The sequence below is a fragment of the Puma concolor genome, chromosome B2 (genome assembly GCF_028749965.1).
Source record: "Puma concolor isolate L17-30 chromosome B2, mPumCon1.1.hap2, whole genome shotgun sequence".
In the NCBI taxonomy this organism is placed as follows: Eukaryota; Metazoa; Chordata; class Mammalia; order Carnivora; family Felidae; genus Puma; species Puma concolor.
In genome coordinates, this window is record NC_141671.1 from 126221183 (window position 1) to 126365361 (window position 144179).

Consider the following 144179-nt stretch of genomic DNA (forward strand, 5'->3'; position numbering starts at 1 on the left):
TTTCCACTGTAGAGGTGACAGAATGAATGCTCAGGGAAGCACACAGTGACTTCTAATTTCCCACAGCGAGCCAGGGGTGTGTGGATAGACTTTTCTCTCTGGACTCCTACTATTATGCTCTTTCTACAGAAGGAAGAGGGTCTGACGGTGGTGGGGAAGCCAGAGAGCAGGAGAAGGCCGGCACCTGCCCTGCCTGAGGAGTTGCTGCAGCCAGAGTCGCTCTGGGACACAAAACAGCCATGAGACCCCTTCTGTTTGCGCGGCTGCACCAGCGTCAGGCCCCTACAAGGAGGTTTCCTGACTGCTTTTCTAGAGAACGCCTCTCTGAGGCGGGAGACGATCAGAGATGCCCCAGGGTCCAAGGTTTTCCCTCGACACATCACCCTCAGTCCCTCCTCTAGTTTATCACCTTTATGACCACAGCCGGTGTCTGGGAGGGCAACACGTGATCCACTGTCATTCCTTCCTCGGTCACCAGCTGCGTCCTCAGAGCACGTTCCGTGCCAGGCCGTGCTAGGTGCCCGGAACACAAGACTCAGTAGGGCTTAAGTCAGGAGCTCACTGGAAGGATGTCAAGATGGAAACAAGCAAGTACAGATCGTGTATAGAGGACAACGGGGGGAGGGGTGGCAAAGGAGAACAACCCGTAGCAAACACATCATCAGTTTCCTAAGCTGAGAGGAGGAAGGGGGTAGTATCTTGCTTAAGATGGCTGCCACTTCCAAGTCTGGAAGGACATCAGCACAAGAAGGGCTGAGGCTTCTCACGGAGGGGCAGTGCAGAGCTGACAAGAAGGAAGCGGGTTCTGGAGTCTGGCATACCTGAGTTCCACCCTGCGGTTCCCTGCACGGGACTGGTCACAGTCCTGCAAGTTTGCCCTGTTGACCGGTGCCCACAAAGGGGCTGTAAATAGTGCCTGTGACACCATGCTCTGGGAGCCTTACCTGCCTGGGCTTTCATGCAGGGATCATCAGGGTTCTAAGCCTAGCACCATCCCCAACGCTGGACCCTGGACAAATGAATTCATTTGCAGCTCCAGGGGCTCATCCACAAAAAGAATTGAGAACAGTAGTGCCTTCAAGGGTTATTTTGAGGATTAAGTGATCTAATGCCTATCAAGTCCTGAGTACAGGCCCTGGCAAGTGGCAAACGTTCGGTGAATGCTAGTCAGCGTCATGCTGTCTACATGGCCTGCCAACACAAGAGCAGAAATCTTCAAGGCAACACCTTCATTTCCTTTTCCCACTGGAGTTTGTGCTTCTCGAGTAAAACTCAGAACAAAACAGAACTGTCCTTACGCTGCTTGCCTCCTCCTCGGTGGTGCAGGAGATCAGAATATGCCGTCCCCAAATCTGCCACTTTGACCTAAGGACTCTTTTAAGCTGAAGGCAGCTGGGAAGAAGCAGACACAAGAAAAAACTTACCTCACCACAGTTTGCCACCCCTAATCGCCTAAACCCTTTTTCCTTCATCCTATCTCTTCTCTACAAAGTTATTGTTCTTTATGAAGATGCTAGAGAAGCCCCAGTTCCAACCACCCCTCTGAGTGACTCATCACAGATGCTCCCACATGTAGGTGCCATGCACACCTCAATAAACTCTGTTTTTGTCTTAGTGTCACTCTAATTTGCAGGTTTGGGGCCAGAAAACCTAGGAGGACTGAGAAAAGGTGTTTTGTTTTGTTTCTTCCCCCTCCACCACAGTTGACCGGTCATCCAAGACAACTCTAGGTCTGAAGTATCGTCAGGAGACAGATACTCCCTACACCTGAAGTGATGTGGGTCCCAAAGGTCGGTAGCATACGTGTCCAAATCTGGGGCTTCCTTCACCTGTTTGCTTCTACATCTCCTGTGGATTCAACATGAGGCTGTCTAAGGAGGAGTGTTCAGCCGCAGTGGACCCTGGTCTCATGACAGCCGAACAACAGCCATAAGAGGGGCCACCATCACCAACACTAATATCACTGTGATCAGCGGGGAGTCCACGGAGTTTCCCTGAAGATGACACTGAAGCAACTCAGTGTTTGAGAAAATAAGGACCGTGACATTTAGAGTTCTCATGGGAGGTCAAATTGAGCGCTTCTTAAGTTTGGCAAGTGGTAAAGACATCTTTGGGTGAGGAACAGACAATTAGAGTCGGCATTCTCTGGCATACAAAGCAGTGAGCTGTGAAGAGTGAGTGTACTCGACAGAATTGACAAAGAGTCTCAAAAAGGAAAGCGATTTATGATGGCTGCAAAACATCAGCGATCCCAACATGGCTTCCAGAAGACAGAGCTCACCCAGGGCCTATGGGCTGAGATTATTTTGTATTTGGTGCAGTGGATCAGAGATCTGAGGTCAAAGAACTACAAATATGTGTTGACCCAGCGGCGCCTGGGTGGCTCAATCTGTTAAGCATCCGACTTCGGCTCAGTTCATGATCTCATGGCTCATGAGTTCAAGCCCTGCATCGGGCTCTGTACTAACAGCTCAGAGCCTGGAGCCTGCTTCGGATTCTGTATCTCCCCCCCCCCCTGCCCCTCCCCTGCTCGCACTCTGTCTCTCCCTCTCAAAAATAAGTAAACATTAAAAAGAATTTAAAAATAAAAAAAATATGCATTGACCCAAATTCCATGAGAATAAGCCAATGTCCAACTAGAATACATTCTCCTGGATCACAGGGTTTCCGTCCTTTCCATCTTTGGCTCAGAGAGTGGATTCTCATAAATGTGAGAGGATGACGACAGATATTCCATGTTTTCAAATAAGAAAGATTTCTGAATTACTGTTTTTATATGGAGAGACAGTTGTGTATGTGATATATATGAACATATGTGGATATAATCAATAAAGATAAATTTGTATATATTTTATAGGACCGGGACTGAGCTTGTTGGTTCAGCATGAGCTACTGAGGAACTAGTACTTTTGTGTTTCTGTCTACCATTAATGGTAAGAAGCATAAAAAAAAAAAAAATGGTATGAACCATTAGCCACGGACTTCCTCTGAGAATGAGTCCCACATGTATATTCTACATGAAGAGACAGCCAAGCACTTATTTCCAGGATGACTAAGTGTGTATGTGTGTGTGTATAAAAGTTTATTTTATAAGGTCACATAATTCATAGGAAATTATATCTGGGTTAATCCTGATTATGTTACACTGAAGAATCATATACTGTCTCAATTATGTATTTCCATTGTCACAACCTTTTTTTTTTTTTTTTCTGTCAAATTCTATAAGGAGTCATTTAACCTGCACATACGGACAGAATTGTCTGAGGATGTGCTGTCATAGCTCCTGCCCACAGCCAAAAACTGCTGTCCCATGGTCACAATATATGCCCTGGCTTTAGAGGAAAAGAAAAAGATACATTCCAGAAATCTTAGAGCCTTCTCAACACATTGCATCTAAATTCATACTTCTTCTGAGTAGTCAAAAAGCTCATGGAAATTCATACTTCTTGAGAATATAATTTGCCTTTTGAGAATCCATATAATATTAAAATTATTGTTTCACACTTTTTTTTTTGGTGTTAGGGGCAATAGGAGGAGTTGAAAAAAGTTGAAGTATTAAAATGTGTGTTTTCTCTTTTTGAAAGTAGAGAAGGTAGAAACTGAGTTATACAGATGAGTGAGTTAATGTTTACTCTTGGCAAATTTCCTAAAGCTATTATTAAGCATGTGGTTTGAAAGCAGATTGTTTTAAATGCAGTTATCCCTAGGGGCCACTATGGGTTTATAGAAGCATAAAGTCCCAAAATAAAAGTGATACTTTTTTTGATGGTGGTTCAAAATGATTGCCTTTTATGCCAATGTATTTATAAAGATATTGCATTATTCAAGCTCACAGGTGGTGTCCCAGAGAGTGCTGTCCTTGTTCAAGCAACCTTCTCATCTATTTTCTGGTTTCCACATTTTCTCTCTTCAACGGGCTGTGTTTTTCAGTGATGGTTTCTGGTTTTGAGAACCCCAACATCCTATGCAAGAGTGATGATGTTTTGAAGCTACTAAATCAATGGGTTTTTCATTCCCTTTCTCCATATGTCATGCATAGAACGACCATTCTGTCATGACAGTTCAGGGGAAAAAGGGGGAGAGTGAGTGACACTTCAGAGGGCACAGTGTGGGGGAAGGGTCTATCAAACAGCAAGAGGAAGTAGAATGCCTGTTCATTTGGTCTTCCTGGATGATAGGAAGGGGAAGAAAGACAGAGGAAAGGCAGAAGGTTCAGACTTAGACGTCAATGCTTTAATGGTAGAAATACACACATGAGAATAGGAAAGACTGAGATCATTCTGGGTCTGGGATATAGTCATGTCAGCATGGAGAAGGAGCCACACCACAGAACTGGTAAATAAATAAAGGATGGCACTCCACATTTCTCACGGACTACCCAAACATGCACTGCAACTAGAAGTTTCCATGTGCCATGTAGAGGGACACAAAGACCTGTGTTAAGGATGAAGACAGAGTATACGACTGGGTCCACAGTCTTCTGTGAGAGATGACAGGATGGTGGACAAATGACCACACAGACACCACGTGGCCCTCAGATCTTGTCTCTCCTCCCCCACCACAAGTCATATGTGCCTTGTCCCCCTCACATCAAGATGATGTGCTTTCAAGATGGCAAGGAGCAAGAGGTGGAATGTGATATAAAAAAAGACTGAGCAGCTGCCTAAAACAGCCTAAGCCAGAAGAAGTAGCAATGTCATAAAACGTCAAGCTTAGTCAGTTTTCCTTTATGTTAGAAGATTATTTTTAAAGGATAAAACTATGATTCTCCCATGTGAAAGATTTTATTAACTCAAGTTATGAGGAAACTGGTAAGATTTTACAGCTGATTTAAAAGAGAATTCACACACACAAGTACAGGCCATCAGGAAGACTGATGAATATGAATACCGAATGAAACGAATGCCAAAAATTGGTCAACATCTACAGGGCAATAGGTAAGTGCCTCTCCACCAGACACAACTTGCAAAAAACATAAGCATTGTCATCGGTGTTCTACAGTTTGCCAGAGTTGTAAAGTAGCTCAAGGTCAACGAAAGGCAGATGTAACCCAGAAGAGTTTACTAAATAGGATACTTATCTTTTTTGCCCTTTTCAAAGACTTTCACAATTTTTCCCGGTATCTACTACCAAGGAGCGGGGACTCTTGTGAAAGTTCAAATCAGTTCTAGAAATGGAAGTTATATGTTCTTTGCATATTTTGGAAGTAATGTGTACATTTTGCAACGCTGTGAAGTCACCTTCCAGAGACACTACGACCACCTGCCAGTAATGGCCCTCTGATTTATCCCTCATCAATGCTCTGTAGAAGAAAAGGTGACAAACTGAGCCAAAGACTCTAAGAACCTGCAGTGTTCGTGTGCAGGGAACGCTAAGCCAAAGTTGCCAGGGTCTGAACGTTGATAAAATGAGAAAAACCCTTCTCCCCAACTTGAGCGCCAGCCTCATTCACATGAAAAGATGCAAAGCCATGTTCTCCAGGCCTGCATCATTTTTGAGAACTGTCCTTGAGATTTTATTTGGAGTCCCTCTCCCCAGGATGCTGACTAAAGATCTGTGGCTCGGTCCAAAGGGCTATCTGAGTGATGGGAAATGATCATTAAGTCCATGTTTTAATTCTTTGACAATCTTAAAAGCCTTAAAAGACATCCTTAAAAGGATGGATACTATCCTTCCATCCATCCATCCATCCAGTTGCTCATACCAGGCCAGGCACTGAGCCAGGCTTATTGCAAAGCAGTAGACGTTTCCTAAATCCTGTCAACTGATGCCTTTCCAGGGTGTTCTGACTCCTGTTCCAGGAAAATAGCATGACATCTCAGGGAAGCAATAAAGCGCAAGAGTCAAAGAAGTCCCACCTTAACAGCTTTCTCTCTCTCTTTCTCTCTCTCTCGCTTCAAGCAAATTATTAGCATCTGTGAAATATGAGGACGTAACTCTCATCATCTCATAACCTGCTAATGTCCATCATGCAGCTAGACGTCAAGTTCAGGCCGGCTGCTGCTAACACCTACTCTTTCTCCCACTTAGGCTCTTATTTTACTTCCACATCAGTCATTCATGCAGATTTTACATTTCAGCTCTTTCTCACTCATTTGCTAGCATAACACCATCCTTCATCTTATTACATATCCTTTATCTCATTAACTAATATAATGTCATAACGCTGTTAACTTATTTGTAACCTATTAACATGACTGCAGTTGGACTAAAATTCTCTCATTTTTCTCTCCTATCACTATAGGCTTGTCGTGAATGATTTAATCTGTTCCTTAGCTTTTGTCCCTTTCTTCTCAATCCTCATAGCCTACTGGATTTTTCCAGTTTGTGATTCATAACTGGGATTACCAATGTTATCAAACCCAAACTTTTCAGCCTCCCCCACAATCTGCACCTCTTGTTCTAAGCATCATCTCTGTGACTGGTACAGCATCCCAACTTCCCCACTTATTCATAACCTGGACCCTTTCCAGCTTTCCACTGTTCCACAAACATTGTTTTTTGTCAGGCCAGTACTCAGGGCTAGAGATATAAAGCAGAGGGGCACCTGGGTAGCCCAGATGGTTAAGCATCTGATTCTTGATTTCGGCTCAGGTCATGATCTCATAGTTTGGGGGATCGAGCCTCGTGTCGTGCTTTGCGCTGACAGTGCACAGCCTGCTTGGGATTCTCTGTCTTTCCCCCCCCCCCCCAAATAAACAAACATTTACAAGAGAAAGATATAAAGGATATAGAATGCCCTCCAGAAGTTGAAAGCCAGTGTATAGGAATTAAAAAGAGAGACAGATATTTAATTCAACATATGGAATAACTCTCTTAAAATGTTTATTTCAAAAGTTGAATAGGCTATTCCAGGAAATGGTGAGTTATCTTTTCCTGTACTGTTTAAGCCAAAGCTAAAAGACCATCCTATTGGGGTGGGAGAGGACGGATAAAACAGCTTCTAAGCATTGATGTTTCCAGTTACCTCTTTGGACAACGAAGACCCAACTCCAGGTTGGAGCAACCCTGCAGCGACCTCTTCCTCCCTTGCCATCTAAAGGGAGGGACCCTGAGCAGAGGGAGATAGTGACTGGAGAAGGCTGATGAAAGAAGACATCATTCATTCTGGTGACATTTACTTAATGATTTCTACAGGACTAAAAGAGCCCAGAGGCTCCTGAGTGGCTCAGTCCATTAAGCTTCAGACTTGATTTTGGCCCAGGTTGTGATCCCAGGGTCATGGGATCAAGCCCTGTGTCGGGCTCTGCACTGGGCATGGAGCCTGCTTAGGATTCTTTCTCTCTTTCTCCCTCTGCCCCTCTCCCCCACTCATGTGCTCTTTCTCTCTCTCTCTCCTTCAAATAAAATAAACAAAAAATAAAATAAAATAGCCCAAATGACATTTCTATTTGAGAGCACAGGATTTAAATTTGTATTCTTCATCATTAAACAGATATCAATTCAGTGCCAGTGATGCGACTTGTTTAGTACAGACTAAATCGGAGACTGTTCGCAAGGACATAGCGCAAAGCAGTACATAAGTGATGAATAGGAGTTCCCCTCAGCCATCAGTGCTGTGTTCTCACTTAGGTCACTCGGACGTCTCGTTGCTTAATTTGAACATTAGCAAAATCGCAGTCCCTGTCTTGCTCCTTCAGATTCAAACTAAGAGCCCATTTGATCTTCAGTGCATTATGTTTGTAGCGTAATAGATTTCTATAACACCACTCCCGGGTATTCTGTATCTGCAGTTGACAGCTTCCCCTCAGCAGTGAGGAGGCATTTGTGTGTGTTCTCCTGTGTGTTCTAGATACAATATTTCTGCCCTGAGGACAAGGATTATCTTCAGACTTGCTTTAAGTCTAGCACAGAAGCCAAATACATTAAAGGCTTATAAAGATGTTCATAAAAATGACAAAGAGGGGACTTTCCTTTGGGCAAGGCTTGTCATTTTCTAGTTTAACTCTAGCTATAGATGAAGAATGTGGCATTCAATCAGTTTTCAGTCCAGGCTGTACTGAAGGAAAGAAAAAAAGACACATAAAGACATAAATGTCTGACGAGTTATACGTGAAGAACTCTTACCTGGAAAGGAAGATGATAACGCCAATGATGAATTCACTGAGGAAATGCATTAGATACATCAGATTGTCATCTTTCATCTCAAATTATGCAAAAGGGATAGGGGCCCACTCCTGACCATAGTGTGTCAACCAGGAGGCTGTTTTACAGGTTCTCAGATACGCTAGTAAAGATTGTGACTGTTTTCTCAGCAGACTGTAATCGCTGATTATTCAAAAAACAAAAAAAATGAAGATGCCCGGCTTAATGATTAATTTATCATATGATCTCCAGCATCACTCCTGCCACTGTTTCTTGATATACACTCCAGTCTTTAGAACCTTTGTGTCTGGCTACCTCCTCGAGTGTCACTAAGGTCACTGATAATGACAGCAAACGACATCCGACTCTTGGGTGTCCTTCAAAGGAAGGAAGCCTGAGCCACCAGTGATACAACCTGGAAGGTGTTACAGAAGTGCCACCACAGGAAAAGGGGCTGTAAACCCAGGACTAAATGAAGCAAGTGAGAGAGTCCCATGGGTTCTGATGGCTCAGAAGCCCACCTCTAAGTATGAGACACATGAAACACTGGTGGGTGGCCACTCAAGTTTCTCTGCCACTTCAGCCCTCCTGGCCATCTCACTGGCTGGTAGCTTGACCTCAGGCCATGAAGGTGGAATAACGCCTCTTATGCCTCTTCTCGTCTTCTCTCTCTGTGCTCTTTCCTTCCATTTGGTATCCCTCAACCAGGACCAGATACATAATTTAGGGGATCCAATGCAAAATGAAAACACACTGTCCTTTGTTTAAAAATTATTAAGTATTGGGGCGCCCGGGTGGCTCAGTCGGTTGAGCATCCGACTTCAGCTCAGGTCATGATCTCGCGGTCCGTGAGTTCGAGCCCCGCGTCGGGCTCTGTGCTGACAGCTCAGAGCCTGGAGCCTGTTTCAGATTCTGTATCTCCCTCTCTCTGACCCTCCCCCGTTCATGCTTTGTCTCTCTCTGTCTCAAAAATAACGTTAAAAAAATTTTTTTAAAAAAGAAAACATTAAAGTTCTAGAAACCTTAACAGTGCCATAATCCAATTTGACCTAATAGAACGTTACATTGAATGACAGCAGAATTCATAGTTTTTTCAAGTGCACAAGGAACATTAGCCAATATAGACCATATGCTAGGCCATAAAACAAATCTCAATACCTTTAAAAGGTTTTAAATTATATAGACTATGTCCTTTGCTCAAAATGGAATTAAAATAAAAGGCAATATAAAATGATATCTGGAAAATACTCCAAATATTTGGAAATGAAACACACTTTTGAATAACTCATGGGTCAAAAGAAAAGAACATAGTACAGGCAATCCTTGCATTGCACAGGTTCTCATATGTACAGATTTCAGCTACCATAAATAATACTGGTCCCTCATCAACATGGTTCCCATTTCAGTTACCACATTTCGGTTATCATAGTTTATTAACTGTAAGTAATTCAATAAACTTCATTGTTAGATTATCAGTCCATGAATCACTATGCAAATGATCAGTGGCCAATCACATCACTTCTTCCAAAATTCTTTGGTGATTTATTGCTGTGCCTCTATTACTCAGTGCACACACATAGAGTAATGCTGTTTCCTTCTTGGTCCCCCCTGATAAATCACATGACATTTTACAAAAATGGATGACCCAAAGAAGGAACCGGCCAACAGAGATAAAAGTACATCAAACAAACAAAATGTGGTCATGTTGGAAGCATAATTTGAATCAAATGCAAATGGGATTAGAGAAGAAATCGCTAATGTGGGAATCTTAATATTGCAGCTTTTTGAGAGATTCTAGATTTATAGTCCGAGGAAGGTAGTGAAAGTGACATAAATGAGGAATGTACTTACAATGGAAAGGATAAAGATGCCCCAGAGGAAGGGATCCTGGCAAAAAATGTTACATTAAAGGACTCTTGGATATTTCATACCATTGAAGGTGCAAAATATCAAATGTTGGAAGCTGAATCAAACTTATAAAGTTCTGAGAATGACAATTCACAGAGGCATAGAAAAAGTGATCACTCCTCGTCATAAATTATACAATGACAAGGCAGCAAACACCGTTCAAACTCTTTTGATTTGCTTTTTCTGTCAATCGTAGCAATATATAAATAATACAAAATTCATTATTTCACCTCAGGGGGACAGTTCAGTGGCATTAGGTACATTCTCATTGTTGTACAACCATCGCCAACCATCCGTCTCCAGAACTTTTTCATTTCCCAAACTGAAAGTCTGTATCCACTTCCTAAGTTTTTTATAAAGAAGGAAAACACTTTAATCCTCAAAGCGTTTCACTATAAACAGTTTAATGCTTCCAAGGGTTTAAATTACAGTGTACTCAATAAATATTAGTTTCATTATTTTTTTTTTTCATTTTCCTACACAGTTGTAGCAGAGTTTCTAATGCCATGACAAAAAAATCTTAAAGGTCACAGAATAGTTGGAATTTTTCCATTGATTATTAAGATCACTTTGCAGGATTTCAGTTTGCATGGTCATTTTTATGGTCCTTCACTATTGTGTATACACTGTGTATCAAAATTTGCGAGGTAAAGTCAAAGTGGTCTCTAACAGGAAAGTTGTAGTTTTATTTGCTTACATTAGAAAATAAGAAAATTCTTTCAATATATGCATGTATCTAATCATCACATCGTACACCTTAAATTTGCAATGTTATATATCAATAATATCTTAAGAAAGCTTGGGAGTAGAAAATAAGAAAATTCTCAAGTTCAGTTCTCTAAATTTTTACCTTGTGAGCTAGAAAACAAAGAGTAAATTGAATCCAAAGTAATTATAAGGAAATCATAAAGAGCAGAAATTAACACAATAGAAAATGCAGAAGCAACATAGTAAAATCAATGAAATCAAATAACCCACAATTATTATCATTATTATTATTATTGTTTTGTATTTATCTAAAAGAAATGAAAATGTATGTCCACACAACACTGGAATACTAATATTCATATAAGCTTCATTCACAATAGCCCCAAACTGAAAGCAACACAAATGTTCATCAAGAGGTAAGTGGATAAATTGTGGTATATCCATTCAATGGAGTATTAATCCGCAGTAAAAAGCAATGAACTACTCATTTAAGTGGCAACATGGATCTTAACATTTTGAAAGCATCATGCTATGTAAACGACATGAAGAGGTACACACTGTATAATTCTATTTATATGGAAATCGAGAATAGGCGAATCTGATTTACACAGACTGAAAGTAGATCAATGGCTGCCTGGTTCTTGGGGTGAGGTGGAGAGACTGAGTACAAGAGAGCATAGAAAACTTCTCAGGGTGATAGAAATGGTCTATATCTTGATATGGTCGTTACTTGGAAGTTTTCTTTTTTTTACCAAAATTCATTGAGTTCAACATGTGTGAATTTTATTGCAAATAAAATGAATAATCATGAGGAATATTAAACTGTCAGCTTGAAGGACATATTCATGTAATCTTGGGTTCTTATGAACCAAGTATGTTGATGGTGGTATAGGGGAGGTAGACACTTGGACAATGATGCATGTTTGTGTTTATATTTGCATGTGTGTGTGTGTTAATGGCGGTAGAAGATGGGTGGCTCATTTGCCTGCCTCCCACCATTCTGCTCCAAAGGAAGCACCCCCTTCTTCACTTTCACTTCCTCTGCTAAGGCTTATTTTCCAACATCACGTACATATTTGTACATATTTACATATTTACAACACAGCAATTCAGTCAACAATAAGAAGAATGTAGCCTTCTGTGTTCTCTCCATTAAATACCACTACCCATATAGAGCTGCAGGAAAGCACATTTCTCACCCGTGCATAATTTACAGCCCAATGCTTTGCTACAAAGTGAGAATTTCTCTCTCCAAGTTCCCAAATGACAAGCCATCCTATTCCTTTTTTTTTTTTTTTCCAGGAACCAGGTCTTTCAGGCATATCGATGGGTAATAACTGCTTCCTCCTCACCCCTCCCTTAACACATACATACACACACACTCAATGCTGTACTTCCTGGGGGAATTCAGACCCAGTCTGAACTAGTTATGTCTGGCAGTTCCTCTGCAGCCTGCAGCCTGAGAGAACACAGGGCTGCCACCAGCAGCCAGAAGCCAGAATGGAGAGCGGAAGGACCTCAAAAACTGTCCCAGATGGTGCCCAGTTTCCTACTTTGAAAGACAGCCCTGTTTTCTCTGAGTATTGGCCCCATGGCAAAAGATCGCAGACTTTACTGCATTTCATTGGTCATCTCTCTTGAGCCTAAACCTCTTGCTCAGCAAACCAATGCCAAGGAGCAGGCTAGGCAGAATCTCTCTGGCAGTTTCCCTGCCAAAGACAGCAGCCAGGGCCGGGCTTCTCCAAGTAGAAGTTGGTTCATGCCCTGTGTTGCTGCAGACATATGCAGGCAGTAGAAGCTATCCTGGGCTCTGCCTCACCAGCAGCCTTTCTGGTTTGCTTCTGTTCATTCTTCCGTGTAGAACTATTTGTAAAACCCAGAAGCTACCTACCTCTGCTTCTTAAACATCTTCTTCGCAAGCTACTTCTTTTAAGTGGTCGTATGTGATATTCCAAGTTTTGGAATCACGTGGGCTACTTCTTGCCAGATGTTACAAACCACTGAGCTTGGCAGAAATCACAGAACGTCTTGTTTTTTTTAAACTGTCACTTATATAGAGATTGAGTACTAGACTAATATTGACTATATCTACTCCTTTGATCCGTAACATGTTATCATTCAAATATCATATCATGCCTAATCCTAAATATTCAATAATGGTTCCCCAAACCAAACAAGCTGGCATGAATTGTTTCTTTTTTTTCCCCCATGTTTCAGAATTTGGGCTAGCATTGTGTCCTATGAGAAACACTAGTCTCCCCGTCTGAGGCTGAGTCAAGGGTGGAGAGCGTGCCTATCACACAGCCAGATGAACAATACAGAGATCTGGACTGATCTGATCTGATCTGGCTTCTACGCCAGCCTATGGCTTTCAGCTGGGGATCTGAATTTGACTTCTGAGACCTCTGACTCACTAATCAAAACTGAGTCCATTTAATCATTTCCAACTCCCTCTCCCTCTCAGTCTTCTTGAGACTGGTTATAGAGAGGCAGACAAATGAACTGTTCATTCTTAGACCCATACATTCGGTCTGAAAACTCAAAGATATAAAATTTAATCTGAAACCCAAGTTCATTTTCTCTCATTGCAGCAGAATTTAGTTTGCGCCTAGAAATGCTGGCCCGAAGCTGTTGATCATGTTCTGAACTGAACCAAAAGTCAGAAATAAATTTTAAATCTATCTATCAATAAAAAAGGTATCATGCACTGTTTTGCTTACTTATACTGTTGGGTAAGCCTTTGGCTAGGAAAACATGTAAGGTGTTTCATTTGTCAGACCGTATATTGGATAAAAATCTAATCTTGCCTGTTCTGAAAACATTTACGTCTTCTAAAAATCCCTTGTATTGCCTAAAATAAAGTTTTATTTTTTAAATACATCAAGCATAAAATTACTTAATCTCCAGGAGGCATCTGATATGAAACCTTAGCTTTGAAATGATAAATTCTGTATCATTTTATGAGCTAATTAAATAGGTCCAATCTCTCATAAACATATATTCCCATGAAGACTGGAGAAAGAACTTTTAAAGCTACGTAAAATAAGTAAATACGTTCACTTCATAAAGCAGGAAAAAACGTCTCCTCTTGGCACAGTGCATTAGGTGCCTTACAGAAGAGGAAGGCAAGTGATTTTCCCTGCCTAGGAAAATTATCAGACTAAACATTAATGGTATTGCAGGTGGCAGCAGCTGTGAACATAAAAGGGTTGTTGTCGGCTGCTTTTTCCCCAGTGATGTTCAGCATTTCCTTAAAAATAAGATATGCATCGATATCACCACTACCTTCAACATTGCCCTGACGGTGAGCTGGGATCTAGTCCTGGAGTAACTGATGGGTTATTAGGAGTGGAGGGAGAGGGGAAGGGAACCCCACTCTAATCCCCATCTTTGGGAGCATTGATAACTGGTAGATCTTTCAGACCTCCTCGAAGTTTGAAACAGGGGTACTGGCAGCAAGAATAAAATGAACAAATAACTAGCCCAGAACTAAGAGAAGTTGCTGTGTGCCAGCTCCCCGCTGAAGTGACAAGTGATATTGTTTACAAATATACAAGAGTTTATAGCCAGTTGCTAGGTAGATACGATTTAGCTTTTCCAATGGTTTTCACGATTTTCATGGGATTGGATTGTCATCTACATCACAGAAGGAAATCCATGTAATAGGGTCCTGATTTCTAGCATAAAACAAGAAATGGGCCAGCTAAAATCTCTGGGGAGAATGGTTGAACGTCACAACCAGAGCCATAATATTAAGAATGCGGCTGACTTGAGGGGCACCTGGATGGTTCAGTTGGTTAAGCATCCAACTTCGGCTCAGGTCATAATCTCAGTTTGTGGATTCAACCCCTGTGTCAGGCTCTGTGCTGACAACTCAGAGTCTGGAGTCTGCTCTCGATTCTCTCTCTCTCTCAAAAATAAATAAACATCAAAAAAAAAAAAAAAAAAAAGGAGAAGGCAGACTTGAGTTATATAATAAATGAAGGACCCCTCAGTATTCTCAGTATTGATAGCTTGTTATAGGGTCACTATCACATTCCAAACCAAATCCTGTTTAAAACGTGCATGGTTAACTTTTGCTGCTATGGTGCCATGATGCGCTGTTTTTCCAGAAACGAAAACAGTTAGCCTGCTTTCTGTACGAGTGTTCTCATGGTGCCAGGGTAAAGGAAACGTAGGCAGGGCACTGGTACGTGTCCAGAAATGAAGAGAAGTTGCTAGAAAATGGCCAAGGCAGTCCACCAAGACCTCAGGCATATTTTAAACTCATTAATAGGTACAATTTGATGGTAGAAATGGCAGCCTCCGCCAACTCTCGAAGTGAAACAGCTTCAGCCCACTCCTTTGACTAATGCCACTGCTGTTTGGTACAAGGCAATAACAACAGAACTTAGAAAAGAAATCCCACATTACCAGCCTTCAGCCCCCAGGGTGATCTAGACAGGGAAACAGGGTGGGAGGGGTGGCAATGGGGTAGAAGTTCCTCTTAAACCCAAACTTCCCAGAAACTTTTGGCCTGAGGTTGTAATAGTATTGGTAAATTTTTAATGAATTTACTCAATGTTTTACAAACACTGCTCTTAAGAGCTTTGTCTCACCAGAAGCAGAAGTGTCCAGTATTGTGGGATAACAAGGCCCCCCGGGTATTTCCAACCAGCGGTGAGAAGCACTCTAATCATCTAGCGAAGGAAATATCATTCTCGTGCATTACCCAAGAATTGTTGCTTAGCCCAAACAGGCTGAAGCAGGGTAGAGAATCTTTATAACAGATAACTCTTCTTTTTCTTTTTAACGTTTTCATTTTATTTTTGAGAGAGACAGAGCGTGAGTGGGGGAGGCGCAGAGAGAGAGAGGGAGACACAGAATCCGAAGCCGGCTCCAGGCTCCGAGCTGTCAGCACGGAGCCCGACGTGGGGCTTGAGCTCCCGAACCGTGACATCGTGACCTGAGCCGAAGCCAGCCACTCAATCAACCGAGCCACCCAGGCGCCCCAGGGTAGAGAATCTCTAGAGAGTGATGTGGATGGAGACTGGCCCCCAGACGGACCCCACAAGTCAGCACTTACCTTGGAGAACTCACCACTTCCCCAAATCTGGTTCACAGTCTTGGGGGGCAGAAATGATTTTGTAAGTGTCCCAGGGTTGGCCAGACTTGAGATGCTGACTCATTTCATTTTTTTTTTTAACATTTATTTATTTTTGAGACAGAGAGAGACAGAGCATGAACGGGGCAGGGGCAGAGAGAGAGGGAGACACAGAATCGGAAGCAGGCTCCAGGCTCCGAGCCATCAGCCCAGAGCCCGACGCGGGGCTCGAACTCCCGGACGGCGAGATCGTGACCTGAGCTGAAGTCGCTCAACCGACTGAGCCACCCAGGCGCCCCTATGCTGACTCATTTAAACAAAGCCTGGAAGACATGATGTACAAAGCTAGAATGATAATTTAGAGTGTGGTATTCGTGGTGGCCTGAGTAGTCCAAGCTATACTATCACCAAACTGTCTGGCGGGCACGGGCAACAACCAAGGTAACAGGAGCACAGTAGCATTGGGTTCTGCAGTCTGTTTTACCCACCTGCATACCAGAGATACACCCGCCAAACAGACCAAATACATCGTCACGGAGAGAGTACCTTCTTCTGGGACACACGCCTTTGCGAGTCTACTTTTTCTCGGGGTCCATGCTGGTTAATGCCTTTCCTCCTTGACATTTCTTTTTTCTACTTTCCCTTAAGTTTATCAATAGGCATTCAACAGAGTTACTTTCTGTGACTGTGCTGGTCTGACGTGCTGATTTCTTTCTTTCTTCTTCTTCTTTTTTTGTAATGTTTATTTTTGAGAGAGAGCATGAAAGAGCGCGTGCACGTGCGCTGGGGAAGGGGCAGACACAGAGGGGACAGAGGACCTGAAGCGGGCTCTGTGCTGACAGCAGAAAGCCTGATGCGGGGCTCAAACCCGCGAACCATGAGATCATGACCCGAGCCGAAGCTGGATGCCTAACTGACTGAGCGCCTCAGGCGCCTCTAGCGTGCCCATTCCTTCATTTAAGCCATACAGGGCGCTCTCCTTTCAAGTTGTTAGGGGCACCTACTGAAGTGCCATCCACATTGTGAAAGGAAGTATGTGAAGATATTTGATGAAAACCTTAAAGCAGAAAGCTCTCCTTGAGAGCTGGTAGCTCACGGAAGAGGCAGTGCCCGAGAATTAAAATAGGAAAGGTGTTGCCAAGATGGCTGTGCATTTGGGGGTCTTTATCCTTAAGGGGATATTGGTTATAGGATCACCAAGGTGTGACAATCAAAGGAGGAAGAAGGAAGGGAAACGATATAAATCAACGCCTGCAGTCTGAAGGCGGGGCAACCATACGGTGGCTCTTATTTGACAGCTTCTGACTCAGGCGTCGTCTGTCACCGAACACCTATCACGTTCAAGGTGCGGAGCTCTGTGCTACGAGGCTTTCAAGAGAAACAGGGACAACCTGTTACAAACGATTAATGAACTTTGCTCTTTCTGCCTTCTCAGTAGGTCAGTTTTTTTTCTCCATTGGCCTGGAATATCCAGAGAGGAGGAAGGCAGTGGGGAGGGGCAGGAGATTAGGGAGTTCAGTAGGGAAGGAATTCAAAGAGAGCTGAGACAATAATCACCTTCCAGCCTTGCATGATAGGGGTTTGCCGTGTAACCTCAGCTTTACAAACTTGCCCGACATTTTGAGAAAGGATTGTCCCCGTGTCTTTACCCGATAGCCTAGTAATGAGCCTGCCTGGCCAACTAGATCCCAGAGTTTTACATAAAGTACTTCAAAAACAGGAAGTTGGTTAGCGAAGGCCAGTTTGTGTGGCGGGGAAGGGGTCTGTCTCTGACCCCAGAGAAGTAGGAAGAAGAAAAGGAGGAAGGAAGGTGCGGGAGGTCGATAGGCAGATGAGTGTCCCATTTGCCCCTCCTGGCTTTGGGCCTGGAGTGGGACTGCGTCCAGTCACTTCTCCTCACTCATTGTACTTCTGTTCTATAACATCACCACAAACACTGAATTAGCAAATACTGGACCACTGCTCTTTGGGGACATACATGGTTAGGTTTCTGGTAACGTCTTTTTTCCTTTCAAATAGGTTTCTTTTAGGGCAGTTTTAGGTGCACAGCAAAATTGAGCAGAAAGCAGAAAGTACAGAATGCTTCCATATTCCTCCCCCCCCACCCCACAAACTCATAGTCTCCTGGACTATGACCATCCCCCACCAAAGTGGTACACTTGTTACAATCGATGAAGCTCTATTGATACATCAGAATCATCCGAAGTCCACAGTTTATATTAGAGCTCACCCCTGGTATTGTACATTCCCTGGGTTTTGACAAACAATGACACATATCCACCATTATAGGATCATACAGAAAAGTTTCATTGCCTAAAAATCTCCCTGCCCTGACCCCCTGGCAACCACTAATCTTTCACTGCCTTCATAGTTCTGCCTTTTCCAGAATCTCATATAGTTGGAATCATACAGCCTGTAGTCTTTTCAGATTGGCTTTTTTCACTTAGTAATATATATTTCAGTCTCCCCTCCACCCTATCTTTTCTTGGTTTGATAGCACATTTCTTTTTAATGCTGAATACTATTTTATTGTCTGGATAGACCTCAGGGTAATGGACTGAATTATGTTCCCCCACCCCCGCCGTGAAATTCATATGTTGAAACTCTAACCCCCGTATGACAGCACTTGGAGACAAGGCCGTTACAAAGGTAATTAAGGCTAACCAAGGTCAGGAGGTCATAAAGGTGGGGCCCCAATCGATGGGACTGTCCTTATAAGAAACAGAGACATGCTCACACAGAAGAAGAGCCATGTGAAGACAAAACGAGAAGCTGGCCATCTGCAAGCCAGGAAGAAATCTCTCACCAGCAAGCAAATTTTCCAGCACTTTGATCCTGGATTTCTAGCCTCCAGAACTGTGGAAAAAACATCTGTGTGTAAGCCATCCAGTCTGGGGTATTTTGTCATAGCAGCTGGAGCAGACTAATGAATACACAGTTTATGTATCTATTCTCCTACTGAAGGACAACTTGGTTACCAAGTTTTGGTAATTATGAATACAGCTGCTATAAACAGCCAACATGCAGGGTTTTGTGTGGATGTAAGTTTTCAACTCATCTGAGTAAATACTAAGGAGTGTAACCACTAGATCGTATGGTAAGAGTAGCTTCAGCTTTATGAGAAACTGCCAAGCTGTCTTCCACAGCATCTGCACCATTTCGCATTTCCACCAGCAGTGAATGAGAGTTCCTATAGCTCCACATCTACACCAGCATTTGATGGTGTCACTGTCCTGTATTTGGGCCATTCTAATAGGCATGTGGTAGTCCTTCATGGTTGTTTTGGTTTGCATTTCCTTAATGCCATAACCTGTGGAGTATCTTTCCATAGGCTTATTTGTCCTCCACATACCTTCTTTGCTGAGGCGTCCAGGTCTTTTGTCCATTTTTAAATCAGGTTGTTCATTCCCTTGTCGTTGAGTTTTAAGAGTTGTTGGTATATTTTGGATATTAGCCCTTTGTCAGTTCTGTCTTTTGCAAATCTTTCTCCCACTTTGTGGCTTATCTTCTCATTGTCTTGACAGCATCTATCACAGAGCAGAAGTTTTTACTTCATTAAATAATCAACATATAACCCTGTTTTATGTGTGTATCTATTTGTTTAAGAACACCTTATTTAATAGACACCATTGACTCATTAACACTGAACTCACAGACAACGGTTCTGTAAAACACGCCTGGAGGAAGCTAGTCTGACACATTGCCGTCTTGGTGATCTCAGGCTTCTACTCAGGCTGCCATAACAAAATACCACAGACTGAGTAGCTTAAAGAAATTGAATTTCCCACGGTACTGGAAGCAGGAAAGTCAAAGACCAAGGTTATGGTAGGTTTCTGGTGGAAGCTTTCTTCCTGGTTTTAGATGGACACTTTGCCCTCACTTAGCCTTTCGCCCGAGTACAGTGCACAAGAGAAAGCCCTCATCTCTTTTGATAACAGTCAGGACCCACCCGTAAGACCTCATTTGACCTTGATTACCTTCTTAGATGTGCCATCTTCAAATAGAGACACACGGGAGATTAGGGCTTCAGCATATAACTTTTGGAAGACACTAACATTCAGCCCTTGTCACCTATGATTTCTCCATAAGGCACTTCGCAGCCTTCTCACTCTTAGGAGCCATCCACAGCACGTCAACACTGTCCTCAAGGGGCCACTGTCAACAGCAAAATCACCAACACAAAGCACGAAAATGCGAAAAGTTGAGCACCAAATAGGTCATGTAAGGAATACTTGCTGACAGTGTGAGTCCTGAAGTAAGACCCGGTGTCACCCTATTTGACCCCAGCTGAGAAGGGGCAAAACAGGCAACTCAAATTACTCACCACTCTGCAAACAGCCATGGATGTGTAAAAGGCTGATTTGGGGGTTAAAACAAGTTTTAGTGATTAGGCAAATTCACAAATATAAAAGCAGCAAATAATGAGGATTGACTACATATATTTTAGATAAGTCGACGGTATCATTCAAGTAAGGGGCTGCTCAACCTGCCCACTTGGATCTGAAGAAGTTCCTAGGACAGGAGGCCTATGCCGACACATCATGGTCATCTAGGTATTTACAAGGGGGGAAGGTCATGAGTAGACAGGAAAGGTCTAGCTGGCAATCTGGAATCTCCCTTTTCTCTTTCCTCACAGGATGCTGAGTTTAGAGCCAGAGGACCTGCCACAGGCCGGCTGTGGCAAAGCAAGGTGACCCTCCAGCAAAGGCTGCAAGTAGACAACCGGGCCAAGAAGCTTAAGGAAAAACATCAGAAACTCAGGGTTCTGTAGCTCTTCAGAATTGAAGAGAAGCAGAGTCAGTGAGTAGGAAACGTTCCCGTTCCTCAGTCTGCAAGTCCTGAGCCACCCAAGTGGCTTAGTCGGGTAAGTGTCCAGCTCTTGATTTTGGCTCAGGTCACGATCTCACGTTTCGTGGGTTCAAACCCCGCGTCAGGCTCTGTGCTGACAGCATGGAGCCTGCTTGGGATTCTTTCTCTCCTTCTCTCTCTGCCCCTCCCCTGCTCACACTTGCATGTGTGCTTTCTCTCTCTCTCTCTCTCTCTCTCTCTCTCTCTCTCCCCTTCACTCTCAAAATAAAAAAAAAAAAATTAAAAAAAAACTTAAAAAATTAAAAAAAAAAACAGGAAAAAGAAAAGAAGAAGGAAGGAAGGACATACTCTTGAAAACAAACTTGAGAGAGCCAGAGTTCTCCAGCTGCAGCTTTCAGCTCTGGAGGGCAACAGAACTACCTGGACAGAGGCTGCCCCCTGGATATGTGCAGATTCCGGCCAGTAGGACGCATGAGCCTTCAGGAGGCCAGGGGTCTGTCCGTACCCCACCAACACAACAGGGGACCAGTAAGCCATGCTCTTTTCCAAGAGTACACCCAGACTCTTCCATTTCATCTAGATTGTAACACGGTGGGGAAAGCCAGGCTAACTGAGCCACTGGGCAGCTTTATCCAGTAGTGACTTGAGATGGCCTAAGAGACTCTTTAAATTACTAGGGTTTTAAATCAGATTGAACAGTTAGCTTTTCTCCCAGTTACTTACCAATGGGTGGGGGCTCGGGAAGAGTGCCAGTTTAATTAGAAGATAAGGAAATTCCTTTCTCTCAGTATATCTCAGCTGTACTGTGAGCTGAAATATATGGTCCAATTATACACACACACACACACACACACACACACACACACACAGTTTTTTAATTTGTTTAATTGTGGTCATAACCTAGTGAGAAAAATAGAAAATCCCTCATTCATTAATCATGATGACAAGGCCGTTTATGAGTGCTCTAAATGTGAGTTACATTGACTTGTTTTATCCAGAGGGCAGCAGTGAGCTTTGGCAATGTTAGCAAAGGAAGACACTGGATGGTTGTCTGCAAGCTGATGATGCCACTCAGTCTGAATGTCCCTGGAAGGCTGCTCCAGTGCATTCAAATGTAATTATTGCTGTTTTCGGTCTTGACTGCAACAGATGAACTTTTCAGGTGCCCAAGCAGCAGAGCCCAGCCAGACCATCTTCTTTCCTCTTACTCCACATCCCCTGATGAGTCCCAGGCACTTGGCCTGGGCCATCTCCTGTAACTGATTCTCTTCGTGGTATCGACGGCTTCATTTTGATGAATTACTCACTCCTGTAATTGTCCAGCCATTCTTCATGTCTGTGATCTTGTCCTTGAGATTTAGAACATGCTGATTATCTTTCATCGCTTCTCCTGCCAATACTATCCACTTACTGCCTCTCTCCCCTGTTCTGTGCCCTTGAATTCCTGAGACGACGCGTTCAGGATTCTTGCTGCTGGCTTCCAGTTGGATTTCACTTCCTCCCTCCCTGCACCCTCCTTACTTCCATGCAGAGTCTCTAGCAAGTTGCTACATTCCTCTTTGACCACAGCCTCTCCGGGGCGGGGGAGGAGGGGGCTTCCTCATCAGCTCCCATCACGCAGTGGGATTTAGTGACAGTCCCCTTGATCCATCAGCCCGCCTGTAGGTGGTGATGGCTTCTCACTGTTGCAAGTCTCTGAGTCCTTTATTTCCATTTCCCTTACACTGCCCATTCCTCCATAATTTCTTCACTGAAATTTTTTTGTGTTCAGTGACAGGAGTTGGATTCTGCTCTCTGATACTCTAGTAACCTCTAATTTACTACTTGTGATACTTCCTTGAGGGTTCCACAGACCATCTGCTTTCAGAATCATTGTAGGTGCTCGCTAAGAACACAAATTCCCGGGACCCATGCCAGCACCTTCCCAGTCAGAATGTTTGGGAGAGCTCAGTGGAGATTAGGCTGTCTTCATTTTAACCCATTCAGAGCCCCCACCAAAACCAAAGACCTTCATATGAGTCTCCTGTCTGCTTGGAGTTGGCTAGCACCCGAGTGTGTTCCTGAGCCTGTCAGTAGTTTTCCAGAACCTTCAGGTAAAGCTCCTCTTTATTCTTAAGAATGAATCAAAGATTAATTACATGTATTTCAAGTAATTTAAACTTCTAAGAGAAAGAAGTGTCTATAAATAAGATATTTTTGAGCCAAACCCACTACATGTTTGGAGGCTTGCCACAATGAATCCCCATCTACACTCTCAGGAACTCAGAGCGCACCTGTTAGAAGGGAGCTAGAATGTTCAGTCCAGTTTGCTCAGCCACGAAATGGTCCCTATTACAAAGCCACCCCTGTTTCTTCTGCACTCACTGTTTGGAATTCTGAGAGAATTCAGAAGAGCAGTAAACACAGCAGCCATCTGGTTCCACTTACAACAAACTTTATAGAAGGGAAACCAAGCTGAAGGGACTCGCCTAAAGCCTCACACCTGGTCAGTTTGTTTAGTGCATTTTTTCATAGGTTTTCTTCCTCCAAAACAGACTTCAGGTGTTGCTTACATATAACTTGTGACAGAGGTGGCCCTCTAGGTCAGGTCCTTCCTCTGACACTTAAATCGGTGACATCAGAGTGAAATGTTAATTTTTTTTTTTTTGAGGATTGTATTAGTTTCCTATTGCTCATAACAAATTATGCAAATTGAGTGGTTTCAAACAACAATTAGTTATTACCCCTACAGTCTCTGTAGATCAGAAGTCCAGGCCCACCTGAGCTAGGTCTTCTCTGCTCAGGGTTTCACAAACTGAAGTAAAGGATTGGCCAGGCTGCATTTCTGTGGGTCAGGGTCCTTTTCCCCAAGCTGATATGATTGCTGGCAAATTCAGTTCCTTATGGTTGTAGGACTGAGGCCTCTGTTCTCTTGCTGGTTGTCTGCCAGGGTTATTCTTGGCTCCTAGAGGCCCTCTGTAGTTCTTTGCCATGTGGCCTCCTCCATAGGCCCTCTGTCACCTTGAATTGTTCTGATGTTGTTTTTTGTTTTGTTTTGTTTTGTTTTTGTCTCTGACATCTAGATCCAGTTGTAATGGGCCTGTGTGATTTAGTCAGACCCACCGAATAATCCCCTTTTTAGTTAACTCAAAGCCAGATGATCAGTAACCTCATCATGAGAGGGATGGGCCCTCGTGTTCAGAGGTTCTGACTACACTCAAGGAGAGGGAATTATACAAGAAGTGTGTACCAGGGGTGGGACTCTTGGGGCCAGCTTAAACTTCTGCCTATCACAAGGTCTTAAAGCAGCAAACATTTACTGAGTGCTGCACATGGGTCTAAACTTTGGTAAAAGATGAACTGGGCATAATTTGAGATTTTTAAGAGTTTATTTAAGCAAAAACTAATTCCAACTGGGCAGCCTCAAATCTGAAGTGTCCAGGAGCATGCTCCAGACTAGAACTATGGGAAAGACTTATACAGAGAATATAGGAAAGAAAAAAAAAAAGAAAGAAAGAAAGAAATTATTTGATTGCCTGTAGCTTAAAGTCCAGCTAACTGGCTGCGGTTGGTTGTCCTTGGCATTTCCATTTAGTAACTCTGAAGCATTTACAGGGTTAGATTTGGGGGTGTTTATGCAGGCCACCATGGCGTTAGAGCCACCAGTCTAACTGTCCCCAGTTTAATTAATCTAATAACCGTATACATGTTCTAACCCATATAATCCTTACAACAGCTCTAAGGAGTAAATACCATTATTATTACCATCTTCTTTTTATAGACAGCATGTATAAGAGCAAATAAATTTAAGAAGTGTAATTCCCCCTGTTGAAAACAAGGGAAGAGACTCTTTCTCCTGTCCCCTTTCTCTCACAATTTCTTTCTTTGGCCTTTTCAAAAATACAAATCTCCGGCCAGTCTCTAGCAACTCAGGAATGTTTTCTCCAGAACTGGAGGCCATCTCTTTGAAAGGTAATGATCAGGGAAGATGACACCTAATCTCCTGATGTCCTGGGAAGAGAAGGGCCTACTGGTACCTGATTCCAAATTGCAAAATCCACCTAATGAAATGGGTTGGATCCCTTTATTACATGACAGTGAGATTTCTTTCTGTCTTTGCAATCTCTTTAACTGATGTATCACATTCTGGTTTAATGTTTACCCAATAATAAAATTGTCCTATTTCTTTTCTACCTTTGTAGTGATGTTTTCAGGGTTGGGAAGAGATTCAGAGAAGTTAAGTCACCTGTCAGGGACACCTTACTGCTGAGTGGCAGAGTTTAGATCGTGAGCTCGGGTTGTCCACATATCTACCCACCTCACTGTCTTGCTGTTGTATTACCAACAATAGCTTGTGGCTTCTAACTGTTCTTTAGCTAAAGCTTCTCCAGACACTGTTCTATGGCCAATGAGGCCTCCATATCTGATCCTTTAGATCAGGGTTCCTCAACCTTAGAAATATGGACCATTTAGGCCATGTAACTCTTTGTTGTAGAAGCTGTCCAGTACTTTGTAGGATGTTTAGCATCACACCTGGCCTCTACCCACTAGATGCCAGTAACACACCCAGTTGTGAAATCAAACGTGTCTCCAGACATTGCCAAATATTTGGGAGGATTAGGGGCAAAATCACTCCAGGTTGAGAATCACTCCTTTAGTGGAAGAAGTAGGGGACGCACACACACACACACACACACACACACACACACCCCATGTGCTTGGCCAGGAGCAGGGAAGGAACCGCACATGGAAGAAAGGCTTTGACTTTGACTTTCACAGAATGGCTGAGGACCACTAGTCTGGTAGTTGGGGCTGCAGCCTCGTAAATCTTGTCCTTTCAGAAACAAGAAGAGACCAGTGTTGGCCGCAGTGTCCTCATTTCTTCACCCTATTCTTTTTTCTGGTTTGGTTGCAGAAATGCCTGAGAAGAACAAGTCACAATAAAAACTGTTCTCCTTACCAAAGATGTTTGCAGCTCTGGTTTATTGTGTATTTCTCTATCTTTAGTGAAAACTAAAGTCTCATTAAGTCCCCTAAAAGATCTTTTGGGGGAAAATGTTAATGAGTTTGGTCCAAGACTGAGCTTCAGATTTTATACAGCTGCAGACCATAGCACAAAAGTGACCTCAGCCTGGAAAAGTCTCAACTTAAAGCCTGGGAACAATCAAAAAAAATTTTTTTCAGGATTATTTCCCTGCTACATTCAAAACTTTGCGTCTTTCCTCTACTAACAAGAAACATATATACACACACACACACACACACACACACATATATATGTGTATATATATGTATATATATCTATATATATGTATGTGTATATATACACATATATATGTGTATATGTATATATATATGTATGTGTATATATATGTATATATGTATATGTATATATATATGTGTATATATATGTATATACACACACATATATATATATATATACATATTTCAGAGCAAGAAAACTTATGAACTGAAAATCAGCCTAATGTGCTTTCACCTTTTGCCCGAACATTCTGTACTTTAAATGTACTTGAGAACCAATGCCGTCTTTGTTCTGTGGCCATTTCCGCCCAAACTGTGTAAAGGACTATTCCTTTCCCGCAGTCAGCAAATAATCAGTATGTACCAAAGATCTGCTATCTCGCTGGTACTGTAGGAAGAACAAAGAATCATAAGGTCCAGTTTCTCTACTCTCAAGTTTAGGTCACTGCTATGAGAAAGCAGTTTCGTGTCTGAGATGGAATAACATTTGCAAACATTTCCAATTTGCGAGTTCTACACACAAACATGATAGGTTGCAAAAGTGGGCTCACCGCTTGTTGTTTATAAGTAAAAGGAGACCAAAAGGTGTTTACAGTTGCTGCTTGATGTATTTCCACCAAACAGAAGTGGGAATGATTCCTTTCATGTTTTAGAATTGGACATAGGCTCTTTCTCTATACTCGGATACCTTATGGTTGCATTAGGCCTCTTTTGACTGAAAGAAAACAGCTTCAACTAAAATAAAGATCTATTGAGGAAGATTATATTTCACTTGATGATCTTTCCAAAGTTCTCTGAAATCCCTTTAGCAACCACAGTTATGCAGATGCCAACAAATGTTAAATTTATGAAAACCTCAGTCATTTTTTTACCACATTTTTACCATGCTTGAGTTTGAGGTTATTAAGCCTGCAGACTAGACTTGCTTACATGAACCTTAGGCTACTGTGTATCTAGTCTCCATGCCTTGGCTGGGTAGCCTGATGGATCCTATTTTACCTCTGCTATTACGAACCTAACGCTCGGCCTTGATCCTGATCCCTCTAGTACTTTCCACTACGCGGCCGCCAAGGATGAAGACTGCCTTCCAAATCTCTACGACGGGAATCAGGAAGCTTCTAACCTTGGGAAAATCCCTGCTAAACTGACTATGACGTCACAAACATTAGTACAAGGGTAGGCTGACCTGACCTCTCTACTTCTCGAAACCAACATTACTAGAGGGCATTGTACGGTGCAGGAGAGGAATAACGTTTCCTCTCCTCTCATGTTTGCTTCCTGGAGGCTGTGAAATAACCTGACTGAAGGAAACCAGAGCATGTCAGCCCAAAACATGCCACTTTGGCATATTGGTTATTTTTTTTTTTAATTTTTTTTTTCAACGTTTTTATTTATTTATGGGACAGACAGAGACAGAGCATGAACGGGGGAGGGGCAGAGAGAGAGGGAGACACAGAATCGGAAACAGGCTCCAGGCTCCGAGCCATCAGCCCAGAGCCTGACGCGGGGCTCGAACTCACAGACCGTGAGATCGTGACCTGGCTGAAGTCGGACGCTTAACCGACTGCGCCACCCAGGCGCCCCTCATATTGGTTATTTTGAATTCAAGGCACTTAAGAAACAGCAGGTACAAAAGGGACACTCTGAGCCTCCTTTTCTCCCAGAAAGTAGGAGATAAAGCCCCCATGTGAAAGATGCCCTCCCTGTAGCGGAAGGAAGGCAGGCAGGCTTATCACCAGAGACAGGGAATTGGGGGCCAGGAAAGCTGTACTCACAAACCTTGTTAAACTCACCCTTATCTTCCTGGTTACTTCCTCACAACTCAGTACCCAAAGCCCAATCCCTCTGCCTTGTCAATTTTTCACAAGTGGATGGTTTCTTTATCTAAAAGGTATCACAGCTTCCTGCTCTTCATTCTCTTGTGAAGGCTTACCTGAAGGTGTTAATCGGTCTTATGTCAGTTTAATTCTCGGGCCCAGTTTAAGACACCCAAAGAGATTAGAGGAGATTTTGTCCCCCCTGCATGACAGAAGACAGATTCACAGGAGAAATGCATACAAATTTATTGGATGTTACTATTTTAATGTGATGGGGAAGGCCTGCAGAGGAAAGAAATGAAAACCCCCAAAGAAGACTCCGGCTTATGTGCCATTTTAGCTAAGGGCACTAAATTATAAAGGGACTAGACGAAGGAAAGGGGTTTGGGCTTCCGGGGAGTGACTAGGAAATATATGGGCGAAATTAATGGAAGATAGGGTTATTTTCATAAGATCTGTTTGTGCAGAATCATCTCAGCATTAACTCTTGTCTCTAGTGATGAGAATATTCTCCTTTCTGGGGAGCCTGGGTGGCTCAGTCGGTTGAGTGTCCGATTTCAGCTCAGGTCATGATCTCACAGTTTGTGAGTTTGAGCCCCGCGTCGGGCTCTGTGCTGACAGCTCAAAACCTGGAGACTGCTTCGGATTCTGTGTCTCCCTCTCTCTCTGCCCCTCCCCTGCTCACTCTCGGTCTCTCTGCCTCACTCTCTCTCTCAAAAAACAAAAAAAAAAAAAATTTTTTTTTTAATTTTAAAAAATTATTTATGGGGCGCCTGGGTGGCGCAGTCGGTTAAGCGTCCGACTTCAGCCAGGTCACGATCTCACGGTCCGTGAGTTCGAGCCCCGCGTCAGGCTCTGGGCTGATGGCTCAGAGCCTGGAGCCTGTTTCCGATTCTGTGTCTCCCTCTCTCTCTGCCCCTTCCCCGTTCATGCTCTGTCTCTCTCTGTCCCCAAAAAAATAAATAAAAACGTTGAAAAAAAAATTATTTAGTTGGAAGAGTTTCTGTGGTGTACATTTGGAGGGAGCTATAATTCATTGTTTATCTCCTTCTAATCTCTTAGAAATAGTGTAGTGTAAGGGCAACAGAGGGAGACTAGGGATCAAGGTACTTGCCCTATTTCATTGCTCATTTGCTCTCAGACCCAGGTCTCTGGACCTCAATTTGGTTGCCTTTGAAAGGAAACGGCAGACTAGATTATTTGAATTTTGCATCCCAGTGCTTAGGTCCTATAAAAAGCTATTCAAAGCCATGCATTCCTGTTCATTCCAAAAGCTTTTACTGTGGGCAGTGTTCAGTGCTAGGTGCATTACACCAAAGGGAATCAAAAAGTGGCCATTGTTTGAGAGTTAATGGTCTAGAAGAAGACATAAGATAAGCACATAAATAACAATAAGCGATGTATAAAATGATAATCACTTTTGGGAAGGAACAGATAAAGCAATGTCTGTTTAAAGTTGGTGGTCCGGTGTGTGGGGTTATAGCTCAGGGGTCGAGCATTTGACAGCAGATCAAGAAGTTGGTGGTCCATTTATGGATAGCCAGGTAAGATGTTACCCCTCAGTCAGATTGCTTATGTAAATGTGATTAAGGGCAGGGAAAAAAATGTGATTTAATTCCCTTTCTTTGTTGAAATAATATATTTTTAATGTTTATTTTATTTTTGAGAGAGAGAAAGAGAGAGGGAGAAAGTGGGGGGAAGGGGCAGGGAGAGAGAGAGAAAGAGAGAGAGGGACAGAGGATCTGAAGCAGGCTCTGTGCCAACATCAGAGAGCGCGATGTGGGACTCTAATTCATGAACCGTGAGATCGTGACTGAGCCGAAGTCAGACGCCTAACCGACTGAGCCACGCGGGCACTCCTGAAATAATACTTTTTATGATTATTAAAGTATTATTAAAGAAAATTCTAAATAATACTATAAATAATAAAGATTATTAAAGAAAATGGGGGGGGAAGGGGCACCTGGGTGGCTCAGTCGGTTAAGCATTCAACTTAGGTTCAGATCATGATCTTGTGGTTCGCGGGACTGAGCCCCGTGTCGGGCTCTGTGCCGACAGCTCAGAACCTGGAGCCTGCTTTGGATTCGGTGTCTCATTCTCTCTCTGCCCCTCCCCCTCTCGCACTCCACCTCTCTCTTTCTCAAAAATAAGTAAACATTAAAAACATGAAAGAAAGAAAGAAAGAGAGAGAGAGAGAGAGAGAAAGAAAAGAAAATGGGACTACCTGGTGGCTTACTCAGTTGAGCATCCAACTCTTGATTTCAGCTCAGGTCATAATCCCAGGGTCATGGGATTGAGTCCCACCCTCTGTTCTGGGTGTGGAGACTGCTTGAAATTCTTTCTCTCTCTCTCTCTCTCTCTCTCTCTCTCTCTCTCTCCCTCTGTCCCTCTCTCCCAGTCACTTGCTCTCTCTCTCTTTCTCTCTAAAGAAAGGAAAGGAAAGGAAAGGAAAGGAAAGGAAAGGAAAGGAAAGGAGAGGGGAAAGAAAAGAAGAAAATGGGTAAGAGACTCCAACAGGCAGTCATGAAAGGCCAGTCAACACATGAAAAGGGGCTCGTTAGTTGACAAGGAAATGCAATTAACCATCCTGAGATACCACTCCACACCCACCCAAAGGGCTAAGATTAAAATGACTGATAACTCCAAGTGTTCATTAAAATGTGCAACAATGGCAACGCTCCTAAGCTGCTGGTGAGTGTGGAAATTCATACAATCATTTTGGAAAATTGTTTGGCGTCACTGCTAAGGCAACTAAATGTGTACCTACTGGAGGATCCAGATATTCTACTTCTAGGTTCAAACCCAACAGAAACGTATGTGCCCTTGTAAATGAATGAAAAGACATGCACAAGAATATTGGTAGCAGCGTGATTCATAACAGCCCCAAACTAAAAACAACCCCAATGTCCATCAGCAGTAAAATGGATAAATATTGGTAGATTTATGAAGTATATATAACTTCATCTCTTAGGGATACACTGTAAAAACTATGGTATGTTTCTTTATGGGTTTTTTTGTGCATATATAATATTAAGGAAACACACCCTACATCCTTTCCCTAAAAATGTAATAAACACTTCTTCATACGATAAAACATTATAAACATGTTAATATCATGCAAAAGTTGACTTTATTCTTGTTATGATATTTAACATGCCCTATTTGTCAAACGCTGTGTTAAGTATTTTGTATTCTTATCCAGCCTAACCCCCAAGTCTTGTGTTCCAACCCAACCCTGAAGTCCTGGTCATTTGCTTCTGGCCCCAAAGCCCCAGCCTCAGGCCTCTGGTATATTAGCCTGCAGACCATTCCTTTATTTCCTTACCAAACTGTCAGCAACCAGGGCCACCACCTTAGACCCTCTGGCTTAGACAATTCCATCTACCAGGGCAACACCAACACTTGTGACAAAGCGGTTCTAGAGCCATACTTGCTACTGGTATGGCTGTTCTCCAGGTCCTCTAGTCCTTTCTGAACTTTCTACCGTATCACCTCACTCCTGCCCAAACAATCCTGCTTAAAAAACTAAGTTCAAGAGAATCAGAACACTGACAATACACTTCTATAATTGCCCTATTCCCTTTTCCTTCCCACAATCCCCTAGGCGGGAAAGCATTGACTTGACATCACCTCTCCTTGGCTGGACCTCCTCTTCCTAAGGTAGTAAAACCATATGGTCTAACTATAATAGGCCCAAAGGAAGTCTTTTTATGCAATGATAGGAACTGTATGGTCTGAGTCCAGGCTCAACCCTTGACATGGGACCAGGAGACAACTAGCAATTAGTAAATATCCCACCCAAAAATGCATCCTGTACTATCTAAAACTTTAGATCCTCATCTCACAATTATTATTTTGGGTACAGCATGAGTGCTTGCTTCATATGCCTCTCCTGAAGTGTAATCATTATTTATTTTTTTGAATCACCACATTTACAGACAAAAAGAGAGAGAGAGAGAGAGAGCGAGAGAGAGAAGAAAAATAATCTTCAGTTATTTTAATTTCAATATTTTAAATTCCTAACATTGAAATGTTTTTCATTTGTTAACAATTTTTATTTCTTTTTAGTTTCATGCAATGTTGCATTTTTTCCTTATATTGGAGTTTTTCTCAGAGATTTTTATCATTTATTTTGAAAAAATCAAATATAACAATTGTTTGTCATGTTGGTTGAAAATATATTCCCCAGTTTATTTACCTTTTAATTTGGTGTATGTAGTGCGTTTGTTGCACCAAAGTTTAAAAAATTATGTTATCAAATTTATCAGTGTTCTCTGTTTCTCATTACCTTTAAACTTGAAAGATCCTTCCACATACAAAGATCTGGTAAATATTTACGTACCTTTTCCTTTTTTAAAAACATTTATTTATTTTGAGAGAGAGGGAGAGCAGAAGGGCAGAGAGAGTGAGAGGGAGAATCCCAAGCAGGCTCCACACTGTCAGCTAGACCCAACATGGGGCTGGATTCCATGCTTAACAGACTGAGCCACCCAGGTGTCCCATGCATGCTTTCTAAAATGTTTATGGTCTGATCTTTTTATAACTAAGGGTTTCCATGAGGTTAAAAATCTAATATGTTTACATTTATCCTCTTAGTAAGATAAATTTCCAAACTGGAAACTTCTTTTATTGACTACCTACTATGTGCCAAATATTTTGTATATGTTTTCGTTGACTCTGCTTGAAATGCTTGTAGATGGGCATAATTATTTTCCCTTTACAAGATATAAAATTCAAGATCAGAGATATCAAAAGCACCAATTTGCCCCACAATGAGGACAGCTAGTGAATGGAGCAACTGGACTTGAACCCAGTGGGACTGATTATAGGACAGAGGGGCACTGTAGATCTTCCCGCCTGCTGTGGCTATTTGCTAAGCCAGGCACCGAAGGGCTGAGTCATGGCTGCGAGTGTTTAAACACAGCTGATTTCTCCAAGTTTCCTTTTCAGTTTCCAAATTCACAGTGCTATTTCACGTAGCTTCAGTTGGGGTAAAGAGAGTGACTGGGCCACATTTCTGAGGAAAATGATGATGGGTTTCTCTTCTTTTCATCTCTACTCCCACTCCCAAACCATGTTATTAAAAAGCAACAGCGGGGCCTGGGTGGCTCAGTTGGTTAAGCATCCAACCCTTGACTTCAGCTCAGGTCAAGATCTCATCGTTCATGAGATCAAGCTGCGTGTCGGGCTCTGCCTTGACGGTGGGTGTGTAACCTGCTTGGGATTCTCTCTTTCTCCCCTCCCCTCTCTCTGCCCCTCTCCCACACATGCTCACTCTCTCAAAATAAATAAATAAACTTAAAAAAAAAAAAAAAAGCAACACTATCAACAGATGTCCTAAACCTCTGTTCTCCTCTTGCCACACTATTGCACTACGGTCTGTACTAGTCTTGCTCAGTAGAATTTTCTGTGATGATGTAAATCTGTATTTGCAATGCCCAATATAATAACGTGCTACTGGCCACATGTGGCTATTGAGCACTTACAAATGTGGCTAATATGATTGAACGTTTAGTTCTATTTAATTATAATTCGTTTAGGGAGTCACACGTGGCAGTGACTACACCCGTGAACAGAGCACGCCTATATAGATCAATTCCTTGAGATTAAGGACCAAAGACTTCTAAACCCCAAACTTTAAATTAAAAATGCTTTCCCCCATATTGGTCTAGTGTGGGTGAAATACTGCAGCTTAGCATTGGGTTCACTTTGCCCGCATGACATTATTAGTCACGTCTACCAGCAGAGAGTCAGGTCGTGATGGGCTGATGGAGCTTTGCTGTTTCTAAGGAAGAAAACATACACAGCACATGCATGATTTTTTGTTAAAATTGCTTGCATTGCGTCATCCAAGCAGGAAGGATAACAGCGTCTGCCATCATTCAATCCTAACCCTACCCTGCCTAGCTTTTCCACATCTGTGTTCACATCTCCCTGGAATCCTGAATAGAAATGGTGGCTGCCACCACAAATAACTGAAGGCCTAGAGACTCCCATTTCTCTTTGAACATTCACCTGTGGCTTCAAGCTTTTAGCAAGCAAGAATTGCAAAAACCAAAAGTAAGGTAGGGGAAGAAACCCAGAATGGTAAAAGTCCAATAAGTCAGCAGAAAAGTCTACTCTTCTGAATTGGACCAGTTACTACATCCTTTGGTTCAAAATAGGTAAGGTCCCTCCTCGCCCTGCTGTCCTCCCTTCCCTCCAGGGCTGGATCTCCTGGGACTTGCTCCTTTATTGTATATGGCTAATTGCCCTTGAGCCTTTTAGGTTTGTTCTGGTTCCTGACGGTATAAGGCACTTTTCTCTGGTTACCTTTGGCTTCAAACTGTGGCGCACTATTCTGACAAGGTCCTACTCCACTACTTTTCCAGGGTTTTCCACTGTTTGGGGCCTCCAAAATTCTACCTTTATTCCTATCCCATTAATTGTTTCATGTTGGGTGGTTTACCTATTGGTGTTTAGCAACCAATTGCCAAAACATGGTCCACCTCTCCGACATTGGGAATGAAGTAGCTGTTGAACAAATATTTTGTGAATGACTCATAACCTGGGAACATTTCAGTTGCAGAATGAATGACCAAGTCTGTCCCAACCAGGGGACTGATGTTGCCATAACTCATTTCATAGTAGTGTCACAACTACCAAAATACTTTAAACTTCTGTAACAGAATTACCATTTTTGAAGCATTGAGTCAATATCGTTTTGTTTCTAGTGATTCCTTTTCTGGAAATGTCTCACAAGTTACTACCCATTGGATCCATTGGGCAGAATTCAATGAGAATGAGAGCTGCCACTGCACTTTGTTTGAAAATGGATCTTAAAAGGTTACAGTTAGACAAATGTCTGAAAAGAAACACTTTTGTTTTGCAAAAGCTGAGCCTTGCTGAGAAAAAAAAAAAAAAAGGAGGGGTTAAAAAGGAAATGTGTGTGGTCTGATGGGCTTGATGTTGGAGGACTGGTTCTGGGGCAGAACGGAGAGACAGGTGGTTCTTAACCCCAAGAAGGGACTAATTCACTAAATCCCACAGCACCCTTCCTGGGCTGCAGAAAGGAACTGGATGGCCAGATGGGAGGGACAGGAGAAAGGCCAGGGCTGGACCAGAGCATAGGGTCAATTAGAGAGGTTTCGGGGAACCTGGGAACACAGCGTGAGCTTGGAGAACAGTCAGTTCTGGCAGACTTCCAGCACCCTTGACCTGAAGGAATGGACTGGCTTGGGGCTGCCCAGGGTTCCAGAGGGCTCACACACAGCAGTGTGGCACTAAGATGGCAAGGAGCACATGTGACTGGGGGAGAAGGGAGGATATACATGCCAAGGGGACTATCTGACTGGATGAGGCCTGAGGACAGAGTAGACAATCCACAGACCCATGGAGACCTTGTGAGCAGGTCCCTGAACATCAGTGGGGAACAACAGCACAATATCCAGGAAGGATGGGGCTAATCACCCCTCTATGAACAGCAGAACTCAAGGAGCCCACTCCCCAACAGAAGGATAGGGGCTGCAGTGGGCAACTTGGGAACCCCCTCACCCTTCCACCCCCACACAGTCCTCCAGTCTTGAGCAAGAGAAGAGGGGGAGGGAAGTTCTTCAAAGGGGAGAAACCGTCCTGAATGAGGGTTTAAACTTTGAATGGATTCAGTATTTACCCCACAGAACCTTTGCTGGCCTGGAGAGAACAGAAATTGTCAAGGAAAAGATGCCCGTCTTCTCATCAGGATAAACAGGAGCTCTGAGCAAGATGAGCTTGTAAAGAAAAAGAAAGAAAGATGTACTCTTTCTTTTTATGAATATCTGGTTCATTTTGTGTGAATTTTGATCCCACTACAAATATTCCAAGCACTTTTCCATCAAGGTTAAGAGGGGAAAAAATGCCCCCCATTCCCCAGATTAGAAGCACTGATTACCAGATTGCATCTTAAATCCAGAAAGTTCCCTCACTCAATACAGACTGGGTTCTTGATATGCACCACGCAATGTGCAAGCTCTATAAGTTCAGATTAAAAATGTAATGTTTAGTTTGGACATTGTGAGCAAATTATCCTCACTCTTAGGGAAAAAAGGAAATATTCCTAGAAAATAATATCTGCGTTAGTCATAATATTTTTAATGCCTTCACCCAAGACCTCAAACCAAGGTTATGTGTGTGCTCATTGTCATTTCATATCTACAGTTAACCCTCCACACCTCTAACTCTTCTTTGTAACCTATGTATTGATGTTTAAATTGTCACTTAAGCCCTTAAAGTTAAGCAATACCTCTATATGCAAAATTATATTCCTAAATTCATAATATATCATCACCATTAGCAATAACTTAAGTTTATTATATGAGTTATAGTTTACACCATGATTCACATTATTTCACTTGATCTGAATGGCAGGTAGGGCCTTTATTACACCCGTTCTACAGATGAGGAAATAGAAGCTTCTCTGTTCAATAGTCTTTCTAAACCAGAACGAACCCAGATCTTCAGATTCTCACACCTGCACCAGCATCCTACTCAAATATCTACCTTGGCTTTTGCCATTCCTGGGAGAGCTGATTTGATCTTTGCCACTTACCGATAGCTGTACTTAAAAAAAAAAAAATTCTTTATTTTGAGCAGGGGGAGGGCTAGAGGGAGAAGGAGAGAGAGTCTTAAGCAGGCTCCGTGCTCAGCACGAAGCCTGATGCAGGGCTCAATCTCAAGACCGTGAGATCATGACCTGAGCCTAAATCAAGAGTGGAAATTCAACCGACTGAGCCACCCAGGCGCCCCTACTTATAATTTCAAAGTGGAGTGTAGTTCCAGATCCACTGTTGGCACAAACACTTCCCTGGCCAACCTTGTCCACACCAGCCTCACCTTCCTATTAATGCCCACAGCGTATCTGTCCTCTTGATATTGCCTTGGTAATTCATCATATACTTCCTCGAACACCTCTTACGCTGCTACTCATCTATCAATATATTTACATCTCATTGCCTCAACTAGACAGAGCTCTTAAAAGATCTGGTCTTTCCATACTCCCTGGCAGGGTACTTGGCACACCACAGGTCTGCATATATTTCCAGATTTGTTGATTGACAAAACAGTTCGCTTTCTCTCATTCAAAGAAAAAGGGCCTCCTGAGATTTCTGGACCCCTGGGACAAGAGGAGGACTCCAAAAAGCAGGCAACCACACTGAGAGAGCTGATGTCCCGCTTCACGTTTTGCTTACGACCACCCCCGCCAACCCCAGCAATTAATTTCTTATTTAATCCAGCCCGGTAAAAACTGGGTGATTTCATCCTTCCAGGAAGAGTTCTCTTCTGTATTTAATGACTGAAACATGCATGTGTGGCTTGCAAGTATTATAGTAATGACTTGATACACAGATCAATGTATGCCCAGGCTACTGCCTTGCACAGCACTACCAAATGTAATCGGGCTTTCTGACCTTGTGACACAGCCCATCAGCTACAGAGTGCCCTATTTCCTTTACTTAAAAAGTACGTTCAATCTACTCTGGACTTTCCCATCTGTCAGTGCAGCTTGAGGTGACTTCCTGCTCTGTCAGCTGACCGTGAGTCACATCACGGCTGCACGTTAGTGAGGCTGCTTCTGCATGTTCAGCAAGCAGGGAAAGAGAAAGATAGGCGTGAGCTCTCAGACCTCCTTCTCAGATCTCAAACCTCTGGGATCACCCTTTTTCCATGTCATTGAAAGCTTCCACAGTTGGGAGCTCTGATCTTCAGCTTCTGGCTGTGTGGTGATGCTTCAAAAGACAGGAAACCCAGTTTCCTACTTTCCAGAGTGAAAATGACATTTAAAAAAATCCACCTCGGTAGTGAATGAATCATTTATCGGGCAACCCCGTTCTCCAAGAGGGTCCTTCCTTTGAGCCACATTTCTGGGATGTCTTCAGTGAGGTAAATGGCGATGACCGAAGGGCTAGTTCTGGGATTTGAAATGATGCAAGTCGAGTTTAAAAGGAATTTCAGAATTACAGGAAAGTAGCTGTGAGGGTAGATAGGGTGGATGTGAAATCAAACAATAAAACTTCCTGGATTGAGGAAGCTTTCGGAGCAAAATCATGGGGAAGCTGGGGGCTTAAGAATAAGAATAATCTATGGTTTTATTAGAGGAATTTGGGGACCACTTCTGCCTGCTGCAAATATCTTGCATATTATTTAGCTTTTTAGGTTTAAAGTCGTTCTCATTAAAAAAAAATGACAATAAAATAAAAAATAAGGCCCATCTCATTAAAAGAGGATAAGAGAGCAGTGACACTAACTTATCTCATCTGATGCTTTAGAAGAAAAGCCAACGAAGTGTGATTATAGTGTGATAATGTAAATAAATTAAAATGTAAATAAATTAAACATGTGCTTTTCCTAACTAGACCAGTAAAACAATAATCCAGTTCGTTTGTCATTGCCTCTGATTTATCCAGATATATGGCTCATTAGCAGTACCAAGATATTGCCTTGTTCTTTTTGTTTCATTCTTTTCTTTTTTCTAAGGACTTCTGGCATGAAAACTATTTGGAAAAGAAAAAAAAAAGCAGATAAATTAGAGATGTGGATAAAAGAGTGTACGTTTACATATACTCTCACAGCTCCTAACAAGAGGTGTGTTTGATGGGGGGGTGGAGAGGAACTGGACAGCCAAAGTCTTTTGAGGTTTAAAATAGAGAGGCTCACTGATCCTGACATAGTAAAGCTAAGGGAAGATCTGTAAGCCTCTCCCCCTAAAATGTTCCATCAACATTCTACATATTTCAGTATCACTAGGGATTAAATTACTTGTAACCATTCTAACCAAAATGCCACCACCTAAACTACTGACATATATGTAGTTTAAACACATGGCAATCTTCCATTCTGGATCTTATTCAACATCATCTCAATTCGAAACATTCTTGTCCATTTGCTGGGCCATGCATTGGATCATATAGCCTGATACTGACTTCAGAAAAAAATGTGTCAGGTTTTTTTATCGAGGAAAATCAGGCTAATGTCCGTCAAAGGAATAAGTGATGAATAATGGGAACTGGATACAAATTAACAGTGGCTTAAGAAAAGATAGAAGGCTCTTTTCATATAAGAGTCTGGAGGTAGGAACCTGGGTCTGGTATGGCAGCTCTCATTCCCAAATTTTTTTGGAGGCCCAGGTTCCACCCAGGTTTCTCTTCTGCTGTCCCAAAGCTTTGGTTCTGAAGTTCTGGTCCAGGAGGGAGGTACCACTATCAGACCTACATTACCAGTAGAAAGAGAGGGGAAAGAAGAAGCCTAAAGGGCTTGGAGCACAGATATCATTGGTCTGCTAGGGAAAGTTCCCAGAAGCTACCACCGATATGGCACTTCCCCTTACAAGCCATTAGTCAGAAGTTTATCAATCAGACACACCTAGCTGCAAGGGATCCTGAGAAATGCAGTCGTTTTCTGCATAGCCATGGACCCAGCCAAAAGTCCATCACTGAGAATGGAGCAAAGCTAGATATTGGGGGTAATTTGCCATCTCAGCCACAGAACCAAAGAGCATGATATATCACTTAAACAAGCTCTACAAACTTCCATGTAATATGCTAGTAAAGTCATCAGTGTTGGGGTGAAAGTTTGGCTAGAAACAGAAATAGTAATTTATATTCAATATAATAATTTAGGGATCGTTTGGGGATTCTAAACAGGACATAACCATCTATTAGCTCTATCTTATCATGCGTACATCTGACTACTTCTTTATCCCGGCCTTTCTTGGTTGGTAACAATATAGATTTATGTTGGAGAAATAAATGTAGCTATTAACATCTTGGGGGCAGCACCTTTAAGCCCCAAAGAGAAAAACATGTGTGCAGGTCAGGGTCTTATCTTTAGAGCATTCATTGAAGTTATTCTTGGTGTGCTATTTTAGAGAAATTCTCTCCTGTACTTACATGCATGTTTACATGTCTTGTTTAATAAATTGGTTCAATTTTCTGTATTCCTTCCCATAAAATCTGGTGATTTTTGAGCACTCTTCCATTGTCCATTTCATAAAATTTAAGAAAATTCAGTAATATAGATTGAGGATCTGGTGCTGCTCAATTAAATTGGAAAAAAAACTCAAAATTGTAATAAGGAGAAGCTTTACCTGTTATCTAGAGATAATTGCTGTAAGATGAGCTATTGGTTTTTATTTAAGAACACCCTAAAACCTCTGTCATAGGGTTTGGACACTCTTGTTGTATCTGACTTACCAATGGAAACATGGTGATCATTCTCCAGGGTCAAACGTACTATTCCTAGAAAGGAAATGAATAATATTTTAAACTAGACTTGAAGTAGAATCTTTAGGAAATAGTTCATGAATCTTTCGATTAAAATGAGGCCGCCTTTTCAAGATAACATATTCTGTAAGGAATTTTTATAGGTCCTGAAATATGACTTTAGAGCCTAGCTCTAGTGACTAAACCCCCACGCCAGGGAAAAGATAAAATTCTGTCCTGACTCAAAGGCAGAATTCTACTACCTGAGTCACCTACGACACTTCAGCAGTAAGCTGGATTTTCCTAAAAGGATCCTCAGCCAAGGACTGGGCAGGTTGAACCATGTTCTCTTATGAAACCAGCTGATGACACAGTCACGAGGACTTCAACTCAAAGGTTATGGATTGGGCTGGTGCCAATCCTGGTGCAATGCCCTCCATTCGGTACAAAGAAATTGAATCTCTTTATATATCAAGACTCTTGAGTTCAAACATCTATGTTATCTGCTCATGGGAGAAGCCCTCCTTTCAGCTCTATGTTATCGTGATAGCTAAGGGTATTTAGTCCATGCTGAATCGATTCTGTCCTCTCTTGACATTTATGGAAAACATGGGCTCATTGTCAGCTGCATTTGCTCAAAACCATTACTGAAACCATTGTAAGAGCCATAAGGGCTTTTAAAGATCTAGTCCAAACTCAGTTCAAAGCAGGGTGACCACATCAGCATTCGCCAGTAGATGTCCAGTCAGAATTGGGCCCTGGAGGGGCATCTGGGTAGCTCAGTCGGTTAAGCCTCCAACTTTGGCTCAGGTCACGATCTCATGGTTCGTGAGTTTGAGCCCCCATGTCGGGCTCTGTGCTGACAGCTCAGAGCCTGGAGCCTGCTTCCCATTCTCTGTCTCCCTCTCTCTCTCTCTCTGCCCCTCCCCAGCTCATGCTCTGTCTCTGTCTCTGTCTCTCTCTCTCTCTCTCTCTCTCAAAAATAAACATTTAAAAAATTAAAAAAAAAAAAAATTAGGCCCTGGAAATTTTCAATGCCCATAACTTTGACACAGACATTACACATCTAGAATTTAGTTCACAGATACTCTAAAATACATACAAAGATATTTGTACAAGTGCTCACGTCGCAGCATTGTTTGTAGTCAAGAAATACTGGAAACAGCCTATCAATAAGAGGACGTCTATCGGGGCGCCTGGGTGGCGCAGTCAGTTAAGCGTCCGACTTCAGCCAGGTCACGATCTCGCGGTCCGGGAGTTCGGGCCCCGCGTCAGGCTCTGGGCTGATGGCTCAGAGCCTGGAGCCTGTTTCCGATTCTGTGTCTCCCTCTCTCTCTGCCCCTCCCCCGTTCATGCTCTGTCTCTCTCTGTCCCAAAAATAAATAAACGTTGAAAAAAAAATTAAAAAAAAAAAAAGAGGACGTCTATCAATCAAAAGCTGATCATTCAAAGTGATGGGGGCATGTGTAAGTGATTGCATATGTGGAAGGAGTGACAGAATGTCCACAAGCCTGTCTTAATAGTGGTTATCTCTAAGGGATAGGATTGGCTAAGCAACAGAGGAGGAAGGCTGTTCACATTTTTTGTTATACACTCCTGTTGCAAGTTTTTAAAATGGAGCTGGTAAGGGGCATCTGGGTGTTGCAGTCGGTTAAGCATCTGACTCTTGATCTCAGCTCAGGTCACGATCTCACAGTAGGTGAGTTGGAGCCCCGCATCAGGCTCTGCACTGATGGCATGGAGCCTGCTTGGGATTCTGTCTCTCCTTCCTTCTGCCCCTCCCCAGCTTGTGCTCTCTCTCTCCCTCAAAAGAAAGAAAGAAATAAATAAAAAGAAAGAAAGAAAGAAACTTAATTTTTTTAAAGAAATAAACATAAAATGGAGCTGGTAATGGGTAAAAAGAGCACAGGTGTGACTTCCTCTCAGGTGGTCACCGTCTCCATTAAAAGTGTCAGGGCAAATTTTTCCCAGCTTACTAAAAATGTTTATCAGCTTGCCCCTTTCCCTGCTGTCCAGATAATATAAGATAAACATATTCCACATTCTTTTCTGTTGGGTAATGCTGGAAATGTGATTTTTTAAAAGCTTCAGTACAATGGAAAATGATCCACTTTCCCCATCAATACGTTCTACAGCCTGTTAAGGTCACCTAGGTGATGATATGGGAGTTTTGATAAAACTGTGTACTTTCCTCCCTTACTGTGACACTCTTCAGTGGACAAACTATGGCCCTTTACTGGAATATTTCTCTCTCTAAATCCTGTGCATGGGGATGAGTCCTGGCTGTGATAACATTAATACTATAATTCAAGTTTCCTGTGGTCTTACCCAACTGTGCAGATGAGAACACCAACTCAAATTCCTTGGCTCTTTTGTAGCCTGGGAATAGCAGACCTTCAACCCTCCCTGAAAGGCATCTTTCAAATACTTCTGGAGGTCCCTAGAAGATATCTTCCATGTGTTGGTGAATCAGGTCCCTGCATGAAGCTAGTCTAAGGTCTCTCCCGGCCATTTGCTGGCCATCACACTGTCACTTGCTTGGCACTTCCTTCTACTTCCACAGCTGAGGCCCTGGAAATTGGAGACGTTCAGCCTGCATGGCATTCTCTTTTCGATAGGAGGGATGCTTCCTTTCCCCAACCCCATGCCCAACCCCATGGAGGTTACTCAGCAGCGTGGCTTCTGGCCCGGTATATTACAGAATTACTCGTAATTCAGAATTTCAGTTTCCCCTTGCAGTTCCTCTACCGTTCAGAGGAATCAGGCTTTCATTTCTAAATATGTATTGACTCCCTGCTCTGTGCAGACACATGTAATATACACAGCAACGAATGAAACAGCTAAGGACGCTGCTATCATGGAATTTTCAGTCTATTCATGGAGAAAGGTAACAGACAAGTACATAAAAGCAAATAAATATATAACTGCAAATTGAAACAGATGCAGTGAAGACAGAGGGGTGTGCAAGAAAGGAACAAAAGAGCCACTTCTGATGGGGTGGTCAGAAAAGGCCTCTGCAGTAGTGACAGTTCATATAACAACTAAGTCACTGAAAATCCAGATTTGGGCACAGAGATTAAAGGCACAGCATAGGGCACATGGGCAATGGTATTATAATAGTGTTGTACAGTGACAGATGGTAGCTACACTGGCAGTGAGCATAGCATAACGTGTAGACTTGTTGAATCATTATGTTGTACACCTGAAACTAATGTAACATTTTGTGTCAACTATACTTCAATAAAAAAAAAAAAAAAAACCAGACTTGGAAAAGGGAAGGGAAGGAGTTTCTAAAAGAAAGAGAAGATGGTGAAGGAATAGGAAGAGGAGGGAGAGGAGTTAACATTTTTAGTTACTATGAACTAGGAACATTCTAGGAACTTCATATATACCCTTTAATGCTAACACAGTGTCCTGTGAAGTAGAACTATTGTTAGCTCCACGTCACAGATGAGTAAAACGAAACATAGACAGGATAAATAATACCTTCGTCACACAGCTAGCAAGTGATGAAGGCAGAACTTGACTCCAGGCAGTGTAAGACCCTAAAGAAGGAAAGATGTTGGATTATTTCAGCAACTTAAAGGCTAGTGTGTTTGAAATAGAATGACAAAGGGGAAACCAGCGTGAGATGGAGTTGTCGAGGCCGGCAGGGACTGGACCACGCACAGGTAAGTGGCCATATTTCGTCCTCACGTAATTCATGTTTGATTAACACTACTCCACAGGAACAAAATTGCCCTGAGGAGCCAGCTGGAGTAATGAAGACAATGATCACTTATATTATTTCTATATATATATATATATTTCTATATATTATTTCTGTAATATATATTTCTATATATTATTTCTGTAAGCTGAGGTATTAGAAAGTAATATTTCTGTAATATATATTTCTATATATTACTTCTGTAAGCTGAGGTATTAGAAAGTGAGGGTGCTTCCCTCATGAATAAGATAGGAGATCAAGATCCCGGAGACTGAATTACACCTTCTGGCACATATGCTGACCTGGTACATAACTTAGAAAATTACGCCATATCCAGCACCTCCCTGTAGTAACCTGCACCTGTGTTAAAGAATTATGGGTAGCCAAATCAAACAGCATTGTACTTGTGGTTGGATACTGAGTTAGTAAATACAGGGACACAGAAGGGTAAGGAAGGAGTCATTATCACAGTGAGCTGGTCCTCTCCAGGCAGCGATGAGTTTGGCCTTGCCAAGAGCAGCTCTGGGTGACACCCTTTTCATGGCCATTGGCTACAAACCTGGGACCTCTCTCTACACTACCTGACTTGGACGATAAATCCAAGATGGAGAAGAAGAAGTACCAGCGTCTGGTGAGCCAATGCAGAATAAGAATGAAAAGGGGTGACGTGACTGCTTCTTTTACAACACTGTCAAGTTCTATCAATTGAAAGAATGAAGAAGCAACAATTTTTTGTTTTAATCCTTAAAGTCAGCTTTTTTTTTTGTTCGCTCTCCGGAATCCCTTTAGAAGATTCCTTCAACTCAGGAAATCTCAAACTCACCAAAAAATGAGAAAATAAACTCAGTCTAACCACATAAACTGAGTCTAATCTCAGCTCCGGTCACATAAACTAAGAAGAAGTCACAGAGAGGGGATTTCCCAAATTCTGTTTGCTTGTAATGGTAAACCCTTACTGGTTAACGTGCTTCTTGCTGACTAGCATGGACATCCATTCTGCACTTTCCCCTCTCCAGCAGCCCTTCAATTTCTGCTTGGGGACCCATGTGTTTCCTGAAAGGCTAATTCCATCTTGGTGGTAAAGAGGGAACATGTAGCTGAGGCTAAGCCATCAGCACATCTTTTCTCCTGGCCACCGTGACTGTGACCTAAGCCAGTTACTTCAGAGTGACTCTCAGACCTCCTGCTGAGAATGCAAGATAAACCTTTTCTGTACCCCCTTGCTGTATTTGAATGACAATCCCCGGAGATAGAGCTGTCTGTGGATCACAGGAGGGGCCTGACTTAGGATAGAGTCAACACTAAGGAACACAAAGTAGACCATGAAAACGATGAAGAACTAGGTCCTGGATGACATCATTGAGCTAAAGGACTCCACCTCACCAGACACCTGGACCTTTCAGGGATATCAGTTGGTGAAATTGAGGTCAACAAATATTTATTGAGTATCTACTTATGTGCCAGACACAGTACCAGACCCTTAGAATGCATTAATGCATGAAACCAATACAAATCCACAAATCCCTGTCCTTGTGGAGAAGGAGACAAACAATAGGCAATAAGCATAACAAGTAAAGTGATAGTATGTTGGACAGTGATAAGTGCTGTGGGAAAAAGGCAAAGAAGTACAAGGTAAGGAGGTAGAGGATGGGGGAGTAGGAGATGGGGGACGGGTTCTCTATCATGTAAGCCGGTACGAGTTGGTTTTTCTGTTACTTGCTGTCTACTACTTGCAAATAAAACTACAACCCTTTAGAACATTTTGAATATTTGTAACACCTCCACACCATCCAAATACACATCCAGAAGCAGAAATTATAATAGACTAAAATACACACATACATAAATATATAAACAAATAGCAAAGAAAAGGAATGTCAATTTGATTTGCCTAAGGAGGAAAAAAAATGTTGCATTTGAATTCAGGATAAATATTGAACTAATTTATTTTAAAACACAGACCACATTTTTGGGCAGGGTTTGAGCAGGTCTTTAAATGCTTCCATCTAAATCCCATAGCATTTTGGGGCACGGGGTGGCTCAGTTGGTTGAGCATCCTACTTGAGCTCAGGTCATGATTTCACGGTTGGTGAGTTCGAACCTGTGTTGGGCTCTGTGTGGACAGCTCAGAGCCTGGAGCCTGCATTGGATTCTGTGTCTCCCTCTCTCTCTCTGCCCCTCCCCTGCTTGTCTCTCTCTCTCAAAAATAAATATTAAAAAACTCTTAAAAAATAAATCCTACAGCATTTTGGAATAAATTACAATACTTTCCTGAAGCAGCAAGAGTCCTTTACTCCCATTGCCTCTTAAAATTTAAAAATAATCTATTTCCAATGCTCAATTTATGGAAAATGCAGAAAATTAATATTGACAATGTTTCATAACTTGAGATGTTAAATTCTGTGACTAATTTGTCAGGGACCAGCTGGCAAGAACTATGACACTGTGTAACTGAGTTGAATGCCAACAAGCAAGAAAGGTAGGAAGCAAAAAAGCAAGGAAGAAAGAATGAAAGAGAGAGAAAGAGCACATTAACTTAATATAGAGGTGTCTACTCCCAACCACCTTTCTGAGTGTGTGTGGCTAGTGGCTTCCTGTAAAGGAAACATTTTGTCGACTCTTGTCTTAGTTAGTTAAGACTGGCATTCCCCCCTTTGTACAAATGCACGGTGTTGTGTAAAAGAAGAAACCATCACCATAGAGACTCAGGTCTCTAAATACTAGGATACTAGGCTGCAGATATTCTGTCCTTGTCAGAGTATTTACTTTTTAAGTGAGCATCTGTTCAGAAGCTGTGTGTTTTTAGATCTAATGCCAGACAAACCAAAGAAAGCTATACTCTGATAATGCTAGAAAGACATTTATTAATGTGACTAAATTAGCCTGGTAGGTTTTCATGCCAATGCATTGTGCCTTGACCAGTTTCAGATATTGATTCCAACTTTCCCTAAATGCCTCAGAGTCGAGCCTCAGTGAGTCTGCTCCCAGTAGGCAGACAAGAGAGAATGGCAGAGCCCAGGAGAGAACAAATGCAGGAGAAGGTTACCCTGCCCCTCAAAGTCTCTCTCTGAGTCCTAGCAGGGTGAAGAAGAACCTGACTCACTACAGGAAGATACACTGAAGTGAAATAAAATTGGTGGGTTTTTTTAAGTTTACTTAATTATTTTTGGGAGAGAGAGAGAGGAGGAGAGCACACAAGAAGGACAGAGAGAGAGACAGAGACAGAGAGAGGAGGGAGAGAGTATCCCAAGCAGACTCTACACTGTCAGAGCAGAGCCCGATGTGGTGTTCGAATCCACAAACCTTGAAATCACGGCCTGAGCTGAAACCAAGAGTCAAACACTCAAGCGACTGAGCCACCCAGGCACCCCTAAGTAAAATTGTTTTTAAATTAGTGACAAGAGATACCTTAAATCATTAGGAAAGAAAAGATTATCTAACAAATCATGTTGAGACCATTGGTGAGTCCTTTTGGCAAAAGAAGATCCTTCCCACCTCCCATTAAATTCTCAATGGTGAAACACATGCACATAAATGCACACCCACAAGTACTTACACACGCAGGCAAAGGAATCTAACTACATACAAGCAAAGAAAAAAATAGCAGAATATTTATTTTATCACTAATGGTGAAGGGCACCCTAAGTCGGAGTCATGTAAGAAATCTCAAGGGAAATGGTGAGAGCCCAAGCACATCAAAACACTGAACTTAAGGATATGAGATGGAAACATGAACATTTAAATACAGAGGAAGATCTATGATGAATATAATGATTATAACCTAACATCTTTTTTTTTAAGTTTATTTATTTATTTTGAGAGAGAGAGAAAGAGAGAGAGAGAGAGAGAGAGGCAGAGAGAGAATCCCAAGGAGGCTCTGCAGTTGTCAGTGCAGAGCCCAACAAGGGACTCCAACTCACGGAACCGTGAGATCATGACCTGAGCCGAAACCAAGAGTCGGACGCTTAACCGACTGAGCCACCCAGGCACCCCATAACCTAACATCTTTAAAACATAAAGAGCTTTGGAGCACCTGGACAGCCCAGTCAGTTAAGCATCCCACTTCAGTTCAGGTCTTGATCTCACAGTCTGTGAGTACAAGCCCTGCATTGGGCTCTGTGCTGACAGCTCAGAGCCTGGAGCCTGCTTCAGATTCTATGTCTCCCCCTTTCTCTGCTCCTCCTCCGCTCACACACGCTCTCTCTCTCTCTCTCTCTCTCTATCAAAAATAAATAAACATTAAAATATTTTTAAAAAACCTTAAAGAGCTTATAAAAATTGATTAGAAAAACATGAAAATTTCAGAATAAGAATGGGCAAAAGACACCAGATAATTCACAATAGAGCAGATAAAAATGAATTTTAAAATAGATGAAAAATATCCATGTCACCACTTAACCACAGCAAAATTGAGGCAAACAGAAGGAAAAATTTTTTACTATCAAGTTAGCAAAAATAATTTCTTTTCCTAATAGTGCTGATAAGAGCACAATGCAACAGGAAATCTCATTCACTGCTGGCAGGAGTGTAAAACTTTCTGGAAAGCAATCTGTTGTTTCTCAAGAGGCCTCAAAGATGTTTATATCCTTTGACCTACTAATCCTACTTCCAAGAATTTATCATCAGTAATTTAAAATTTCCAAAAACATGGACAAATAATCATGCATAATATCTGCCCATTTCAGCATTGCTTATAAAAACGGGACGTGTCCTAAATCTCCATTTCAATATTTCATTGAGTATCTACTATGTGTGAAAAACTGAGCTAGAACAGAAGTCAAATACGACACAGACCTGGTCCTTACCCTTGCAGAACTTTCAGTTCGGGAGAAGATAAGCACTTAAGCAAACAATTGTGACATTTGCTACAGAAACCAAGGGCAGAGGGAACCTGATCAAAGGAAGTGATGTTTAAACCGAAATGGGAAACCGTTAATCAGAAGGGAAAAGTGTTCCAGCAAAGAGGAACAGTACGTGCAAAGACCTGGAGATAAATATCGGCTGGAGAACTTGGAAGTTCAGCAGGGCTGGAGCAAGGAGCCAACTGCGGACAGGAGCCAAATGGGGAACAGCTCTGTACATTGTATTAGAACTTTGGATTTTACTCTGAGAGCAATGGTTTCATAAATTATGCCACATCTATTACATGAAAACACAAGCTATTAGGAGAATAGTTTCTATTTCGTTCTATCATCTGAGGAGACTCCCAAGAGTAAAAAAGGTAATTAATTTTACTCTCTTGACTTACTCAAGGACATGGGAGTCCACAGATCCAGGCTTTGCTTTCTAACCCCGCTCAGGCAATTCTCACCCTTCCCAACTCAAGTAAGAGTGTCTTTGTATATCCAAGTGGCAATAAAGAGAGTCAAAGCCTCTACCTGGAAGATAAGGACCTAGCAGGCACCAAATTGGAGGGGGGAGATGTTAGAAAATGTCCAGTGTGCCCCCTCTCCCCCACCTGCTCTCCTCTTCCCTTAACTGAGGGAAGTTAAACATTAAGTACCGTGTCTTGAATTCACCAGAAAAGACATGAAAGCCTTGCTCATCAGGAGGATCACCCCCCTACTTCTGGAGGCACCACAAGGGCACAGCAGGGAGCTTGGGGCATGGCAGTCATGTTGGATGGAAGACCAGAAGAACCCCATATCTCCAGTTTTAGTTAGCGTCAGGTTCCAGGATATGTATGTGTGTGTGTGTGTGTGTGTGTGTGTGTGTGTGCGCGCGCGCGTATGTGTTTATATCTCCAGAAGAATGGTAGTCATCCCCAAACATGAATGAGATTAACTTTTCCAAAGAATCTTAGTGCAGTCAAGACAAACTTTTGACTTAGAAATTAAGAAATCTGTGATCTATGCAACATGTTTATAGGAAAAAAGAATATTTATTACAAAAAAAGATAACTGTTATATAACCAATAAGTTTATTTATGAAGAGTTTGTAAAAAACAAAAACTAAGCAAAAGAAAAAGTAAATGATAATTATATAAATGGTATATTGTCAGCTTTGCTTAAAACACCCACACAAACTCAGTCAGCAAAAAGCAAGAATATGCCCTACTCTGTTAATGGAGGTTACCTCTGAGTAATATTTTTTTCCTCTGCTTTAATGTATTTTTCAAGTTGTTGGATGGGCATATTTTACTTTTGTAAATGCTTATTGTACATTGTAAAGGTTTCAGAAAGTTAGCATCTTTTTTTTTTTTTTTAAATTTTAGAAAGAGAGAGCATGAGCAGGGGAGAGGGGCAGAAGGAGAGAGAATCTTTAAGTGTGCATGGAGCCCAACACAGGGCTCAATCCCATGACCCTGGGATCATGATCTGAGCCGAAATCAAGAGTTGGGATGCTCAACCAACTGAGCCACCCAGGTACCCACAGAATGTTAGCATCTTAAGAGAAAAAGCCTAGGCTTTTTTTTTTTTAAAGACTTTTAAAGATTTTTTTAAAGATTCTCTTAAGATTGAAAAAGTTCAAAGTCTCGCACATAGTAGCACTACATAGGTAACATTCACCAGTGAATGAGGTTAATCAACTTTATTGTAAGGGTATACACAAATTGTTAGGGTAATTAAAATGTGTTTGACCTACAAAGCGTGCACAGGTCCTGTTGATTCTGACGAATGACCTACTTGCTGTATTTAGAGTTTTCTTATTTTGGTGGTCATCTGCCAGTTACAAGTATATCAACCATTTCTTCTTTCCTTCACTCTTGACAAACAGAGAAGAAAAAAACTAAATCGTGTGTTGTTTCAATGCTTTCAAATCTTTAGCCTTGTCACCACTTATTTTTTTAGGCTTTAGGAAAGGAGGCGTGTATTTCCCCTTACTTCCTTCTTGAAATTGCAAGTCCTATGGAAGTTTATTTAAATTAATGAAGAATTTTCTATCGAATAAATCAACAGCTTTCCTTCTATGGTCCTCTTCACCTGGGCTAAAGGTAAAAATGCAACAAGAAGGGGCCGGTGTTTTCTGGTTAAAATTGACAAGTGCGAGACACATGAATGGCTGTCTACAAGTTTAGAAACAGGAAACAGGCTTGCTGCACTTGCCAAAGGGCATATAAACCGAGAACGTTGTCATGTAGGAAATCAAGATCAGAGGGTGAGTGCAAAGACCCAAAACAGTCTGTGGTCACAAGCAGTGACGCGAGGTTGTGTTTATATGAACCCGAGCCCTCTCATCCCAAAGCTGGTGACTAGAGTGTTTTCTTCACCCACAACGACTCTGTTGCCAAAGGGTACGGGGCTGTGAATTGTGGAAGCATGTCTGTCACTGTTAACGTATCAAACAGAGGTCTTGATATTATCTGCAGCTGATCAGTTGATTGGGTTTTACCTACAGGAAGAGCCTGGCCCCCGGGCTGCCACAGGCCAGCCATGCATGACGTGCACAAGAGTCCTTGTTACACCCGGTGGGAGTGATGCAGGCGAAAAACACACCTCATCCCATCGGCCCTCCATGGCAACAGGGCTGCTTGGCAGGCCAGATAAGGATGGGCCATCGTCAGGAAGAGGCTTATCCCATGACAAGAGGGTGTTTTTTAAAGGCAACACATCAGCAACAATGCCTCAGCAACACTGTTTGTTATTGTGGTAGGTAGGGATACAAAGAGTGGGCAAGGCTGCTAGCATAGCTTGCACGTGGAACAGAAGGTGCCTGTCCTGGAAGAAGGGAGAGTACTGAGGATCCATTCCAAGATCCCCTAGTGGATGCCTGAAACCACGGAGAGTACTGAAGCCCACACATAATGATGTTTTTCCTCTACACACATACCTATGACAAAGTTTAATTTATAAATTAGGCACCGGAAGAGATTAACAACAAACACCGACAGAGGCACCTGGGTGGCACGTTCGGTTAAGCATCCGACTTCAGCTCAGGTCATGATCTCGAGGTTCATGAGTTCAGGTCCTGCGTCGGGCTCTGTGCTGCCAGCTCAGAGCCTGGAGCCTGCTTCGGATTCTGTGTCTCCCTCTCTCTCTGTCCCTCCCCTACTGGTGCCCTGTGTCTCTCTCTCAAAAATAAAGCATTAAAAATTTTTTTAAAAACCACCAACAGTAAAATAGCAATTATGACATGCTATCATAAAATTTATGTAAATGTGGTCTCTCTCTCTCTCAAAATATTGTACAGTACTCACCCTTCTTCCTCACTGATGATGTGAGATGATAAAATGCCTATATGACGAGATGAAATGAGGTGAATGACGTGGGCACTGTGACGTCGTATTGACTAGTAGAGACCTTCTGAGCATACGTCAGGAGGATCATCTGTTTCCAGACCACAGTTGACTGCAGGCACCCGAAACCCTGGAAAGCGAACCTCGGATAAGGAGGAACTTAGATATAAATGTTCTCTGTTTCCTGGGGTGGGGGAAGCAGATAAACATATGCTGAGTCGGAGCCTCTATTCATCCAGAAGCTATTTATTAAATGAACAGTACATCTTCCTCCTGAACAGCTCAACACCTTGTAGAGAGAACTTCAAATCTCTGCCATTTGGGCTTGTGAGTTGTAAGTAGAAGAAATCAAGGAAGTAACAGAAACTCAGTGAGAGAGGAAGGAAATCATGGCACTGCGAATCCAGGCAAGGTGGGACCCCGCCCATCTGGACTCCCACAGCTTTCTTTTGGACTTTACCAGAGGCTGTTTGCGATCTTGTTGGCTTGTTTGCTTAGGTGTCTATTGAGGGCAGGATCACAGTCTCCTTTTCATTTTGGTATCCATAGTACCTGGCATAGAAGAGAAGCTCGATCAATATTTACCAGTTGCTGGTGGTGATGGTGACAGTTGTTGTGTAGGAAGCAGAATGGACAGAAGTACAGCTCACTGATGAGACATTCTCTTTCCTAGGCCTTAGGCAGTTGTGGAGGTCCCTGGGATGTGCCAGTCCAGATCCTGGAGGAGGCCCTCTAGCGAGTCTAGTCAAGAGTGGGACCTCTCGTGGTGTCCCCCCCAAGAGAGGCAGGAGAGCCTGTTGAGAACATGGGCTTTGAAGCCAGATAACCCAGATTAGAATCCTGGCTTTACTCCAAGCTGTGTGAATGTTGGCAACGTGGTTCCCTTCCCTGTGACTCTGTGAGGATGAAATTAGTTCATTACAATGGTGCCTAGTACCCCGGAAATGCTCTCTAAAGTTTAATTACCACTATTTCCAGTACTGCTGCCCCATTTAGGGAGAAGGAAAGTCCAGGTGATGAGAGTCCTTTGCCTCAGATTTTGAGTTTCACATTTAACTTTGCCCTCTTATTCCCTAGGAGCCCCTGCCCGGTTGGAAGATGAATCAGGTGGCTGAACTTTCACTTTAAAGCTATTATTTAGACCACTGCCAGTCTCGAACAGTGCTTCTCATTTCCTCACTTAACTTCCCCAAATGTATAGCTAAGCCACTTGATAAGAAAAGATAAATGGTTCAAACCTGGCACCAAAAGATAAATGGTGCCTGCATATGGGGCGGTTAGGTTGCCCTTGAATTATTATGATTTCATTTCCAGGTGTGAAAGCACCTTGCCAGGTGCTACAGTCGGGACTATGAAGAGTTGATAATAAAGGCTGAGAAGACCTAAAGGCAAGTTAGGGAAATGACATCAATATTAGGTAATTAAAGTTAATATACTTACCTAACCAGAGAGTGGTCAGGTTGTTCCCCCAGCACGCACCTGCACACACACACACATACACACACACTGTGAGCCCACAGAAAACTCAAGTGAATATGGGGATTTTGAAAAGGTTCTTTTTTTAATGTTAATCAATTTATTTAAAGAGACCCAGAGAGAGAGAGAGAGAGAGAGAGAGACGCAGTGTGAGCAGGAGGGGACAGAGGCAAAGGGAGAGAGAGGATCCCAAGCAGGCTCTACACTGTCAGCACAGAGCCCAGCATGGGGTTTGAACCCATGACCCATAAGATCACGACCTGTCAGCACAGATCCCAACACGGGGGTCCCATCTCAGGAACCATGAGATCATAACCCGAGGTGAGCCGCCCAGGTGCCCCAGTCAGTTCGCTCTTGAAGCCAATGATATAAGGTAATCCATAACTACAAACCAGCAGCAAAATATTGCCTGGGGCACTCTGCTTTATCCAGACCACCTTGAGGAGATTCTGTTAGAACAGAAAAAACAAAAAACAAAACAAAACAAAACAAAAACAAAACAAACAAACAAAAAAAAAAAAACAGGAAGAGGGAGAGAGAACCATTGAAATAGTTTCCAGGTAACTATATCCAAAATGTCGAAAATTTCCATTAAGAATTGTAAGTCATTACAACAGGTGACTTTCTTATCTAGGATTGTATTCCCATTGCATGGCTCCAGTATAATAAAGTAAGAGGAATCAGTTACCTTGTCTTTTAGCTATAAATATGCTGATGTGTGTGTGTGTGTGTGTGTGTGTTTATTTTTATATATGTATATACATATATATTTAAAGTGCAGCTCTAAAAATCATTTGAAAGTCACAAAACTATAAATAAAAGGAAGCAAAGATCTGTTATGTAATTTATTAAGAACAGGGATTCATTCAACTAAAAATTATTTCTTTTTGCTTGGTGCTTTTCAAAGACAACAACCCTACGTCTGCCATCAGGAATGGTTTGCATTATAACAGCCAGGAAGCACCCCCACCCCCCTCCACCCGCTCCCTGCCCTGCTTTAATAAACTCTGTTTATCTTAGAGCAGTTTTAGATTTACAGAACTATTGTAATTAGCACAGTAAGATTATAGAGAATTCCCATCTACACCACACCCAGGTTTCCCTATTGTTATCCTATTACGTAAGTATGGTACATTTGTCACAGCCAATGAACCAATATGGATACATTCTTTGCTCAGTTGTTCCCCAGTGTCCTTCTTCTGTACCAGGATCCCACCCAAGATAACCACACTGCATTTCGTATCCACGTCCACTTATGCTTCTTTTGGCTATGACAGGTTCTCAGGCTTTCCTTGTTTCTGACGACCTTCACAATTTGGAGGATTACTGGTCAGATGTGTCCTTGAATGTCCCTCAGTGGGGGGTATTTGATGTTTCTTTCTTGATCAGACTAGGTGAACGTACTTTTGCAAGAGTGCACACTGCAAATGGTCTTGCGCTGTCAGGAGGGTTTTTTAAATTTTTTTTAATGTTTATTTAAAGAGAAACAGAGCACGAGCAGGGGAGGGGCAGAGAGAGAGGAGACACAGAATCAGAAGCAGGCTCCAGGCTCTGAGCTGTCAGCCCAGACCCCTACCTACGTGGGGCTCGAACCCATGAACCTTGCAAGATCATGACCTGAGCCAATGTCGAATGCTTCACCGACTGAGCCACCCAGCTGCCCCAAGAGGTTCTTTTTAATGTCTAAAGTAAAACCTTGTGTATAATAATAATAATAATGATGATGATGATAAATTTAAAGAAAATAAATACCTTTTGTTAGAACAACGGCTGCCAAAGTGTGGTCCCTGATCAGCAATTATCAGCGTCACCTGGAACTTGTTAAAAATGCAAATTTTGGGCCTGGTGGTCACAGACCCACTGAATCAGAAACTCTGGGGGTGGGGCTCAGCAATCTGTGTTTCAACAAGTCTTCCAGGAGATTCTGATGCACCTGAAGTTTCAGAACCACTGTGTCTGAGGTTGTCTAACATGTTTGGCCTCAATGTATACAAAACGTTTCTCACTGGTCACCTGTTAACCATTGGCTGTCAGCCTTGCTGTGCTATATAAATACCTAGGACCAAACACCAGCCCCAGAGACTCTGATTTAATTTGTTTGGGGAGGGGTCAGTTATTAAAATGCTCCCAGGTCATTCTAAGCCTGGACAGGGTTGAGGGCTCCTGCCTCTGGCCCCCACCTGAGAGAAGCCCTCCCTCGTCTACTCACACTTTCCACGCCTCTCACACTCCCCTTCCTCCCACCTCAGACTTCGGAAGAATGCATCAATCGGTAGCCTGCTTTCTTAGAAAACATCAAACGGGATTTAATACTATAGAATTTCAGAGTCGTAATAGCCATAAAGGTCAACTAGTTCAGTGGTTTTAAAACCTTTTCTTCTTTTTTTTCAGCAGATCCCCTTCAAAGGAGATCTTTGTGGGAAAGCCCAGTGTAGAAAACGAGAAAAAGCAGAGCGGCTCTGATGGAAGGGTGAGGGGCTTGACGGTGCTTCTGGTCGCCCTGGCACAGCTGGGCCACCACTGACCTTGTTTGACATTCCCAGTCCGTGGCTGTCCACCTTCTCCTTTGTCACCTCCCCTGGTCAAAGCTTCTTTACTGCTAAGCCACTTTGATTTTCAGGACTGCTCAAAGCCTTCATTCTTCTTGCCTTTGAGCCGAAACCTGTCTCCTGACATGAGGTCTTTGCGTGGCAGTAGAGAGGACACCAACAGCCTTTCCCCTCTGAAACCTCTTCTCGTTTCACGCTCAGACCTGCTGCCCTGTGAACAGGGGGTTTCAGCTTGACTGTGCGTTAGCATTTTAAAACTTCTGACGTCCAAACTGCCTTCCAGATCAATAATTCAGTATCGCCTTGGGTGTGACTGGGGAGAGGGACTTTTTACACGGTCACAGGCAGAGTCAGGGGGCAGAGAGCAAGCTGAGAGCGAGCCAGAGCCACCTGCCCAGGTGAACATGGGTCTCTTCCACCTGCTTCCGAGCTGACATCGCGTTGAACCTTCCCACCGCCTTCTCTGCTTTCTCTGCAGAACGCTCCACTGCCCAGATCCCGACACGAGTCCTAACAACGCAATTTAGACGAGCTGGTTTTGTAGACCGGATGCAAAAGCTGCAAGGGCTGAGGTGGTAGAACACCGATTTCTTCCTTTCCTCCAGTAATGAAGATAAAAGGTAGCTATTATTTCCTAAGTCAACCATGTAAGCACCTCCCCACCTGTTTCCCCTTCCCCTGTCTAGGAAAGATCATACAAGCCCTCCTCGCCTTCTCTGGACGGATTTGGCTTTTGTCAAAGGGAGCAGCCTTTACCTTCACAGCTAGTGTCTTTGCCCTGCCCTGGTTGTATGATGGTTTTTGATGAATGACCCGGTTGTATGAGGGGTGGCTGGTATGATGGTTTTTGATGAATGACCCAAGCAACTCCACCCAAATGGCCCAGTTCTTTGGTGAGGATTCCTCTCTCCTCCTCTACCCCCTCCACCTGTTAGTCAGCAAACAATTGAGCTACGCAAAACACAGGCTGCCTGGGTTGTCAAGTTCACCCGTCTCCCAGGGGCTCCTCCCGAATCTTCTTAACCGGTATTTCCTGAATGAAGTTAAGATCATACAGGCCAGGAGCCAAGTAGTTCTGCGGGACAGGGTGGGGTAGAAAGCTTCGGTGAAGCTTTGAAGTATCTCGGCTACTCAAGAGCCAATGATAATTACTCGTCTCCATCAGGCTGAAGAACACATTTCGGTTATTTCTATTTCCTTTCATTAGCTTGCCCCCTCTTTATCAGATGACTCCTAGCCATGAAGTCCAAGGGAACACCAGAGGGATAATGTCTGCAGAGATTCTAAGACCAGGTAAACTCCACCAGCTGCTCCGGGCTGCAGAGCATGGCTGAGGCAAACACAATAATTGTACTGAGTTTCACCTTGAACTCACGTAGTCCGCCTTCAGTGGGAGCCTCAATCCCCCCTTATAATTATGTTATGTTTTCTTACTTAGCTTGCCCCTCTATGCTCCACAACAGTGTCTCAGAAACTTCTTCCAGAGCACCAGCTATCTCCTCTCTACCATGGGGATAATCACAGCATCTGCCTGGACAGGTTGTTTTGAGTATTAAATAAAATAATGGGCATAAGGTTATAAACACATGGCAGGTATCATATGCACCTAATAAATACTATTATTATTGTTATTATGTGGATGTGATATATTATGCACGCTATTATTATGTAACAAATAAAAACAAAATAACAAAATAATAACTCTTATTTTCTAGTCATCTCAGAGTCAGAAATTTAATGCCAATTATATGCACTATTGTGACAAGCACTGGAATTTTGAAAAAATTAGTAAGACATAGCCTTTGTCACAGGGCAAAAGAGGTACGGAATGCTTTAAAGTTGGCACAGCACTTTGACAAATACCCTCTGAAGATCCCAGCTCCCACCCTTTCTCTCATTTTCCCTCATCTCATGGCCTTTCCTTCCTTATTAAGATCAGGGAAAGTCAATGGAAGCCCTTCCGTATCCCTTTTAACTCAATATTTCTTCATATCATCAAGGTTCTTGTTTCCCTGTCCTCTTGTCACAGAAGACTATGGCCGCTCCACTCCGCGGCCCCGGCCATCCCCTCCTTCCTGTGGTGTCCTGGAAAGCATTCCCCTCAGCCTCTGCTGTAAGCTCTGAGCTTACACAGGTTTAAAACTGAGTCCTTGGTCTTGGGGTGCCTGGGTGGCTCGGTCGGTTAAGCGTCCGACTTTGGCTCAGGTCATGATCTCACTGTCCCTGAGTTCGAGCCCCACATCGGGCTCTGTGCTGACCGCTCAGAGCCTGGAGCCTGTTTCAGATTCTGTGTCTCCCTCTCTCTCTGCCCCTCCCCTGTTCATGCTCTGTCTCTCTCTGTCTCAAAAATAAATAAACGTTAAAAAAAAAATTTTTTTTAAACTGAGTCCTTGGTCTTGAAGACATGAGAACACAGTTGAGGTGACAGGATAAAAAAAAAGAAGAAGACCCCGCCCCCCCCGCCAAAAAAACAAAACAAAACAAAACCTACAAGATGGCTCATAACAAGTGCCATGAGTCATTCAGGGGGAAAAAAAAATGCCACAACCTTCAGCAGAAGAGAACCATTGAGCGCCAGTTGAAAAATATTCTTTTCCCAGTAGGAATAAAGTTAATTCCAAAAACCTTTGTAATCACACTATTATTATTTATCCTATTAATAACGGTCTAATACGTTACAGGTTTTATAATTTCACAAAAATTGTTTCCTTTAAGCTACTCACCTCAGTGATGAAGGTTAAAGAATGTTTTGCCCATTTTACAAATGAGGAAACTGAAGCTAAGAGAGGGGGGCGGATAGGAGAATTCCCAAGGAGGCAGCTAGCAAATGTTGGAGTCAGGACTTCAGGATGGGTCTCGGGAGTCCTCTCCCCTGCTTTTTCTCCTAGGACTTGAACATTCGTTAACTCACTACGCGCCACCATTATGGTGGGAACTTCGCGTGATGGTTTCTTACCTACCCTTTACAACCTGGGAGGTAGGTCTTACGACTTGCAGTTTGCAGATGAGGATGACCTCACCAGGAGGGGCTGGCAAGGGAGCGAGCCTGTAAAGTAACTTGCCCAAATCCCACCGTCAGGAAGCTACAGGTTTGGCACAGAAATCCAGGCTCACAAAACCGGAATTCCACATTCCTCACATGTTAAGGACTTTTGCTCGTGAGAGCAAAAGATAATACAAAAAAAATAAAGCGAAAGCTAACTTAAGAACAGGTGGCAGTGACAGCAGCTAAAACAGGACACAACCATGGTTGGCTAACTTGTCCATGCCGAGACTGAGCCACAGTGCAGAATGGAGAGGAGAAGGCTCTCCAAGGTAATGGTAAATGGTAAATACCCAGCTATGTTTATGAACATTTTTTTTTTAATTTTTTTAAGTAGCCCTCACACCCAGTGCAGAGTCTGACACGTTTGAACTCATGACCCTGAGACCAAGACCTGAGCTGAGGTCAAGTCAGACACTTAGACAACTGAGCCACCCAGGTGTCCCCTAGTTATTTTTGAAAGGAAAATGATTTAATTTGGTCATCCTTTGGTTTTCATTGCTCTCTCTGAGAACATGAGATCCCCTTTTGGGAGCTCGTCAGTGGCTAAGATTTATGGCAGTGATCTATATGTCCATTCAGACCTATTGCTTACCTCGATAGCCTCTAGCAAACGATTTGATGGCTTATGTTTTTCAAATAAATTCAATTCTTTGTATTACATCGGGCACATAGACATATTTTTAAAGTACCTTAATTTTTTTTTTTTTTTTGAAAGAGAGAGTGAGCAGGGGAGGAGCAGAGAGAGGGGGAGAGGGAGAGCTTGCAGAAGCAGGCTTCATGCTCGAGTCCAACACGGACTCGATCCCACAACCCTGGGATCATGACCTGCACCAAAATCAAGAGTCAGATACTTACCGACTAAGCCACCCAGGTGCCCCATAAAATACCTTAATTAACTTGAAGCTTAGGATGTTAGCAAAAATCTGCTTCAAAGAAAAACATCAAGGAAGACATTAGGAACAAATTTAAAGAATATGTGTCCTAACAGAATATATAAAAATAACATTACCTAATATAGTGTAAGAAAGTTTATGGCAGAGACTTGACGTGACAGCCTCTTTGGAGTTTTCAATTTGGAAATATTTCAGTGGGTTGGATCTCGAAATTCGAAAGCGTGACTGAATAATTTTCTACTAGGTATAGTGTACTTTTATGAGGATTTTGTCCTTTTTTTCTCCTTTTTGTGTTCAGAGTGACTTGGTTGATGACGGTGACTCAGAAGATAGACTCACTAGTTGTGGTTTGAAGGGCATCACTCCAGAATTCTAATCTCTTTTGTCATGGACCATCCTGGGGATTCCAAAGTGCCCTAAAGGAACTCCCCTTCCTCAATAACCACGGCTCCCAGCAAGAAGCGAGCAACTTCTGAGAGTGAAAATGGGACATTTTAGAAACATTAACTAATAGTAAAACCAAGTCAAGAAAACTCTCTCTGAAACCTATTTACCTTATAAGGAAAAGATGCATGGCAGACACACAAAAGCTTCATAAGAAGTAAACTGGATTAATTTTGTGAAAAGCTTATTGACCGAAGATTATTGTTGTAACTGCTTCCAGCAACAAAATATGTTAGAGAAGAAGGAAGAGAGGATAAGTTATAACCTACGTAGAACTGATTGCCCCACTTTTTCAGATCAGAGAAAGCAATCATTCCTAGGCTTTCCTGAATCAAATTCAAGTCTGATCAGCATTTGCAAACGCCTGCTTTGCGCCGTCCTGGGTTAACAGGCACTGGGGAGTAAGTAATGCAAGGTCTTTCCCTTCAAGGAGCTCACTGTCCAGTGGAGGGGCTCATATTCACAAACATTTTAATATTTGTTATCAGAGTTATCAGGTACTGCTACCTACTAAGTGCTTTGCTCTGTCCTCAGTCTGAAAAAAGGAGAGGACCGGGCCGTGCAAAGGCCTCACATATCACCTCACTATAGACTTCCATCTGTGGGTTTATATTTACTTTCCTTAATCTGTGCCAGAGAGAGACACATTCATTCATTAATGATACTGTAAGCACATTGCGTGCATCCCAGAAAATACGACATACTTCTATTCAACCCAGACACTTTTAACTCTTAAAAAGTAAGAGACTGATTGGAATCAAAGAGGAACCGACCTACAAATTAGAAGGGTGTGGTAGAAAAATCTCCAGAGGGCCAAAGTTAGAGTTAATGTGAGCCAAGGATTGCCCGACTGGGCCTTGGTGTCGATCAATACACTGTTTGCACAGACAGAAAGGGTATAGGGATTTGCGCAAATCGTTTTCTAAAAAGAGTATATCATACATAAAATACTTCAGCTTTCCAGATTCAAAATTCCCAAGTGGAAAAGGAATTAGGGACTTTTTCAAGGGAGTAAATGACTCAGCCTGACTATCTGACTTCATTCAGTGAGTGTTTAAACCAAACAAACAAACAAAACACACGCATATATACACACACACACACACAACTAGCTCAATTACGCAGTTGGGTAATACACTCAAAACACCCACAAAGGTCTTAAATTTGTAAATTATGTCAAGTAATGGCATGTAGACTTTCACTCTGGATTTTCTCTTTCCTTTAACTCCCCCCACAGTAATAAGCAGAGTGTCATTTCCTGCCCAAACATTCATATTTGGTGATATGCCTTTCGAATGAAAGAACAGACGAATGAATGACTCCCTCAAAGCTTCTATAGGCACAGATGTCCCTGGGTTGAAGAGTGTGAGGACTTGTGGATTTTTACCTTCTAAATTCTACATCAGAAAATTACAATGAGCCCCAAGTCAATGTTTTCTAAACTTGTCTGCTTATTATAAGAATCACCAGGAACCACTTGTCATAGGTGCTGATTTCCAGGCCTCTTTCCTGGAGACTCTGATTTTTTTTTTTTAAATTTTTTTTTCAACATTTATTTATTTTTGGGACAGAGAGAGACAGAGCATGAACGGGGGAGGGGCAGAGAGAGAGGGAGACACAGAATTGGAAACAGGCTCCAGGCTCTGAGCCATCAGCCCAGAGCCCGACGCGGGGCTCGAACTCACGGACCGTGAGATCGTGACCTGGCTGAAGTCGGACGTTTAACCGACTGCGCCACCCAGGCACCCCTGGAGACTCTGATTTAAGAGGACCTAAATCTCCATTGTCAACAAGTAGCTCCTGGTGATTCTTGTTATTGAGCAAGTGTAGAGAATACCGAACCAATGGATTCACACTGCTCTGTTTATAACATTCATTTGTTTGAGGGTGTTAGTTTGTTTTTGCTTTTTTATCACAGACATTCCAATGGTCCTTTTCTTAGTCCCCACTCCCGCTTCCCTACATTTTCCACTCCTGGAGTTTCATCTATTCCCTTCAAGTGCGGCCACGTAGCCCTGTCCCAATCCATATCCCTAGCCTGGATATCTAGTCCTCCCAGTTTATAGTCATCATTGATAATACTTCATGAGAATCCCAATGGTTAGAGCAACACATATGCGTTTCAAGAACTTTTAGAACCCTTTGAGAGATCAAATAGTTTTTTATCATTTAATGAACTTCAGGAAAAAATGGGGGAAAAAAAGCCCAAAACTTGAGGAACTGAAAATGTCTGAGGCCTGAAGTCAGGAAATACACCAAAGGAACAAAGACCCAAATCTCTTGTTCATTCTTCCTTCAGACTCACTTATAATTTATTTGCACATTCTTACTTCAAAGAAGGTCATTTTCTGCTTTGACCAAAGTTTTCAGAGAGTGGAGATGATATTCATGTATTTGTATCATAACTGGCTCGCCTATGGGCGTGTGTCACCCCCATTAATGTGGGGAGGGTATTCCCACATTAATGGATAGAAATACCTATCCATTCATTTCTCATTTAGTCAGTAATTTACAGAGTTCAAATGCCTACGCCATGCCATGTGCTATTCTTTGAGCTGGTATACAAAGACTGGTAAGAGATATTCTTCATCCTTAACTAACTCACAATTAATTGCAAAATAGACACACAAGCAAGTAACTGTGCTACAATATGACCGTTATATTAAGGTGAGGTGTAAGGTGCTATGAGGACATAGAAAACTGTATTGTGGGTATGGGGAAGGGTCACCTTTAGAGGGGAGATGATCAATTTCTTTTGTAGTTAGCTATTGCTAAGCCTATTTTAAAATTGTATACATAATATAATAATGTTACAAAGAACTTTTTTCTATCACTTTGTGCATTAACGATTTTCTTTTCCCTACCTTCACATCCAGTCTTTATCCATATGTAAATATATATGCATATCATGTACATATAAGTAAATATATGTACACATATATATTACCCACAAGTAAATATATGTATATATTATGTATATATAACATTTCATTTGTTTGAGAGTGTTTGCTTTTGCTTTTTTATCACAGGCATTTCAATGGTCCATTTTTTGTCTCCACTCCTGCTTCCCTACATTTTCCACTCCTGAAGTTTCATCTACTCCCTTAAAGGGTGGCCATGCAGCCCTGTCCCGATCCATATCCATATATATACATAATATGTATATATAAGAATATATAACAATATATGACATATATATGAATAATAACATATATAAGTAAAAATTCTATAAAATACATATATTAGAATATATAATTAGATATTCTATATATCTATATATAATATATAATTCTATATATTATATAGAATATATAATTAGAAAGTCAAAATCATAGCATCTACAGCTGTGTTCCAAAAGTTTGCACACATTTGGCTTTTGAAACTTGAAATATGTTTTCCTATAAAAAGAAAGTTATGAAAGGTTGTTAGCTTTCCCAGGATAGTCTATTTAATACATACCCCTCTTGCTATACTATGGTCACACAGTGATAGAGTAATTGTGTAGTAGTTAGAAAAAAATACTGTTTTTCCAGCAAATTTCTTTAGCAAAAAAAGAAAACAAATTGATTTTTAAGTATTTTTAAAACGTATTTCAAGTGCTCATCCTGGAGGGGGGCTGATAGCTCCTAGCCAGGTAAGGAAGAGATGTCAGCCTGCTGCCAGTGGGATGGGCAATTCTGCTTCCTTTCAAAAACATTACGCATAGAAGGTAGGAGTGTTGCAGCCCAGGGCTACTAGGAGAGAATGGGAGAACAGCGTGGTTTTTCTAATTCAGAAATGGATACTCTCTCTGTGACGGGGGCAAAGCTGAGCAAATATGGATTGGGGTCAGCCAATGGCTAATTGGGAAAACTAGCATCCCGGAAAGTTACGCCACGTGTTTGGCAAAGTGGGGAGAGAGAAAGAAAAGCAAGGGATGGGGTCCACATTCCAGATGGCTTTTTGGCACAAGAAGCTGTCTGCTCTGTCGCCTAAGACTTGACATGTATAGACAGAAGAAGTAGAATGACTGAATGCAAGGTGTTCCCCATAGTCTGGATCCTGGACCTTGGATCCCAGAATCTACTGGTTTTGGAAAACAGTAGCCCAGCAGTGAATTGGCTGGGCGTAATCGTCATTGCTGTGGGGGTTCCCAGGTGTCAGAAGAATGGTGTCCATGGACACTGAGGGGACATCAGTGTTCCTATATCAGAGTTAAGTATATCTTAAGGAACTTCAATTGTGCTCTGGGATAATTGTAAATGTGATGTTTCCAACACAGGGAATGCCTCTATATATGTGGTTTGGGTTATTTTTCTGAGCTATATAGAAGCTCAAAGCTTTAAGATTGTTAAATTAAAAGGCATCTCTTTATTACAAAAATTTCCTACTATCCCAGTGCAACCATGAATCAAATATGTGTGTGTGTATGTATATAAAAGCATATATAATAATCCATTTGGCTAGCACATAGAGTACATGAAGAATGAAGGTGGAAAGTTAGGTTGGGATTATATTGTGGATACACATGATGGTTTAGTAGAGTAGCTTGTAAGCTGACTTGGTAAGCGATAAGAGGGACTTCAAATTAGGCTTTTGTAAAAATCATAATACCAAGTCATGAACATGGACAAAAATCCAAATAGTATTCTTTTTTATTAACCATTCATAAAGTTTTCTATACAATCACAGTTTTTTGAGCAGAGGCTTGAGGCATTTCTGAAAGATTGCTTTAGAGGCAACGTGAAGGCTGGATTCCAGAGGAAAAGGAAGGACCGAGATTAAGGGCAGAGATCTTGCAATGGGAGAACTGACAGGACTCGGTGGCAGATTGCTGGGAGGGGCCAGGGAGCATGAGCAGAGCTGACTCCCAGGATGCAAGTCGATGTTAATGGGGGACTATGCTTTTATTGACTGAAATATGGAATTATAAAGAGGGAAGTTTATAGATTTATTTTTGAATTGTGGTAAATTTGGGGTTACCGGTAAAACCCTTATTTGGAAATATACAGGCCAACTTTCCAGACCAACAACCTACAGTTCTGAAGGAGGCTGAGGACAACAATGCAGGTTTCCAGCTCATTCACCTGGAGATCCCAGTTGAAATCTCTGGGATGAGTTGTGTAGAGTCTGAAAAGACTAGTTTCCAGTAAACAAGTAAGAAATTGAGTAAAGGAAGAAGAACCAGAGAAAGAGACAAAGAAGGATGATCAGAGGTCTAGGGAAAAAAACCAGTATATTACTATATTCTCCCAGAAACCAATAATGAAGAGAATTTCAAGGAGGGTTTATCAAATGCTACGGAAATGCCAAGGCCACAGGGTTTGGTAATTGACAAACTTTGACAAGCTTTGAAACAAACTTTGAAATAGCAATTTCAGTAGATCCATGAACTAGAAACCAGAAGGGGTTGGAAAGGGCATAGGAAGTACAAAGTTCAAAGTGGTTTGGCAGTGAAGACAGCCATTTCATTTATTCATTCCTTTATTCATTCATGCATTCATGCATCCAACAGATAAATAAATTGGGCCTGTGCACAAGGCACTGTGCTAGACATTTGGAACAGATCCTAGACTTCATTCTACTGAAAAATACTGATATGTATGAGTTAGAATAATAAAATACTATTATAATAAGTGCAATTAAGAAAATAATTAAGTATGAGAGCAGCGTCTGGGTGGCTCAGTCAGTTGAACATCCAAGTCTTGATTTCAGCTCAGGACATGATCTCACAGTCCTGAGATTGAGCTCTGAGCTGGGCTCCGTGCTGGATGTGGGGCCTGCTTGAGATTCTTTCTCCCCCATCCCTCCCCCGCTCATGCTCTCTCTCTCTCTCTCTCTCTCTCTCTCTCTCTCTCTCTCTCTTTCAAAAAAAAGAATTAAGGATGAGAGAGTGAGGTCAGTGCTGGGTGTGGGGGAGAAACTCCCATAGACAGGATGATCAGGGCAGGAACTGAGGGAAGAGGGTTTGTTTTGTTTGAATAGGAGATGGCCCATTTGTAGGCTAGTGGGAAAAGTCAAAATAGGAAAATAAAAAAACGTGGAAGATAGAGGAGGAATAATTTATGGAGCAAAGTACAGGAAAAATGGGATTGTATTTGATCCAAGGCACCAGGGTTGACGTGAACCTTGGAAAGGACCAGGGATACTTCTTCCTTGAAACAGGATCGAGGAAAAAGAAGGGGCATAAAGAATCTTCTCTGGAAGGGCACCTGGGTGACTCAGTTGATTAATGGTCTGACTTCGGCTCAGGTCATGATCTCAGTTTACGAGTTCGAGCCCCGCGTCGTCGGGTTCTGTGCTGACAGCTCAGAGCCTGGAGCCTGCTTTGGATTCTGTGTCTTCCTTTCGTTCTCTGCTCCTCCCCTGCTCATGTTCTCTCTCTCTCTCTCTCTCTCTCTCTCTCTCTCTCTCTCTCTCAAAAATAAATAAACATTAACAAGAAAAGAAGAAGAAGAATTTTCTCCAGAAGGAAGGAAGAAGAAGGAGACTGAAGGGTCCCACATGAAGAGAAGTGCATCTCAGTAAGATGGACCATAGGATCATTTGCCAAGACAGAGAGGTCGTCTTTTGGTGTGGTGACCTCCTCTGAGTTGCCATTTCAGGACAGGCACTGTGCTGCGTGCAAGGTGGAGCGATGCGTCATTCCTGTCTTCACCGAGCTTGGAAGCATTTTGAAGAATAGAGATTTGAGGACATATTACTGCGACCAACTATAGTACATGCTCTGATAGAAAGAGGCACTAGGTAGAGTGGGGCCATGGTAGAAGGAGGGATCAGGACTGCTGGAGGAGGGGAGGAAAGGGGCTCAGGAACTGGTGAGCTGAATCTCAAAAGATATCAAGTAAGTGGGAAGTAACCTGGGTGGGGAAAGTGGAGCACCAAGTCCAGAGGCATGCACTAGCATGGTGGGTTATAGGAAGGAGGGCAAGCTTGAATGGATAGAATTCAAGGTTCAAAAAGTGGAATGAGGGCAGGAGAAGGAGGTGGCATACCTGAGCAGGAAGGTGGGTGAGGCGGGCAGAGGCCAGGCCGCAGACAGCCCTCTTTTGTATATAAGGATGTTGGACTTTCCTCCTATAGACGATGGGAGTTATTGAAGAGTTTTTTTAAAAAAGCAATGACAAGGTTAGATATCATGCCGGAGGCCTTGTGGAAGAATGACTGGAAGAATTCCAGATGAGAGGCAAGAAAACTGAGAGTCGGAATTTGGGACACAGCTACGGGGATAGAGAGAGGCAAATGAAAAAGAGAGGCTACCTTAGTACATTTGACAGGGTTCAGCCATTGTCTGAATGTGTGAGTGAGGAAAGAAAAGTCCAGAAGATGCGCGGGGTCCTGGCAAGGGTGCCAATCCCTGGGACAGGAAGCAAATGTGGGAGAGCAGGCTTGGGGGTTAAGGCAACAACGTTTGAAAGCGGTTAGGAGGAATGAAATAAGCGATCAAATAAAAATAGTTACCAAGTTGCATGAGGGTCAAGTGGAAGCCAGTAGCGTGAATTAGTAGCAAAACCTGTAGTAAAGCAGAGTGTCCCAGCAAAACTCAAGACAGGAGCAGGGAAAACAGGCTCGCCAGCTCTCTGGAGGGAAGTGGGGGGAACGTGAGGAAGAGGAAGACAGAAGGTCAAGCAGAAAGAGAGCGCTCAGGTACTTCAGTAAGGGTTCCAACAAGGTGCCTGAGCTTGAGCTCTGTGCTGGGCTGTCCATGCGAAGCCAAAGTCAGAGAGGGACCCAGTGAGTGAGCCAGGAGGTCCAGAATGGAAGGGGAAGGTGCTCTGGGGCCACAAAGCAGTTCAAGGGGAGATGAAGGCATAAGTGGCTGTGGTCACAGGGAGAATTTCGGCATTTCGGATAATAAAGACGGAGCGCCTCGGGTTGACCTTAAAGCTAAGGTGCGGCCATGTTCAGCGGCAGCTTACCTGCGGGGACACTGATGTGATGGCAGTTCTAGGAGGACTGATGTTGCTGTGAAGTCAACTGTGACTCATGGCAGGCGAAGACAGAGGGCACAATCAGGAAATCAGGAAGGTTGAGAAGGGTCACGAAAGCCCTTACGGAGGCTTACAAGGCCCAGGCCGCTGTGCGTCTCCCTCCTGCTCCCCATACCGCTCAGACTGCACCCCGCCACTCCAGCACAGCTGGCCTTCTTTCAGTTCCTTGAATGCTCTTGGACTCTGTTTCACCTCAGGGCCCTCACAAATACAATTTCCTCTTCTTAGAATTTCTAACCCCCTCCAGCTTCAACTCTCCCTTCCTCACTCCAACCAGATTTCACTGTGAATGTCACTTCCCTAGAGAGACTTTCCCCAAATCCTCAGGCTGCATTAGAATCTTCTGCTAGACTTCCCCATATTACCTCGTATTTCTTAGCATTTACCACAATCATAACCAACTCCTTTTGAAATGATTTGCTTACAGCCAATCTCTCCCAATGGATAAGCTTTCTGAGGGCAAACCCTATCTGTTTTGTCTACTGAGACAACTCTCTGTCCCTAATAGACTCCCCATTTCTGTATTTTTACTTAGCCTTGGTCCAAAGGACTGGATGTGGTACAGTGCAAGGGTACAGAGTATTTCTTTTTTTTTTTTTTTAATTTTTTTTATATGTTTTTATTTATTTTTGAGACAAAGAGAGACAGAGCATGAGCGGGAAGAGGGGCAGAGAGAGAGGGAGACACAGAATCTGAAGCAGGCTCCAGGCTCTGAGCTGCCAGCACAAAGCCCGACGGGGGGCTCGAACTCACGGACCGCGAGATCACGACCTGAGCCGAAGTTGGACACTTAACCGACTGAGCCACCCAGGCATCCCTGTACGGAGTATTTCTATACAAAATACCAAAACAGGGGTGCCTGGGTGGCGCAGTCGGTTAAGCGTCCGACTTCAGCCAGGTCACGATCTCGCGGTCCGGGAGTTCGAGCCCCGCGTCAGGCTCTGGGCTGATGGCTCGGAGCCTGGAGCCTGTTTCCGATTCTGTGTCTCCCTCTCTCTCTGCCCCTCCCCCGTTCATGCTCTGTCTCTCTCTGTCCCAAAAATAAATAAACGTTGAAAAAAAAAATACCAAAACAATATTACATTGCATAAAATTAAAATATTAGACAAAATGTCTAAATGAATGCGAAGGTGAACTGTTCATTGGCTCGAGAAAGAGTTAACATCTCCTGAATTAAGACACTAGAGTGTATAAAAATATAAGAAGCTTTCACCCAAACAACTAGCTCTCAGTCTGTCACAGAGTACCCCACTGCCAAATCAATCTTCTTTAAACAGCATGTTTATCCCAGAATTTCCCTGCTGAAAGTTTTCTGACTCTCCCCTTTCCCTTTCTGAGCAAAGCTAAAGTCCTTTGGTGGCTTGCAGTGACCTCTGTCCTGTTTCCAAGCCCAGTCTTTTTACTCAAGGCAGGCGAGTTTTCTCACTCCCTAGCTAATTTGCTGTTCTCATTTCGCACCTCAGTGACCCGGCCCACATAACTTCCCTCTCCTGGAAGGCCCTTGTCTTTCTCCAGAACCCATCTGACATTGTCCCTGTCATTTAAGACCCTTCTCCACTCTCAGTTCCTCCATGGACCTTCAAGTTCTGGCCATTTCTCACCTTGTTAACATACAAATTCCTACAGCATTTGATAAATGTAACATAAAATAGTACTTAATTGTCTATTGTCCTGGATTGCTCAGTGTAGATTCTTAGGACTTACTCATATCTCAGCATCTCCTAACAGATAATAACTTTCTCATCTAACCAAAGGGAACCAAAGCTTAAAATAACCTAAATTACCTTTGAATTCCCCCAGACCGTGATGCTGGTTAGGTTATCTATTTACTGAATGTCCAAACATTCATAGAAATCATTTTGCCTCAAAAACTTATTTTCAAATTTAAAATGTTTTAGAAAACGTATTTTAGCCACACATTTTTTGTTTCCCGCCTGCCCCCCCCCACCCCGCCCCCTCCAGTCTCATGTAAGCAAATAGTTATGGGGCATTTGCAGTTGGTTTATGAACAATCTCTTTCTAGAACACAAAATCAACACTTTAGTGCCATCTGTCTCCGGTCACTTACTAAAGTCATACGTTATTTATGAGTGAGGCTGGGGTGGGGTTAGGAATTCCTGGTATTCCGTGTATTTTTCTAACTGATTCCACAGGCTCTCATAAGATATTAAGAAATTGCTACGAAGCATGTTTACAGAATTCAGGACTTTTTCTATGACTGTTTTTCGCTTCATTAAACATCTCTTTCCAATGATTTTCTTGGCTGTATATTTCATAGAAATTGGGCAAACTCTGTCCTTTGGCCACTGAAGACGTATTCCTTAAAAAAACTCTAATTCCTTCCATTCAAAACCTTCAAGTATTCAATCAATAAGAAAGAAAACTGAAAATAAGTTTACATCACAAATGCTAAGTAGTTATGTGTCTGTATGAAGTCATAATAGTCATGACTATCATTACATTAATAAAAGTAGTATTGTTACCTGTTATGTTCTATTAATAAAATATTACGTATGTTAAGATGTGACATATCTGTTACTCTACTGGAAACAATGCAAAGGCACAGAATCATTAATTGATTGGAAGGATTCCTTAAAGAATTTGGAGAATTTGAGATTGTTTTGCTTAACTGTGACACTAATGCTCCAAGCTTATGAATACAGTTTTTCATAACCATAAAGATATACAGTGCATATATCTTTTTTTTTTTTTATCCTTTGAGAAAAGATAACATTTCTAGGTTCGGTGTTCCTCTCGCAAATTAAAAAGAAAAAGAAAAAAAGTGGTAGTGGTAATTCTGGAATATCCAGGAAATCTGATCTCACTAATGAGGAAACTACCAAATATGGGCACAGCCAGTGAGATAATTTTCCAGTGCAAATTCTCTGAGGTATATTGAGTTGGGAATACCCTTATTAAAAATTCCTTTTCCACATTGAATTTAAAATGATCTGCTCAATTATTAGAACATAGCTGATGGGGAAAACAATAGTCATGATGTGGGGAATCACCCAAAGTTTTCTATAGACTCATAGGATCCAAGTAATCAGAGGCACTAATTTCAGGAGACCTGGTTCAAGTGACATTTCCTTCTGATCCATAACGGGCATCTTTCTGTTTCACATTGCCTATGCGCAGTCCACAGATGAGGCCAGGGTCATCACCCACACAGAAAATAGATAAAAATATGTATGCCACCCCCACCTGCATCTGAAAATGAATCTACATCAAGACATATAGTCTGAACTCACACTGTCTGCTGTATGAATTAGGGCAGAACTCTGGTTTGAGCGATTAGTAAATGTGAAATACAAAGACAAAAAGAACTATTTCCATTTCCATATGAATCAGATTGCTATCTGTCATAACTGAGTGGCATAAAAGAATTGCAAATCCTCAGGGCCCCATTTGCTCCCAGAGAGAATGTCCCCTACCCTGCAGTCCCCATGGCCAGCCACGCTTAATTTATCTAGAGAGTCTAGAGAGCCTTAGGTGAAAATTTCCAGGGTGGTGATTAAGAACGAGCGCTGGAACCAAACTGTGCCGCCACTTAAAGAAAGGGTGGCCTTGGGGATGTTACCCTTTCCAATGCCTCAGTTTCCTTATCTGTGTAATGGGGATAATAATAGTGCCTACTTTATTAAGTGATCGTGATGGTGAACTAGATTACTGCTTATAAAACACTAGAACATTACCGAGCACATGGTAAGTGCTGTGAGGGTCAGCTCCAACATTTCCTGTCTATGTAGACTTGCCTATAACATTGAACTTGATCCTCAGGTTTCTAATCTGCAGAGTGGCTCCAAAAACATCTACCTTTAAAGTTTACTTGGAGGTATAGGGATACTATCTATAGTGGACCCATCACAGTGACGGCCACACGGCAAGCCCTTAAAACATAGAAACTGAATGGAAGGGCCAAAGACTGTGGACACCGGGCCTCTGGAGCATATGATCTTTCTAATTAAGAGTCTACCATTCGGGCTCCATGGAAAATGAGGAAACTGGCAAAACTTTTCAGTGCGTTTGATCAAAAGCAAAGACCATTTCAGTGTGTGCTACGGATTGAATGTTTGTGTCCCCACCAAATTCACGCGGTGACCCTAATCCCCCATGGGGTGGTATTTGGAGGTGGGGCCTGTGGGATGGGATTAGGTTATGAAGGGGGAGCTCCCATGAATGGGATTAGTACCCTTATAAGAGACATCCCAGAGAGCTCTCTCGCCTTCTCCCCCCACCTGAGAACACAGTAAAAGATGGCCATCTACGAGCGGGGGAATCAAGCTCTCACTTGGGTGCGGACACCCAATCTGCCAGCAGCTTTATCTTGGACTTTCCAGCCTCGAGAAACGTAAGAAATAAACTCCTGTTGTTTGCAAGTGACCCAGCCCATGGTACCTTTGTGAAAGCGGCCTGAATGGGCTAGGACAGTGTGTTTGATCAGAAGGGAAGACTCCATAAAGCTGTCCAAGAATGAGTAGGGAACAACTGCCTTCTCCTCCAGCTCATCCTCCTTTCCTCCACCTGGGCCCTTGACCGCCACCTGCAGGCTCAGCCCCACCCTAGGATCTGGGATAACCACCAGCTTAGTCAGTGTGCAGGTGACTCAACCTCAAGTCAGCCCCACTCAAGGACCTGCTGGCGCCACATGCCCTACATTCAGAAGCCGGGTGCCTGCCTTACGCCTCATGCATTCACTCACCAGATACTTTTTTGAGTATCTCCTGCGTGCTGAGCAGAGGGGCTCCTGAAGACAATACAGCAGTGGGCAAGACAGACATGCAGTTCCTAGGAGCAAGGTTCCCCCTACACCCAAACACCAAAATACTCGACTTCCTCCTAAGTCCCAGACTTGCTCCGACACCTACTCCTGCCGGCGTCTCGTGCCAATGCTGTAACTACGTGGGTCTCCACATGCGCCTGTTCCCAGGCTCGCCCTGTTGGACCTCACTGACGCTGACCTTCCAAATGCCTGCCCCCACTCTCTCAGCGGTGGTTCGCAGGCCCCATGCCCTCCACGCCTGACTGGAGCCTCCTCTGTCACAGAGCATCCCTTTGGGTGCTTTAGTGACAATCCCTCATTCTTTAACCGTGACAGGCCTCACCAGCTTGCGTGGAAACAAGCCCAAGCTAATCACATCAATGGAAACTATAAAAGGAACTCTGGCTTTGTTCATTCACCTTTTTTGATCATGGGATAGTCCTTATGTTTTGTGACTCATGCTGAAATGCTTCGAGTGTGCTCTTCCTTGGGCAGTTTCCCCTGATTCACCGGCCACATGCTTTTTCCCCTGGGGGGTAAGCAGTTCACTGGATCACCTTCCAGATTTGCTGAAATATTTATCAGAGGTTGGAGAAGTTACCTGGGAAAGGTCAAATGGAGGTGTGACACGAACAAGTTTTCTATCAAGTGAAGGCATTAAAAAAGGAAGAGAAATAATTGAATAGAGAGCAAATAATTGAATAGAGAGCAGTCCTCTGATATTGTTGCTAGGGCACATTCAGATCACATGAAAATGTACATCTTGTTCCCTGAAAGCAAATGCAGCTGAAAAGACAGTTCATTTCCCCAGGATTTTCTCAGGTTGATTTTCTTTTTTTTTTTATTTAAAAAAAAAATTTTTTTTTCAACGTTTACTTATTTTTGGGACAGAGAGACACAGAGCATGAACGGGGGAGGGGCAGAGAGAGAGGGAGACATAGAATCGGAAACAGGGTCCAGGCTCTGAGCCATCAGCCCAGAGCCTGACGCGGGGCTCGAACTCCCGGACCGCGAGATCGTGACCTGGCTGAAGTCGGACGCTTAACCAACTGCGCCACCCAGGCGCCCCTCTCAGGTTGATTTTCAAGGAGGACCAGGATTTTCTTTTTTTTAAATATTTGTTTATTTTTGAGACAGAGAGAGAGCACGAACGGGGGAGGGTCTGAGAAAGGGAGACACAGAATCCGAAACAGGCTCCAGGCTCTGAGCTGTCAGCACAGGGCCCGACGCGGGGCTCAAACTCACGGACCGCGAGATCATGACCTGAGCCGAAGTCAGCCCCTTAACCAACTGAGCCACCTAGGCGCCCCAAGGACCAGGATTTTCAAGGTAGCCCTCAATGGGGTATAACTTTACTAACAAAAAGATCCTGACTTAACAATACCTAGCATGACAATGCTACCATTCCAGATGAAGAAGCACGCTCTGATGTGCAAATAGTATTTTAACTTTTTTATAGTCACCATTATTTAATTTGCTTCACAAATGCTAATTTAAGCATTGTGGTTAGTATCACAGACTGTAGAGACAAGCCAATCTCTAAGAAAGGTTTTGTGAATTTCTAGATCTGTGACCTTAACCCTCAGTTATTTTATCGGTAAAATGGGATAATGATGCCTATTTCTGAAGAACTTAAATGTGAGAAATCAAATAGAACATTTAGCTCAATACTGAGCATACAGTGAGTGTGCTATAAGGGTATATAAAATACACGGATATGGGGCCCTGAGTGTAAGAAGATGATAAGCCAGACTCTCCATTTGATGGACAACAAAGCAATCTTTTTTTTTTAAGTTTATTTATTTATTTTGAGAGAGAGAGAGAGAGAGAGAGAGAGAGAGAGAGAACCAGCAGGGAAAGGGACGAGAGACAGAATCTCAAGCAGGCTTTGCACTGTCAGCATGGAGCCTGATGTGGGGCTCGAACTCACAAACCGTGAGATCATGAACTGAGATTCTCACTTCTTTTATTTCAGAGTGAGAAAAAACTTCCTAAAGACGATTAAAAACCCAGAAGCCATAAAACAGTTTTTAAAAATTCTGCTTGAGGGGCACCTGGGTGGCTCAGTCGGCTAAGCGTCCGACTTCTGATTTCGGCTCAGGTCATGATCTCATGGTCACGAAATCAAGCCCCACCCAGGGCTCTGCGTTGACCCTGGAGTCTGCTTGGGATTCTCTCTCCCCCTCTCTCTCTCTGCCCCTGCCCCACTCATGTTCTCTATCAAAATAAAACACTTTTTAAAAATGAAAATACAAATAAAAAAAATAATAAAGTAGATCACATGTGCTGATATGGCACAACTCCAAGACATTTGCAGTGAAAAAATATGTAAGCCTGAGGAAAGAGGCTTCAAGTGAAGTAACTTGCTGAAAATAGCCTTGCTGTTGAGTAAGGTCCTTGGTGGTAGAACTCAGCTCTTTCCAAGTATAAAACCCTGCTTGAATGGATACTGGGCCCTGCTGTTCTCCTACTGTGGAAAAGTCATGGCGCGCTGGTAAGATGGGAAGGGTCAACAGACTGCACATCTTCTGTGCCTCTCTGGACCCACTGTTTCTTTTTTTTTTTTTTTTTTTTAATTTTTTTTTCAACGTTTATTTATTTTTGGGACAGAGAGAGACAGAGCATGAACGGGGGAGGGGCAGAGAGAGAGGGAGACACAGAATCGGAAACAGGCTCCAGGCTCCGAGCCATCAGCCCAGAGCCTGACGCGGGGCTCGAACTCACGGACCGCGAGATCGTGACCCGGCTGAAGTCGGACGCTTAACCGACTGCGCCACCCAGGCGCCCCAGGACCCATTGTTTCTTTAGGCAGTTTTTGAAGGAGTAGGGGACAGGGCTTGGGGTGGAGATTGACTGTAAGACTTTGACCTGGTTAATTATTTCTTGAGCAATGTATTTAGAGCTTTCCCTCTTAATAGCCGTCACACGTATCCCGCACTAGCAGGGAAGGTATGGCTTATTGATTCCCCTCTGGGCGACTGGAGCAGACGTGAAGCTGAGAGATCAAGTTCTGGAAAATGTAGAAATTCGCTCCCTAACGGCCTGCTGCTCCTCAGGGAAGCTTTTTGTACCCACAAGAAAGCCAGGTACTTATGGCAACATTTTTTTTTTCATTCTGAAGAGGGACAAGCATTCAGCAAACTAGGGCATTAACAGTTGCTGAAAGGCATGTGCCAACATCACAATTCAGTCCCTGAGAGGAAGTGAAGGCAGAATTCTTATCTAATTAAAACAGCGTGGGGAAAGAAAAGTGGGCAAAGGATAATTACCTAGTTTGGCATTTGGCCTGGAAAATAAAGCTAAGTATTCTTCTTGCAAAAACTGTCAGGAAACTTCACAAATTATAATGCTTGCCTTAGAGCATTATAAGGGAGGGGATTTTTCATCCTGAATCCCATGGTGCTTGACACATATGAATTATCTGTTCCTTGGGATGCTTCATTAAAAAGCAATTATTCATTTCTCTATGGAAAATCAAACTTAGGTACTGAAGATCTTACAAAACAATCCACAGGCCCAGTCTGGCATCTTCTTTAACTTCTAAATTCTAGTTCTCTTGGTTTAGTCTTGATTGCTTTCATCAAGTGGAATAAACCCCACTTGGCAAAAATATGTTGGTGTTTCCTAGAGATGCTCTGGGGCTTTCTGGTTGTTGGTGTTTGTGAGTTTGTTTGTTTTTACTTTAACCTGTTGGAAACTTTCCACAGCGGCATAGTGTAGAATGTGGTTGATTAGGCAGTCAGAAATCTGGGTTTTATTTCTGGTCTGCCATTCACCTGCCATGTGTCCCTGGCTATAGCAATGCGCTCCGCTGAGGCTCACTTTCTTCATCTGTAACATGAGGAAATTTGTGTTAAATCATGAAATTCTTACCAGGAATTGCAACGATGTAAAGTAGTTGGGAACACAGCCACTCTGGTAGAATTAGGTGACAGAGCATGGAGACTCTGCATGGAGGTCTGCACCCATCCTGTGTGGCTTTGAGGATGACCTTCCTATCATTTCCAAGGAAATCTGATCCCTGGGTAGAGGGAGACACTGGTCAAAGGTACAAACTCTCAGTTATAAGATTAATAAGTTCTGGGTAACTAATGATTAGCCTGGTGACCTACTGGGGCCGGGAGGTGAGAAAAATGAGATTATGGTCAAAAAGTTCAAAGTTGCAATTATATAGGATAAATAAGTCTAGCGATACCAAGTACAGCATGATGACTATAGATTATAATACTATATCACACACTGGAAATTTGCTAAAAGAGTAGATTTCAGGTGCTCTCACCACACACACACACACACACACACACACACACACACACACACACACACAAATGGTAACTATGTGAGGAGATCGATATGTCAATTAGCTTGACTATAGTATTACTATGTATATGTATACCAAAACATCATGGTGTATGCCTTAACTGTATATAACTTTTGTTTTTATTAAAAATAAGCATATATGAGCTAAAGTTAGTTGCTGTGCTATGTTTTTAAATGGACTGAAAAATGTAAATGTTCTATGGAAAATAATAATACTATATTGGATACTTGAAATTTGCTAAGAGTGGGGTATTTATTCTCACTGCACACATACCAAATGGTAAACGTGTGAGATGATGGGTGTGTTAATTAGATTGGTATGATAATCATTTCACAATGTGTACATGTATCAAATCACTACATTGTATACTGTAAATGTATACCGTTTTTATTTGTCAATTACACCTCAATAAAGCTTGAAAGACACTTATTAAAAGAACTAAAATACGATCATAAAGAAAAAAGAATAAAAAAGAATCACCATTCTTGACAGTTTCTAAAGCCCATTCACATTTTAACATTCCATAGTTCTATAATTCTGTATTTGCAAAAAAAAAAAAAAAAATGAGTAAACGTATAAAGGAATTCTTGAACTCTCTTGCAAAATAAAGGTAATACTCTTACCCAATAATATGAAAAACAACCATGAAATGCCTTGCATGATTAATTCATACAATAAAAGACTTGGAATAAAAAGATGTGTCCTGTCACTAAAATGAACAAATAATAATAATTAACATTGATGTGCCAATCCCGGCTCTAAGCACATCACATGTGTTAATTTATTTAATCCTCCTAATAACCATAAATCCTATTATAATCTCCATTTTTCAGACACACAGAACTAAAAGCAGAGAGCCAAAGTAACTTGCCCAAGGTCATTTAGCCAGTAAGTAGCAGAGGTGAGCTTTGAACCTAACAGTGTGATTTAGACCCTGTACTCAGATTTCTGTGTTAAACATAGCCCACTGAAATATTAATCCATCTGAAATGTTCTTGATAGAACTACAGAAGGATAAAATGTTGGAGTTGAAATCACTCTTAGGGATCAGTGTATTCCAAATCTTTCATTTTACAAGTAAAACCAATTTTAAAAGGGAAAAATAATATCTTGGCTCTGCTGAAAGTTCTATCAATTTCCCTAAAGTTTCTCAAAATGATTTCTATCAGAATTTTCAACTTAAGGACTTACATTTCTTTTTAAAAAGTAAAACAATTATTAGCTCAGAAAACATCAGACAAATAGAAGCTTTAAAACTTAGAATAAATGGTCATTAGCTTAGGAGATTGTTTCCATTTTGTTGTGGGAAGTTTTCCATTCAAATCATCTGATTTAGGTCTAGAAAGGCACTTTGAAAACACAGCAACATCCAGAGTTCTGCAATGGGAAGTGCAGTTATCAAACAAAAACAAAAACAAAACCCTACCGTAGTTAGGCAATAAGACATAACAGGTTGTACATTTCAGAGTGATTATTGTTAAATTGCCCAGGGCCAAGAATTTTTCAGCCACCCAAGCAGTACAGTAATTTTCCTGGAGTTCAAAGCCAGGAATGTACACATGAATTCAGTTCTTTCATTAAAAAAATTTTTTTTAGGCTCTCATTTGTTCAAGTTTGGATGTCTGACATCATTGAAAACCAACCAAAGATTGAGTGTTCGGGTCAACCAGAGAAGCTGGAACCAACCACGAGAGCCTGAAGAATCAAGGCATTTCTTCTTAAGGATCTATTTCAGAGCGGACATGTAATAAGTTGAGTTTTGGGGAGTACTTCTATGATATACCATTGTTTCAGCAGAAAACTAAATTTTATTCTGCAGATAAAGCACGATGCCTATATATTATTTTTTCTAGAGTGCCAAACATATCTCAAGACAGATTCAGCAGATTTATTCCAAGTGTGAAAAAACACAGGCAACCCCAGGCACTTGTTTTTCCCAAAGACCTTCGGCTCAAAATAATCAGTATTACAAAGTGCATATTTTGGGATTGACGTGCCTTGAGTTCCTTCAACTGTCACCATCCATGTTTGGATCTAAAGCTTTTTGGAGTTTTATGATTCTTCGGAGATGATTTTGGCCCTTGACTGTTGCACAATGAGGTGCTAAGACAGGCTGTTTTCAGTAACTTGGTTCCTCTGTTGGCGTCCTTAGAATTTTAGGATTGACCATGAAATTATTTTCCTTTAAACTTCTCTTGAAGTTCATTTAGAAATGGAGAGTCCTTTAAGATACTCTTTTCAGAGACAGGTGCCTATTCCAGCTTTGGGAAGGCATTTGGAATTGTCTAAGCCTTCAGTCTCAAGGCATGGTCTGTATCTCTATTACACACTTAAACAGCTTTATCTCTATGTGGGGACCTTTCCTCTAAGGTCCCAAAAGGCCACTGGGTTGCTGCTTTACCAGAAATAACCGAAGAGCAATCATCTCTCTAACGATGAGCATTTGCTTCTCTTAGAATATTTTCATGTGCTTTTGTTCTGCGTTTCTCTATTTTAGCTTCAATACAGCATCATAATGTGTCTTGTAAAGATATTGTATTTAACTAACAGGAATCGAAATTAAAGTTAAATTGAGCTCCTTGCTGAGCTGGAAACACAACACAACAGGGGTGAGTTTTGCTGTGTGTGTGTGTGTGTGTGTGTGTGTGTGTGTGTTGCTGATTAAGTTCAGGGCATGCAACCCCACAATATGCACTTTGGTATATTGAATTTTTGAGCTAAAGGCACTTGAAAGGCAGAAAATATAGGAACAGACTTTTTTGGATCTTCCTTTATCCACCTAAGGACAGAACCTCCAAAATGAACTCAATTGTTATGGATCCCTGCCCCAGGAGCTTTATCAACCAGACAAGACTGACTCATCACAGGAGAAGAGACTAGATATTGCCACCACACCCAAACTTTGTCACAAACTGTCACATTTCCTATCTTGTCCATCCCATTTATCTTCCCTAAAAACCATCTGCTCTCCCTTAAATTGCCTACATGCTTCCCTCCCTTCCCCTACACAAGCTGTCAAATCTCACCACTGTTTGGGATATACACTGTTTTCCTATGATGCCCCTATATACGTAATATTAAAAATTAACAAATGTGTTGGGGTGCCTGGGTGGCTCAGTTGGTTGAGCATCTGACTTCAGCTCAGGTCACGATCTCACTGTGAGTTTGAGCCCCGCATTGGGCTCTGTGCTGACAGCTCAGAGCCTGGAGCCTGCTTCAGATTCTGTGTGTGTGTGTCTCTCTCTCTGCCACTCCCCAACGCACACTCTGTCCCTCTCTCTCCTTCAAATATAAATAAACATTAAAAAAAAATTTAAAAAAAATAACAAATGTGTATACATTTTCTTCTGTTAATCTGCCTGCTGTCAGTTTATTTCACAGACCCAGCTCTCGAGTCTCAGAGAGAAGAGGAAGTCTTTCCTTCCCTACACAGAGAGGAAGAAAGAGGAATATGATGACATCAATAAATGTAGCCCACTGTCAGTGAGTAAAAGAATGGACATGTGTACATGAAGCTGATTATTAAGTCCATGGTGTATCTTATAACTGTGGACGCTCAGAATCCTGGAAATATAACAGCTTCGTCTCCAGCCTGCCAAAGGGCTTGGAATTTCCACCATTAAAGCTCTGGGAAGTTCTGGTTTCAACAGGAATGTTTCTCAAGAAGTACAACAAAATAACACATTGCAATCTTTTTTTGAAAATGAACACGTTTTACCTTAGATTAGCCAGTCCCCCCAAAAGGCCCCTGAAAAGATGAAAACTGAAAAACTTTTTTTTTTTAATTTTTTTTTTCAACGTTTTTATTTATTTTTGGGACAGAGAGAGACAGAGCATGAACGGGGGAGGGGCAGAGAGAGAGGGAGACACAGAATCGGAAACAGGCTCCAGGCTCCGAGCCATCAGCCCAGAGCCCGACGCGGGGCTCGAACTCCCGGACCGCGAGATCGTGACCTGGCTGAAGTCGGACACTTAACCGACTGCGCCACCCAGGCGCCCCGAAAAACATTTTTTTAAAACATTTATTTCTGAGAGACAGAGACAGACAGAGTATGAGCAGGGGAGGGGCAGAGAGAGAGAGAGGGAGACACAGAATCTGAAGCAGGCTCCAGGCTCTGAGCTGTCAGCACAGAGCCCGACGCGGGGCTCAGACTCACAAACCATGAGATCATGACCTGAGACGAAGTCAGACGCTTAACCCACTGAGCCACCCAGGCGCCCCCGAAAAACTTTTTTATGGTGATGGGGGGGCGAAGAGTAGGGGAGGGGTAAAGAGGGAGAGGAGGCAAGACCGGCAAGGAGACAAAATTATGGGCACTCCAAACCTGACTGAGGGAATTCAGGCACACGTGACGAGAAGAGGGGAGCATCGAAGGCCGATCTTCACAATGGTTGTACTACTCCAAATAAAAACGAATTTATTGGGGCGCCTGGGTGGCGCAGCCGGTTAAGCGTCCGACTTCAGCCAGGTCACGATCTCGCGGTCCGGGAGTTCGAGCCCCGCGTCGGGCTCTGGGCTGATGGCTCGGAGCCTGGAGCCTGTTTCCGATTCTGTGTCTCCCTCTCTCTCTGCCCCTCCCCCGTTCATGCTCTGTCTCTCTCCGTCCCAAAAATAAATAAACGTTGGGAAAAAAAAAAATAAAAAAAAAAAAAAAAAACGAATTTATTTCCGTTAACACCCAGCTTACTGCTAACCCAACGCAGCATACCGTTTGGCTGTAAGCAGCACTCATTTCAGGTCCATCACGGTTCATATCTGGTCCTCAACAGCAGCCTCCACAGAAACAGAAATGAAACCAAGACTTGAATATTTACGCTCATAATGTCAAATAAAACCATTTTTCCAAGTGTTTCAGCCAGGTATCGACAGGAAATGAAACCAGAATTCATGGGGGAATGAATTTTCTGATAGGTTTTAGAGTCCAGCATCCCATATTTTCAGGCAAAACGGAATAAGAGAAGCCATTCCTGGCATTAAACCAACTCCCTCCCTTCCCCTGGAAGGTCTTTGTTCCTATTATAAGTGACTCATTGGATTACCCCAGTTAAGTCCTGTTAGCTCGGTGGGTCTTTGTTTCTCTACTCACCCCCAGATAATACCTACAAAGGATCTGAGGTTCCTAGATAAGAGGCAGCATTTCAGGGGAATCTGGCATTTATATCATGATGAAATCTATGACATCATCATCGCAGTTCTCCTTGTCATTACAGCCCACTAAGGGCTTCCACTGTCTTTTCAGAACTAGCCTTTGAAAGTGGGAACATCACTCTTCAGTAATCTCGAAGCTCAGCCAAGGGTTATTAAGTTTGAAGCAGGAGGGGTGCTTGGGTGGCTCAGTCGGTTGAGCGTCCAACTTCGGCTCAGGTCATGATCTCACGGTTCATGAGGTCGAGCCCCACATTGGGCTCTGTGCTGACAGCTCAGAGCCTGGAGCCTGCTTCAGATTCTGTCCCCCTCTCTGTCTCTGCCCCTCCCCCACTCATGTTCTCTCTCTCTCTCTCTCTCTCTCAAAAATAAACATTAAAAAAATTAAAAAAAATTTGCGGCAGGATTCAAAGCTACCCTGCCATACTTACAAAAGGCTAGTTTAAGATATGTTTAATATGGATCTTCCTTTGCAGCAGCAGAGCACGATCCTGGGGAAGAGAGAAGAATGGAACAACAGACACAAAATGTCCGATTTCCGTTTCACACCTGATTGCCAAGCCCTAGAATTCCACACGCTCTCAGAAACACGCATAGCTGTATCTTGATCAAGAAAGGCTCATGAACCACAGTTTGTGCTGAGTCAGATTCAGGTTCCCTTGCCAATTGTCATACCTGCCTCTCTCCAATCTGGTTTCTCTTGCTCCCTGTCCCCCGCTATCTTGGGATGCCCACCTTTCTCACAACGTGGCATGAGCATACAGGTTGCAGACACAGTCCTACAGACTAACTCCAGGAGGTCACCTGTCCTCACCGTGTGTGATCTGTGACCTACGGACGCTGGCAGCACAGTGAAAACGGCACAGAATTCGAGAATTCTTCAAAACACTCCATATAAGGAAACAGGTTCTTCCCTCCTCTGTGTCCACTGGATGTTCATAACCATACTTTCCTCTTTGCAGAGTTCTATTCGTCTTGATAAAGTCTATCACGGAAACTAAAGTCCCCCGCAAGGCTTTGGGGCGCTCAAACTTTGGGTTTCAATTCATTCCACCAATCTCTCCAAATTTTATATCTCTTTCCTTCTAACTTACCTCCAAGAAAAATTCCTATTGGTTTTGCCCACATGCCAAGTGTTAGAAAGGAAACTGTGCATGGCCAAAGCCCTGACTTTGAAGACAGAAAGGACAGTACACGCTGCGGGAGGGCAGGCCTGAGTAACGGTCCTCAACAGAGACGGTCGCTTCACCAGAACGGACACAGCAAAACTGAGTGCTGCAGGCCCCTCCTGCACCTGACCGCTATTACCTCGTCACAAATCCCGGCAGGCAGGGTAGCATGGTAGCTTCCCCGGGATGCTCGGAAGCGGCAGATACGGTCATGGTCTTTCAGGCTTGTTACTCCTGCTATTGTATCACCAGCTCATCAAACCAGGCAGTAGACACGGACCCAGAAAAAGGCACAATGGCAGCTCCAGGAGGGGGTCGGGGGCCCGAGCCAGACAGACATGAGACAGAGCGGGCACACTCTGTTTCCGAAGGAGCCCAAAGGGAGAGTGGTCGGAGGACTGAGGATGGTCGTTCACATACACCATCTCTTATCATCTCACCTAGCCCAGGAGGTTTCCTGAGGATGAACCAAGGCCTGTCTGGCTCCCAAGCTCACATTCTGCCACTGCCCAGTGTCCCCAGTCTGACTAAGTGACTGCCAGGTGTTTGTGAGGCTGGGGCCCAGGGTAGAAACAGGGGCCTTGGGATTTCAAGTCTGGGAGATCTTTTCTGAGAGTCATAGTTAAGACTTAACAGCGTGTACCTTGGAGTAAACAGGCCCAGTCCCAATCGCCGCTCTGCCACTGGCTGAGTAGTAGGAGAAGTGTAGACTTCAGGCGAGTGGCTCAAGCTTCTTACACTTCAGCTCCCGCAGCTTCAAAGTGGAGCTGTTGTGAGGTTTCAATGGCAGAGTGCACTTTAAACACCCAGCCTGGACAGTGACACATAGTAAGGACTTCCTAAACATTATCATATTCACTATCCATTGTTTGAGAGTCGGCAGCTGAAAACATTTGTGAATGAGGAGTTTATGCCAGGAAGTGTAAGAAGAAACACCCAGGAGGTCTGGAGTTGTCAAAAGTCCCGGGCATCCGTTTCAAATGGCCAGCACCACCAGCCTTGGAAACTTGGCCCCCACTGACTCTCTATTCTAAGTTTCCCTTTGGCAAAAAAGTGCCACCTTCGACCCAGTCCCCCATCCTAGTCTCTGCAGGTCCCTACTGGAGACGGAAGCATATTTTTCTAATTCCAAAACTGGGATATATAGCCTGACAAGTATAGTTACATCTGGAAGGGGACAAGGCACAGAATATCTCAATCTGGTTCTAGTTTAGCTATTCTAGGAAATGGGTCAAGGGGGACCCCCAGGCAGTAAAAGTGCCTAACGCCTCCCCCTCCACAACGCATGCACCTCGACGGTCCAGGTGGCTGACACCTATTCCCACAAGACATCGTTTGGGTAAAGACGGTAAGTTACCCCACTATTTAATAAGGGCTGGGGGTGGGTAAAAAAAAGTATTGCCAGCTGTCGGCACCTTGGCATGAACTAACTGTCAGGATCTAAAAAGACTCCTAATAAGGTCTCACGGGGACGTGGCAAGGATAGTAATGGACTAGAAGTGATCTCTAAACTGCAATCCTACCTGAACGTTGGCATCACCTGGGCACCGGTGTGCAGAACTGAAGAAGGGGCAATTAAGTGAAGGGCAGGGTTGATAGTTGCTCTGATTCTTAACGTCACCTAAGGTTGGTTTTGCCCCTGCAAATGTCAAGGCTCTGGGGCCTCAGGACTCACTTCAGACCTGCATCCCACCAGCGCGGGGTCCGGGTGGCAGGAACGCTGGCGTGGGGACCGAGGGCCGTGACCGCTTCTTGTTCTCGAAATCCCCGCCGGGGCCCAGAGCACGGCGCTCCCCTACGAGCTCATCACGTGCACAGCCCCGGCGTTTCAAACCCGGCCCGAAGCCTGAGGTCCCGGACGCCGGGGTGGTTTTTAGGGTTTTCTTTCTTTATTATTTCCCTTCTTGTTCTCCACAGTTGGTGATTTTCTGCAGAAAAACGGCTGAGAAAAAAAGAACCTATTTCATTTCCAGTTCCCATCACCGCGATTTCCACATGGATGTGACGTGGGCCAGCTTCCGAAATGCCCAGGTGACTCACGCGGGGACACCCGGGGGCGGGGCGCAGGAGTTTCTCGCGCGGAGGGCGGGGCGGGGCGGGGCGGAGCGGGGCGGGGCGGGGCGCCGGTCGCCTCCTGCGCCGGCTGCCCCTCCAGCGCCTCCCGCGCCTCGCGCGCGTCCCGCGCCCTCTGCGCCCCCTGCGCCCCCTGGCGGCCGGCGACCCGCGGCTCTCGGCGCCGGGCCCGGCGTCACGTGACTGGAAAGTCCCTGGGTGGAAATCCCCCCCGACCCTCCGCCGGCGGTAAAACAGAAAGGGAAAAAGAGAACTGGCAGTCTGCAGACTTCGCAGCGGGCCAAGTGCAGCGAGCTCGGAGCCCGCGGGGGCGGAGCGGTGACAGCAGCCGCCAGGAGAAGTGCGGCGGCGGTGGCGGCGGCAGCCGCCTTGATCACACCCCCGGCCCGCCCGGCCAGCGAGCGAGCGAGCGCCTGGCTCCGGCGTCCATGGGGCGCCTCCTCCGCGCCGCATCGATCCCGGCCCACTGCGCGCGCCGGTCCTGACCTGGACTTGGGACTTAGGAAGAGGATCGCGCGGCCGGGACAGGTAACCGCCGTGTCCCCGTGCCGTCTGCCCAGCGGCTCCGCGGGGCCAGGGCTGCGGGTGAGGAATTGGCACCGTCTCGCGGGCTGGCCTCGTCTAGCTGGCGTGGGCTTTGCAGCGGTGCTGGAGGGGAGTTTGTTGGCCGTATGTGCCCATTGTAGCTCTTGAAATGGTAGGACTTGAGGTCGCCGCGCCAGATGTTCGGGTGACAGCTCTGGATTCGTCCAGCCAACTGGCCCTTTTACATGCTGCAAAAAAACTTACGCTGCAGCGGACTGGTGGAGAATCGCCTCCGGACTGCTAGGTCGGTGGTCGTTGGTGCTTTGCTCCTTTTCGTGCCTTTCTTTATTTTTAAGTCAAGCTCTGCATGCTTTTGGACACGTAGACTTTGCAGAACCGCTGTGGCTTCTTGGCAGATTGTGCAAACCCAGCCCACCGCCGGGTGGGGTGTCGCAGAGGCAACTGAACCGGCGGGGGTGGGGGACTCAGCCAGCCTGCCTGTCCAGGGACAGCTTGCAGAGACACTCCAAGTTAAGCGCAAGGAGGTGGGTGGGGTCGAGGGACAGGCGTTCATCTTTTTCTGTTGGAAGCAGCGTTAAGACAAGTGTGCGCGTTGGCCTGCTTTTCGGGTGCTCCTCCGGTTCACAGTGTTCTGCGGGCCCCTGCCCCAGCCCCTACCCCACAGTCAGACAGTCTTTGTCAGCCCGGGTCGTCCCACATCCTGCCACCTGGCCTCTCAGGAAAGCAGTGGTATTAAGTAAGGAAGGAGCTCAGCTCTTTTGAGACCGCTTTGTTTTCAGTTCTCCCTGTCTCTGATCTTCTTTCCTTGGAAAGCTGGTCTGGTCTAGTGTCTGGGGGCAGCATTTGGAGAGAACCATTGTTCATGAAACAGCTCTCTCTGGACCACAGCCCTAGTGTCCCCAGTGACTGAACAGCCAGTTACTGCCCCCTTCTCGCTGTCTAAGGTGCTTCTTTGATTTTTACAATTCCTCGTGCAATGTTTGAAGTGTCGGCGGGATACTTTTCCTGAAATCCGGGTGAGGCATTTGTGGATAAAAAGCCAGTGAGGTAACCAACGTAAAAGTAATGTTAAGGGTAACAGCGTACATCTTGACCTGGAAGGGCATGACAATCATAGGTCAGGAGAATCTATTCCTTAATCTTAAATGTGGAGAAGTCCAAGAACGGGGAGCTTGGGCCATGCATTTTGATTCTTTTAAGGAGGCACTTCTGCACACTGTGCGAGGCTAAGCCTATGAATGAGATGACCTTGAGCCATCCAGTATTGACATTTGCATGTCTTGCATATGGTTTACAGCCCTCACTAGTTAAGGTCTTTGCTGAAAGATTTTTAAGTCAGAAGAGAATAATAGAAGACCCAGAAAAACAAAAAGGCAGCACTTAGCTTGTTTCAAATCTTTTTCCTTCCCGCCTCTTCCCCTCTGAGAGCAGCAGGCGCTTGTGGGAACACCTTGCGTTGTGGGAATAGCGAGGGGCAGGTGTTGGAAGTTGTGGCATGTGGGCAGAGCTCTCTGTGCTGGATGGTGTGGAACCTGGGCGGGACCTGTGCTTCTGTTGCCTTGGCTGCAGACCGAGAATAGGGTCAACTTTGATTTTTTAGCCCCAGCATTAAGCATGGCACTCGACCTTCAGTAGGTGGTCAGGCAGTGCTTCTTGAGTGATGAACAGATGAATGAGTGATACCGTGAGACTTTTGCCGTGCCACAAAGCAGAAATGTGTGTAATGTTTCTGTCCCTTCATTGTGCTTGGGGTCCTGTTATAATTTTGCCCATTTCCACCTTCAGAGAATGTCTGACGTCAAAGGACAGGTTACCAGCTGACCCAGAGAGTGACGTCTCCCAGGCCTCACTGGCAATCAGGATAGGAATCCTTATCCAAAACGATCACCAGAAAACTCCTTGGAAGCAACGTCAGGGTCATCTAGTCCAACCTCTCTACCTTGAGCCACAAGAATTTAAACCACTTTATCAATGGCTTTAAAAGAGCGTAGTCCCACTTAGGAGTGGCTTCCCTAAAATCCAGGTTTCTTCTTATTCGTAGATAGGTTTAAGGTCTTTCTCAACTAAAAGCTTGCCTAGTCAAATACACATACTATGATATAGGAGTGAGATTAACAGTTCCCATGAAACTTCCTAGGGAATATCTTCATGCTCTAAACCCATCTTTGTCTCATCTTGGAAACCCAGATGTATTGTGAGGCACCCTCCTGAGGCTTAGGAATGAGAACTGGGTTTCTACACAGCCACACGCTGCAAAGATCCCACGTTGCATCAATTCACAACATCCCATGCCGTTGGCGTGGGTTGTAGATGCTGGGGTTTGCCCCGTCTTCTTTCATTTGTCCTGAGTGTCCCCCTGGCTGAAACATCATTCCTTATCTGCTTCCAGACTTTCATTTCTTTCCACCAGAAAGAAAGAATGCTTAAAGATTTCACGGTGAAGACGGCGGGTGGGGGGGGGGGGCGGGGAATGTATTATCCAAGTGTTGGTTGATCATAAATCTGGTTGGCAGTTGAAATGATTGAGCTCTAATGCCTGCTCTTGGAAGTGTGAAATTTCTTCTTCTGTTATTGTTATTTTTCTGTTTCTTATTCTGATCTTGTAAAGTTCAGTGGAGAGGTTCTGAAAGATTGCTTATTATCTGGTCTTAAAACTGCAAAGCATCTTACTGGAAATAGGCTTTTTTCGTTGGTTATACTCAGTTAAAACTCTATAAATTTTAGAATACGTTTTAGAAATAAGCTCTTTTTAAATATTTCACCTTGGGGCTAAAGGAGAAACTTGAATCAGCAGCCTATGTGACAACATAATATTTCAAGATTTCTCACAAAACATTTACTTTCCAGTATAGGGAGGGAGGGCTTACAAGAGATGAATCAAGGCTTTGCCTAAGAGCAAGGGGAGTGGTCATAGGGGAGGAGCCACGGACTTGTCAGGACTACCTTGTGCCTGGCACTGGCATTCAGGGCTCCCGAGATCCAGTGGCTGTGTCCGAGTAGCGTCAGAATGAGATGGGGGCTTGTTGGTTATGAGGTACAGTACCTGTCGCTGACAGATGGGCTTGGCTCCCTGACAAACGTTACTGAAAACGCGGGTTATTCCCCTCCTCCTCAGTACCCACTCTCCGCCTTCCTTCTCTTGTTTAGACTAATCTGTAAAAGTGATGTAACTTAAAAGAGTCCAGTGTGAGTTCATCTTGGGGGCCAGCTAGTATCCTGGGACTAGAGGCGGCTAAGATCTTTTGCCTACAGATCAGGGTAATGACCAGATCAAACACAGGGGTTTCCTGCCGCCAGGTATATAGGAGCGGTATCGGAGTTGGACTCACGGAATGGGTTTTGTCCCCCCCTCCTCTTCAGGTGTTGCAGAGCACCATGGCTGAACAACTCCTTCCCCAGGCTTTGTATTTGAGCAACATGCGGAAAGCTGTGAAGATACGAGAGAGAACTCCAGAAGATATATTTAAGCCTACCAACGGGATCATTCACCATTTCAAATCCATGCACCGGTACACGCTGGAAATGTTCAGAACTTGCCAGTTTTGTCCCCAGTTTCGGGAGATCATCCACAAAGCGCTCATTGACAGAACCATCCAGGCCTCCCTCGAAAGCCAGAAGAAGCTGAACTGGTGTCGAGAAGTCAGGAAGCTGGTGGCCCTGAAGACGAACGGTAAGCTTGGTCTCGGGGCTGGCCGCCACGGTGCCGGCAGAATTCGTCAAATTCTGGTCACACTAGCCCAGACGCGAGTCTCTTGAGACCGTGGACGCTTCGGTGTAGAAACTCTATGATAGGCATGTGATGAAAGCAAGCTTCCTTTGCCACTATTTTTGTTAAGGCTACTCTGTAGTTGTGTGTCTTAGAGAGCAGAGGCACTGAGGCTCGAGGAATGCATTTCTAAACACCATGCCTCCCATTAGATGACTTCCGTATCTAATTGCTGAGGCTGTCTGTTTAGTCCTTTGTAAAATACGCTTCCCTGGCCAGTAGTGGAAACCTTCGAAGGTTTTCAGTTCAAAAGGAAAGCATGGTGTAAAAACTAGTATTACTGTTGTTATTTCCCACTACCATTAGAGGATGCTTGTGATAATGACCTTACACTTCTTGAATTGATTGCATGTGTGGCTTAACCAGTGCATGGCTGTTGAGGACAAAAGGGGCCCCTTGTTGTCGGCTCTGCTCTTACCTCGGTTCTGTTGGTTTTGGTCCCATGATATGAGATAGAAAGGTACTTGAGCTTTTTGGCACAGACTTTAGACCTCTACTTTATTATTTTTAGGGATTCCTAGTTCTGAATTTCTTTGCTGTCTGTGTGTGTCTGCCCAATGGCCCTTTACCATGAGTAGCTGTTTCCTGTTCTAAGCTTTATTGTTTTGTATTTTGATTACTTCCTTTGAGCAAGAGTAGGTATATCATGGAAACATCCAAGCATACTGTTTTATGCAGATGCAAAATCCTGCATTAGCATATAGCGAATTATCACAAGGAGCAAATAGACTGTTCACAATCAATGAAACGCTCATAGTCTAAGTGAGGACAGGAATCTTAGAGGTTCTTACATCCACAACAGTCCTTCGTTAAGACCACCTCGATCCAAATAATACATCCAAGCAGAGGAGATCCTTGTTGACAAGGAGATGATAAGAGTATTAAGTTAATTAACTTAGTTGGTACATTATCTTTGGCTATTTTGGAGTTGGGTAAGTGGAGTGATTGGAGATACGTATTTTGCTGTGTCCTGGGTGGTCTTGTGCGTTACTTCAACACGTTGTCTCTACTTTTGAAGCACAGGTTCTTGGAAATAAAGGTAGAATGAAAACTGGGAATAGGTAGGGTTTACATTGTTCTTGGCCTTAAATCAAGTGATGCATAGAAGTGGGTAATTATGTTAAGTCATCCTCAAGGGGTTTATATTCCTGACAGTTTGTGGTTTTAACTCTCTCCCATTTTTGTTACCAAAAAAGCGACACAGTGAACTTTGGGAGAGTTGGAAACAGAGAGATTCTGCCAAATTAGTAACGTGGTAGGAAGAGGAAAACCATCTTATCATTAACAGAGTTAACTGACATTTTAGGTTGAAATTCTCCTTAAGAAAAAAAAAACAAAAACGATGTATATAAATAGTAAACACTTGTCTTGCAAAGATAGGTCATTTAAGCCAGTAAGGGTTCATGCTACAAATAAAGCTGCAAAAGCAAGTGCATTTTGATACCATTTGCTGGGCAATAGGGATTTGGGGGCCCAGATCCTTTTATTTCCCCAGGTTCAAGAAAATGCCTTAAAATTCTGGAAAAGGAAGAAAAGATATTTAGGGGAGGGGGAAAAACAAATTTTTACTCCGGTTTTTATTAGCACCTTTAAAAAAAAAAAACAACAACCTTCCCCCTCTAGGTGGGTTCTACAGAGTGAATGGTCTGTTTGGGGAGGGGGTGATTCACAAGTTTGCATTTGAGGATATGAGACTGTGGTGAATGAGGAAGGGAGTAGGTGGCATAAAATTGAAACTTCATGTGAAAAATTCCAGCGTCTATTGGCTACAGCGATTTCACTTGTATAATGAATAGCCTTATTCCAGCTCACCCTGGCCACGCCCACTTGGAAAGTCCAGGGTGCGCTTCACAGTTTAAATGTCTGCACACCAGAACAAAAAGTACAATAGCTGTTGCTCAATTGCTAGTCAAATAACTTGGCGCTGGGGAATTCCTGATGTTACTTAGGGAATTTTGTACTGGTGCCTCTCAATAAAGAACTGAAAGTAAGCGCGAGAAGAAGAAGAAGAAAAAAAAAAAGCCTTATCTTTGCTCTAGATTTTGCAAAGGGGAAATTTCAACAGAATGCAGTCGTTGCCACACTTCTGCCAAGACAAAGGACTGCGCGATCTTTTTTTCACTCATGTGTCTCAATATTTTATTTAGCTAGTCTTTGTGTGTAAATTGCAGGGATGCTGGCTGTGGATATGTGTATGTGAGGGGTTTTCTTTGGTGTTCTGTTTTGGTTTTTTTACAGTTTGACTATAATTAAAATCTGATAAAAAAAAAAAAAGATTTCAGAAGCTTTTATAGCCCTACTTGGGGAGTAAGGTAAGAAAACAGGTGAACTTTTCTCGATAAAAACAACTGTGTGCTCGCCAACAGAGAGTAAGGAGTTAACTTTTTTGGTATTGCACATTCCCCCCAAACGTTCCTTGTTTGGAGGTTGGGGAAAAAGGCAGTCTCTTGAATCGTGGGTTTTCATCTGTGAAAGTAACAAATTCATGGAATAAAGTTAGACCTGTCTTTTTCTCAGAATGCTGGAAGGCAGGCTGGCGGTAGGCAATTCGAGAGTCTCAATCCCACTGTATAAACCAGGAGAGGAAACTCCCAGGCCCCAAAGTCTTCAGCGGAATGGTCAAGTCATTTACCACTGAGTCATAGCCAGACCGTCCCTGTCTAGTGAAGGGAGCCAGGCTAGCTTCCTGGTTCGTGCGTATGACCCCGTGTGTTCTCTCTCTAGAGCCAGACGAGTAACAGCACTAGTGTCTTAGCCAAAACATCAAGGAATGCTAGAAAGGGACGGGCATTAGAGATTATAATCCAGTGCTCTCGTTTCACGAAGAGAAAAAAATACTCAGAAGCTGGGGAATTTCCCCCAAGGTCACACCAAAATCAGTTAGTTAGGGCAGAGCTAGGCTAGAACCAAGGTCCCCTGATAATCAGTCACTGGCTCCTTTGCTCTGCTGGCGTCAGTCGTTAAGAATAAGAGTGAAAAGGATGGTTTTTTCCTTAAAGCTGTCATTAGCTTGTGAAGTGTTCTCAGTGTGTCCTTTGACTAAGAAATTAAGCCATTTGCATTTCTCTCACGCCTTATTATTCAGTGCCCTGCGCCAGCCAGGGCGAGTGCATCCTGAAAACCTTTGCTGGGTCTTTGATGTGTGCTGCTTCTGTCCTCAGGCGATGGAAACTGCCTCATGCACGCTGCTTCCCAGTACATGTGGGGTGTTCAGGACACAGACTTGGTCCTGAGGAAGGCACTCTTCAGCACTCTCAAGGAGACAGATACGCGCAACTTTAAATTCCGCTGGCAGCTGGAGTCTCTTAAGTCTCAGGAGTTTGTGGAAACGGGGCTTTGCTACGACACTCGGGTATGTTTTGCTCCCCCGTTCAGTGTCTGTTGATAGAGCTCCTTGGTGGGCAGGGGTTCCCCAGGCCAGCCCCCTGCTCTCAAGGAGCTTATGATCTACAAGGTCACATGCACTGGGCTAAGCAAAGCGTAGTCAGTGGAAAACACCAGAAACCTCCTATGGGATGAACCTGAGGCTGTTGCCACCGCAGGGGGGGCTTCCAGGCAGCAGATTCCCAGCTGTGGCGTCTCTTCCTTTCAGCAGAAGGGCTTCTGTTCCTGGCCTTGCCTGTGGTGTTTTGGTTGCTTTCCAATCTGACTGGCCCTTTGTATGCTTTACTGAGCCTGCCAATCCAATTCAAACGTGGGCCTCACTGTTCTCAGTCACAGGCCTGGAATTTCTGTGTGCATTTGGGTAAGGGGCTTTGGTGCTATGCCTCATGAGGGATTTTTTTTTTTTTTTTTTTTTGAGAACAGGTGCTGTCCCCATCCTCCCCCACTTTTTAAGTTTGCCTTCTAGTGGAAAAAATAAAGGAAGAACACCAAAATGGGGAAAAAAGGGTGATCATTTGAATGATGGTTTCCAGAAAGGGGAAAAGTCAGCTGAGTTCCATAAATGAATCAGTAGAGAGCGAAGTCGACTGAGTTTTTAACGCTGAGAACATTCACTCAATCGTGATTTTTCCCTTTACCCCTTCTCCTTAGAATTGGACCGATGAGTGGGACAGCCTCGTCAAAATGGCATCCACAGACACACCCATGGCCCGAGGTGGACTTCAGTATAACTCACTGGAAGAAATACACATCTTTGTCCTTTGCAACATACTCAGAAGGCCGATCATTGTCATTTCAGGTGAGATGCCTGTACACTGCTTATTTGTGTTCAAGGGCCGTTCGGCTCTAATGCTTTAGCTCTTAGGAAAAACCCATGCTACCTAAGTCGTAGGCAACAGCAGCTGAAGAGAATTGGGTGAAAATCACCAGCGGGCCTTATTTATCTCTTTCTCTTTCCCTACACAGACAAAATGCTGAGAAGTCTGGAATCGGGTTCCAATTTCGCTCCTTTGAAGGTGGGCGGGATTTACCTGCCTCTCCACTGGCCGGCCCAAGAATGCTACCGATACCCCATCATTCTCGGCTACGACAGCCAGCACTTTGTACCCCTGGTGACCCTGAAGGACAGCGGCCCTGGTGAGAAAACTGCGCGTGAATCCACACTTGTAACTACTGGTCGATACTGGGACACCCTGTTCCCACTGAACACCAGGCTCTTTGGGCCCTATGACAATCGCCTCATTTACGGTTATTATTTTTACTTGAATACGGTGTTCTGTTAGGGGCCTGATTCGCACCAATACTGCAATAGCAGTAATCGTAAACCCGGCCGTCGTTGTGTATGGTGTGGCAGTACTTTCAAGTAGGAGATATAAGCATCACATTCCTACTGCCATTGATACATGACAAAGTAAGGCACAGAGCCCTGGCATGGTGCAGGTAAAGGTCTGTCAGGTTAGCTATTATTATAATAGCTTGAAGAGCCAGTGAAGAGGCAGTGTGCTAAGTGCTTTAGGGACATTATTCTTATTTCATTTCATCCACAGGGTGTAAGCTGTAATACACAGGGTGTAAGGGTGTATGGGCTGTAAGCATTGGTGGCCTTGTTTTTATAGATGAGACCCTTGAAGCTCAGAGCGGTTCAGTAACTTGCCTTCTATCACAGAGGATCGAAAATCAGATCAGTCCGATTCTGAATTCTGGGATTTAACCAGTGAGATCCACTGCCTCCAGGCTGCTTGGTATTTCCTGAGCTTCCTGAAGAAAGCACTGGATGTTAGAGTTTAGTATAGTTTGCTCCACCAGCTGAGTTTGATAATACTTTTCCAAAGTTCTTTAATTGTATCCTTTTTGTGTTTGCAGAATTTAATCGTTACATCTGTGCGGCCTCACAAGTAATCTCATGTAGTGGAATCACATGTTGCTGATGTGTTATTTTGTTTCCCGCCCCCCCCTCCCCCAGAAATCCGAGCTGTTCCACTTGTTAACAGAGAGCGAGGAAGATTTGAAGACTTAAAAGTTCACTTTTTGACCGATCCTGAAAATGAGATGAAGGAAAAGCTCTTGAAAGAGTACTTGATGGTGATCGAAATCCCTGTCCAAGGCTGGGACCACGGCACCACCCATTTGATCAATGCTGCAAAGTAAGAGTTTACTCTTAGCTCTCTTCCTCCCTCTGTCATCCTCAGCTGTTTGTACGACAGCCACGTAAGCTGAGGCCACCCCCGAGCTCCACAGTAAAGCTATTCGAAGCCAGTTTCCTCCAATGTGAAACAAATCCAGAGTTGTGTACATGAATCAGAGAGGGTGACCGGAGGCAGTCCTAACTTTGGTTTCACGTGAGAACAAGTACTTTATCCATAGCGATTTGCCTGCATATCTGGATGCCGACGGTCAGCGCTGTGGCTTTTAAGTATATTAAACCAACGATAGTTTTGTTTTGTTTCGTTGAATGGCCCTAGCAGTGGGCCAGCAAGTGAAAATCCTTGGAAACAAAAGCCTTTTTCTCTTGGCTTCTTGGTCCGGACAGACACATCAGACACAGACTGGGTTGTAGATTGGGTTTCTACGGCGGCCATAGGATTGTGCCAACTTGGAAGGTGGAGGAGAGACTCAGAGTGCACATTGTGCACGTATCCAGACCTTAAACACTGGGCTTTATGTTAGAGGGATGCCCGTTTCTTAGGACTTGAAATGTACAAGAGAGGACCATGAAGGCCTATGAGCATCAGTTTCTTCCAGTGGAGATGAGCAAATTACAGATGATCAGAAGTCAGTGGACAGCGCCCCGTGGGCGTGTCTTCCGCTCCTCGACTGAGACTAGCAGTTCATGCTGATAGAGACCAGGCACAAGTTTAAGATTAATAACGGCAAAACATGGGACACAAAGTCCCAGAGTAGTTTGAACTATAGAGTAGCCTAGTCCCAAACGAATGCCCTGAGTCATGTTTTACCAGAAATTGGGTCTCTGAGGAGTTAAAAGGTAAAAGTGACTTTTTAAGAGAGGACCAGAGTAATTAGGTATAGAGGCAGCCCCAGAATAGCCCTTTCTTTGGAATTAGCTGTCACTTGGGGTGGTGCGAGATTGATTAAGTAAGACAGTGGTTCCTGAAATAATGAAGCCTTCTTAGCAGTATAGGACTGTGCTAGGAGTGCAAACCCTTTATCATAGGCCTGCTTTTCAGTGAATGGTTATCCAGTTACTGCCATAGCCACATGCTAAAAGTTTTGCCCTGTGAGCTAATGACGTGAAGTCGTGTGTGTGGCCACGTGGTCTCATATGTCGCCTTTTGGTCTTTAGGCTGGATGAAGCTAACTTACCAAAAGAAATAAACTTGGTAGATGATTACTTTGAACTCGTCCAGCACGAGTACAAGAAGTGGCAGGAGAACAGTGAGCAAGAGCGGAGAGAGGCGCATGCTCAGAACCCTTTGGAACCTTCCGTGCCCCAGCTCTCCCTCATGGACGTAAAATGTGAAACGCCCAACTGTCCTTTCTTCATGTCCGTGAACACCCAGCCTTTGTGCCACGAGTGCTCCGAGAGGCGGCAAAACAACCACACCAAGTCCTCAAAGCTGCACTCCAAGCCGGGCCCCGAGGGGCTCCCAGGCGTGGCGGCCGGGGCCTCGCGGGGTGAGGCCTACGAGCCCGGGGGCTGGAGCCCCGAGGAGCCGACCGGGGGGCCTCATTCGGCCCCTCCGACGGCGCCCAGCCTTTTCCTGTTCAGCGAGACCACCGCCATGAAATGCAGGAGCCCCGGCTGCCCTTTCACGCTGAACGTGCAGCACAACGGATTCTGTGAGCGGTGCCACCAGGCCCGGCAGCTTAACGCGGGCCACACCTCGGACAGCATGAGGCACTTAGACCCCGGGAAGTGCCGAGCCTGCCTGCAGGATGTCACCAGGACGTTTAATGGAATCTGCAGTACTTGCTTCAAAAGGACTACGGCAGAGCCCTCCTCGGGCCTCAGCTCCAGCGTCCCTCCTTCCTGTCACCAGAGGTCCAAGTCGGACCCCTCGCAGCTCATCCAGAGTCTCTCCCCACATTCTTGCCGCAGAGCTGGGACCGAGGCTCCCTCTGGCTGCCTCTCTCAGGCCCCACGGACTCCAGGGGACAGGACAGGGACGAGCAAGTGCAGAAAAGCCGGCTGCATGTATTTCGGGACTCCAGAAAACAAAGGCTTCTGTACGCTGTGTTTCATCGAGTACAGAGAAAACAAACGTGAGTGACATGATCGATTTCCCAACTCCCGTTTCAAAACCCCTATCTCGAAGCGGTTTAGTTCCTGAGCTTCAAGAAGGCGGCCGCTCTGGGCGATGGGGCCAGGTGCGGCTTGCACAGAGGGACGGTCACCGTGGCTGTGCCAGCCCCACGTGGAGGCGAAAGGCACAGGAAACCACCTTCCAAAACCCTACAGTGCCTCGTAGGTAGCATCCGTAGAATTTGTTTTCGCGAACGAGGCCATTGAGTGTCTGGCATTTATAAGGTAGAGTTTAACCAAGACTTCTTTGGAGACTTAGATGCAATAGAGAAAACCCAAAATCTGAAGAGCAGTAGCCGGAGAGAGGGAAGTCCCCACCGATGTGCTGAAAATCTAATTTGAAAGAGGGACGGGCAGTTAATGCCTCTGCACAGTAGCTGTGCCTGGCCGGTACAGCATGTCCAAAAATGAGAGATTTATACAGTCAAAGATGTGTCAGTAATGGCATTATCTTTACTGTCTTTGACTCGGCTGTATTTACAAAAGGCCGCGCTGCACCGCCCCGCCCCCCGCAGGCTACCCGAATCTGTGTCCGAAACCTGTTTTGTTCCTCTAATGTCAGTGTCTCTCCCTGCCTGGAGACGACCCGTGGCACTGATCAGCACCCGCTGTCTTTTAGATTTCGTCGCCGCTTCCACGAAGGCCAGTCCCACGGCCCCCAGGTTCCAGAATGCCGTCCCCTGCCTGGGGAGGGAATGCGGCACCCTCGGAAGCACCGTGTTCGAAGGGTACTGCCAGAAGTGTTTCATCGAAGCGCAGACCCAGAGATTTCACGAGGCGAAAAGGACTGAAGAGCACCTGGTGAGACATTTTGAGGTCCTCCCCCCTCCCCACTGGGCCAGCCCTCCTTGCTGCCCCTCGGTGACAAGCAGACTTTCCTCCCTGTTCCGGGGAGGAATGGGAGTGGGGCGGGGTCACTGTGGCGCCCAGGGTTGGAAGTGCAGCAGCGGCTCTTGATTTTCATGGCCGAAGGATACTTTAGAATGCATTTGAAAAGTAAATAGGGGCGCCTGGGTGGCTCAGTCTGTAAAGCGTCCGACTCTTGGTTTCTGCTCAGGTCAGGATCTCACAGTTTCACGCATTCGAGCCCTGCATTGGGCTCTGCGCTGACAGTGTGGAGCCTGCTTGGGATTCTGTCTCCCCCTCTCTGTCTCTGCCCCTCCCCACTCGGTGCTGTCTCTGTCTCAAAATAAATAAATAAAAGCTTTTAATAGGTAAATAATTAACTGAAAAGTAAATAAAGCCAGCCATAGATTAAAACCTCATAAAGCCTCCGGGGGGCTCCTGGGTGGCTCACTCAGTCTGTTAAGCGTCTGGCTTCGGCTCAGGTCATGATCTCACGGTCCATGAGTTCGAGCCCTGTGTTGGGCTCTGTGCCTGCTTCGGATTCTGTGTCTCTCCCTCTCTCTCCGCCCCTCCCCCGCTCACACTCAGTCTGTCTCTCTCTCTCACAAATAAATAAACGTTAAAAAAATTAAAAAAAAAAAAAAACACTTAAACCTCCTAAAGCCTCCAAAAAGCTAGATGCTGACCAGAGACTTCTTGGGTTTGTAGTCGAAGCACAGGCATCTAAGAGGCTAGCAGGTCCTCAAGTAATCCTTTACTACGAGACGGGGAGGAGGCAGAGCGTCCCCGGGCCTCTGCGCAATGGCACCTAAGAAAAGCCAGCTTTGGCTGACACATGCCTGTCCTGTTCATAGATGGCAGGGAGTTTAAATAAGGGCAGCTTATTATTCACGCAAGCAGAGGTGAGCCGGGCCAGCGTTCGCAGGCCTCCGGGTGAGGCTTGGGGGCTCCACTCGGCCTCCCTGGGGCCAGGCCTGCTTTCGTGGGACCGGGAGGAAGCGTCCACGGACAGCTCCTGTTCCCGGACTGCGCCTGGAGCTCTGGTTCCCTGGGCCAGGGGGATGCTCTGCGCCCTGTAGAGCTCCTTGCAGAACCCACGCTGTCTGCTGAGATTGCCCCGTGCTGTCCCCGAGTAGCGGGACCCACCGTTCCCTCTGTTGTTCCCTCTCAGAGATCGAGCCAGCGCAGAGACGTGCCTCGGACCACGCCGAGCGCCTCGAGGCCCAAGTGCGCCCGGGCCTCCTGCAAGAACATCCTGGCCTGCCGCAGCGAGGAGCTCTGCATGGAGTGCCAGCACCTCAGCCAGCGAGCGGGCCCGACGCCGCACCGGGGCGAGCCGGCCCCCGAGGAGCCGCCCAAGCAGCGCTGCCGCGCCCCCGCCTGCGACCACTTCGGCAACGCCAAGTGTAACGGCTACTGCAACGAGTGCTTCCAGTTCAAGCAGCTGTACGGCTGACGGCAGCGGCGGCCCGCCCGGCCGCCGGGGGCCTCGAGCCACTAGCCAGCATGGTGCTATGCCCTCAACGCGCTGACACCGCCGAGGGCCGTCCCCGAGGCAGAGAGCTCCCGGGGGCTTCCAGCCGGGAGGGAAGATAAGCTCTCGGTCGCCGTCGCGAGGAACGTTCCCAGGCGGCCCTCGAGCGAAGCTAGCGACTGGCGGTGGATGGTGTCGGTCCGGCCCAGAGCTCGTCCTCACCTGCCATGCGGAAGGCCGGGAGCTGCGTGGCCTCGGGACGGGCCGGGGAACCCGGAGCCCTTCCTCCTGGCCAGCCCCGCGTCGGCCTCGCTCACAGACGTGAAGCCGAAGCCCCACGGCCCGCGGGCCCTCTGCCAGACGCCCGGGAAGCTCAGGGAGAGTGGACACATTCAGAGAGTCAGTAGTTAGTGGTTTTTCCCCACCTGCCTGGCTCCTGGCCCACGGACACGGCAGAAGCAGAACCATCCACAGACTGATTCTGAGGCCTGCTGCAACCGAACACGTTCACACTGAAAAGCAAACCAGCTGCTCTTTACAGTATGCACCTTGGAAAAATCCAGTTATTTCCATAGGGGGAAGACGTGTGACTCTCTTGGTTATCACCGTCTTCCCTTCGAAGTTAGGGTGATGTGTGCATCAAAGTGTGTACATGTATAATGTGCCCTTATATTACGTATGAGGGATTTTTTTCTTATTCCGGTGAAATGCTGCCCTAGAGATTTAAGTAGGAAGACTGAATAACAACCTATTTTCTGGTTGTGGTCAGGGGCACCGTCTGTATATAGCTTGCGTGAATTTAACCAGCTGCCTTGTTAAAGTGAGCTCCCTGTTGTGTTTACGTAAGTCACTTTATTTATTTTATTGCAAACTTCAATGTTATTTAAATGAAGACGTTTCTTCTGCTTTGGGGAAAACGCTTGCTGTAGTGTCTTGAAATAACATGGTCATAGTGGTTCGTGTCACCGGCACTGGCACAAGTCCCTGACTGCGTTGGGGATTTGGCCTCTTGGATGCACTTTGGTTTGCCTTCCCTAAGAAAGAAGGAATTGCATCAAAGGTTAATTCATTAAAAGCTCATGCTTCTTAATGAAGCTTTCGGTCAGAGCCACTTCTCAGCCATATGACAAGAAACAGTAGAGACATGCGTCTGAGTATCCTACCTCCTTAGAGATAAGATTAGGAAGGAACAGGGATGAGATTGGAGAAGGTCACGGGGAAGGTGTGGCCTTTAATGATGGTTTTATTTGCTGTGCTAACGCTATGTCCCCAGGTGCTGGCAGTGACCTCACATCCAGTGGCCCCTTAGCATTGGGACAGCAAAACCCTGTGACCATGAGCTTAAGGAAATTTCTTTCTGTCCTCAGCCTGCAGTTTCTCGATATGCTTTGTATTCTTGTCATGCTTGTTCTAGACAAAACGGGGAAACACATTGTTCCCAGAGGTAAAGGCTGCCTTTTTTTTTTTTTTTTTGGTCTGGAACTTACAACTTGAAAATATTAGCCGTCTATAACTCTACGTAGCCTTTACATGTGTTATCTGACATGTTTGCCACTCGCGATGCCACCAGCCTCTTTGCTGGACATCAATCTTAATAATTTTTTTCTAAAGATTTTAAATAAACTTCAGTGTTCAGCTAGTTCTTCTACAGGTTGTATTTTAATATTTTGTGTTTATCAATATTTTCATTCTTAATGTGAAAAAATGGAATTATTTATACTTAATATAGAAAGCATTTGAAATTTGCACATTTAGTTGTCCCTAATAGCCATTTACTCTGTTGAATTTCTTCAAGTTTTCCTAAATAAGTGTAACTTTTTACAAAAGTCACTATTAAAAAAATAAATTATTTAAGAACAGATTTTAATGTTTTTTGTCTACAAATGATGAAAGAAAGAGACCCAAATATTAAGGCCATGTTTCCCAAACAGCTTCATTTCGAGGTACACGTGGGCAGTGGACACATGTCCCACTCCTGGGTAGTAAGAGAACTTTGTGAACGATGTTAATTAACCGCATGAGAGTAGAGCAACCTTCAACAGTGAGGACACTGAGGCTCGGACGGGAGTGGGAAGGGTCCACCTGTGCCCGTTCCCAGGAGACGTTAGGTTCCTGTCCTCCTCCAAAGGTTCCTGCCCTCCTCCAAAGGTTCCTGCCCTTGGCCTTAATGCAGTGCATAAAAGGAAAGCAAGAGAGGGGAGCACAGAGAGAGATGGGAAAGACAGAGAGAGAGGAGGGAGGAGGGAAGCCTGGTGTAAGATCTTCTCCGGGTCAGAACTTGGAAGAGATGACCTGTGGCTGTGGTGGCCACAAGGACTGGCAGCACCAGAGTCCCAGGAAGTTGTAAAATGACACATTCTTCCGCCCAGTGCAAACATATCCACAGAAGATTAATTCAAGAGGACCGCAGCTCCCAGAATCTACTTCTTTAAAGCTCCCCAGGAGATTCTGATCATCAGCCAGATTTCAGAACTGTGCTTTGAACAAAATCATTTGTGATCTTTTTTTTAAACTTCTTGTGGGAGGTGCGCCTGGGTGGCTCAGTGGGTTGAGCCTCAGACTTCAACTCAGATCACGATCTCACGGCTCCTGAGTTCAAGCCCCGCACGGAGCTCTGTGCTGACAGCTCAGAGCCCGAAGCCTGCTTCGGATTCTGTGTCTCCCTCTCTCTCTGTCCCTCCCCCGCTCACGTTCTGTCTCTCTCTGTCTCTCAAAAAATAAAAAATTAACCTATTGTGGGAAATGTTAACACACAAGAAAGTAAGAGTATAACGAACCCCCATGTATCCGTCATCTGATTTCAACAGTTACTAACATTTTGCCAGATTTGCTTTATCTGTCACTCCCTCTTTATTTCTAGATTATTTCAAAGCAAATCCCAGCTGTGTCCTCACACCCACAAGTACATCAGTGTGCATCTGTAATGGATAACTTCGTTTTCCACAACCACCATTTTCATACCTACCTAAATTATCTTTAGTGTCATCCAATGCTAAGTACGTGTTCTAACGTCTCAGATTGTCCACTTACAGACTTAGTCCTACTGCTTTGGATTGCTCCCATTGCTTAAGGCTCTTTTATTCTGGAACATTCCCTTATAATTTTTCATCCTATTAACTTGTTGGGGGCAATTGGGTCGTTTCTGTAGAAGAGCCCACATTCTGGATTTGGCTGATGCCTTTCTTCCGGCATCGCTTTCTGGGGGCACCTGGGTGGCTCAGTTGGTTAAGTGTCCAATTTCGGCTCAGGTGATGATCTTGCAGTTCGTGGGCTGGAGCCCCACATTGGGCTCTGTGCTCACAGCTCAGAGCCTGGAGCCTGCTTCGGATTCTGTGTCTCCCTGTCTTTCTGCCCCTCCCCTGCTCGTGCTCTGCCTCTCTTTCTCTCTCTCTCTTAAAAATAAATAAACATTAAAAAAATCTACCTTGTTTTTCTGTGCTGTACTTTGTATTCAAGTCGGGTTCCATGAGGCAAGAATCACATACAGGTGGAGCTGTGTGTCCCATCGAGTCGCATCCTGTATGAGCTACCTGAATGCCTTCCCAGAGGAATCTAAAGCCTCAAATTCACCTCCCCTCTTTCTCTCTGTTCTTCCTCCCATCTCTCACCCGGGTTTAAAAATTACAATTCTTTAGTCAGCATGATGAACATGAGCATTTGACCATAAGTCATCAGGGCTTCTAAAATAGGAAGTGACTTATAATTAGCAAATTATCTCTGACTCAGAAGAATGGCACAGCAACGGGGACATAAGGCACGTTTGGAGGATGGCAAGGTTGCCAGTCAGGGCTGGGCTCCAATCTGGAGCTGTGGATGGACCTCCGCGGGACCAGGGGCCCTAGAAAGCACACACACAATTTTATGCTGGGGCATGTACGTTACTCTTCTGAGGTGGAGACAATCAGTGGCTCTCTTCAGAGTCTCAGAAATGGATGATTTCCCAAAACAAAAAAAACAAAAAAACAAAAACAACCCAAAGAACCTCATCACACAGAGGGCTGAGAAATGAGACAAGAGACACTGGCTTTGCTTCACCTGCCCCGGATCTCCACTTCCAGGGCTGTGAAATGTCACCTTCGTAACACACAAGGGTAGAAGGTCATACAGTCCCAAATTGAACTCGTAAGAGTCTATCCCTGCGTCCTTCCTTTCATACTCAGGGAAGGGTGCCATCTTCCTGGCCACTCCAGATGTTTTTCCCCTCATTCCACATCCAAACTTCGTGAAGTGTATCTCCAAAATGTCCCTCCAATCCACCCCTTCCCCTCTATCCTTGCGCCACTCCGGCCTGGGCCCCAGCCTCCTTCTGTCTTTTTGCCTCCGCTGTCCCCTTTCTGGCCCTCCCAGTAACTTTACTGGTCACCTATGCTTGTAAACCAGAGACCTGGGGATGCTTCTCCTCCAGTTAAGGCTTCCTGGTGCCTTTCTACTGCTCCCAAAGCTGGGTGCCCGCAACCGAAGACACAGGAAGAAAATTGGAAACCTCTGACTTCATTATGCGAGTATTCGATACACAAATTACCACCGGTTTCCTTCCTTTATCAACATCGGAAGTCACTGTCACCTGAGCAGTCTTGAAGGACCTGTGCGTTGCTCAGCTCAGAGTGGGTGGCGGTGGCACCTTCATTCAGTTGCTTCCTGCAGGTTGAGACAAATTCCATTCGAATTCTCCCACGTCACACGATTTTGTGGCCAAAACTGATGTAGGTGTGCCGCCTATAAACTTTCCCATCTGTACACTTAAACTTGGAGACCATAATTTTTAGTCTGTTTAAAAATTATCCAGGGGCGCCTGGGTGGGCCAGTCGGTTAAGCGTCCGACTTCGGCTCAGGTCATGATCTCACGGTTCGTGAGTTCCAGCCCCACGTCGGGCTCTGGGCTGACACCTTGGAGCCTAGAGCCTGCTTCAGATTCTGCGTCTCCCTCTCTCTCTGCCCCTTCCCCACTCAGAGCCTGTCTCTCTCTCTCTCTCTCTCTCTCAAAAATAAACATTAGAAAATAAATAAATAAAAATTATCTGAATGGAGGCCCCTGCATGGCTCAGTCGGTTAAGCGGTCCACTCTTGGTTTTGGCTCAGGTCATGAACTGTGAGGTCAAGCCCCACATCGGGTTCTGCACTGGCAGAACTTGAGATTCTCTCCGTCCCTCTCTCTCTGCCCCTCCTCCGTTCTATCAAAATAAATAAATAAACTTAAAACATTTATCCAAATGAAGAGTTTCAGGGGATTCGAACCCATTTGTTGGAAATATCAACATAGCTTTACGCCTTCCCAACTAACCGACTTCAAAGATTGGAGTGTACTAGCTGAGTTTCAAGAAACACCATGGCATAGTTGGCAGCTGGAATGAAATGTAATTCACCCTGAATAAGGAGGCGCGACAGCTTTTTTCTTTTTCTTTTGCTCTCTATTGTTTTTCAATAGTCTATAGCTGTGCTTTCCAGCGGCTGGCAGTCATTAACATCAAGGATCACAATACAGCAAACTTAGACTTTGTTATGGCTTTATTGCAAAGTGATAGAATGACTTTAACAAAACAATGAAATATATTTATTAACTTTATTTCTTCTTCTTGAGAGCAAAAGGTGTTTTACCATTAATAAAAAAATTATTATTTTAGAATATTACTTCGTCTTTATCTCAGTGTTTTGAAATCCCTACATTTTGTGATCCTTAATTTTTTTTAATTTTTTTAATGTTTATTTATTTTTGAGAGAGAGAGAGAGACAGAGCGTGAGCAGGGGAGGGGCAGAGAAAAAAGGAGACAGAATCCAAGCCTGGTTCCAGGCTCTGAGCTGTCAGCACAGAGCCCGACGCGGGGCTCGAACCCACGAACCGTGAGATCATGACCTGAGCTGAAGTCAGATACTTAACCGACTGAGCCAGCCAGGCGCCGGACCATCTTAACCATTTTTTTTTATGTTTATTTATTTCTGAGACAGAGCATGAGTGGGGGAGGGGCAGAGAGAGAGGGAGACACAGAATTCGAGGCAGGCTCTAGGCTCTGAGCTGTCAGCACAGACCGGATGTGGGGCTCGAACCCACGAACCGTGAGATCATGACCTGAGCCGAAGTCGGACGCTTAACTGACTGAGCCACCCAGAGACCCCTGCCCCGGTGAGTCTTATGCACACACTTTGGAGACAGCTGTAGAGAACATTCTGCAAATTTCTCTACCTCTTTGCCTTTTCTTAGGAAATGTTTCTGGATGCCCTTTCTGCCTTCCTCTGTCCTCTCCCTTCTCCCTTCACCAGAATCTGGCAGAATTCCTTCCTTGCATTCTGCGTTCTTCCAGATATCATATTGTATGGTATGATATTGAACTTGATATGATAGTGAACTTGATATTTTGTAAAAAGAAATTTAATTTCAAGCCCTGGCTCCTTTGCCTGTCAGTTATTCAGATTTGAGCCAATTGTCTCATGTCTCCGAGTCTCAGTTTTCTCAACTGTAAAATGTTCATTAAATGTTTTCTAAAATATATTATGGAACTTCCCCCCCCCATCCTATCCAAAAATGTCCTTTTCTGTCAGCAACTAAGCTAATAGCCCTCAGCCCTGAGGACATGCTCGAATCACCCAGAGGACTTTTAAACCATGCCAAGGTCCAGAGATTTCCACCTTTAATTGGCCTGAGATGGCACTCTTGGGTATTGGATTTTTTTTTAAGTTCAGGTGAATCTAATGTGTAGCCAGGAGTTGGAATCCGTAGTAGCCAAAAGAGCATTCTTTTCACAGAGGCAACAAAGGGAAAGAGAACACAATTACAGTGTGTACCTGGGGTGTTTGAAGAAGGCAGGTGTTTGAAGAAGGCAGGTGGTGCCTTCTGCGGGTGACCAGCTGGTCATCTGCAACCCCTCCAGGTGGCATTTGATTATCCAGGTGGCGTTGATTATCACAACGGGCCTTTTACGGCATAAAAGTTCCATCTCCCATAGGCAATATCATATAAACCAAGATCAGAGACATACTAGTGTGTTGGTAATTTACATGAGAACAATTGTACCAAAGAGGTGCAAACACTCGCCCTGTCTGGTCAGTGTGCCCACTTCTCAGAGGCTCACCCCATGAGAATCCATATGAGCAGGAAGCCTGGCAAGCCCGGAATCAGATCAAGGGAAGCTAGTGGCTGAGTTCGTGGGACAGATCCCCCCTCGGTGTGGTGGGATATACCCATCTCCAGGTCCCAGTGCTCAAGTCTTCTTTTCCTGTAAGCAGGAGTCCAGGATGTTGCCCTTGCACTTGATATTTAGATAGACCATGTCTGCCTTTGAGACCCTGCCCGTTCTTTGTGTCGCTACCCCACCCTCTGATTGGCCCACTTCCTCTAATCATGTCACCGTCTGCAAGTAGGCCACAGTCTGTCTCTTCTGGTGACTTTGTACACTTCCGAACTGGCTTATTATTTAACCCTCAGAGGAAAATCCTATTTCCAACCAACACCCCCCATCCAGTTGCTACCTAAGAATCTTGAGTTACCGGAAGTAATTTGGGAAATCCTTACGGTTTGTTACAATAAGCTTCAACATGATATTTTCAAATATTACTATAATAATACTTTATTATATCGAAAATGGCATCCAGCGGTCAGCCTACCAGTCTGACCAGCTGTGCGGAATCACAACAAGAGAAGACATTATTTACAGCATGAAGAATTGTAGCAAACACCACCATGCATTTGCTCATATTAAGAAACTCGGAGCCGTGCCTGGTGGCTCAGTCGGTTAAACACCCCACTCTGCATTTCAGCTCAGGCCGTAATCTCCTGGTTCGTGAGATCAAGCCCCACGTCAGGCTCTGCGCTGACAGCTTCGGAGCCTGCTTGGGATTCTCTGTCTCCCTCTCTGTCTGTCCTCCCCCACTGTCTCTGTCTCTCTCTCTGTCTCCCTCTCGAAAATAAATAAATAAACATTAAAAAAAAAAAAAAAAACCCAAACTTGGTGTCCTAAAATGACTAAGGAAAGACATGGAATAAAGCCCACCCCCACCCCTCACCTACCCACCCCTTGCCTTTAAAACAATACTGATCTATTCATCTTCCGGTCCTATGATTCAGCGCAATTCTGCTCAGGGTTCAGGGACCCACACCTCATACAAGCCCTTGCTCCCCCAATTCTCCGGATCCGGGGTGTCCCCTCTCGACAGGTTTTGTGAAGGTGAAATCAATTTACATGTTGGTTGAATGCTGAACGTGTTTCGCAGGTAAGTAATGCTCCTCTGTGAATTCCAGTTTTATAGTTAGATTTTCCAGTAGAGTAATGCTTCAGAAAATAGGAAATAGCTAGCACTTCATACTTTTCATGATCATCTTTTAAAAACTAAAATGAAATATGACTTAAACTTAAGTTTTAGAAAACTTAAAATGACCAGATAGAAGTCTGGTGGTTTTTTTGTTGTTGTTGTTGTTGTTTTTCTCTCAGGATTTAAACACATCAGGTTTGTGGTTTTTTAAAGCAGGCACTTTAAGGTAAAAATAACTGTCACATTTCTAGCTGTGTCTCAGTTTTCAAAGTATTATAATTTCTCACTCGTGTCTGTAATTACATTTTACTTAAGACACCATATCCCAAGTGGAGAATATTTCAGATATTCAATATGTGAAGACCCAAAATGGCGACTGCTCTTCTTCTCTGAAACGGAGACCTCCGGCTTTCTAAGAGCCAAAATGGACCCGAAGGGAAAGCGTGCAAGATTTACTACTGGTAAAAAAGAGAAGAACGGTATTTAATAAATGGGTATTTAAAAAGAATGGTCTTTTTCACAGTGAAAAATAAAAACACAAGTAGTTTTGCAGAGTGGAAAAGAAATTGTTTCCACAGAAGCTTCTAGATCCACAGCAGGATTAGCCCTGTTGGCCTAGCACAAGCTACACAGGGCCCTTAGAGGCAGCAGAATAGCTTGTGGGCCTGTGGAAAATGTACCACAATTATTTTTAACCACAGAATTTAGAAACATTGCTTAAACTGACTTTATGCTTCTTTCATTGTCTACGTAAGATTTTGCATTTTTGAAGAAAGGACAACTTGATGTTCCAGGTATGAGTAAATCCACTAATGTCTCTTCCATCCTCAAAACACATTCAATATCATACCTGATTGTCAGAGAATTTGCTAACAGATGTCATAATAATATAGTTGGTATATGTTCCAAACCATCAGGTAAATATGGAATTACACTATACAATATTATTTAATACCAATGAAAATTAAATAAACTTAACCAGAAAATTTTTTAATACAAAAAAAATTTTTTTTAAGAAGATCAGAGAGGCATCTGGTGGCTCCGTTGGTTAAGCATCCAACTTTGGCTCAGGGCATGATCTTGCAGTTCACGAGTTCGAGCCCCCCAGGGGGCTCTGCGCTGACAGTCTGGAGCCTGCTTCCGATTCTGTGTCTCCCTCTCTCTCTGCCTCTCCATCACTCATACTCTGTTTCTCTCTCTCTCTCTCTCTCTCAAAAATAAACATTAAAGAAAAGAAATTTAAAAAATTAAAAAAAAAAAAGAAGATAAAACATCTGTTCATTCAGAATCTACTGATTAGCTCTTTTAGGCTTCCATATCATCAGCCAGATTGCTTCTCATCTGGGCCACTACACCAACTTGTTAACTGGTTCTCTTGCTGTCTCAGTTATGATCTCTGCAAACCATCCTTTATAGGGTAGCCAGTGGCATCTTTTTAAATGTCCTTCTAATCATGTTCCCTGTCTTGGGACCCGTGGGACACCATAGAACTGAATTTCAAGGGCAGGGACTTGAATGAAGCTAGGGATCCCTGAACTCTGAGCAGAATTCACTTAAATACAGGCTTGATTTGTAATGCCCTCCACAAACTTTCAGCTAAGTCCAAGCCCCTAAGCATGGCCCATGAGGCTCTTTGTGATGTGGACCTGTGGTTCTCTGGATACATGCACACCCACACAGAATCCAGGCGTGCCGGGGAGGCTACAACCTGGAACCTGCCTGTGATGTTCCCACTTGTATTCTGCACCACCTCTGTTCAGTAGCTGACTCCAATATAGCCCTCAGGATTCAAGGCAGTCCCCTCATCTGAAAAACACCATCTGTGTTTTTCACAGATGGTGAAGGGGCTTTTCCTCCCTGCTCCCATTCAGCTGCAACTTTCTAGTCACTATTTTGTAATTATTGGTTAACTTCTTTGTCATCAGTGTGAATTTCTTAAACTAGAGAAACTTACTTGTTTTGCGTCCCAAATGCTTAACCTGAACAGTTTGACACAGTTTAGACTTTGTCTGGAAGCGCATGCTGAGACACTATTGGAGCTCTAGTACGTTTCTTAGGGATCAGAATTTCATTTTTGCTTGGGGTAAGTCCTCTCTACTTCCAGCCATGGGCCAAAACTGGACAGTGTATCTGTAGTTTCTTTCATAGTGATCACTGCTAATGAACTTCAACGAGAAGTCATGTCACCATTGAATTTAAGCCTAACAAGAACGTCACTGCTGATTTTCATCATGTATAAATGCATTATTTTTATGATTTTTAAGTGGTTCAGCTTGGTTATAAAGATCCTTTATTTGTATAGAATTTTTTAATGATGATAGTGCTGATTGAATCAACTAGTTGACCAACTAAGTCAAGTCTGGAGTTAAAGATCAACACTTGAAGATTTTGTTTTCCCTACTCAGGATATACATTTCTTTACTTGCTCCCAAATAGCTCACCTTATCCTTACTCAAATTTCTTCTCTGTGTACTCCTTCAACAACATTTATTGTGTGCTTTTTATACTGCAAACTTTAAGATACAGAGGTGAATAAGACACATCCATCTCTTTGAGAGTCCCTGTCCAGAGAAAGAAACAAACTTGAATACCAGAATTACAACACCATGGAGAAAGTGTTGTAATTGGTCAAAATTGTATCAGGAAATAAAAAATACCACTCTAGAAATTCTAAGCAGGAAGGGATTTAATATAGGAAATGCGATGCCAACAAAACAGAACTGTTGGGGGAGAGAAGCTCAGGAAAAAAAAAAAATGCTTTTGATTTTCAAAAAGTAGGAAAAGGCAAGAATCACATTTCCATTCTGCCTATATCTGCTACCTGCCGTGGTCTCACAGGATAATGCTTTCGTTTGCTTTTCAATCTCTAGTGAGTTCTTCTCAGAGGGCCACCCTAAACAAGAGTCTTACTAGCAAGATGACCTGGGAAATGTCATTTCCAAGGCTTCATCCCCAACATAGAAAGGAGAATCTGGAAAGGCTGGCAAAGGTGGCAGCAATCGACACTGCCCATACGCTATATATACATCGGGACAACTTCTCTAGTCTGGAGAAAGCCAAGTCAGCTTGGATCTGCAGAAGTGGTATAGAGAGCTTTCCCCTGATAGGTCTATTCCGATAAAATCCATATTGTCACATAGGACCTAGCCCTATATTCAAGGGATCAGGAGCAACTTAGGGGATGTTTCTCAAAGGTCCTTAGCATCCACTGATTCATATCCTACTAACTATACAGTATTTCATATTCATATCTTTTGAGTAACTATTTGGGGGTTAAAGTATCCTGGGAGGTGTGATACACTAATTTTTCATGCTGGAAAGTTGGCTTCTTCCTGAGATGAACTGTAATGTCAATTCAAAGTAGAGGCTAGTCACCTCCAGCCCCCCTCAAATGGAAAGAACAGTGAAATAAAAGACAAGAGGTCTGTGTTCAAGATCTAAGGGGGCCAATTATTAACTATGTAAATATCAACAAGTCTTTTGACTTCTTAATTTCCTCTTCAGTGAAAGCTTTTCCTCCTACCCCTAAGGGTTATTTTAAGACTTAAAAGTAGAGTGAGAAAATGTATGTGAAGATATTTTTGTAAACTATAAACGTTGTGAAGGTCAGAACCTTTGCTGTGAAGTTCACAGCAAAACCCAAGAAAGCTTACATGAAAAGTCTGCCAGAACCTTGGCAAAAGGTGAGATGAGGATATGAAAGGAAGCCAGAATTGAAGCAGGACTAACCTAGCTATAGAACAAGGTCCTAAACATGGGCAACCAGATGTTCAAGTTACAGTATCCAAAAGGTGTCACAAACTTGATGCAGTATCAATAGCTAAGAGGTCCAATCTGGGACAAAACAGGATTGTCCAGGCAGTGGTGATGCTCACAATCAAGCACTTGGCAGATTTACTGAGGTATGTTTTGAAATGATATCTTGGCAACAGATTGAAGCCCAACTGTAGTATCCTCACCTACTAGCTTGGTGTGGGGGAGGCAATCAATATATTTTTATTGACTTGCTTTTCTGGCTAACAAAATAAATTAATAAATATCTGGCGATAAGAAAGCATGTTGTCAAGGCCCCATAAAAGTTGAGTGAAGTTTTACAACCTGGGCTGCAAGCACCTATGGAGAATTTTCGTGTTAATCAGGATAAAAAAACCCAGCGACATGGGCTGAGCAAGCTCAGGGCAGCTCAGTGGGACAAAGATGTAAGAACCCACCGCCTGCCCAATGGCATGGCTCCAACACAAATTAAAGATTGCATCTATGGTTAGGGTTGGCCGGGCTTGATAAAGGCCAACTAGATCAAGACCAGGCCGGAGCTAAGAATGAACACAGCAGGTACCTAAAGCTTAACAGGAAGTAAAAATATACATTAATGAGTTATTGTACTGAGGTTTTTTTTTTTTTTTTATGTGCATCCTATATTTATTGCAGCATTATTTACAAAAGGATTTTAAGATTTTAGGTTTCACATTAGGTCTTTAATCCATTCTTTACAATTTTATTTATTTATTTATTTATTTATTTAAATTTACATCCAAATTAGTTAGCATATAGTGCAACAATGATTTCAGGAGTAGATTCCTTAGTGCCTCTTATCCATTCAGCCCGTCCCCTCTCCCATACTCCCTCCTATAACCCTCTGTTTGTTGTCCCTATTTATGAGTCTCTTATGTTTTGTCCCCCTGCCTGTTTTTGTATTATTTTTGTTTCCCTTCCCTTATGTTCATCTTTTTCGTCTCTTAGAGTCCTCATATGAGTGAAGTTATATGATATTTGTTTTTCTCTGACTGACTAATTTCACCTGGCATAATACCCTCCAGTTCCATCCATGTAGGTACAAATGGCAAAATTTCATTCTTTTTGATTGCCGAGTAATACTCCATTGTACATATATATATATATATATATATATATATATATGTATGTATATATATACCACATCTTCTTTATCTGTTCATCCATCAATGGACACTTGGGCTCTTTCCATCTTTCCATACTTTGGCTATTGTTGATAGTGCTGCTATAAACATTGGGGTGCATGTGTCCCTTCAAAACAGTATACATACCTATATTCCTTGGATAAATACCTAGTACTGCAATTGCTGGGTCATAGGATAGTTCTATTTTTAGTTTTTTTGAGGAGCCTCCATACTGTTTTCCACAGTGGCTGCACCAGCTTGCATTCCCATCGTACTGAGTTTTTAAACAATTACTCACCTAAAAAAAAAATGACAGTTTTGCTTTAGGACCCAGAGAGAGTATAATTTGGATTCACTTTAATAATTAGATTAACCTACAGCTTTTAAAATTCCTGTGTTTGAAGAAACATACAGAAAATGCTAATGAAGTAGAAACAGAAGTAGATAAAATACTACACACTGCCCTAATCATAATCCTGTGTGTGTGGGTGTGTCTAAGGATATACAGAGATATATACAAAGAGTAAATTGGACATATTTTGCACAAATTTACAAACAGTTCTAGAAGAAAATATACCAAAATATATTTAGTAGGAAACTAATGGTACTTTCTAAATAAAATGATAAAAATAAATAAAATAGTAGAAATTATTTTTATTTTTTCTTTATAATTTTGGATATTTTTATAATTTCTGGCAATAGACATGTATTCCTTTTGTAATCTTTTTTCAAAAAAGTTTTCTTGGGAGCAGTTCACGATGATGGTGTAGGAAGATGCTTAAACTCACCTCCTGTCATGGACACACAGTTACATATAGAACAATTGTCTCTGAGAAAAAGACCTGAAAACTAGCTCAACAGCTCATCCACAACAAAGGATAAAAAGTCCACATCAAAAAATGTAGGAAAGCCAGAGACAGTTTCACCAAAATCTTCCCTCTTTACCCCCCGGCACAGTGTCCCACAAGCAGGAGGAACCTCAAAAACACAGAGTGTACGGGCACCCGGGTGGCTCAGTCAGTTAAGCATCCGACTTCATGATCTCACAGTTTTGCGAGTGCGATCTCTCAGGTCATGATCTCACAGTTTTGCGAGTTCGAGCCCTGCATCAAGTGAGCACAAGCCCCAGTTTCGGTGAGCCCTGCTTCTTTTCTCTCTCTCTCTCTCTCTCTCTCTCTCTCCCTCTCGGCCCCTTGTTCATCTGTGCCTTCTAAAATAAATAAATAAATAAATAAATAAATAAATAAATAAAATGGAGTGTGTCCCTGAAGAGTAAGAGATTTGAACCCCACATTAGGTACACCAACCTTTGAGATCTGCACTGGAGAAACAAGCCCTCAAAATGTCTGGCTTTGGAAATGAATGGGACTTATGACCAGGAGACGCAAAAGGCTCTAGGAAACTGAGATTCCACTCTTAATGGGCTCATACACAGACTCACTCACCCTTAGATCCAACACAAAAGCAGCAGCTTGGAAAGTGCCTAGACTATATGTGAAGGAGACTCACTGGCTATTCTTAAAGCATCTGCTAGAGGGAGAGAGGTCTGTTGGAACTCTGTCTAGGGACAGATGCTGGTGGGCTCCATTTTGGCACTCTCTCTCAGATTCATCTGCATTCGTCTAAAGAGATTCTCCTCTGATGTAAGGACACACACTAAAAGTGAAAGGATGGAAAAAGATATTTCATGCAAATGGAAGCCAGAAGAAATCTAGAGTAGCTTTTTTCTTATACCAGAAAAAAATCAAGTTTAAAACAAAGACTGTAAAAGACAAAGATTACAATACGTAATGATAAAGGGGCTAATCTAACAAGAATATATGAAATTTGTAAATATTTATACCCCGAAAATAGAAGCTGCTAAATATATTAGGCAAATATTAACAGACCTAAAGAAAGAAATTGACAGCAATCTAATAATAGTAGGGGATTTTAATACCCCACTCACATCAATGGATGGGTCATCCAGACAGAAAATCAATAAGGAAACATTGGCTTTAAACAACACATTAGACCAGATGGACATATTTTGTTGAGGATTTTTTGCATCTTACCAGATGCAAAAAATTAGACCAGATGGACATAGTAGATATATACAGAACAATCTATTCAAAAGCAGTGGAATACATATTCTTCTCAAGTGTACATAGAAAGTTCTCTAGGATTGGTCATATGTTCAGTCACAAAACAAGCCTCAATAAAGGTAAAAAGAAATATCATATCGAGCATCTGTTCACACCACAATGGTATAAAACTAAAACTCAATCACAAAAATAACTAGAAAATTACAAATGTGTGGAGATTAAATAACATGCTATTGAAAAACCAATGGATCTATGAAGAAATCAAAGAGGAAATAAAAAGAATACACTGAGACAAATGAAAATGAAAATACAACATAACAAAATCTAGGGAATGCAGCAAAAGCAGTACTAAGAGTGAAGTTCATAGCAATATAGGCCTACCTCAAAAACAAGAACAATCTCAAACAATTTAACTTTACACTCAAGGAACTAGAAAAAGAGGAACAAATGAAGCCCAAAGTTAATGGAAGGAAGGAAATAATAAAGATAAGAGTAGAAATAAATAAAAAAGAGACTAAAAAGACAATAGAAAAGGTCAATGAAACTAAGAACTAGTTCTTTAAAAAGGTAAACAAAATTGGTAAACCTTTAGCTAGACTCACTAAGAGAAAAAGAAAGAGCCCAAATAAATAAAATCAGAAATAAAAGAAGAAAAGGTAAAACTGATACCTAAGAAATATAAAGCATCATAAGAGGCTGCTATGAAAAATCATATGCCAATAAATTGGACTACCTAGGAGAAATGGAGAAATTCCTAGAAACACATAATCTTCTAACACTAAATCATAAAAAAATAGAAAAGCTGAATAGATCAATTACTAGAAAAGAGATTAAATCAGCAATCAAAAACCTCCAACAAACAAAAGTCCAGAGACAGATGGATTTGCAGGTGAATTCTACCAAACTTTGAAAGAAAATGTAATACCTATCCTTCTTAAACTCTTGCAAAAAAACTGAAGAGGAGGGAATGCTTCCTAATTCATTTTACAAATTCAGCATTACCCTGATACAAAAACCAGACAAAGAGCCACAGAAGGAAAGAGAGAGAGAGAGAGAGAGAGAGAGAGATGGGGGGGGGGGGAGGAGAGAGAAAGGGAGAGAGGGAGGAAGGGAGGGAGGGGGCAAGGAGGGAAGGAAAAGAAAATTACAGCCAATATCCCTGATGAACAAAGATGCAAAAAATCCTCAACAAAATATAAGCAAATCAAACTCAACAGTACAATAAAAGAATCATATACCATGATTAAGTGGGATTTATTCTAGAGATACAAAGATGGTTCAATGCTTGTGAATCAGTCAACAATATATACCACATTAACAAAATGAAAGATAAAAATCATACGATCGTCTCAATAGATGCGGAAAAAGCATCTGAAAAAATTCAATGTTTATTTATGATAAAAAGCTGCAACAAAGTAAATATAGAAGGAACTTAGCTCAAAATAATAAAAGCCATATATGATAAGTCCACTGCTAGCATTAGGTTCAATAGTGAAAAGCTGAAAGCTTTTCCTGAAAGATCAGGAACAAGACAAAAATGCCCACTCTTGCCACTTTTATTCAATATAAGATTAGAAGTTTTAGCCAGAGGAATTAGGCAAGAAAAAGAAATAAAACTCATCCAAACTGGAAAGGAAGGAGTAAAACTGTCACTATTTGTGGGTGGCATAATTTTATAAAAAGAAAACCATAAAGTCTCCATCAAAAAACTGTTAGAACTAATAAATTCAGTAAAGTTGCAGGATACAAACTCATTATGCAAAAATCTGTTGCATTTTTATACAATGAACTATCAGAAAGAGAAATTAAGAAAATAACCCCATGTACACTTGCATCAAAAAGAATAAATGGAAATAAATTTAGCCAAGGATGTAAAAGACCCATACACTGAAAACCATAAGACATTGATGAAAGAAATTGAAGGTTATATAAATAAATGGAAATAGAGTCTTTAGAAAAAGTCCAGTGGTATTTTTCACACAAATACAGCAAATAATCCTAAAAGTTGTACAGAACCACAAAAGATTCTGAATAGCCAAAGCAATCTTGAGAAAGAAGAATGAAGAAGACAGTATACTCCCTGATTTCAAACTACATTACAAAGCTATAGTAATTAAAACAGTATGGTATTAGCCTAAAAACAAACACATATACAATACAACAGAGAGCCAAAAAATAAACCCATGCATATATGGTCAATCAACTTCCCAAATGTAGAAAGAATATACAATGGTCAAGGGACACTCTTTTCAATAAATGGTGCTAGGAAAAATGGTGCTTCTTTTTTGCCACATGCAAAAAAGAAGAAATGAAACACTGTCTTACACAACACAAAAATTAACTCAAATGAATTAAAAACTTGAATATAATACCAGAAACCATAAAACTCCTAGAAGAAAACATAAGCAGTATGCTCTTGGCATTGTTCTCGGCAATAGTTTTTGGATCTGGTTCCAAAGGCAATGGCGACAAAAGCAAAAACAAACAAATCAAACTAAAAAACTTCTGCACAACAGAGGAAACAAATCACAAAGTAAAAAGGCAACCCATTGAATGGGAGAAGATACTTGGAATCATATATCCAATAAGAGGTTAATATTCAAAATACACAAAGAACGCATACAACTCAATAAGAACAACAGCAACAACAAAAACCAAACAATCCAATTTAAAAATGAGCGAAGGATCTGAATAGACATTTTTCCAAAGAAGACATACAGATGGCCAAAAGGTACATGAAAAGATGTTCAGCATCACTCATCATCAAGTCAAGTCAAATCTACAATGAGATATTATTTCACATCTGTTAGAATGGCTCTTATCAAAAAGGTAAGAAAAAATAAGTGTTGATGAAGATGTGGAAAAAGGGAACCCTTGTGCACTGTTGGTTGGAATGTAAATTGGTGCAGCCATGATGTAAAACAGTATAGACATTCCTCAAAAAACTAAAAGTAGAACTACCATATCATCTATCAATTCCACTTCTGGCTATTTATCTGAAGAAAGTGAAAACACTAATTTGAAAAGATATATGCACCCCTATGTTCATTCCACCATTATTCACAATAGCCATGATATGGAAACAGCCAAAATATCCACAGAAGGAAAAATGGGTAAAGCAGGTGTGCGCGCAAGCACACACACACACACACACACACACACACACACACACACACTAGAATACTACTCAACCAGAAAGAAAAGAATGAAACCTTGCCATTTGTGACAATACTGATTGACTTTAAGGGTACTATGCTAGGAGAAATAAGTCAGACAGAGAAAAACAAATACTATATGACTTCAGCAATATGTGGAATCTAAAAAACAGAACAAATGAACACATAAAACAAAACTCATAAAATAAAACAAAACTCGGAGCAGATTGGTGGTTACCAGAGGGGAAGGGGACTAGAGGGTGGGTGAAACAGGAGAAGGGGGTCAAGAGGTGCAAACTTACAGTCATATACTAAATGAGTGGGGATGTAATATAAAGTATGGTGACTAGAGCCACTATGATTGTATTATCTATTATGTAACTTAATATGGTGACAGGGTGAAATTGGACTTATGGTGCTCATCACTTTGCAATGTATACAAACCTCAAGTCATTATATTGTACCCTTAAAATTGATATAATGTTACATTTCATTATACCTCACTTAAAAAAAAAGTTTTCTTAAAACATCCCTCCTACTAGCCCAATAATTTATAGAGAAAGAATATTCCACAGTGCAGTCTATGACGTGGCTGCCGAAATTAGACAAAGAATAGAATGAGAAATAGGAATTTGGGGCCCAATGTAGTCATCAATACAGGTACACTAATGTAAAACAAACTATCAGAAAACCAAATCTAATCAGGTATAGAAAGATGACACACCACGAAATAGCTGGATTTGTCCTAGAAGGAAAATTTACAGAAAATAATACAATTTGACACTGGCACAGGGACAAACAAATTTTCAATGGAACAGGATAGAGATGTCGATCACACAGGTATAAAGTGATCTCTCAATAGTCTTGATTTGCATTTCCTTGATCGTCACTGAGATTAAGTATCACTTCCTATGACACGTGGATGCGTGGACCTTTGTTACATGGGGATGCCATAGCAAAGCAATAAAGAATGGAATCTTTATTAAATGCAGCTGGAAAACTGGTGATAATTATGGACCAAACTGGGAAGTTGGGAATGAAGTTGGGAATCCTGGTTGTACCACACACAGATGTCTACTCTGGATAGACCAAGGATTTATATGTCAAAAGCAAAACTTTAAATCTCTGGGATGAAAATACAGGTGAATATGTTTCTGACCTAAGGATAGAAAAGAATTTCTTAAAAACAAAACCAAACATGCCGTCCTAAAAGAAAATCTTAATAAATTTGATAAGCAATCACACTCTGATAGAGCTCCTCCTTTAGAAGTTTTAAACCCAGACGCCATCAGGTTGTTCAACAAAATAAAAATGCCTTCTGTTGCCAGCATTCATCCTTCTGGAGAGTTGTAAATGACAACAAACTCTGGCAGGGTGTCTACTTTTAAATGCAATATTAAACCATAAGAATTATCTGTGCGTTTACTCCAGTTCAGGGAAAGCTGTGGAAAAGAATCAAATGGACAAAGGTTAAATCTCAATTCTCTTCTTCAAGTAACTGTTAACATTGTTAAGAAAAAGTTGGGACCAATTTTCTACCAGAAGGAACTTACTTGTAATTGGAAAACAGAGTCTATATCCAAATATTTTACATGTAGCTTATATAAAATGCATTTAATGGGTAGGATTATATTGATTTGTGATGTCGAAATCCAATGCAGAGTTTTCCCAAAGGAGAGAGGGAGGAGAAGAAATGACCTGTCACTTCTGCTCTGGGCACTGAGGTCTGAGCTCTCCTCCCCAGAGGATGGCCACTGTCCAAACACCTTTCAGCCCCAAGTTATTATCTAGGGTTCCTTATTCCTTTGTGAGTGAGCAGCCTTTGGGCTCTCCCTAGAATGTTCTATCATGTGACGGAGAATAATAATAGTGAATTTTGAGTGGTCCTAGAGAGTTGAATTTTGAGGATTATCTCACGTTCTGCTTGGGTTGACAACCATCCCGTATAGTTGTGGATACAGCTGTATCGTCAATGCAATAATTTACCCTCCCCTGGTTAGGGAACCCTGAGAGGCTTTCACATAAAATGTGTTGACTCTACTCTGGTGGGCTGGAAGAGTTTACACTGCCTGTTAGCGGGAAGTTTGCCCACGAGAGGCATATCTCCAAAAGAGATCGTCCCAAGAATGTCAGCTGACTGAAAAACCAGGGCTAGCGGGGCATCTCTGGGTCCTCAGTCCCACGGCACGTGAACAGGATGTCTTCTGGAACCGGATATTACTATAGGTAAGTCTTTCTGGTTTTGAAAACCCAGAAGGCAGAGGAGGGGGCTGAAAACCCAATTTATTATTAGACCTTGAGCTGAGAAATGTGTCGAGCAAGAAAGTCAGCACCGTGCCCTGGCATTCCCATCTGGTCTGCGGATTACTGGGGGGCACGTCCCAGGAGGTTCCGGTCCCATAGATACCCTTGCAGGGCCACAGTGGAAAAACTCTTGCTACTATACTTATGTTCGAGGGGCGGTGCTGGTAGTACCTACGGACCTCAATCACACAAGGTTGCTCACTCCAGGCCCAGATGGGGCAGTTACATTGAAACTATTGCATCACCTTGCTGCAGTCATGCATGATTAAATAGATATGCTGGAAAGAGAGAGGAAGGAGGCCGATTACAGAGTTGAAGGAGTGTCATTTATGGTAAAACAGATTTTTCCTTTAGTGTTGCAGTAAAATCAATCATAGGTACTGATAATTGCCACACCACACTTTTAGTATTGGTTTGATTTCTACATTTCTAGATCGTGTTTCCCATTTGTTCTTTTCGTGTTTTGTTTGTTTGTTTGTTTGTTTGTTTGCTTTGTTTGTTTTGCTTTCAAGCGGCCCCAAAGCAATATAAGATTGGGTTTTGTCCGAGGGCGGGTGGAGGGGGGCATGGAGTATGATAGTCACTTTTGTTCCAGTGTTAATTTTCAAAAACTCCGGATGTCTAATACTGAAAGCCAGCCCAGAGCGCGCAGAGTTAAAGAACTTGCTACATACCCCTCCTCCCGGCTGCGGGGCTGAATCACACGGTGGGGGGAAGGAAAGTCTGTCTCACAGAATTATTAATTCACTACTGTGATTTCTTTCTCTGTTGCTAAAGGGGAGCCGGGGGAGGGGGTGTGGTAAGTCGAGTGGGTAGCCAGGAAATGTGATCTTTGTCTTGGTTCCTTGCGATTGGAGGAAATTCTGTCTTCTTTTGATTCAGAAGCTTTAGCACTGTAACTTTTTTTTTAAGTAGTTTGACTTTTGTCTGTGGAAGCTACCCCAAGCCCACCTTTCTGGGGTGTAAAACCAATTGGCTTTGATGTAATTTTATCAAATGACATCACGCCCATGGAGCGCACACACAAAACCTAACCTTCTATGGGGGCTCCCTGCCTACCTCTCAATCCTACTAATATCTAAAGAGGCACTTCTCAGCCAACGCTGCTTGGACCTGTCACCTTCAGTTTCCGCTTTGAACTTCATGTCACTTTTCCCCTTTACCTTCTTTTGAAGGGAAGTGAGCATTAATCTGAATAATCTTCAGTGCTGGCTGTCTGAAGGCTCCAAGTCACTAAGAAGTCATCAAGCCTAATGTTATGGACAAAACGTAAGGGACCCGTAAAGGTCCCCTATGAAATGGGGTGTGACAAAGTTCAGATGATGTGTGGCAATTATTTTGAGTTATTCTGATAAAACATATTCCCCAAATTTGGGAGCAATATTATAAATAAAGTGGTACTATTTAATATAACTTCAGTATATTTCATTTTAAAAGACTCTTGGGGCGCCTGGGTGGCGCAGTCGGTTGAGCGTCCGACTTCAGCCAGGTCACGATCTCGCGGTCCGTGAGTTCGAGCCCCGCGTCGGGCTCTGGGCTGATGGCTCGGAGCCTGGAGCCTGTTTCCGATTCTGTGTCTCCCTCTCTCTCTGCCCCTCCCCCGTTCATGCTCTGTCTCTCTCTGTCCCAAAAATAAATAAACGTTGAAAAAAAAAAATTAAAAAAAAAAAATTTTTTTAAAAATAAAAGACTCTTAATTCGGGGCGCCTGGGTGGCTCAGTCAGTTAATCATCTGACTTTGGCTCAGGTCCTGATCTCATGCCCCGCGTCGGGCTCTGTGCTGACAGCTCAGAGCCTGGAGCCTGTTTTGGATTCTGTGTCTCCCCCTCTCTCTCTGCCCCTCCCCCCGCTTGCACTCTGTCTCTGCCTTTGTCAAAAATAAATAAAGATTAAAATTATTTTTTTTAATTTTTTTTTTAACATTTATTTATTTTTGAGACAGAGAGAGACAGAGCATGAATGGGGGGAGGGCCAGAGAGAGAGGGAGACACAGAATCTGAAGCAGGCTCCAGGCTCTGAGCCGTCGGCACAGAGCCTGATGCGGGGCTCAAACTCATGGACCGTGAGATCGTGACCTGAGCGAAGTCGGACGCTCAACCGACTGAGCCACCCAGGTGCCCCTAAAATTATTTTTTAAAAAAAGACTCTTAATTCCTATTTCTGTTTACTTTGAAAGAGCTCTTCAGGGGCGCCTGGGTGGCGCAGTCGGTTAAGCGTCCGACTTCAGCCAGGTCATGATCTCGCGGTCCGTGAGCTCGAGCCCCGCGTCAGGCTCTGGGCTGATGGCTCCGAGCCTGGAGCCTGTTTCCGATTCTGTGTCTCCCTCTCTCTCTGCCCCTCCCCCATTCATGCTCTGTCTCTCTCTGTCCCAAAAATAAATAAACGTTGAAAAAAAAAATTAAAAAAAAAAATAGTGAAGAAAGAGCTCTTCACTATTGTATGATATTTTAATAATAATAAATTTTAAATTACATGTATTGCATATTTATTACATGATAGTCCATGAGCTGGCTTTAAAAAATATCTTTTTCAATCATAATACATCATGAGCTAAGTATTATCCCCCATTTGACAAATGAGAACACGGAGGCTCAGAAATGTCATCCAACCAAGATTAAATATGCTGCTTGTCTATCTCAAAAGCCCGTGCTACACTAAGAAGAATGTTTACACTGTTCAAACTAACTCTAATAAAGTTTTCTCTCATTTTCAATGTTTTTATTCTTCTTAAAAAAAACTGTAAGTAATTATTTAATACAAAAAAAAAGCATATTTTTAACATATGTGTAAAGTCTAAAGAATAATAATGGTATGGATACTTATATACCCACCACTGAGCTTAAGAACTTAAACAACACCTGGGGCGCCTGGGTGGCTCAGTCGATTAAGTGACCACCTTCAGCTCAGGTCATGATCTCAAGGTTTATGAGTTCAAGCCCTGCATCGAGCTCTGTGCTGATGGCTCAGAGCCTGGAGCCTGCTTTGGATTCTGTGTCTCCCTCTCTCTCTGCCCCTCCCCTGCTTGTGCTCTCTCTGTCTCTCTCTCTGACTCTGTCTCTCTCTCAAAAATAAACAAACGTTAAATTTTTTTTTTTTTTAAACTTAGACAACACTTTTGAAGACCCATGGACTCTTTTCCAATCCTGTTCTTCATCATTCAAGAAACTTGTGATTTAGTGAATGGGGGTAAGTGATCTCCTTGGTTAGCAAGTGGGCTTCTTGAGAGAAGGACTGTTTTTTGTTACAGGTTCATGATTCTTTTGCTTTTCTTCATCGTTTTACTACATGGGCATTTATTCCTAAATGGTATAGTTTTATTTTGCTCAGGTTTGAACTTAATGTAATTTTCTTTTGTGACTTGCTCTTTTCATTCAAAACGATCTGTGCTGATGAGAATAGTGGATAGCTCTTTGTCGGTACCATTATAGCATTCAGCTGTATGAATATGCCATATTTATTTATCCATTCTCTTGTTTGTCTGCATCTGTTTCTGGGTTTTGCTGTTACAAAAAAATGAACATTCTCGTCCAAGTCTCCTGGTATACACACGGTAAAATTTACCTTGGGTATATTTCCCTGAGTAAAATTGGTAAGTTGGGGGGCATGTGAATGTTCAAGTTTACAAGTTGATGTCAATCACCTTTTTAAAATACTTTGAAAAAAAATGTTTTACATTTCTACTTACAGTATTTTAGATGTTTCATTGTTTCACATTCTCACCAACACTTGAGGTTGTTCAAAGAACTTTTGATTTTTGCCAATCTGGTAGGTATGAAACAGAATTTCATTCTGAGTTTGGTATCAATCTCCCTGATTACTAATGAGCTTGAAATTCTTTTCATGTTTATTGATCACTTGGGTTTGCTCTTCTGTGACAAATCTGCTCATATTTTTTGCTTATTCTCCATTGTTTTTCTGTTCTGTTTGCTATTTTTTAATTTATTTTTAGGCCGCCTTTCTATATTCTTAATATTACTATTTTTTCACTAGACCTATATGTTGCAAATACTTTCTCGAAATTTTTGCCTGCATTTTCACAAACAGAAAGTCTTAGTTTTAATGTTGTCAAATTTATATTTTTTCCTTTATAAGCGAAAATCTTATTTAATAAATCTTTTCCTTCCCAGAGGTCATAAAAATGTTACCCTATATTTTCATTTAATCCTTCGTTAAGTTTTGTTTTCCATATTTAAATCTTTAGTATCTCTGAAATTGAGTTGGGGCTATAGTAGAGAATAGTAAGGAATTTGATTTTATCTTTTTACTTTGAATTCAAGGGAGGCACATGATCTGAAGCCCGACCACCTGGGTTCGATAATTAAAATGTTAAAACGTTCTCAATAACGTTGTTGCTTTTCTTTTGAAAAGAGTATTTCTGTGTGCCTTATTTTTATATTGCTTTTGTGACTACTGTCTTTTTTTAAACTTCGGTTATTTTTAAAAATTTATTTGCTATTATATAAAAATACAACTGAGGGGCGCCTGGGTGGGTCAATGAATTAAGCCTCCAACTCTTGATTTCGGCACAGGTCATGATTTCATGGTTTCATGAATTGCAGCCCCCCCTCCGGCTCTGCTCTGACAGTGTAGAGCTTGCTTGGGATTCTCTGTCTCCCTCTCTCTCTGCCCCTTCTCTACTTGTGCTGTCTCTGCCTCTCCCAAAATAAGTAAATAAACTTCAGGAAAAATACAATTCACTTTTATGTATACAGTTTGTTGTTTTTAATAAACTATAGATTCTTTCAGGTTCCCTGCGAATGTAGTTATATCATGGGAAGTGTGATTTCCACGTTTTGTGTCTGTGTGCACGTGTGTGTGCACGCACATGTGTATAAAGGATACATTAAAGACTAAAAAGGTATCCATTATTCTGTTATTTTATCACTTAAACAAAAATTAACTTCATTTTTGTATATTTATTTTATTCTTTGTCCATATACATGAATTTTCTATAATATAAGGTTGGATATGTCGTCTCATCTTAAAATAATATCTCTCAGTTGTGGAAAACTTACAAAAAGGCATAACGAGAAAATCAAAATCACGCATAATTTCATCACCCAATTTAATAAAATTCACCAACAGATTTTTAAGTAACTTACCATGTATCCAAATGCAGCTCTCTGTTCCCTATCTTCAAGGATTTTGCTTTCTAGTGAATAATTATGTTTTGATGTTATACTCCTTTGGTCCTTTTTTTGAATAATAAACACATAAACACAAATGAGGTAATGTGCATTCAATTATGTAGCCTGATATTTTTCATAAACAATATATGTAACCAATTGTTCACATTACTGGAAATTCTTCTGCAACAGTATTTTTGATGAATGCATAATATATTCCATTGTGCGTCAAATTATATATGTATGTGTATTATAGTTAATTATTTTATTTTGTTACATTAAGACAGTATTCAACTTTTTCCTACTATAAATAGTTGTAACTTTCTATCATTCCATGATAATTTACTCAGGAAAAATTTCTGGAGTACAAGTTTCTAAGCTTTAAAAAACATGACATGCTGGGTGCCTGAGTGACTCAGTCGCTTAAGCATCGGACTTCAGCTCAGGTCATGATCTCATGGTTCATGAGTCTGAGCCCTGCGTGGGGCTATGTGCTGACATAGCCTGGAGCCTGCTTGGGATTCTGTGTCTCCCTCTCTTTCTCTGTCCCTTCCCCACTCACACTTTCTCTCTCAAAAAGTGAATGAACATTAAAAAAAAATGAAAAAAATTAAAAACATGACATGCCAAATTGTCTTCCAGTGATTTTATTCTAATATCAAATTCTGAAATTCTACCAACTATGTGTCTGATCTACTCTGTAATCTTTCCTCTCTCTCTCTCTCTCTCTCTCTCTCTCAAACACACACACACACACACACACACACACACACACACCAGGACTCTAAACATGAATCATTAAATGGAACCAAAAAACTTCCTAAAAGTTTCAGTAAAACTACCTGGGAAAACTTTCTGCAAAATTACCCACCCTAGAAATTGGTATGCTTTCTCCGATGGAGTTTAAAAAAAAAAAAAAAATGTGTTTTCTCTGGGCACTTTTCAACCGGATGATTATAGTATAAAACTTTATGTTTCTTTCTAAGGTGGAAAGAAGCTTTTTATTTGAATTTTATTGTGTCTGATGGAACTCCTTCTTGCATTTATTGCTTTGTTTCTAAATATAAGTATGACAAGATGAGTGGTGTCTGTGGTCACAGAGGGGTTTTTGGAAACAATTTTAACTACGGGCATACCCCTGAACGTGGGCAGCGCCTACACATTGTCATCTTAGCCTCGTCTTACCCTTTTGGGAAGTCCTGATACCTTCCAGAGGACAGATTTTTTTTTTCTACTTTATTTTACCATTCTCAACTCAACGGGGGATTTCCTTACACCCCCAGCCTAACTAAAACTTACACAATGTTAAAAGGCAGTACTAGATTGAGAACACAAGTTCTAGAATATTGTTTCTCACCTCTGGCTACGCATTAAACTCACTCAGGGAGTTTTGTTGTTTTTTTTTTTTTTTTTTTTTTAAGGGCCATAGCTGAGCCCCATCCTGATATTCAGATTTAATTTGTCCGAAGTGCCAACCCCAGCCACGGGTGTTCTCACGTGGGTTCTGTCCTCCACCATCTGCGAATGAAGTTAGAAAAAGGTTAAAGGATACAAGAGAGAAGATACTCATGAATCAGGAGTGGAAGTCTCTCTGTTGTTGTAGTAAAACAAGGTTGCAACAGAGAAGGTTAAATCATACTGGTTTAGGACAATTAGATAATGTAAGAATTTTATCTTCTCTTCATTGTGTTTGGAACATCCATTTCAGCTCAGTAATCGGTTTGCTAAGTCGTAAGTATCTTCAAAAGGTGTCATTTCATGGTTAATTGCTTCTCATTTCCCTTCAAGCAAGGAGGCAAGGAAGGGAGAATAGAGATGGGTGAGGGGAAGGACAGGGAAGGAGAAAGGACACAAAAATATGTGAAGGTCCAAAATAAGGAAAAGGAGAGAAAGCATGAGCAAAATGAGGGAAGAGAGCAGGTGAGCACACGTAGAGGAATAGCAGATCAGTGGCAGAAAGGGGATGCCCTAGAGAGACAGGCAGGGACACTCAGGGAACATGTGTCCAGTGAAAAAAAATTGATAGGAAACAAAGAAGTCATAGTAGAAGAAGACTGATGGAAAAGGAGGAAAAGGCACTTGGAACACAAATGCCTGGGACTCACCTCGGCCAGAAAGCTGAGGCAAAATGTCGGAAAACAAGAATACAGCCTTCCCATTTGTTTGTATGCTCCTACTTGTGTAGTGCAAGTGAGTCCCAAGTGTAGGTGATTCAACCCCCAACCCTTCTTTCAAAAAGACTGCGATTACTTATACTAACATACATGGAGATGCTATAAGTTTCCTCAGTGATCTGTTTATCTTACAATTGTATATGCCTCAGTTTTTCTCTTACTGAATAATGTCTATGCAGTCACAAATTAGAAATAAACATGGTGCTTATCTTCCTTTATACAGCATCAGTGTATATACGTATATGGGGCCAAGGTGAGAAAATCTTGTTTCTACTGACCAGCATCATCTGTACTCCTTCTGTGTGAGTTAAGAATGCTAGTAATGGCATAAACCCATGTTCTTAGTTGTATTGTTTACAAGAAGCCTGAAGGTAAGCACTTCCAGGTATCATTAAGTGACTCAACAACTGTTATGTTTCCAGGCTGGGTGTCTTTCTGCCCAGTCAACCTCAAGGGGTTGTATTTGTCCTTATGGTTTGCTTCATGGTCGTTAAGACTGTGTCCTCAGTTCAGCATCTCAAGCAGGAATCAGGGGCAAGGGAAAGTTTCTGTCCTTTTAATCAGAAAGCAAAATATTTTTCTCAAAAGTCCCTCTGCAACTCTACTTAATGCCTTGTTCACCAGAAAACAGTCAAATGGCCACCCTCAGTCCAAGGGAGGGTGGGAAAGAGACTCTGTGGCTGTTTAGGTTTCATAATGGGAAGAGGGACAGGGGAAAAGGGCTGAGATTGGCTTCGGAGAAGCCAACCTACAGGGACTTCCATACCCTCATCCCTTTCTTGGCTGGGATCCTTCTCAGTGCTACTCTCCTTCTGAATGCCTTCAAACACCATTTTCAGAGTATATTCTTTTTATGGAAACACAAGCCTGAGGAATTTCCATCAATTAAAATAAAGCCCAGCACATCCACATGTATTTTTGAAACACTGTTTTCTATAATACCCATATTTCCCCCCTTGGAGCATTACCTTAGCTAATAGATTATCTGGGTCCCTTGACTCTTCCTCAGCATCTGCCATCTTTAAAAGTCCCAAATTCAAGTATAACATAGCTGTAGCTACTCTTGCAGCAGCTGTCAACAACTCAGAGGATTATTTATTGCTTTCACCAGTTAAGCTACATGTCCACTGTTAAAAAAAGCAAAAACGAACAAACAAAAAGTTCAAAATAGAGTTATTTGCCCCCACAACAGCAAACCAAGACTCAACTGCAGAAATGTGACCTTCCACTGTCAATATGGAATTTCCTGATCAACACTAGTCAGGTCACCTGCATGATAAACCCTTCCCCTTCCCCCAAAAGAAGATGACCTTGCCTAAAACAGTGCTTTCTTTTCTTTTGCTTATCACTTGTCCAGCTCCATTTCTGCCTTAAAAAGTCTTCCATTTTATCCAGCTCCTCGAAGCTCCTGTCTGATTGCTACCTAGGAGGCTGCCCAATTCATGAATCATTGAACAAAGCCAATTACATCTTCACATTTACTTAGTTAAATTTTGTTTTTTAACAGATTTGGTGGCAGGGGTGGGATCTGATGCAAACTTCTGATGGCATTTGGGTACCCTGTGAATTCTTTTGGGTTCTCTTTCTTGCTGTTTCTGAGGGCTGTGGATAAGATCCTCTCAGTTCTTAGCTCCACTTTGCCTTGAGTTCCCAATCTGTCGACTAGATCTATCAATCTACTGATTGGTTTCCCACTTTTCCTTATTTGGTTGGGAATTTCAGCCCTTGTTTTTCTCCCAGATTCCCAGGTTCCAGCATGCTGGAAGCTGCTGGGAACAGCTGCAGTTCCCTATTTGTTTGAAGTCAGTCCGTGGTCCCCATTCCCTGAGGTCTACTGTTTCATTCTTTCCCCCAGTCCCCAGATTTCATGTTGGGAGCAGTTGGTGGTTACCTGCTAGAGTTGGGCTGGGTCCAGCTTCAGCTGGACTGGATGCAGTAAGTAAAGGCTAGTGGGAATCTCAACAGCCAGAAGAAGAAGAAGAAGAAGAAGAAGAAGAAGAAGAAGAAGAAAGAGAATGGGAGGAAGAAAGAAAAAAGAAAAAGCCACAGAATTGGTGGGCATGGGTTGAGCATTTAAAAGTGTTAGTGTGTTACCAGTCTACCTATTATAGTCACTAACTCAGGAAACAAACAGGTAAACCCTGGCACAGTGCTGCTGTGGCCAACTGCTCTGTCCTGGGGAATGCTGAGGGGGCTGGACAAAGCATAGCTCCTGACTGGGTTTGCCCACACTGTTGCTAAACAAACTCAGATAAACTTGTCACAAAAGTCATTAATTTAAGGGTTGAGGGTTTGGAGAAGAGAAAGGGGGAAATTGATTTCGGGTGCCAACAGCTGGCAGAGGTAGTCAGCTCAAATGTTAACAACCAACTTCTCCACCTGCAAGATGGACACCTGGAGTTTTATAGAGAGATGTTCAAGGGGGTACAAGCAAGAGAGCAGGCAGGGAGCACATGATCATGAATGGGAGTCTGTATGTGTTCAGCCCATGATGGTGGGCACAGAGGGGGATGTGTGGGGCATGGTCTTCTATGCATTCTATTGCTATCAGGCTTTTCTGGCCGGGCAGTTGGAATGTTCTGGTCATTGCAAAACACCTTTATCAGTGTGTCACGAAAGTTCAATAAGAAATAACTGTTGGCAGGGCGCCTGGGTGGCTCAGTCAGTTAAGCGTTTGACTCTTGACTTCAGCTCAGGTCATGATCTCACGGTTTGTGAGTTCAAGCCTCACGGTAAGCTCTGCACTGGGGTCCTCACCCCCTCCTCCCTTGTCCCACTCTCGGTCTCAAAATAAGTAAATAAACATTTGAAAAGAAAGAAAGAAAGAAAGAGAAAGAAAGAACGAACTGTTTGGATCTATACTTGAACAAGAGAGTTCACTGACAAGAGGGCTCTCCACCTAACTGAAAGATTCCCTTGTTAGGATAATTTGGTCTTGAAATGGTTTACATTAACTCTAGGTCACCCATCAACCTCAAGAAAATTTCCATGCAGTGGGATGCACTGTAAAATATCACATAATCCCCAACCCTGCATCACACCCCTTTTGTCTCTGAGAGACCCAAACAAGATTCAATGAAAGAAATAGGATCTTCTAACCTAGAGAGTTAACTTCACCACTTTCTGGCACACCTGCTTATTTTGTGTCTAAAAACTGTAGCCCCAGAAGCTATCCATGACTACAAAAATGGCAACATCTTATTAATCTTCTGGATGAAACAAACAGAATGTTTTCTAGCTTTGGGAAGCTCCCAAAGGGCTTCGAGTTGCCAAAATAGCTTCATTAAAGGATTTGTTACAAAAGTCTAATGAAAAATTAAAAGGGACACAAGTACCTAAAACAAAAGCCAGTAAGATTGGCATGATTCCTACTGCCCCTATACTTTTCTTTCCCTGAGTCCTCATACTTTACTAACTCTTTGTCTGAACCACCTTTCCACCCTGGAGACACTATTAAACAGTTACCTTTTAAAATAAAACTACCCCAAGGTTGCAGGAGATTGTCCTCAGACATCTTTCACTTCCTGGTCAGAGGGCAAACTTCAGGCCATACTTAGAGAATTTCCTAAACCTGCGAAAGACCCCGAAAGTTTTCTGAAGAATTTAGTCGTTATTGGGAACGGTGATCCTGGGCTGGCAGATCTTTATCAGGTTAGGTATATGGTGAAACCCAAAAACAGATGCAGGAAGCAAAATGGCCAACCCCTGAAGATGTTATTTGAGATTCTCAGTCTTCAATATGTTCTCCTCGTGGATCAGAAAAAGGTGGCAGAATAACAACTGATCTTTTACAAGCCATTCCTAAAGCCTTGCCAGCCTGAACTGATTGGTGTGTTATTCAAACATACAAATGAAAGAGAGAGAAATCTGTGGCAGACTTAAAAAAAATTTTTTTTAAGTTTATTTATGTACTTTGAGAGGGAGCATGTGAGTGGAAGGAGAGGCAGAAAGAGAGGAGAGAGAATCCCATGCAGGCTCCATGCTTCGTGGAGCCTGACTCGGGGCTCAATTCCACGAACCACGAGACCTGAGCCGAAGAGTCGGATGCTTAACTGACTGAGCCACCCAAGCGCCCCTGTGGCAGACTTTTTTAAAGCCCATTTGAAAGCTCTTTTCCTACAGCATTCAAGTTTCCACGCAATAACTAAGGCCACCCAACCTTCTCTAGCTGCTCTATTTGTAAACGGATTATCTTCTGAGATCAGTGGATTGCTAAAAAGGCAGAAAATAGGGTAGGAGGCCACCGGACGATTCACGAGCATAGCTGAGCACTTTGAAAAGACTTTAGAACAAAACCTTAAACAAGGTTTCGCCAAGCTATTGGCCTTACAGACACAATAGCTCCAAGGCCAGGCACCTAAAATAACGCCTGGGTCTTCCACAGTGCACCCTTCCAGGGGTCCATTACCAAAATGGAGGACCAAGTTGTAATCAACTGGGACACTGAAAAAGAGATTGTCCTCAAAGGCCCAATATAAGTTCTGTCACATTAACTGGAATGCCCCCATATCAACCCTCAAAGGAGGGCCCAAATGGGTCCCTCCCAAAGTTGATGGGGCTCTGAGGGATTATCTGATAAACTGTAATGTTATTCCCTTAAACAGCTAAAGGCAAACTAAAATTAAAATTAACAGGGTTGTTTGGGGGCGCCTGTGTAACTCAGTTGGTTAATTGTCTGTCTTTGGCTCAGGTCACGATCTCACAGTTTGTGGGTTCGAACCCCACGTTGGGCTCTTTGCTGACAGCTCAGAGCCTAGAGCCTACTTTGGATTCTGTCTCCCTCTCTCCCTGCCCTTCCCCCGTTCACACTCTTGTCTCTCTCTCTCTCTAAATTAATTAAACATTAAAAAAATTATTTTTAATTAATGGGGTTGTTCAGTACTACCAGAAATATCTACTGTTTGTCCCAGGTGAAAGCTGACAAGATACCTGAAAAGATGGAATAGCTTTATGAGCAGGAATTTGTCCAAATCAGAAGCTGATATTTACAGCCTGGTAGGAATTTGTTTTGAGGCTTTCTCCCCTAAGCTAAATATACCCAGAGGGAAAGAAAAACATTTTATCCCAGATGTATGGATGTATCAGTTCCTGATATCATTTGGGCAGCAACCCAATCCTTTGAGGAGTTAAAAACACCTGTCCTTGCCTTACAAATCTAGTCTTTGCAGGACCAGAGATACAGATCCTACGACAATTCAGTTTCTCCATCCTTTTTGCAAATCCCCAAACCTCCCTGTTTATCTTAAAAGGGGTGTAGGAACTTGCATTTTTCCCCTGTGCCCTTGAGATGAAAATATTCTACCCAGGGTCTTCTCCACAATTCTTACCTAGATCATGTAAACTCAATGTGCAAACTTCAGAGAGATAATTCTTATCAAAAGAAAAAAACAAAAGGAGGAAAGTCATTTGGAACTTGACTTGTCAAGGACAAATGCAAATCTTAAGTGTGTTCTCCACAAATATTAATACAAAAAGCTTTGTCATCTGAGCAGATAACCTTAATTTATCTCCTCAACCAAGAGACAAATTAGATCTAACTTCTCGTGGAGCTGGTGAGTTTTGTATTATTGTGCCTAATCCATGACATAATTTTTAAATGGAAGCTATAAGTTCTCTGTTTATATCTGTATGTTTGTGTATGTGCATGTGTATATACATGTATGTGTGTGTTTTACACATATGGATATTTCTATATCTAGATAGTATTGCCAAAATTAATTTGTAAAAGAACTCTATTTAACTGGCTTCAAGAAAATTAAATGTTTATTATATAAAAGGAATTCTCAGAGATGTAATAGAAACTAACCCAAATGAATTTCAGGTTCATGTGACCTGGAAAAATATTTGGTATCAATGGTATTTTAAATTTGCTGATTTCATTAAAATAGGCCTATCTTTAGAGTTATCAGCATTAAATATAATACTTTGATTCTACCTAGGCTTACTAAGTAAAGGTCAAATGAGTTCATGTTATCTCTTACAAAATTTGTCAGCAAGAAAAATAGCGTGGGATGATGGCTGACTTTGCCTAATGTCTCATAACATTTTGTGGGTAGTCTAAACATAATTGCTAAGAACAAGTAAATCAAATAGATGAAAGTAGGATAAAAAAAAAAGGTTGTCGTTGAACTTTTTAAATAGTTTCCCTAAATCTTAAGTTCATTAAATATCCAGGTCATTTCTAAATAAGATATATAGTTTACAACACCTTACTTCTTAGTTTTTACTGGAAATTAAAGGTTTCTGAGGGTTAAAAATTCCAGTGTATGTAATGAAACCTAGAAATAGTAAGGGAAAGACATTTTATATATGGTCAGGATTGGCTAAGACTAGAATGAATTTTTAATGAAGTAAATGAGTATTCCTATCACACGTTAAGTCCGTGCAAGATTAGAATTTGGTTTTCTCAGTTGAAAGCACAAAATATTATTGGATTACCAGTCTGTTCTTGAAATAAGAGACTATGAAAGGTTTTTCTTTACCTGTTAACTAATCAGCTTAGAAAAAACAAAGATCTTGTGTTTTGTCAAAATAACCACCCATGTTCCTTGTTGTTCTTATCAGGGTCTTTGGTAAGTTAAGCAAACCTAGTCATGTCTATACTAAAAGAGCTAAGTTTTGCTCAGAACAATGTCACTTTCTATGCCTGTGAAGTCTTTAGTTGTCTCTTTGGGTAAATGGGTAACTAAGAATTGTTTCACAATGACCAATGAGCCAAGTGTTCTAAAAACTTCCATTATTTTTGACAGACTTTCCAAAATTGAACTGTAAATGACATCTTTCTGACCTTGAAATAACTTTGGAATGTTTCCTTACCACATCTCAAAAACTTTATTTTCTCTCCATATAAAAAGGGAGGTGTTAAACTCATTAGGCACATTCAATATGTTAAATCATGTGGGAAGCATGTCAAATAAGCCTCCCTTACATTGTATTTGGTATTTGTACAAGTATATGTTATAAGTGTTGCAGAAATTATTTGAAATTTCTAAAATCTGATATGTCCTAGTATAACGTTATCAGTTATAATTCCAGTTATTTTCTTAAAATATTGAAATATTTTATATTCAATAGCCACATTTATAGAAATAGCCACATTTTTTTTTATGGTCAGTTCCATTATAATGAACTCTCATCAGATCTCTAACAATGGACATTTTTAAGCCTTTTGTCATTTACAGTTATTGTTTTACTCTGACCCTTTGCAAAGGTGTTCCTGCAAAAGTATTTAATTTTCAAGGAGATTCAAGGAAAGGACTTTTCTGATAACTTTAAGATCACAAAACTGAACTGGGTAAGAATTTCCAGAAAGCTGGATTCAAGTAGAACAAGAATCAGTTACATGGGACTGAATGAATCAAGGAAGTTGATTTTAAATTTTATAACTTCTTGTTTAAAACATTGCTGCTTCTTTAATATTTTGTTTTCCCAAATTTTAGGAAACCTTTTTCTCTTTCTCTTATGCAATCAACAATTTGGTAAGACATAAATTTGCGAACAGAGAGGAAACGTTTACTTTTTCTTCCTACTTGATCCCTCCAGATTTCAGAACCTTTGAGTATTCTTGTCATGGATATATAGCTATTTACGTAAGTTCAATGAGAATCTGTTCTTGTAAGAGGAGACTTTTGGAAATATTGATTTTATTACCCAGACTTTGACTGTAATGTCACATCTGAGAGAAATGTGCATAGACTCAGATATGACCAGGCAGTATTAAGGGGCTAAGGTTGACTTTATGGAGACAATAAAACTCCTTGGAAAAATTGACCTGTTACCTTGCTTACAAGGATATTGAAAAAACAACCTTAAAAAGAGCTTATATGGTCAATCAGTATTTTACTGCACTTATGTAAATAATCAAGTCAAGTCTAACACAAACAAATCAGTTCTACTGTAACTAACCTTGGGGGGAAATGGAGATAAAGAGGTTTGCACCTTTGTCTCTATTAGATCCTAATCCTGTGAATTGTCTTTGAGTTTCTGTCACAGACCTGTAAACTGGACTAGATCCTGACTCCTTCTGGTTTCCTCAAATATCTGGCTGCAACTCAGTAAACCGATGTTTCCCAAACCATTCTTCTGATCTGTAATCACTAAGAATTAAAGACTGCTCCTGAATCTTCTTTGAAGAGACTCTACCACGTCCTTGTTACTACTTCAGAGACTTGAACTTTGAGTACACACCTCACAGCCAAAGAAGGCTCCAACTGAGACCTGGTCCTGGGCAAATGCTAGAGACCTCCAACTCAAATTGGCTGGTGACCTCTAGGTGGACACCTCCCAAGACCCCACATCAAGACTTCACACCTTAATCATGAAACCCTTTCTTCTTCCTTTTCTTTCCTTTACTCTGGCGTTGGCCTGGAAAAATAAGTCGTCATCAATATCTCTCTGGTTATTGCTAAGGAAGCAACCTTTGAAATGTAGAACAATTTTTTTTTTTTTTCAGGCCAAGAGAAAACCTAACTGACCCTTGGCTTGAACAGGCAAATGCAACAATCCCTATGAATGACTTTATTAACAGTACCACCTTAACAAGAATGGTTTGTGCCGCAACAGGCTTTATGGTTGTCTGTGTGGTTGATGTGGAAAACAAAGGCAGAAGAAAAAAAATAAATTCCCTTACAGCTTACAGCCCATTGGCAAGTCCTCGAAACAGGAAGAGTGGCATCCCTCTAAGAACTCAGCTGCACTGATGATGACACTTTGCTAAGGGCAAAAGGCAGTTTTAGTCCCCCCCACCCCCCCCACCCCAGGATCCTGTAAAGTCTACTTTAACACATAAAAATTCCTTTGGAAACTTCCTTTATCTCTATCTGTGCCCCCCAAAATATGTGTTAGCGACCATACCCCAAGCTTGCAGCCCACTTATATACGTCTGAAGAGTCTCATGACTGAGTTTCTTCTAAACAGTAATAAGTGACATTTTCCCAACAGTAACTAGTCCCCTCAAGGTCCTGGAAACCTTGCTTCCAAAATTCCTTAGAGACTTATGCTATCCCTAACCTGCTCTCAACTTGAAGGTATGTAATCAGTCATCTGTCACAACCCCAGTGCAGCTCTTGCTGCCCATGGGTCCTGTCCTTGTGCTTTATTTAATAAAACCACCTTTTTGCACAGAAGACATCTCAAGCGTTCCTTCTTGGTCTTCAGCTCTACATCAGTGGTTATCATTCGCCGTGGGCCTATGAATGCCTAGATACCTGGCACATAGCTGAGCAATGCCCCTTAGCTTACTGTGCCCCTAACTTTTTACAAACACCTCTTTGGTCGACTGTGCTGAATTTACATCATCAACTTAGAAAGAACCTACCAGGAAGTTTCCATGATTCATGATACACTTCCTTTGGCAGGTCCCTGGACAGGAGTAAGCGCAAATGAGGCTATGACCAAAGCTCTCTCCTTGGGGCACCTGGGTGGCTCAGTCTGTCAAGTGTCCAATTCTTGGTTTCAGTTCAGGTCATGATTTCACGGGTTCATGAGATCGAGCTCCACATCAGGCTTCATGCTGACGGCACGGAGCCTTCATGGGATTCTCACTCTCCCTCTCTCTCTGCCCCTTCCCCTTCTCAAAATAAATAAACATTAAAAAAAAAACGTTTTTAAAAAGAAGAAATCTCTCCTTAACTCTCAAAAATATTGCAGAATCTGCTGCAAACGGGATACCTGCCCAGCAAAAATCTTTAGACTCTCTGGCCAAAGTTGTTGAAATGGAATAGCTCTCGATTATCTCTTAGTTGAGCAAGGAGTTGTCCGTGCTCTAGCCAGCACCACCTGCTGAGCCTGGCTTACCCTTTCTGGGGAAGTTGAAAGTCAGTTACAAAAGATCACTGAGCAAGTCGCTTGATTTGAAAAGGTAACTCCTTCAGTGGGGTCTTTTCTGTGACTTACTTGATTTTGTTTTGTTTGGGCCTTGGGGACCATGGCTCTGAAGTACACGCCAAACGTTGTGAATTATACCGCTTAGCGTAATCATAGGTGCGTTAGATTCTCTCAAAGGCTTTAAATGAATGTTTGCAGTCACTGGCTACCAAGTAAATGACCAACTGAAGAACTGTGAGCTGGAAATCATGATCTATGAATGCCATAGAGATTCAACAAAACATATCGTGACCTGTACGTATCCTACAGAAGATCAGTAAAAGCCACGAGAACTACAGAGTGGTAGCTTAGAGTTGTTCAAATGACTTCAATTCTGATCACATGTCTCAGGCTGACAGTCTGATCCAAAGGGGAGAATTGCTCAAACAACCAAAGAAACAAACAGTGACTCCAAAATAGAATGACTGGTTCCCATGATTAACTGCAGAAATATGACCTTCAACCAGTCAATCTGCAATTTCCTGATGGGCACCAGGGAGGCCATCTGCATGATAGACCCCTGCCCCGACCCCAAAGGAGAGTGACCTTGCCTGACACGGTCTTCTTTTCTTTTGCTAAGAACTTCTGTTCCACACTATTTCTGTCCCTGGAAATCTTCCGTTTTGTACATCTCCTCACAGCTACTTTCTGTCTGCTACATGGGATGTTGTCTGACTCATGAATTGTCAAATCAAGCCAATTAGATCTTCCAATGTACTCAATTGAATTTCGGTTTTTAACACCACAAATTCTCTAACTTCTTCAAAATCTCCCTCCACCTCAATGGTCTTATTCTTTTCAGTAACAGGGAATTTTCTATTCACATTTGATTTTCCTATAAATAAACAAGAGCTCAGCTGTTTTTATTATTAGAGTGACCTTTACGGACATGCAATGTTACTGTCCACTAAGATGTCTTCCCTCAAGGGTTGGAAAGTTTGGAGAGGTCGGAAGCTGGGTTGTGTGCCCAAATTAGGTTCCTGGACCCAGTACCAATGTGGGGATCAAGGGGGGAGCTTCCCAAACAACACCAAGCATTTCTTGGAAACAGGGGTATCCAAGAATTCAATTCAACTCTGACATTATCTACCCAGAGATAATGTCAGATTCCACAAGTTAAGGGTTCGGTCCTGTAAGACTGCTCTCCCTTCCACTTCGGATGCCAGTCACAAATCCAGGTTGTGCATTATATTCTCTCAAATATAAGCCTGGAAGTTTCAACCCTCTAATCACTTGGTTGGTTCCACTGGCAACCAGACCCATCCTGTGCTTCTGACTGAGAGGCTATAGATTGGGAGTTCCAACAACTCCCTCCTTGGGCTTCAAACACAGGTTCAGGTTGTTGCCTGTAGTCCTGACCTACTGGTTATAGATCAGAGGTTCTCATGACCCCCTTTTCAGGTTCAATTCACAGAACACAAGAAAACATTTTACCTACTAGATTACCTGTTTATTATAAGATGATATAACTCAAGAACAGCCAGATGAGAGAGATGCATTGGGCAGGGAATAGGGAAGGGACACAGCTTCCTTGCCCTCTCCAGGCATGCCACTTTGTCTAAACGTCCACATGTTCATCAACCCGAAAGCTCTCTGAACCCTGTTCTTTTGGGGTTTTATGGAGGCTTCATTACCTAGGTATGATTGGTTGAATCATTGGCCATCAGGGACTGAACTCAACCTTCAAGTCCTCTTCTCTCCCTGGAGGTCTGAGGGCAGGTCTGAAAGTTCCAACCCTCTAATCACTTGGTTGGTTCCGATTGCAACCAGACCTTACATGCCGTCCAAAACTCACCTCAATAACACAAAAGACACCTTTAAGCTCTCTAGCAAATTCCAAGAGTTTGGGAGCTATGAGCCAGGAATTATGGATGAATCAAAATGAGCAAATATATATTTTGTATAAATCCCAATATCGCAGTGCCCTGTACTGTGTTCTCATGGTTTCCCATGCTTCCATTGCTCTGTCCTGCACACAAGCACCCCCGCCATCAACCCCACAGTGCAAGCATTCTGTATTCACCTCGTCATCCCTTGAGCCCTGTATAACCTCCAGATTAGCAGGGGAGCACAGCACAGACACTGAAAAGTGCTGATTGAAATGAAGCTAAAATATCTGAAATGTCCTGTCTGGCCGTGTGACTTTCAGCTGGTTGCAGCTGATATGCCCAGACCGGATGCTGATCTGTAGAGTAAGTCCCTCTGTAGCTTTCGTCAGCCAGTCTCTCACCAGGCTGTCCTTCATCAAAAAACTTCCCTCCCATCAAGTTAAGCACAAAAATAAGCAGATTTAAGAAATGAATGAAAGTGAGGATTGATGGCTAAAGCTGCACTTTTTTTTTTTGGCATCTTCGCTGCTCATTTGTGCTGGGGAAACACCTTTATGCTACAGAACAGGTCCCTTGGCTCAACAACAGGCAGGGAGTATGTTAGGGAAACAACAGAATCCTGGAGCCAGATTGTCTCTCGCTTGCCCCTTAAGCTCTTCTTCTTTGGTGGCCATTCTTTTCATTTTAATTCATTTCCTATTTAGAGATTCTTCATGGGCAGGCCCTGAGGGCATCCTAACGAATTTGTCCAGCAAGCACAATTACTTCCTTTTTTGTCAGCCTAATATATCCTCAGCATTTTTAACTCTCTCTTCATCGAACTCTTTGAAATCAAATTGCACCATATCCAAAAGCAGTCTTTCGTTTATCAGTACAATTGAAAAATATACCACTTGCTGAAAGACATATGATTAATTCCACCTGACTTTATAATCACCCCTCAGCGTATCTTCTTAGCACTTATATTCCCAGCATCCCCCTTCAACTTGTTAATAGTGTGAGTGATTGATCTCCCCAGTAAGAAAGCAGGCTTTTGAGAATAGGACTACGTTGTGTTTCATAATTTAAAAAAATTCCTACTTGACAATATTTTCCCACTAACGTGCTCACCATTCCATGGGTCTATGCAAGTGATGATTTTGTGGTGGATTTAACCTGACCCTGTCATGAACCAATCCTGACCTATAAGGACACTCAGTTCAGTGTGAAGTCACCTGTATTCTTAATTAAATCATATAATGATCTACATGTTGTGAATGCTGAGTACTGCCTATTAGAATATAAGACAGTATGTGTATATATCACGTCAGATGATTGTGAAATGCGTTTCTCAAGTGTGTATACTATTGAGTATTAAGGATGACCACAGAGGAATTGAAAGCTATATTTGATAACATTGGAGAAAATCTAAGTGACCTCAGGTTTGGCAAATGACTTTTAAGATACAATACCAGTAGCATTATGCATGAAAGAAAACATTGATCAGTTGGATTTCATTAAAATTTAATGCATTACTCTGTGAATGACTCAGTTAAGAGAATGAAAAAAGACAATCCATAGACAGGGACAAAATATTTGAAAAACCTATCTGTTAAAAAACTGGTATCCAAAATAAACAAAGTAGTATTAAAATCCAGCAATAAGAAAGCAAACAATCCAATTTAAAAATAGGCAAAACAGGGGCGCCTGGGTGACTCAGTTGATTGAGCGTCCAGCTTTGGTTCAGGTCATAATCTCGTGGTTTGTGAGTTCAAGCGCCGCGTCGGGTTCTGTGCTGACAGCTCAGTGCCTGGAGTCTGTTTCGGATTCTGCGTCTCCCTCTCTCTCTGCTCCTCTCTCTCTCTCTCTCTCTCTCTCTCTCTCTCTCAAAAATAAGTAAAGATTAAAAAAAAAATAGGCAAAACATCTGAATAGACACCTCACCTAAGAAGACACACAGATAGCAAATAAGCATAAGAAAAAAATGTTCAACATCATATGTCATCAGGGAATTGCAAATTAGACAAGATATTACTATATATCTATTAGAACAGCTAAACAAAACAAAGCAAAATGAAAAAACTGGCAACATCAAATGCTGGTGAGGATGTGGAACAATGAGCACTCTCATTCCTTGCTGGTAGGAATGCAAAATGGTACAGCCACTCTGGAAGATGGTTCAGCAGTTTCTTCCAAAACTAAACATTCTCTTACCACACAATCTAGCAGTCATGCTCCTTGATAGTTATCCAAATGAGCTGAAAAGTGAAATCCACCCAAAAACCTTCACAGTGGATGCTTGTAGCAGCTTTATTTACAATTGCCAAAACTCGGAAGCAATCAAGATGCCTTTTAGTAGATGAACGGAGAAACGAACTGTGGGACACCCACACAATGGAATCTCACTCAGTGCGAAAAATAAACGTTACGAACCATGAGAAGGTATGGAGGAAACTTAAATGCACATTGCTAAGTAAAAGAAGCCAATTTAAAACGCCTACATATCCTATGATTCTAGCTATAAGACATTCTAGAAAAGACGAAACTATGGAGATAGTAAAAAGATTAGTGATTGCCAGAGGTCTAGGGGGAGGAATAGGGGGAACACAGGATTTTCAGGGCAGGAGAACTATTGTGTATGATACTATAATGGTAGAGATGTGTCATTATCTATTTGTCAGACCCAGAGAATGTACAACACAAAGAGTGAACCCTAATGTAAACTACAGACTTCAGCTTCTAATAATGTACTGGCTCATCAATTGTAACCAATATACCGCACTAATGCAAGATACTAATAACAGGGGAAACAAAGAGGCGGGTGAGGGAGCCTGTGGGAACTCTGGAATTTCTGCTCACTTTCTCTGTAAACATAAAACCACTTAAAAAAATAAAGTCTATTAATTGAAGAAATTAATGTGCATGGTGTCTGGAGCACAGGCCACCCTCGATAAATAATAGCTGTTGTTATTCACTGTCTCCCTGGTGAGTGCTGTACTGAGAATTATAGGATCTTAGTAGCATCTGCTCTCCTAGCTGGAGAGAACCTGCTTTCCACTGCCATCCCCACCTCCTCATTCCCATCCTATGACAACCAGAAATGATTCCAGACCTCGCCAAATGCCCCCTGAGAAGAACAAAACCACCCAGTTGAGAGCCCCTGCAGTAAGTGCTTTGGAATAAAAATAAAAGGGCTCCAAAGATCTTCATCTGTACCACTGTCACATTAGACAAGAGTTTCCAAACTCTAAATATAAAATGTGCTCCACTAGAAATAAATTATATCCGCTGGGGATTTTTTTAGTTCGTGATCCTGGCTTTGGGACCGAAATAGACTGGGGCCAGATTCTAGTTTGCATCACGTGAAAGCTGGGAAGCTGATCATTCTCTGCTTTTGGAAGTTTCTTTCCAAACGGATCCAAATAAAACTAAAACCATATGGCCAGAGCAGAGATAGGACGCCCACCTTTCCCCACCTCTCGCTGTTTGAAATGAGCACAGGGGCCAAGAGTGGCAAACCCCTGGCCAAAGACCATGTTCAGCCTGTTTTTTTTGTTTTCTTTTGCTTAGGATATTTTGATACCTTCATGGCATTTTCCTCCGGAGAAAAAAAACGTTTTCAGATGAGTAATATTTTTCTTCGCTAATCTCACTCTTAGCCACTAACCCTCAATCAAAGGGTCTGGAGAAAAGCAAAAGACCCTGTTGTTTGTTATTTGTTAGGCTAACAGGGGATTTTATATGTGTACCTTAATTGGGTCGGATACTCTATGACTATCTTATTGAAGTTTGAAAGCTGGGAGTTTCCAGGATATGTGCTAAACTTGATTTGCCTGTATGAGTTTTTGCCTAGGTACCAGCCAAAGATTTTATTTATTTGTTTATTTATGTGAAGAATGAGGGATTTCAGCACTCGGCCTCAGTCCAGGGGAATTCATGGTTCAATAAAGACTAACAGCCTAGACAGGGCGAGTTCTTACCCCACTTAGTTTCCCCAGACTCGTTATCAAAGGAAAACAGGCCTTCTAAGAAAGAACTTCAAATGAATCATTCCTTCTTGCTAAAACTTCTTAGCACGGCTGAAAAATGCTCTAGCAAGTTCAAGGAAGGAGAGGGAGAGGGTCGGCCGAGGGCAAAAAGAAACACGTACCAGATAGAGGTTCAGTAAGATCCATTCTCAGAGAAGGCTGCAGGTTACCGGACTGTCCGGCGGGGCCATTGCTAACATTGCAGAGCTCCCGTGGGGTTTAAAGGCTGTTAGTTGTTAAGAATGTTGAAGGTTATGGCTTGAATACTAGGCCAGCACTGGATGACAGATCCCAAGCCCCGGAGCCACCACTCATGTGTCCTTCAATATATGTATTTTTTATATGTGTGTGAAACACTGGACACTTTAATGTGCAGGGCCCAGCTGATTCTCACACTAAATAAATAGAGAACATCAGTCATCTAAATCACAAAAGGACAACTACTCCGAGATTTTGGTGAAGGTGGCAAGCGACCAACTCTGGCTGAATCACCTGTGGAGTTTTTTCTAATACTACAGACACCAACTTCTGCTCTAGCTTTTCTTAATCACATTCCTGGGGGTCAAGTTCAAGCATCAACATTAGTTTGAGGTTGTAAGCCA

At 42.8% G+C, this 144179-nt stretch overlaps 1 protein-coding gene and 3 long non-coding RNA genes across 8 annotated transcripts; 3 read left to right on the forward strand and 1 right to left on the reverse strand.

Moving 5' to 3' along the window:
- Positions 1-19228: 19228 nt before the first annotated feature.
- Positions 19229-85605, reverse strand: LOC147581240 (uncharacterized). Of its 2 annotated transcripts, none has more exons than XR_015251571.1 (4): positions 85051-85605; positions 51713-52303; positions 39858-39902; positions 19229-19311 (listed from the first exon to the last, which is right to left on the reverse strand). It is a non-coding gene; the product is annotated as an uncharacterized LOC147581240 (long non-coding RNA). The 2 variants fall into 2 exon arrangements; XR_015251570.1 differs by lacking the exon at positions 85051-85605 and adding an exon at positions 54980-56567.
- On the forward strand, positions 27056-60438 carry LOC147581241 (uncharacterized). 2 transcript variants are annotated; one of them, XR_015251573.1, is made up of 4 exons: positions 27056-27154; positions 55622-55697; positions 56255-56396; positions 60014-60438. It is a non-coding gene; the product is annotated as an uncharacterized LOC147581241 (long non-coding RNA). The 2 variants fall into 2 exon arrangements; XR_015251572.1 differs by lacking the exon at positions 27056-27154 and having other exon boundaries at positions 55592-55697.
- On the forward strand, positions 75822-79036 carry LOC147581242 (uncharacterized). Its single transcript, XR_015251574.1, has 2 exons — positions 75822-75977; positions 78809-79036. It is a non-coding gene; the product is annotated as an uncharacterized LOC147581242 (long non-coding RNA).
- Positions 85606-85808: 203 nt separating the features above from the next.
- Positions 85809-100136, forward strand: TNFAIP3 (TNF alpha induced protein 3). Of its 3 annotated transcripts, none has more exons than XM_086707969.1 (9): positions 85809-86128; positions 89507-89816; positions 93074-93264; positions 93948-94095; positions 94263-94433; positions 95260-95440; positions 96598-97517; positions 98177-98358; positions 99575-100136. In XM_086707969.1, exons 2-9 carry the CDS (start codon positions 89522-89524, stop codon positions 99857-99859), a joined length of 2373 nt encoding a protein of 790 aa, XP_086564095.1. In that variant the 5' UTR covers positions 85809-86128; positions 89507-89521; the 3' UTR covers positions 99860-100136. The 3 variants fall into 3 exon arrangements, with proteins under 3 accessions (XP_086564095.1, XP_086564094.1, XP_025781368.1); XM_086707968.1 differs by lacking the exon at positions 85809-86128 and adding an exon at positions 86135-86429; XM_025925583.2 differs by lacking the exon at positions 85809-86128 and having other exon boundaries at positions 86443-89816.
- Positions 100137-144179: the final 44043 nt, after the last annotated feature.

Coding starts and splice junctions, on each gene's coding strand:
- TNFAIP3 (XM_025925583.2), top strand. CDS start 89,408: ATGACCAGATCAAACACAGGGGTTTCCTGCCGCCAGGTATATAGGAGC. Junction 97,518..98,176: donor CGAGTACAGAGAAAACAAAC/GTGAGTGACATG, acceptor GCTGTCTTTTAG/ATTTCGTCGCCGCTTCCACG. Junction 98,359..99,574: donor AAAGGACTGAAGAGCACCTG/GTGAGACATTTT, acceptor GTTCCCTCTCAG/AGATCGAGCCAGCGCAGAGA.